At 40.7% G+C, this 144,179-nt stretch overlaps 1 protein-coding gene across 5 annotated transcripts; it reads right to left on the bottom strand.

The window, feature by feature from the left end:
* Window positions 1–4,055: 4,055 nt before the first annotated feature.
* On the bottom strand, window positions 4,056–114,486 carry KCTD1 (potassium channel tetramerization domain containing 1). 5 transcript variants are annotated; one of them, XM_072998877.2, is made up of 5 exons: window positions 68,604–70,912; window positions 37,350–37,528; window positions 23,120–23,264; window positions 15,196–15,501; window positions 4,056–13,575 (listed from the first exon to the last, which is right to left on the bottom strand). In XM_072998877.2, exons 1-5 carry the CDS (start codon window positions 70,572–70,574, stop codon window positions 13,417–13,419), a joined length of 2,760 nt encoding a protein of 919 aa, XP_072854978.2. In that variant the 5' UTR covers window positions 70,575–70,912; the 3' UTR covers window positions 4,056–13,416. The 5 variants fall into 5 exon arrangements, with proteins under 5 accessions (XP_072854978.2, XP_020641366.1, XP_020641367.1 ...); XM_020785707.3 differs by lacking the exon at window positions 68,604–70,912 and adding an exon at window positions 112,604–114,486 and having other exon boundaries at window positions 12,445–13,575; XM_020785708.3 differs by lacking the exon at window positions 68,604–70,912 and adding an exon at window positions 71,562–72,262 and having other exon boundaries at window positions 12,445–13,575.
* Window positions 114,487–144,179: the final 29,693 nt, after the last annotated feature.

The following is a 144,179-nucleotide window of genomic DNA, read 5'->3' on the forward strand; positions in this document are numbered from 1 at the left end:
ACTGAGGTTTCTCTCCGACCATTATGCTGAGTATGTAGTCAATCTTTTAGGGTTTTTTTTAAAAATTCCAATAAGTCATTAATTTTGGATTTTTTTCAACCTGCAGGGAAGGTGATAGGAGGCAATATATCACACCACAAGTCTTTCCACTCAGTTTCTGGAAGGCATAGGACAGAACTACATAGCATAAAGATGACGGGGTGTCACCAAAACCTGCAGCAATGTGTAAAGTTTTCTTTCCTCTGCAGTGCCTAGTTCAACATATCTCTTGGCTTGACATCATTTCACCGCCGACATTTGCCAGCAGTTGGAAACATCATCATACTCTTAAGACATGAAAGAAAGCTTAGTAAGAATTTAGAGATGAGAGAAAGGAAAATTTGACATCCACCTGTTTTCAGAAGCAGTTTATATATTTTTAAATGTATAGTTTCATGCTAAGTTATAAGGTGTTGTTACACTCACATGTTGGAGTGGTCTAATCTGACTTCAGTCTCTTTTCACTTCTGTTGCCCCCTTACATCTGGAGGAGACAGAGTCAAAAGGTGATGAGTCTCTGCTATTCATGGAAGCCTTCCTTTTGGGTGGCAAGAAAATAATGATGTTGCACAGTTGGGCATTCATAAAGGAATGGGCCCCAAAATTATGACCTGTGTATCCGAGCTTAAGTTTACACACAGCTGACACTTATATACAACTATCCACATCTTTTCTCAGCATTTATATTGGTCAATAAAAGGCATCTTTGCAGAAGTCCAATAATTTCTCAGCACAGAATTATACAACCTGAATATACAATTTGGCAGAGAAGAATAAAAATTGGAGAGTGCACAATTGAGTGTCCATGGACAGAAGAGAGACACTTCAGGATACTGGGAAATAATGATTTTTAAATGCATTTTACACTATTAGCATTCAAAGCCCTTCTTAAAAGGGCTATACAAGAGACAACTCATAAATGAATATAAGCACAAGGGTATATGCATATCCAGTTAATTAGGCACTGAATTAAAGACCTTTTACATACAAAAGATCTTAAAAGAATCTGCATAAGTTTCTACGGGGAGCCTTCAAAGCAAATCACTGGTGAGTAAAAAGAAAAAAGGAATGGAAGGTTATGGATTTCATTTCTTCTACAAGAGATGTGCACAGCCAGACAGTTGGGTTCAAGGACACATTTGTCTGGACATGGCTTGGACATGAAATGGGGAGAATTTAAAAAACAACAACCTAGAACCTATAGAACTTACTTTTAAATGAGTGGAAGAAAAAAAATTATTCCTCATTGTAGATTTAAGGAATCCAGTGTTTTCAATTTTAAAAGTAATTCATTTCCTTCTTCAGTAAGAGCTACTATCTTTAGTTTCTCTCCTTTCTAATGTCCCAAATCTAAGATCAATTGCAGAATGCTGGTGTTCACCTATTTACAGTTTTCCCTGAAATAGATTTCTTTTATACTTCCATTGTATAGTATAAATAATAATTATGTGCCATCAAGTTGATTCCGACTTATGGCTGGATATGTCCATACTGTAGTTTGGAGACCCCTGCTTTAGAACAATGGTTCCCACTGCAGTTCTTGGACTGTAACTTCCAGAAGCCCTGCCCACTACAGCTACTGGTGAAGGCTTCTGGTAAATCCAATCCAAGAACATGTGGGTTACCCAAGGCTGGGAATCACTACTTTAGAAGATCAGATTATGTTCTTTTTGGATGCCTTGGCCAATTAGATTTCTTATAGACATCTAAGAAATCCACAGAACAAACTGAGATCCTTCTCATTCCCCCTCCAAATACTGGACACACGATCAATGATTATGGGCCAAACAACAATGGATTTTCTGCAACAGACCTTAGATTTTGAACACTAGAAAAGATAAACGAAAGATGATAAGCTTCTACTGAAAGACGCCAGGAATATTTTAAAACTGAAGACTTTGGTCCCCTTTGGTCTAAGTGGGGAACTGGATTTTCCCTCCCTCTCCTGTGAGAGTCACATCTAATTTTTTTTTTTTAATTCTCTCCCTTTCATATCCCAACCATGTCCAGATAAGCGTGTCTTTAACCCAATTCTCCTGCTCCGGCTGCACACATCTCTCTGCAGAAGGAACAGAATTCGTAATTTTACATTCCTTTGTGTTAGTCACCAGTGAACTGCTTTAAAGCCTCCCAGTGGGAACTTTTGCAGATTGTTTCTTTTAGCATGAGTACATACAGCCTGTTTAATGCAATGTATAATTAAATGAATATGCATACAGTACACTCTGTCATATTTATATAAATGCATTCATGTACTGCCTCATATACTTTTATAGCTCTTTGAAGAAAGGACCTTGAATATTCATAGGCCAAGCATGCATCTGGTTTTTCAAAGACAATGGACACAAGTTCCCCGGAACCCTGAAACATGTCTCTTCTGCTTGTGGGCAGCATACAGAGTAATGAAAGTCAATGGTGAAGTCTGTGGAAGAATTAGAATTCTCTACTTGAAGCTACAGCTTTTCTTTTTAAAAGATCAACAGAAAAGAAACATGTCTTGCATGACATTTTGTACTACAAATGCAAAACTGAAGCACTCCTGGAAGAAGCAGCAGCTTCAGCCTCAAATACAGAACATCTGATCCAACATGACCAGTTTGTTTTGTTGAGGCCTCAGTAACCAGATCAGCGAGGAAATAGCCAAAGATAACAGAAAGTCTTAATGTAAAGTATTGATCTCAGTACTGGTGATCCCTCCAGTCCCTCAAGAAATAATAAACCACTCACATTGAAGTCTGAGAAATTCAACTGGCCTGAGGGGCTTGAAGGTTTCTTGGTTTCATTTCCACTGTAAATAAACCCCAGGCAGCAAGAATGTCTGCATTCAAATACCAGTTGTCCAACAGAAATAATTCATAATACAGAATTCTCCAGGACAGGAATGACAGAATCAAGTAATTGCTTTTAGTTTCTATACAAATAGAAGTAACAAGCGAGAATGCTGGTCAATATTATTGCACTTGTATGTGTTCTCGCTCCCCAACCTCATGCTGTTTTATTCCATTTTTATGTATTTCTTTCTTTCTTTGGCAAGCTGGTTATGAAGGTAGGCAAACATGCTGGAATAAAGAAGTATAAACAGTTTGAGGAAGGTATTTAAGAGTCTTCCTGCACAAGCATGTTTCAGAGACCAACAGTAACTAAATTGTCATGAAGATTCAAGATGGCTGCTGCTGTCCCTTTGGCAGAGCTTCAGCCATGCTGGTTCCTTTTCTCAGTCTCATGTACGGCACAACAGGAAATTCTAGTGCTGGAGAAAACAAAAACATATTTCTTTCCAATTTCTACTTATCATGCTAGTCAACAACTTAATGTGGACCTGCATATTTCATCATAATTAAAATAAATTATCCTAGAATTAGGGGCTTCTCACTTCATCCACTCTTGTCTCAATTTATTTCCAGTACAAAGTCTTTTTGTCTTTCCTTTTGCATAAAACACTCTTCTCAATGACTGGTGCTGCTGAGCCCACTGGCATTGGTAATGTCAATTATGGGTTCACTCTGACAAACCAGAATTTATGAAGAATGCTTTTATTTACAGCATTATTTCCCAAGCATTATTTCCCAACTGCTTGTTTATTTACCTTCACTCCACAGTTAACAACAGTTTGATACGACTTTATCATCCGATGCCATTCTTAGGACTTGTATTTTGGTGAGGTGCTTTTCCTCTGCTGTAACTCAGAGCAGCACATTGAAGCTCTCTAGCAAAGAATTCTAAACACCTCAACAAATTACAAATTCCGGGGTTCTACTGGAGAGTTACTGTGGTATAAAACCGTGTCATGTAAATACACTCAATGCAGTAGCTCTTTGCCTGCCTTCCCTGCCATTGTGTTTTCCCAACATCTCCACTATCAATTTTGGGGCACGTTTTTGACATTGGAATGTGGTTGGAGCATAGGAAGTAATTGTTATCAAGAAGAAACAAACCTGTACAAGATCTGGGATTCCAAAGTTTCTAACAAATAGTGATCTGGTGTTTTTAGGAAATAATCAAGAATACACTATGAATAACTAGAAAGAGGTCTTTGTATTGGTAAAAATGCATTGATAACCAACATAACCAACAATGCCTCCATTTGGCTTTAAATGCTGTTTTCATTTCCATCTCAAGCCACATTTTTATTTTGAGAAAGGTCATGTTGCATGGCATTTCCAGTATATGTTCCCAGCAGTCCCTTTGCAACCACTTAATCATGTTGACAGAAAACACAGTGTTTGGCAGATGATGTTCCTTTCCATTTTTCCAAGTTTTACAAGCAAAATACAGCACCTAGTGATGGTATTAAAATGCACGTGTATATTTAAAAGTAGCTAAATTACAACTACAATGCATCACAATATTAATTAACCTGCAAAAAAGAGCTGCTGGCCATATTGTTTCTTATTCAGTATTATTTATTGCTGATATCTATCCATCTGATTTGATAAATAACATATGACAGATTGTGAAGCATTTTGCTTCTTTGTACTGACCTAATTAGTCTCACCTAAAGTATATGCTTTGTTTTCCCCTACATTGGTTTCTTTAATTCTTCACCTCGAATTCCATGACTGTGGTGTACAGAACAGTGCCCGTTAGTCTTCCAGACCACTACTATTTTTGATTCAATTCATAGGATAACATAAAATGAAGTGTTTATCTGCCTATTCAAAATTTTTTAAAAAAGAGGACAATATTAGCATCTGGGTCAGACCACTGAGTATCTGATGATTTATGACCTTGCAGGGGCTCCAGATACCAAATGCAACACAGAACCACAATAATATTCATCTGCAGTATTTATAAAAGGGAAAATAGTTTTTAACATCACCAGTTGTGTTGTGACTCTACTTAAAAACCCCCTATACAGTTCCAAATCCATGTATTAATCTCCTGATTTCCATTAGATATGCTACACTTAGAACAAGAGACTGTTTTCATATTCAGCTTTCAAATTCAGTCTATACTATTTTTTAAATTACAGTGAATGTAACACTCAGTGTTAAGTACAGAAAAAGCACTTAAATTTTTCTTTTTTTACATGTTTGCATTTTTCCTTGTTGAAGAATTGTTTTTTAAATGTGGATTTTCCAGAATTCTTATTCCTTCCATTTTACCTTATTGCAAAATAAAATAAAATTAAAATGCACATACATTTATTCCATTAAGACTAATTGCCATTATTCAAAAAACCCAAGCATTTAACAATGATCCAAATATAGCAACACAATAGAATTCTATTGTCCAAATTTACAGATCTGAAGCTACAAATTTACTCAGTCTAACTTCTCAGTGCAACTTCATGTTAACAGTATCACCATTTGATCTGGCATTTTCATCTTAGCCATTTGGAATACGTATCATATTCAATAAGCAAGGCTATATTTTATTTTATACGCATATTACTTGTGGGACAGTGTCAAAATTAAACTTTTGTCCTCGATATACTGAACATTTACAGGTGGGATTTATTCTGCCACCTGCCCTAGTCAGCCTTAAGTTCTCTTGCCACATACTCTTTGGGAAAAATAACTAACCACCCGTATTTATAAAACCCAGAATGCATTCAGCCTCAGTTAGTTAGCATTATTTCAGATAGATTATTTTTTTTCTCAGAGCTCTGACTTCAAACTCATCCCCAACAATGTCTCTAAAAGAAATGGAATGCTTGTACCATTTTTATCTGAATGATCAATAGTGAAGCATATGGTCAGAGGTTGCATCAGATTGCATATAAAAAGTTACTTTGGAAGAAGGATGATAGGGTGGCGGGTGACTCTTGTGCATCATTTCATGAACAGTTCATAACTCTGTAATATATTCTGTGAGATACAATATGGTGTAATGGATACAGCGACAGACTAGGGCTCATGGGACTTGAGTTACTTGCTTGCCCATGGAAACTCACTGGGTCATGGTGCTGGTAGATCATACCTTGAACTCTATACTTTGAAAACTCAGGGCTGTCTTAAGTTAGAAATGACTTGAGTGCACATAGCAAACGAACAGACTGTACTCTATAATCTCTTGTTGTGATAAACCAAACCGAATTAGAACAGCACAGTAAAAAAAGAACTAGAGGCAATTGTGTTGGTCCAAAAAAATCCAAATAGGAATAATGTAAGAGCTTTATTAGGGCCAACCTACTACTAATAAAGTAACCATAAAGCAACGTGCTACCTTTTGAGTTCTACAGCTTTATTTATATTCTGCTTTTCTGTTATTAAAAAGACACACACATTCAAAGTAGAACTCTACTCCAGAAATGATATATATGAAAAAAGAGGGGGCAGGGGGAAAAGTAGATTAAAAAAGGTGGTTGCAAAAGCCCCGTCTGCCATACATTCTAGCCTTCAGATGCCGATTTGATAAACTTGTTGCCAATTAATTGGATTAGATTTGCCCATCACAAAAACTCACAGGTTGCATCAAGCAACACTGGGACAAAAACAAGGTCATTCTCCCCTTTGAAAATATGGATAGTAGTCTTTCTTTCTTTATCAGTCTATAAAAGTGAAAAAAAAAAAAACCAACAACATCCAGGCCCCTTGCAAGGCAGAGAGCAGAAGTAAAGAAAATATAATGAGCCTTGTTTCAACAAAGCTGGAAATTAAATTTAGAGGACTCCCTAAATACAGACTCATTATAACCCAAAACAATCGCTTATTGTCTGGAATCTCTTATTTCCTTTAAGACAATAACTTGGGGAAACTTTGCCTCCCCAAGTGTTTTAGACAAAACTCCCACAGAATACTGGCCATGCTGGCTAGGTGTTCAAGACCAAAACATCTGGAGAGTCAAAAGTTTCTTGTCCATGACTTAGGCAAAACAGTACATGATTTATGATCTATATCCAATATTTGTAAAGTCATTATATTAGTGCAATACCTAGTGTGCTAGGTAGGTAGTGTTTGTGCATCACTGGAGTTAGCATAAAGACAACATCCAGTAGTTTTTCCTGCAAGGATTCTGCAAGTGGTTATGCAAGGATTAGCATCACTTTTTGCATAACCTCTTGCATAGTCACTTGTGCAGTGGTGTAATCTACTGGTACTGCACCAGCAGGAATTTTCACCCTGTAGCACTATTATGGATTTAGCATCAGAAGAGGTTATAGGCAGTTCTATAGATCTGCATTTAATTACTGTACCAAAATAAAACAAACAAAAAAACAAACAAACAGAGAGGTTACTTACCTTTAACTCTTGTTCTTTGAGTGGTCATCTGTAAATTCACACTAATGAGTTTAATCTGTGCCTGCGTAGAGGGCTCCAGAATATTCTAGAGCTCAAACATGCATTCGCCAGGACCCACCCCCTTAACACATGAGGTCCGCCCGTCCTGGCAGTTACTTCAGTTCCCAACAGCCCACTGCTGCACATTAAGACAGACGTGAAGGACAGAGGGGAGGACGGGCGAGAAGTGTGAATTCACAGATGACCACTCAAAGAACCAGAGTTACAGGTAAGTAACCTCTCTTTCTTCTTCGTGGTCTCTGTGAATATATACTAATGAGTGGTTAACAAGCTTACCTCACAGGTGGAGGGACATCCCAGCAAGATTGAGGACAAGATCACACAACCAAAAGCTTCATCTACCATGGCACTTACATCCAAACGATAATGGGATGCAAATATCAACAGAGTGGACCAAGTAGCAACCTTGCAAATATCTGGAATAGGTACACCTCGCAGAAAAGCCGTGAAAGTGACTATTGCTCTGGTGGAATGAGCCTTAATCTGTGTAGGCAGAGGCTTTTGAGCAAGCTGATATGTGAGGCATATGGTTTGAATAATCCATCATGAGATGGTTTGAGGAGATACATGTGTTCCTCTGTGTGGCAAATGTATAGAAACAAACAGTCTCTTAGACTTCCGAAAGGGGGCAGTTCTTTTGACATTAAATGCCAGAGCTCTGCACACATCTAGAAGGTGGAGAGATCACTCAAGATCTGTTGCTGGTGACGGGAAGAAGGTAGGGAGGACAATAGGCTGACAGACATAAAATTTGAAAACGACCTTAGGGAGGAAGGAGATGTCTGAACTCATCGTGACCTTATCTAGATGAAATTGCAGGAACGGAGGGTCTACTCGAAGGGCTGCAAGTTCAGATGCCCTACGGGCCAATGTGACAGCAACTAGAAATAATATTTTATAGGAGAGTAGATGCTCAGAAGAGGTGGCAAGAGGCTCAAAAGGTGGTAATGAGAGGCGACGGAGAACAGTGTGCAGGGGCTACTGTGGTGGAGGGGAAGATTGGGATGGATGTAGGTTGGTGACACCTCAAAGAAACTGCTTCAGGGTAGGATGTCTGAAGAATAAAGCAGAATCTGAGTCCTTTGGTTGATGGGCTATAATCACAGACATATAAATTTTGATCATAAACAATGAGAGATAACAATGGAAGAGATAGGAACGAAAAGCTGAAACCGTGGGAAGGGTAGTTGGAGCCGTAGGGAGATCATTTTGATGAGCGGATTTCTGGAAAGCAGAGCATTTATAAGCATAAAGCTGATCTGTGGCAGGTTTTCTCATGAGAGTGAGGATGGTGCTCAAAGAGGGTGGCTCCTCTATGGCGTGAGATGGAGAGATTGTAGGTCAGGATGGTAAGTTTGCTCCTGATGCTGGGTGAGAATGTGTGGGAGGAGGGGTAGATGGATGGAGTGAGAGGCTATTGCTCTGAGCATCATGAACCATGTTTGTCTTGGTCACCAAGGGGCTATCAGAATGGCACTGGAATGGTCCTGTCGCAATTTGACAATGGTGCGCAGGAGAAGTGTAATCGGTGGAGAGAGGTAGAGGAAATGTGTATTCTATGTTGTCATAAGAGCATCGTTGAGGGAGCCTTGACCCAGGCCTGCTCTGGAGAAGTACTGGATACAGTGGGGTCTCTACTTAAGAACTTAATCCGTATTGGAAGGTGGTTCTCAAGTGGAAAAGTTCTTATGTAGAATCTGCATTTCCCATAGGAATGCATTGAAAACCATTTAATCCGTATCTGCTCTTTTCCGTCCATAGAAACTAATGGGAAGCTGCTATTCTGCCTTCTACCACTAGAGGGGGATTTTTTTCCTTTTTTTTCCCCTTAGGTCAGGGAACAGTGTTAAAAGAACTTCTGACGAAGCTAATTTTGAAGCAATGGACTGAAAACCAATTAATCTGTTCTGGCTTTTTTTTTTTTATGTAGAGGTGCGTTCGTACATTGAAGCATTAGTTCCCATAGGAACTAATGCAAAGCTGGTTAATACGTACTCTACCACTAGGGGGAGAACTTTTTTTTAACCTAAGATGACCTAAGGTTAAAAAAAGAGCAGGAAAGTTTTTTTTTCCTGTTCTTATCTGGATTTTTGTTCTCAAGTAGAAGCAAAATTTAGCAAATGGAGCTGTTCTTAAGTGGAATTGTTCTTAAGTAGGGACGTTCTTAAGTAGAGACCCCACTGTACATTTGGTGTTGCTTGCTGTGGCGAAAACGTCTATGTCTGTACGACCCTATTTGGTGCACAGATGGAAAAATACAGTGCCATTGAGGGACCACTCGTGCATCTGAGAGTTCAGTCTGCTGAGAGAGTCTGCTAGTTGGTGTTGTTGTGTAGCAATGTGCACCACTATGGGGAAGATATGGAGCATTAGGCACCACTCCCAAAATTGGACAGCAAGATACAGAAGAGGTACCTCCCTGTTTGTTGATGTAATAGAGTGTTGTCGTGTTGTCCGTGGTCACTTGCACTGCAGTGCCAGCAATGAGTGGTTTAAAGGCGCGGAATGCTTTGAAAATCACAAACAATTTGAGGTTGTTGATATGCAAACCTTTCTCATAAGGGGACCAGGTTGCATGAACTTGCAGATCATTCAATGTGCGCCCCAACTGACAGGGCTGGCATCCATTGTAATTTGAGTTGTCAATTGGAGAGGTGTAAACAGTCTGCCAAGAAAGAGGTTGGCTGGGGTGATCCACCAAATTAACTGAGAGGCAAGTTCGGGAGTGACATGCAGAAGCATTGTGGGTGGGTTGAGAAGAGGGTCGGATAGGGAGAGGTACTATGATTGTAGCGAGCGTATTTTTAGTCAATCGTGCTGGATAACGGATGTGGTAGAGGTGATGAGGCTGAGGAGGCATTGTACTTAATGAGCCATGATGAGCGTGTGAGGCTGGAAGTGGTTGACAAGGGTACGTATCTTGATTGTACGTTCTCGAGGGATATAGGCTCTTGTGTGACATGAGTCTAGCACAGCGCCTACATAAGCAACCCTTTGAGAGGGAATTAGTACTGACTTGGGGCCTAGATCTGCTAGTAAAGAGAGGGTGAGAGCAATGTCCTTCAGCGCTTGTGCATGTGACTGAGCTAAGAGTAACCAGTCGTCAATGTACAGTAACACTGAGATTCCTAGAGTGCGAAAGTATGCTGCTACAGGAGCCATGCATTTCGTAAATACTTGCGGTGCTGTGGAAAGGCCAAATGGAAGAACACTGAATTCATAGGTAGTGTGACCTAGGGAGAAGCGAAGAAATTTGCAGTGATCTTGTCTGATGGTAATATAGAAGTATGCGTCGCTCAGGTCGATGACTGAGAACCAGTCTCCCTTTTAGAAGAGGAAGAATACGTTCTAGTGTCACCATGTGAAAACACTTTTGAATGATAAAATAATTGAGGTCGCAAATGGGCCATAGACCGCCGTCTCATTTCGGGACGAGGAAATAGCGAGAGAAGAATCCTGGGTCGGAGGCACTTGGCCTGATGATTTAAATGGCTTCTTCCGAAATGAGAGATTGAATCTCTAGCATGAGGGTGCTGGATGGCAGGGTTAGGATGGTCCGCAGTGGGGGAAAGGGAATGAACTCTAGTGCGTATCCAGTGAATATGGTTGACAGAACCCATGAATCGGTGGTTATGCATGCCCAAGATTGAAAATGGACTGCCAGGCGGGTGGTGGGAGGAGTGGATACGGTACGACTATCACGGTAGGCGAGTCAAAGATTCTGTTTATTCTTTTTATCAGGACGCCTGAAGGATTGGCGAGGATGCTGATGCTGACGCGGTTGGAATGTGGAGCATTGAGGTAAGTAACGTTTTTCTGGGAAAGATTTGTATTGGTGGAAAGGTTATAGACGATGCCACTGATATCTCTGAGGGCGATAATACAACTGAGTATTATATGTGTGCTGTCTTTCTCATCTTTTGTAGGTTGTCAAGAATTTCATCCATTTTCCTGTCAAATAGGCTCACATCATCAAAAGGTAAGTCCTCAATACACATTCTAGAGTCCTCTGATATTTGAGCGGAGCGGAGCCAGGCATATCTGCGTAGAGCTATGGCTGTGGCCATATGTCAGGAGGCTGCTTCTATTATATGGTATGCAGTGATGCATTCTTGTCTCGCCAATGCCATAGCCTCCTGAGGCTATGTACTCCTCAGATGCTGACTGTAGTGATGGTAGGGCCTTGTTCCAGAGGAACTTATGGTAGGCTCCCATTGCTGCTAAATAGTTGGCAGCACGTAAGGTGAAAGATGCAAGAATGCAAACTCTACAGCCGATAATGTCCAACTTCCTTCCCTCTTTATTGTTTGGAGTGGTGTTAGAGCAATTATGTGCTCGGTGTGGTGGACAGCCCACACATCACTCCTGTCAGTCATTTTAGAGCTCCAGTGCAGGGGCCTATGACAGGACAGGAGGGGCAGAGTCAAGAAAACTGGGAGTTGTATTCGCGAAGGCTTTCATGGCCGGGATCTAATGGTTGTTGTGGGTTTTTCGGGCTCTTTGGCCATGTCCTGAAGGTTGTTCTTCCTAACGTTTTGCCAGTCTCTGTGGCCGGCATCTTCAGAGGTTGTGAGACCCTGTGTCTCATCCATCTTGGATGGGGGACAAAGAGATTGCTCCCATAAAAACGATTTGAGGCATTGTTGGTGGAGTTTGATGGCTTGCTTAGTGAAATTTTTACAATGGGAGCAGGAGGCCAGTTGATGCAATTCTCCCAGACAAAATAGGCAAGAACCGTGGATGTCAGACACAGGTAACTTATTCGTGTCCTATGTCCACCTCTTAAATGGCCTTGTGAGGGGCCATATATGGTGGGAAGGGAAAGGGAGGGGGCAGGGGAATGGTAGAAGGAAAAAAAATTTGAAATCTCACAAAGAAGAATGAAGAGAATCTATTCTAAATAACAATGATACAATTTTAAATGTTTCATCAGGAAAAGAACAGATTGCAGAAACGGAGAGCTCAACCAAAGATGAGGCCTCAGTGGTGGCAAAAAGAAACTGAGGTAATCTCCAGGGCGGGCTTACCACATGTGTTAAGGGGGCGGGTCCTGGCAAAAATATGTTTGAGCTCTAGAATATTCCGGAGACCTCTGCACAGGTTAAACCCATCAGTGTGCATTCACAGAGACCAAGAAGAAGAACCAGGGCTGGCAGTGGGATCATTCAAAAAATAACTATTTATTCATACAAAACCAGTGACAAAGAGAAAGTATCACCATAAGGTGCACCAGAACAAATTTTCCACTATGGACTAATAATAAAGTTCATCATCTTTCTTTAACTTCCTCATCATACCTTCATACTTTTCTTTGCACATAGAATTCAACATCACTTACTCCCAATAAGCGTATTAAATACGTAACATAACAAGGTAAAAGCAAGTTTTAACCTTGTTTTTTTTTTTAATTTTTATTTTACATTTTTTGGCTAGTGTTGGCATAAAACAGAACACATTAACAGAATTTATCGTACTTCATATATTACCAAGTTTTGAAGAATAAAAAGAAATTAAGAAAACACGGGACTTAAACCAGAGTATATCTACTAACTGGTAATAAATTCTCGTTCCTTTTGAAAATGAGAAAAAGAATTAGAATGTTCACATCTGTCAGGGGGACAAAAGTGTATGACTTCTGTGTACGCGATGTAAAAAATTTCCACCTACAACCTTTCTTACATTATGGATGGAGGTTTTCTGGAGTTGCAACTGGTCACCCCTAAGACACACGTCTGCAAATATGAGTCAAGGTATACTGACTGAATAGCAGATTGCCAATTTTTTGGCAATGGAAAATGGAGTTATGCCCTTCCCCTAATGGCATTGGCTTCTTTATTGTTAATCAGGCCTACTTAAAGCCTAGGACACTTAATGGCCATCACAGCACCAACATCTCCTACCTTTTTAGGGTGTTTTTTTTTTCTTTTTGCAACTGTAACATTTCACATATACATATTTTACATCTTGAGGTTATTATTACTATTCCAAATGTTCCCATATGAATGCAGGTATGGTCTCTATATTTGATATAAATGTGTCTTTATTCAACTTTTCATTCCAGAGTTCTTTTGGTGTCCCAACTGCACATGAAAAAAGTCCCCCTTTTTGTTGTTGCATAAGAAGAAAAGTGTCCTTAGTCCAGAGGCTCCTGCTTTATTCGAATGACAGAGGATGAACGAGATGTCCGTCTGAGTTCCCTCCTAAGTACATATTCACTGAACTGAGAAGAGTCCACCCCTCCACCACAGGAGCCAACAATTTCAAACCCTCTTTGCTGCAACCTTTCAAGTACCTACAAAACAGGGCAAGGGAAAGATTGTATCAGAACAAAACCAGAAATAGCAATCTACCAAACATCAAAAGAATTAAAAGTATATCTTGGAAATGTTTCTCTCTTAATACAGTAAGCAAAGCAATGTACAGTCATTATTCTTACGCTAAAATAACCCATGGATTCCAAAATGACATAAATGTCATGGGGTGATTATTCTATCACCTTATTTTTAACAGAATATTTTCACACTTTGCTGATAGTAATTTACCAGCGGCTAAATGCTTCCTTTCATGCTAAATGCCCATTTATTGTTAAATAATCATAGCTTTCATGTGCTTTATTTCTGTTTTCATAGTCAAATCCCGGCCTCAAAATAATCTAGACTTCAATGCTTTCAACAGCAGATATCTTGGTTCAATGGATAAAGAAATGGAAATCATCTTTACTCGACTACACAGTGAACAGACCTTTTTAAAAAAATAGTCTACAAAATACTGTAAATATACTTTTTTAGTTACCCATGTACAGATTCTTACTTATGCTTCACGAAAATATCTTTGGTTCATTGTAGCATATAATTATAAACTGGTGATAGTCCTCTTATTTCAATCAAGTACAATATGTAGATGGTTTAAATTGTGAAATGGCTCAGCACAGGACTATTATTCAAACTGGGTCTTATACAAGACATCCAGGAGCGGGGAAAATTTAAAGCAGAGATAGGCAGTTGTTCTGGACTACAAGCCCCATAATCCATATTTATTGCCCATGATGGTTTGGATGCGTGGAGTAGTTAAAACATCTGGACAGTTCCTAACTTCTGATTTACAGAAAACTTCACAGGAAGTGGTACAAATGTTTAGCTTTCTATCTCTCTGTCCCTACCAGCTATTTAACTGTATCTTTCAGGTTTTTATAAAAAAAATTTCCATTAAGTCAATTCATTTAGATAATGGCACATGAGCCCTTACTGGTGGAATCTTGTTTGTCTTTGTCTAATGGAAAGTTATGCCTATGCAAATTTGCAAGGCATTAAACCCAAGCAGTAAGGACTGCACAATTCTCCTGTGGAAGTGCTTTGTGAACAGCATTTCTGCACTGGTGTGATTAGCTCTACTGCTTGTGTAACATCAAATTATGCTAGTGTAGCTGTGCAATAGGATTTCAGTCTATATGTCATAACATGGAAATATCAGCAGCAGCATGAGGCAGATGATCTCAGTACATTCAAGAACTCAGGAAGATGCTACAGTCTCAGAAGCATCTGTGTGCCCAGATATCAACTGAATAGGTGTAATGCATGCAACTAGATCTAGTGTTACAAATAACAATTGGTCCTCCAATGAAACATTTAAAAATTCTCAATATTCATTAAAAACAACAATGAATAACAATAATTCTGTAAGCAAGTAATCAAGGACCTTATTTCTCAAGATGCGTAATCACATAAACATGCTCTTTGTGTCTTTAAAATTGAGACCCTGGAAAAACCTCTTGGGACACAGCTTTACCATGCTGGATGGGGTCTTCTAGAAGCTACGTCCCCCGTAAAAGTTAACTTTTTCAAGTTCTGTTCAAACTTAGATATGACACATTCATGAGCCTGACCCAAAACTGACATACTTGATAACTACATACCTGAACTGAATTGAGATGACAATATCCATTTAAAGGAAATCTGATTACGTGTGTTGAATCATGATTCCAACCTGCATTCACTGAATTGCACATCACGTCACCAATTTCTGGGAAAACCTCTTCTATCAAGGACTTGTCACCGCTCAAGGTAATCCTCTCTCCAAGATCCGGGGCAACGCGCACAACCAAACACTCACAAGATTTTGAAAATCGGCCTGTTTCCCGATCTTGTTTCCACCTTTCCATTTCTCCTAGCATGGGCTGAAGCTGAAAATACTTTGCTTCTTCATATAACAAACTGTAATCCTGAAAGACACATAATTCTCAGTGCAAACAGGGAATAGACTCTACCTGCCATTATGTTTACACTAATTTAAAGTAAAATCTATGTATTTTGAACTATAATTCCTGTTTGCATGGCCAGTAGTAAGGAGTCAGGAGTATTATAGTTCAAAACATCTGAAAAGAATTAGGTTCCCTGTTTGTTTTCAGCAGGAGGGCAAGGAACAATTAATCTTCTCCAAGTAATGAAAGCTTAAGGGGGAATGACACTGCATGAAATCCTGCTATGCAGTTACACAAATGGTATAAATTCTAGAAGTGAATTGCCACAAATGAAGAAATCTTGGGCAACTCAGCATGCAATAGCTCAGTGGTTTCCAATTTGGGGGCCCAATATGTTCTTGGACTAAAACTCCTAGGAACCTTCACCACTAGCTATGCTGGCCAGGATTTCTGGGAATTGTAGTAGAAGAACTGGGGGTCGAAGGTTAGGAATCACTGCAACATATAACATTTCTGGAGATTTCTAAACAGGGCAATTTGCTTCCAAAAGCTTTGCACAACTGCGCAACAAGATTTTGGCTACTGAACGATAGGCGCTCCTGTGCTGTACTGTGTTTTTCTGAGAACTTGGAACTAAGCTTGGAACTGTGTTACAAGTCATGTGACTATTCAGAAGTAATGTGTTACAAACCATATGGTTGTCTACGATCAATTACTTTTGGGTTCCAAGGATGTAAAGAAGTTACATTTCAAAAATAATTCAATTATCAGGAATAGTTATCCTGTGGCTATAGTAGCTAACATATTCCACTTACTTTCAAAGTTATAATTTAAAGACATTTTAGAGACTTTTTCACAGGAAGTTTTGTGTTTTCTGTGTACGGGTTTTTGTTTCTAAGTAAAGCAATAAAAACGTTACAAGAAATGAGACAGGTAATGGAACAAATTAGCTTTTCCCCAGTTCTTCTACTACAATTTTGTAAGCAGTAATAATGAATTACTTTTCAACTCCAGTGAATAATATAATTTTCAAAAGCAACTTCTTCACCTTTTTTCTTCTTTCCCATCTGCAGCAAATATGTTACAGTATTTGCATATTTATCATTCCATACATTTTCCTGCCCCTCCCAGAGGCAGTCAGTGATACTGAGTAGGGACATTACTCTTTAAAAAACTAAAAAACAAAACACACAAACAAAAACACAATCTCCCCCCAAATCCCCCAAACAAATCAAATCAAAACATGAAACTGAAATATGCAGAAAAAACTGTGGGATATGGCAGCATCTGAAAGAGAGAGCAGGACAACTTAAAAGGTGTGCTATTCTTATGAATAGTTTCCTATTTGTCATAATATTTTGGCCACTACTTTTTTCCAGTCTCCATGCATGCAACAGCAATCATGGAAGCTTTGCCTGCTTAGCTGAATTTGGCTTCACCTATTGCTGTTCCGCATAATATAATACAGTACAGACCTTTATTTTGTACTAAAAATATATACACAAAAGACAATAAACAACAAACAGGAGGCAAATTCATGTTCAGTACCTATTTAATTTTAGATCAGATCTCTGAAAATATGGGATAAAACATTTCTAGTCGAATATTTTTGGTTCCTTATATAAGTTTAAAAAGAAGGTGGAGTGCCCGCTTGAAATGTAATAGCAAAACCCATAGAAAAATAAAAAAAAACCTAAGAGGAAAAAGCTTTTGTACGGAATTCACTGGCCTCAAAGGGACACAATATTGCTCTCCAGACATTTTCCAAGAGGAAGCTCTATTAGGCAGAAACTTCCTACCAAGAATCCGGCCTGTGATAGACGATTTGGCTGGGTTTCCTTCAAGGTCTCTTCCAAGAGTGAAATTTGTTATATATCAAAAATGAATTGACATTGACACCACCATGTATCAGAGTGTTTGTTTCATTACTATCTAAAAAAAAACTGTGAACTGTGACCAACAAGACCTTTTTAAAAAATGACTGACCTCCAGGAAAAAAAAAACATTAGGGGCATTAGAGAAACAGATGCCAATTCTCAAGTGGACATATGTACTAATAGGCTATTTTTAGACACTAAGTGCCATTTAGAATAGTGTGCCCTAAGAAAGCTTCTGAAGGGTAACTTGGTCCTACAGGATTTTGTGAATACTGTGGTTTAGCTCTCTGGCTGGAGTTAGGGTGCATTTCATCAGTCAAACATGTTTGGATTTTCCTACTGAGTAGATAAGTAGGGCCAGATGTTTCAAATAACCTGGGGCTAGGTTTTTAAGAGTGCTCTCTCTCACACACAGCCTTTAAAAAATTATGGCCCTTAAGCAACATGAATAAAACAATTACACAGTTTCTTGAAATTCTTCACCTCTTTTCATGGTTTCTCCCTCATTCCATCTGAATGCAAACAACTACCATGTTTAAGGCACATCATGCTAAAGTGTCGGTTGAAAGAACATAAAAAACATTAATTCTGATGGTACTCCTAGCTGATGCTAGGAATACAAGTTAAAAGCACTACTTTTTAAAAGTTGGTTGCTGAAGAGAGGAATCTCTTAGAAATGGAATTGTAGCCTTGTACAGTGGTGCCTCGCTAGACGGTGATAATCCATTCCACTGAAATTGCTGTTTAGCAAAATCATTGTCTAGCGAAAAGCATTTCCCCATTGGAATGCATTGAAACCTGTTTAATGCGTTTCAATGGGGAAGAATCATTGTTGTCTAGCGAAGATTGGCCATAGGAAAGCCGCTTTGCAAACCGCCAATCAGCTGTTTAAATAGCTGTCTTGCAGAGCTTAGGTCCTGAAAACACCCGTTTTGCGAGCACGGAGGGAGCTGTCAAAATCGTTGCCAAGCAAAAATTGGTTTGCGAAGCAGGGACCAAACATTGTCCAGTGAAATTCCCCCATAGGAATCACTGTTTTGTGAATTGCTACAGCGATCGCAAAAAGTCAATGTCTAGCGAAAAAAACCTGTCATGCGGGGTAACTGTCTAGCGAGGCACCACTGTATTTAATTTTGAACACTAATTTAAAAAGAGTTTTGCATAGTTCTTAAATCTGATTCTAAAATGAACTAGGGTTTAACTTTAAAATTATATTTATCTACATGTTTGCTGGAATCCTACTGGTGTTTGGTAAGATGTGTGTAATTTGCTGAAGTTAATTGTAGCCAATTGACTAGCTGCCAACCTTAAGTGAACAGCAATAGGATTCTGGCTGTTGGCATATTTATTTATTTATTTTATTAAACTTATACACCGCCCATCTAGAACATATCTACTCTTGGTGGTTTACATAAAATATAAAAAATAAACTATGAAAGTATAAATGAACTAAGAATGAAACCTAAATTAACAGCAGAATCTAAGATGGAAAAAGAAAAGGAAAAGGAAAAATAGGCTAGGTGATGGCTGTAGGCCAGGGAAGGCCTGTCTGCCATGTCTTCAGATTGGTCTTAAAGGCCCTCAGCGAGGGGGCCAGGTGGATCTCTACAGGTAAGTTGTTCCAGAGACGAGGGACTACTGCCGAGAAGGCCTAATTTTTTGGTTTTTTTCCCTCCAGACCTCTCTCGGCGTTAGGCCTCTCAGCCGCCCGGCCTGACTGGAATGGGTGATACAGCTGAACTAGGGGGAAGAAAGCACTCTGCCAAGTATCAATGGTCAAATTCCTATTGAGTTTTTATACTGATGTGATACAACTGGAGTGGACCTTGCTGGTGAACTGACCAAGTGAAGAACAGGTTGCTTACATGTAACTGCAGTTCTTTGAGTGGTCATCTGTGAATTCACACATATGGGTTTGCTTTACACCTGTGCAAATTTCCTATGAGCCTAGAAAAGTGTTTAGGACATGTCCTAAGAAAGCTTGCTCCGTGCAAGCTCACTGCCATGAGGACAGTCCTCAGTTCCCCCAGTCTGTCACTATTTTAGAAACTATAGCAGTTGTGCAGCAGGTTGAGGGGAGGATGTGTAGCTTGTGTGAATTCACAGATAACCACTTTAAAGAACTACTGTTGCAGGTAAGCAACCTGTTCTTTTCCATGATTCCGTGAAATCACACATGACTGGCAAGCTCACTTATCAGCTGGTGAGATGTCACATCGACACAGAGCAGGTCTCCACTCCGCTGAATAAAACATCATGCCTAGCCCATCTATAATGTCTGATGAACGTCAAAGGCTGTGACCAGGTTGCTGCCTTGTAAATGTTCCTCAGTTGAATTCTTCTGAGAAATGCCATTGATGCAACACCCACTCTAGCAGAATGCCTTCTCAGGGAACTGGGTAGTTGATTCTTTGCTAGCTGGCAACATAAAGTGACTGTGCTAATTATCCACTTAGAAAGTCTTTAAGATGTGATATGGTGATCCTTCTTTGGCCCTTGATGACCAACAAAGATTCTAATGGACTTCTGAAAACACTTCATTCTAGAAATGTAAAAGGGCCTTGTGGCTATCTAGAGTGTGAAGTGTTCCAACTCAGAAGCAGAGAAGGAGAAAAGGGAATACCAAAGTTAGATTTAGGTAAAACTTGGAAACCATATTAGGTAAGAAGGAGAGATTTGGAAATAACATTACTTTATCCTTGCAAAACTGGAGGAAAGGTGGTTAGCACTGGAGGAAAGGTGGTTAGCACAAAGTTTTGTAAGAAAACCAATGGCAATCTCCTGAGATTGGAGGTTGTCATTGGTTCAAAAAGAAGTGTAAGAAACAGACTTTTGTGGCATTTATTTAAGATGTAATAAAAATGAAAGACTGCATGCAGTTTAGAAGGAAGCAAGTAAGGCCTATGTAATGACATAACAAAATGAAACATTTTTTTCCCATTTAGAGCTATAACTGCATCTGATAAATGGTTTTCTTGCTTCAGTCAGAATTCCCTTCAACTCAGGTGAATCCTCCAGGCAATTGGTCTGAGGCAGATCTGAGTGACAAACTGTGCCTCTGTCCTGTCTAATCAGGTATGGGGTTGGAAGATTAAATATATGTATCGCCATTTAACTGTAGGTGGCAAACCAGGGCTGGCACAGCAACCAAGGAGCTATCAATATTATGCTGACCTTGCCTTGTATGACCATGCCTTTACTGTGACTCTATGCAACAGAGGTACGGGAGGAAAGAGACAGAATTTCTTCCAAATCCAGGAACTGTAAAGGCATCTCCTCAGCCAACTGTAAAGGTGTCTCTCCAAAGATATGCCCATAAAAAGAATCTCTTGCATTTCCTCGACTTGTCCATAAGCTGCTGCAACTTATAGGTAAGTCCACTTCTGGGTGATCCCAGTAAATGTAATTGTTGTTGAACGCCTCTGTGGATAGATCAGGGTCTTCTCTCTGCTGAGTAGATTGGCTTCATGGTTTTCCTCCCCCATGACATGAATGAATACTGGAGTCATCAGAGAGTTCAGCATCAGAGTTGTTGGAATCGACAGAGCTGTTAGTAATGGAGTCTTCTTCCTGTACGTGTTAGTGACGCCTGGATCTGGATGGAGACTGCAATGCAATTGTATGTTAGAAATACTTTTCTGAAGCTTTCCCTGTTTTTGTTTGTTTGTTTGTTTTGTTTTCAGAGTGTGTTGTTGATGCTTAGCATTTGGCACTTTAGGCAATTCAGCAAGAAGACAGAATCCCTGCTTGAAACCGAGGACTGGTTTAGAGATCTTCAGTTCAGAGTGTGTAGATGGTGGAGGAGCAGGTGTACGTTCTCTCCATGCCTTGTTCTCTCCATGCCTTGTGGATGGCTGTGATATTGGAGACTTTGATTCTGATGAAGAAGCTGAGATGTCTCGTTCACCAGGAACCACTGAAGCCAATAAGGCTGAAGCCAGTGCATGTCTAGCTTTACAGTGCTTGGAAGTTGTAACCTGGAGTCTGACCGGGATGGAAGATTATCAGTGTGGGAAAGTGCTTTTCTGAGATCTTCCATTGACACTGAATTGGAACAGTCAACATGGGAGAAAGATGTTCCCTCTTGGGAGGTGATCTCAATGTCAACCCTTTAGAGTTTACCCCTGCTAGATTTTTCTCAAACCAAAAAAATGGAGCATGTGGAGAGGGTGTGATGACTACAAAGCAGTAAATGCAAATATTAGTGTTGTGCACTAATCTGATATGCAATAGCAAATGCCTACACTAACTTCTTTGTATGGTATAGTTCACCAACAACATTTATACCAACTGTTATAAATGCTGATGGGCATAATAGGATTTTTGTGAAAAGTCAAAACCTGAGCAAGACTGAACACTAGACCTTTAGTGGTAGATGGCAATGGGAGGAGGGATGAACCTCCTTCCCACTGCTGCTCTGTGTGTACCCCAGAAATTGTGTCTGGAACACTGGTTGTTGGAGCTGGTCATTGGGTGGTAGGCAGAGCTGCAGGAGGAACAGAGGGGAGGTACATGCAATTGGCAGCTCAAAATCAGATTTAGCCCCATATCACAAATGATAAACACATAAGAGAAGAAAAATATTGGAACCATTTGATAGTGCAAAATTTTGAATTTTATCTGCTGGTTAATTTATTGTAGCTGGTTTTTGTTTCTTTTGTTTTGCTGTTCAATATACAGTATTTTATGATGTTACTGTAAGAATTCAGAATATTAGTATCTTATGATTGACTGTGAAAGCCTTCGAGAATATATCATGTATTGTGTTTTTGTTCTCTTCCCTACACTGCCCAGTGTGGTCTCTGGCCAGATGGGTGGTATGTATGTATGTATGTATGTATGTATGTATGTATGTATGTATGTATGTATGTATGTATGTATGTATGTATGTATGTATGTGTGTGTGTGTGTGTGTGTGTGTGTGTGTGTGTGTGCGCGTGCGTGTGTGCGCGTGCGTGCGTGCGTGCGTGCATGCATGCATGCATGTATGTAGAAATAAATGGATACTTAAGAATTTATACAAGTATTGACGGTGATGGTGCATGTGTAGGGAAATGCATGGTAGAACCAGGGATAAATGGTGTGGTTCTCCTCTCTGACTCAACTCAGCTGCTGACTGGGAATGCTCCACATTGCTTACTACACTGCCTTCCCAGTCTTCTTCTAGCTTACAATCAAAGTATAAGGGAATGTACTGTATGGATAATGACATAACAATGTTAGCCTCTATTTAAACTGAAATCAATTTAGTTCCCCAAATTTCTCCCTCAAAACTCTTCTATACAAAATTAATATTTAATAGTGCTTGACCATTCCCTATGTGCTCAAGTATCTTTCTTTTGTTCCACTCCTACAAACATTTGATTTCAAATAGCATAAGACAGCAGCACTGTTGCGCTTTACAAACTGTAGCACTGATAAGCTTCTAAACAACCAAGAATTTTAAAAAGTTGTATGTTATACTCCTGTGGTTGAAAGCATGCAAACTTCGGATGAAAATTTCATAAATTGCTTAGGCGTTTATTCACTACAGATTTTTACAAAGTCATTATATATTAGAAAGTTGCTCATTTATGATTTTTCATATTTGAAACCTGCCAAAGTAAAATAATCCAAAGATGTCATGATAGCTAAAGCAACTGAAGTTTTAAGCAAAAGATGCCAAGAAATGTAAAGCTTTTGGATTTTTCACTCACATTAATATATCTTCATGAAATACTTCAAAAATTACAAAATGTTGACAACAAAGAAGAATATTTCACCTTGAAATCATCTGGTATGAGGAGCTTAGACGTTCGTAGAAAATTCAAGATATATCTGAACATTTGACCATCCCTGTCAATGAAGTAGTGTTGCTTGAGGCTGTCCAAAACAATTGGTTCCGTGCCATCAAAAAGCCTCCCAATTCTGAAAATGAAACAGAAATTATTACCAGCATCCACTGTATTCTGCATCAGGAGTCACTGGCCATAGTAACTGGTTGATTCTATCACTTTCTTCATTTAGCTAAATTCAGCACTGATGGGCTTTAATTGGGGAGGAATAATACTATAAGTAAGTGTGGCACAGTGTTGAGTTTTAAGTGTGAATTTGTAAAATATTAAAAATTGAATGGAAAAATAACAGGATACATTGATTCAGGATACATTGATTGAAATGTGAACTTTGTTGCTATTACAACACACTATTACATCACTCTCTGGTGCAGGAAAAAGAAAGCCTGTTCATTATGAGCACTCTTGCACATGTACATTTTTTTCTTCTGTTTAAAGCATCTTGCAGCACAAACCTTGGGGGCTGAGAGTTCTGTGGTCTTTGGTTCTGATCCAAAAAAAATATCTAAGTATATGAAATCTGTGAATTGTTTGGCTTTTATTTTTAAATTCAGAACATTCTGCATTTTCATTCTTGATGCTGTGCTCATCCACCTTCTTTGTTTGTCCGTGTGAAAGAGTGATTCAAGAGACAAATGGTGCAGCTCTAAATCAAAAGAGCCATCCTAAAATTTCATTTTACTTATGATGCCAAGTTAACCTTTTCTTTTCCATCAATCACTCCCCAGATGAATAAAAAAGAGAGAGACATCTTTTATAGGGATGTTACTTGTTTGTAATAATCTTAGCCTGTCGTTCTTCTAAGGGTCAAACAAAATACTATTTTCAAGGCATGGCTCACAGTTACATCCAGTCTCCCTTCTTCCACAGTCAAATAAGGTAGGGGATCTGATCTGGGCCCTAAAATTTGATGTAGGGAAACTTTAATTTTTTGCCTCTTAATGTCTGCAAATCTGTACCCCTTGCAACACTAGGATTCTCATTGGGTCCCCTCTGCTAACTTTTCATAAAAGAATAGCTGTAGATATTACCTATATCTTTGAAGAAACTAGGTAAGGAGCAGTGTCTACAATGAGGTCCTCTTATTTCATTCCTATAACAACTCTGCACTCATAGATCAGGATGAAAGGGGAAAAATTGGTTAAGTCATCCAGCTTGCTGGATGGGAAGGAATTTGAAGACAGAGTCCATAGTCCATGCTGGCTGCTCTTCATAACTGAATTAATTTTTAAAAATCCACACTAATTACCTTAAGAAATGGAGGGAAATGTCAGCCTAGCTACCTAGGCCACCTTCAGAATGGTAGTTCTACAGGAGGACAAATGTCTTTGTTTCTGAGTTATGGCAACCCCTTTTCAAGGTTTTCCAGGTAAAGAATACTCAGAAGTGATTTACTATTTCTTTCTCCTGGGGCACCCTAGTCAGCTCTTTTAAGAAAAACCTAAAAACCTTTCAAGCCATTGTGTTTGAGGTACTAAAACCAGTCCCAGCCTTGACTAACTACCTGAATTTTTGGATTTTTTTAAATGGGAGTGGTCTACAGGGTTGAAGGCTTAACCTTACATGCCTAACCTGGGAACCTTTTTCTTGTTGAGACTCTGGAGCACATCCAGTCATGTTAACCAGGGTGTGTATATTGGGGGGGGGGGAACCAATCTGACTCAAACCACCCTGTACTTGCTCCTACCTGAGTCCTCCCATCTCAGGATAAGCAGGGGAGGCGTGGCAGGATGGTTACAGAGAGAGAGAGCCTTGCCTGGGGATCGTGACAGTTCTCCAGAGCTGGGAAAAGTAATTTTGGGGGGAATGACAGTTCCATACCTTCTCCAGGTTCTGTGTGTCCTGAGAGGATGGATCCATTCCTACAATACACTAGATCAAGTAGCTGGGAGTGTTTTATACACATTTATAATGAAGGAAAATGCTGAAACCCCATGAGGTCTTCCAGCAATACTCAGTAGAGTTTGGGGGAAAAGGAGGATGCATATATGTTTTCTCTTATGCATACACTCAAAGTATGATAAGATATTCTGTGCTTAATTTCAGCAGCCATGGAAGCAGTACTAAGAACTGTCCGAGAACCATTGCTATATTTCAGTTTCTACTAGACAAGATCAAGCCATGTGTAATCTCTAGCTACCTACTTTTTTTTTTTTTGGAAAGATTCCATAAATCTAGCTAATTTATCCTGCCCTCTATATTCATTATAACAACAATCAACTTTCAATATTAATCAATTCATACAATCTTAGCTGAATAAAAATCAAAGCACAGAGGGAGGCAACTGAGAGTGAAGTCCTATTAAAGTAACAGACAATTAAGGAGTTTCTATTTTTAAATCATTCATCTCCACTTTGTGCGTTCACAGACTTTCATCAACATCTCTTTGGAATTTCAGGCTAAGGTGGCACAAGAGCACAGAAGTCACATAACTTTGCTTGTCTTTCAGTTTACAAATGGAAGTTATCAAAATGACAAACAGAATTACTAGAAAATTCAGCTATGAATGTCAAACAAAAATTACTACAAAAACAGGTCTTAAACAAGATTGTATGGAGGACCAATTAAGGTAATACAGTGGTGCCTCGCTAGATGATGATAATCCGTTCCACTGAAATTGCTGTTTAGCGAAATCATTGTCTAGCGAAAAGCATTTCCCTATCGGAATGCATTGAAACCTGTTTAATGCGTTCCAATGGGGAAGAATCGTCGTTGTCTAGCGAAGATCGGCCATAGGAGAGCTGCTTTGCGAACTGCCAATCAGCTGTTTAAATCGCTGTCTTGCGAAGCTTAGGTCCCGAAAACAACTGTTTTGCGAGCGCGGAGGGAGCTGTCAAAATCGTCGTCTAGCGAAAATCGGTTTGCAAAGCAGGGACCAAACATTGTCCAGCGAAATTCCCCCATAGGAATCATTATTTTGCGAATCGCTATAGCAATCACAAAAAGCCAATGTCTAGGGAAAAAACTGTCATGCGGGGTAACTGTCTAGCGAGGCACCAATGTACCTCCAAGCTCCCCCATGCTGCTGTTACCACTGCCACTAACAATGTACTGTACATGGAAAATCATCTTTATGTACCATTTCCTAGCAGAACTGATGGGTATAAAAAGATAAACCTCCCTGATTCCCACCTGAACCAAGAGTGCAAGAAAATGGGACACGTTGGGAGAATCATGCCTATGTATCTTCTTTGCCAATATATTAATTTTTTAATATTATTTATACGCTGCCCTTCTTTCCATAGTGAACAGAAGACAGCCCATAACAATTAAACTATGTAATGATCAACAGTTTTAAAACACCATACAACCTATATTTTAAAAACATTAAAACACTAATCAATATTAAAAAGAAGATTAAAAACAAATTATTTTTTAAAAAAACATTTAAAAATCTCTAGATTACATAAATAAATAAATATAATATTCCTGAGATTCCCCCCTTCCCCGATTGCTTAAAAGCCTGTTTGAAAAGGAAGGTCTCTTTGCCTAACAGAAGGACAAGAGTGAAGGAAGCAGTCCAGCTTTTGGGGGCTGTGCATTCCAAAGTGTGGGAGCAACCACTGAGAAGACTCTTTCTCATGTCCGCAACCAAATGAGCTTGGGAAGGTTTTGGAGTTTAGAGAAGGTCCTCCCCGGAGGATCTTAAAAGCCAAGAAGGCTCATGGGGGGTCTAAGATCCTTCAAACAGCATTGATGTAAGTCATATGACTTTATAGATAATAAGAAACATTCTTTTAACATTTAATGCAATGTAAAATTGTTAATAAAATGTAATATGTTAATAAAAATTAACGTACTGTATGAAAGCAGGAAGCTGATGATATCAACTAAAGAAAAATTAATTAACACAGCATTCAACACTAGGTCACATGAAAAAGTAACATTGTTTAAAACAAAAAAGTACTATTTTTTCATGGTAACATGCTTCTGTAACTATCTCAAACAATAAATAGAAATGGGTCAATTTTTACAATTTTATTCCTGAGACATGGAGGCATTCCCCATGGGACCAATGAATTCTGAGGTAGAAACCTCACCTAATGTCACCATCTCCTACCCATTCCATCATTTACCTACAAGAACCTTAAAAAAACTGTCTCATTTAGCCCACTTCTATGGAAAGAACTGCAACAGGAAGATTATAATTCATAACAATTTGTTTAAAAGCTTTATAAAGCTTTTAAATTTTGCACCAAATGCCTGTAATGGGAAACAATGCTTGAAATAGAGAGCTTACTTACCTGTAACTCTGGTTCTTCGAGTGGTCATCTGTGAATGCACACTATAGGGTTTAATCTGCACTTGCGCAGAGGTTCCCGGAATATTCTAGAGCAGTGGTTCTTAACCTTTTTGAAAGAAACGCCCCCTTGAGCCATTGAAGAAGTTATCATCGCCCCCCTCCCCGCGGTGATGATATCTTATTTATTTATTTATTTATTTATTTATTTATTTATTTATTTATTTATTTATTTATTTATTTATTTATTTGCTTGCTTGCTTGCTTGCTTGCTTGCTTGCTTGCTTGCTTACTTACTTACTTAAATCCAATGACCGCTGAAAACAAAATTCAATTCCAAGAAAATGAAATGCTCCCAAAAAGTAACATTTAATTATTTAGTTGCAAGCGAATTTTAAGACGCAAAAAGAAATATAAAAAGGGCATAAAAACAAACCGCAATGCAGGAACTAAAAATTTCAAGACAAAAACTCTGAAACTAAATTAAGATTGGAGGAAAATATATATTCATGCACACTGTAAAAAGGCTGCAGCCATGTTCACAGGTTTAGCTTGCTCCAACGCCCCCCTACTGCCCCCTTCTGCTCCAGCGCCCCCACACCACCCCTTTTCGTTCTACTGCCCCCCTGAAAAATGAAATCGCCCCCTGGGGGGGCATTATTGCCCACGTTAAGAACCACTGCTCTAGAGCTTTAGCACGCGTTTGCCAGGACCGTCCATTAGTATGTGTGGTCCGCCTGTCCTGGTGATTGCCTCAGTTCCTAGAACAGCCTGCCGCTGCATCAAAGTGAGAGAGACATGACGGACAGAGGGGAGGATGGACGGGAGGTGTGAATTCACAGATGACCACTCGAAGAACCAGAGTTAGAGGTGAGCAACCTCTTTTTCTTCTTTATAGTCTCTATGAATGCACTCTATAGGGTGATTAACAAGCTGACTTACCAGAGGAGGGATATCACAGGACAGAAGACAGAACAGCTCTGCCAAATGCTGCATCTGTCTTAGCCCAAAGGTCTAGGTGGTAGTGGGCGACAAATGTAGAAGGGGTTGCCCATGTCGCTGCCTTACAGATGTTGAAGAAAGGTACTCCACAAAGGAAAGCTGTAGAGGCAGCAACGGCTCTGGTGGAATAAGCCTTAATCCTCACAGACAGAGGCTTTTTGGCAAGCTGGTAGGCCAAAGTTATAGGACCCTGTTGTGACGTTCGCCCCTCGTGGCCCCTGCCTGATTCCCCAAACACAGAGCACACAAAGGCAAACCAATACTCCTTTTCACCCGCTGCCACCAGTTGATCACTAAATCAACATTACTTATAGAAGGATAAAGATGCAGGTCCAAACTTCAGTGTCTTTTAAATAAAACTTGTTTATTGATTACAGATGTTTGATTATTAATCATTGGTAACTTCTACAGGTTTATTCATCATCAATCTCAACCTTCTATTTGTTATAACAGTTCTTATTCACTCTTCACTCTAATCACACCTCAGATCTCCCAAATACCACACTCTATCTCTCCACACTCATCTCCCTCCCACTCACTCTGACTGACTGACCCCTCACTCTCTGACTCCACCTCTTTATTACATATCTCTCGGCTCTGCCTCTCAGCAACATTAGCCTGCAACATGAATATGCATGACTACTTAACCTAAGGGTGAACGCTACACCTGTCTTATAAAATTTTTGCAAATTGAACATGGTAGATGTGATTCCCCCAGGCAAAAAAGACATATGTCGTGTCCATCTGAGAGGGGAATTTTGTTTGAGTATGAAGCACAGCATTTAAACAGGGCTACAGGTGCCATCAAAGGTGTAAGGGAAGGGGAAGAGGAGAGGAGAGGCAGTAAGAAGAGGGAGAAACAGTTTGAAAAGTCTTACTGTAATCCCTCTTATTAACTCTTTTTAGGAAGAATGAAGAAAAGGCAAACGGGAGAGCTCGATGTGAGATGAAACCTCAGTAGCAGCAAAAAAGTACTGAGGCAGTCACCAGGATGAGTGGACCACATGTACTAGGGGGCGGTCCTGGCAAACGCATGCTAAAGCTCTAGAATATCTCGGAAACCTTTGCGCAAGCACAGATTAAACCCTATACAGTGGTGCCTCGCTTAACGGGCGCCCCATTTAACGACGAAATTGCATAGCGATTAACTTTTGAGATCGCTTTGGGATGTTTTAAATGGGAAAAAATCGCTTTGCGATTATCAGTACCCTGTTTCGCTTACCGATCATCGTAAAGCGATGATTTTTTTAACAGCTGATCAGCGGTTCCAAAATGGCCGCCGGGTAAAAAAATGGCTGGCCGCTGTTTTCTGGGATGGATTCCTCGCTTACCAGGCAGCGAAAATGGCCACCATATGGAGGATTTTCGCTTAAAGGTGACTCTGAAGCCCATAGGAACGCACTGAAGGGGTTTCAATGCATTCCTATGGGCTTTTTAATATCACATAGCGACGAAATCGCTTTGCGGCGATTTTTGCTGCACCGATTATTGTCGCTATGCGAGGGACCACTGTAGTGTGTATTCACAGAGACCACAAAGAAGAACCTATAGCTTGGTACAATATGTCATGATAAAGTAGGTCCACTGAATCAGTGGGGATTTGGTGAGTCAATTCCTCTATAATTTCTATTGATTCAAATGGGTCTACTCTAGTTCTGATTTATTGTGCTAGGCAACAGGATTTCAGCCAAGATGTTTGCTTTTGAGATACATCAAATGCAGTGGAATTGACTCCAATAAATTAGAGCAATATCAATGTTTCACCCTCATACATGTGGTGGTTGATAACATTTTACACTATTGACTCTAATACTTGACTTATGAATTCCAGAAGATAGTGGCTACCTGGTTTTCGCCTTGTTTCTTTCTTTGGCAATGTATCATCAAGATGATGATGTTTTTGATGAAGTGTCTCTCACACAGGGGCCTGAAGATAATGGATTCAATGGATATACTTAAAGGACCATTTGTCAATTTAGTATTGACTATTTGTGGTGCTCCAAGATAGGAAGAGATTTCATTTTTTAAAAATATAAGCTATGAAGCCCTGAGGAATCTTCTTAAACCATTTAAAAAGAAATCAATTTTCAGACCGGTAAAAAAGAGCCTAGAAGAGTCTTAATGAACTTAAGTGTTCTGGACTTCATTCAGCTGAATGTGAAACAAGGCCAGACAAGTTTAGAACCAATTTCTCAGAAACTCTGTGGCCTGGAAGTATTTATTTGCTGCTACATTTAGAACCTGTAGTTATCACTCCTTCTGTCAAGCTATAAATTACTGTCTTAGCACTTGAAACATAAAATCTAGATGCACAAGAATGTAAATTAATTGCTACCACTGAGGATAAAGAAAAAGTAGTTACTATGCAAAATAGATTTCACTGTTTACATATAAGGGAGGAAACTATTACACCTTGTGACTCCGTTAAACAATCTCCAGATACTATTACAGTTATATACAAGCAACTCTATGTTCATACACTCATACACAACAGTCAAAAGCATTGAACAGGGTAACACCCCCTTTTTCAGTTAAATGTTACAATATCTGTTTCAAAAGCACAGGTTGTATCTAACATCTTTTCCCAAGATACAGCCCTGACAAGACATTTTGCTCAACACAAATGATTGAAGGCATGTTTTAAAAGAAGGAACAGAATGAGCACAAATGCGCTGAAAGCATAACCAAAATGGTGGATGTGAAATGAAGCTGACCGCATTCTACAGAACTAACGGCCAGGGATAAGTCAATATGCAAACAAACAGAAAAGGCAAGAACCACCACACTAAAGTACTAATAAAATATATTCACCTGCTAAACACATAGCATGAGGAAACCACAGGCAAAGAATTATTATAACTATAGGGACTATATACCTCCATATGTGTGCAAGTATTTCTGCATACTCAGCCCTCTGTCTTACTTTCTCATTTACCCGACTGATATAACTGAGGAGCACAAACATATTTGTCTCTCCCATCTATTTTCTTTGCAGATATAAAAAGACAGAATATATATAATTGAGACCTTCCTTGCTAAATCGAAATAACTTTGGATTAATATAATTTTATTCAGTTAAAGTTGATAGTATGATTAGTTCATAATGCCTGTCCATGGCCACTCAACATTCTTGAGTGAAGTAAAACTATCCATTTTTCAACTTATGTCCAACTTTTTGTATTCTAGCAAACCTTTGAAGGGGACCAATTTTTCCTGACTCAGTCTTCAGTTATAGATTTCTGCATTCTACTGTTCAATTAAAAAGAAAATACTTGTAAATGAGAAACAACAATACTATCTCTTCGTTGTGAAATCTTTCTATGCAAGTCTGGTAAGTCATAATAAATGCTGGAATAAGACTGAGAGATAGGAGGGAAAGAACTGGCAGAAGTCATAGCCACAGAAAAGGTAGTAGAACCTGCCCTGCATGGAAGCATGTGATTGGCAAGGAAAATAAAAGCAGTTAGTAGGGATCAAATCAAATGAGAGAACAAGAGAAGTAGGGGTTGTTTCTTAGGCATCCTTCAGTCTTGAGAGACTATGGTAAAGTGCTCTGTATGAGTGTCCTTTCCAGAGGACGAAGCCTGGGTAAAATAATATGGAGGATAGGCTGTTACCCAAGTAGCAAATCCCCCCTCTCCACGTTGCTGAAATAGTCCAATGGAAAGGCAAGAGCCGATACAACTGGTTCCAGCGATGTTGTAGGAGTTGCCAGAACGACACAAACTGCCTCTGGGACTCTGGCTCCGGATTTTGCCTCAAGGTTTACTCCTGAAGCCTCTTCCATCAGTGGATATAGTCATAAGGCAGTGGAGGTTTGAAATTGGAGTTTTCCTTCTCCTAGATGGGCTGCCTTCCAAGGCTGACGAGCCCCACCTATCTGTAATGGATTCTTTAACTCTCAAGCACATTTTAAGGAGCCAGGGTCATTCTTTGTTGCAGACCACAGAACCAGATCTACAAGGTAGGCATGCTCCACTATTTTCTCCTTAAGACTTGTAAATAATGTCCCCAAGTTTCAGCCATTTGCTTTGTATAGTATTTTCCCCAACCAGAAAAACCCACCAAAAACAAACAAACAAAAACACAACTCCCCCACATTCCAACAGATTCTACTGCTAACATGTTTGCCCCAACCATTACACTTTCCAGTGCAACACTGTGCAGCAAAGCAGTAGTAAATACTATATATAGTTTGTTTTGCTTTTATTCTACCTTGGCCAGAATCCTATTGCCAATTTAGATGTGGATAAGGGCAATCATGTAAGTCTTGGCAGCACATTGCATAAAGACTGGCTTAAAAGAAAACCCATCAGATGTTGAAGTTCACTACACAGAGCAGATTTTGGGAAAAGTTAGAATGGAAGGGTATAGAACAAAGACAGCTGTGCTAGTTCTCTGAGATGTCTGATTTGGCTACGGTGAGAGTTTCTTTTAGTTTTATCTTGTCTGGATTACTGTAATACACTTTATGTGAGGCTGCCTTTGAAGACAGTTTGGAAACTACAGTTGGTTGCTGCCTGGGACCAATTACAAGGAGCATAAAATTCCCTTGTTACAACAATCGCACTGTCTTAAGGGCAGGGCTGCAGGCTTCCCTGCCCCATCTCCTTGTCTGAGTGGGTGGCTGACAGAGGAGGAAAGCACACACTGCAATCCATGAGCTGGTAGTGGGAACAGGGAGGGAAGCACGTATTGCCCAGGAAACAGGTGAATGAGCAGAGGCGGTGGGGGAGACGAGTGCACAGTGCCCACATAAGACCTGTGTGGGTGCAGTGCCAAACTAGGCTGAACATAACTTGGCCCATCTCAAACTTGGACCCATCTCTGAGATGTGATATTAACTTTAGAGTCACCTGCAACATGCAAAGCAGCAGCGTGGCTACAGGAATAAGTGTGGATGGGATATCTGCTATGCCAATAGTAAGAACTGAATGTTGATTTCTTCTGTACATTATACAGAATTAAATTAAAAATAAGCAAGCTTAAACACATTGGAATCAATGGGACTAAAATGAACACTGGATTGTGCTATCAGAAGCACAACCATAGGGATTGGGCAAAAGGTATTGGTCAATGACCAAACCCATCTGTGCATCAGTCCTCAACAAAAACAAAAGGCAGATAGAGGCAGAACTTCACCAAAAAAAGAAAAGAAACAAGAAACAAGAAACAAGAGAGGGGGGGGGAAGAGAGAGAATGAAGAAGTAAGAAACTGTCTGTATATCGTGTCACACTCTAGGTCCTTCTAGTCTAGTGCTGCTGACATCAACTGGCACTGTCTCTCCAGGGTTTCCAGTATGAGTTTTTCTACCCTTACTAGGACATCCCAGGGATCAAATCTAGAATCTACTGCATACAGAGCAGTTTTTCACTGTAGCTACAGGCAGAGGTCTAAAAAAGGTTACAGCTTTCAGAAGCTTTTGGCCACCATGGCATATTGGCTGGGGGAGTTCTGGGGGTTACAGTGCAAAAATATAACTTTTCCAAACTCTTCCTCAGTAAGGTTTTACTGAGAAAAAACAAAGTTTTTGAGTTAATACCATAATACCAAAAAGACTTTCATCACCTTCTGCCTCCCTTTGAACAAAAGCACAGGAAAACAAATTCCACAAGTGGCAACTGTTTCCAGATGCAAAACTAGCAAGAAAGTGGAACAGAGCCAGTAAGAAACATTCTGAAACTTGGCAGCTATATCCTGAAGCTTCAAACATGCCCTGTGGGTGGCCGTGGGTGTTGGCTGCAAAGCTGCAGGAAGCATCTGTTTGGTCCTACAATTATACACATTCAGTATATTAAAATGCTTAGTAACAATGCAGCAGTTTAGGCTAGGGCCAGCATAGAAGAAACTATTGTATTTGGAAATTAATTCACCTACTAAGGCCAACATCTCAAAACCGTAAGCATGTGAACTGTTACTTGTTATCAATACTGAAGAGTCGTGACCAAAATGAATCTATGGAACAAGTAAACAAAATTAAACTCATCCACGCAAATAAGATGATGAGACCAATTAAAAAGTATTGTTTCCCACATCACACAGATGCCATCGGGATTTTCAGTACTGTATATGATCTGAGATATAAGCCTGCAGGGTTAACACACTAATCATGAAAAATCGCTCTCTCCAAAGTTTCTTTCATAGTAAAGATTAGATCTGGGCATATTCTGAACTAAAGCAATCTTTATCAGAGATATTACCAGCACAAGCCAACCCACGCTGACAGAGAAAAGCTAATTTCCTTAACACTTGGAACTTCAAGCAAAGTAGCTTAAGCTTAGGGAGTCAGATATATTGGAAACAAATGCTATTGCCTCCTAAGGAGGTTCCACCATCTCTTCACATTTGGGTGTGATTTTTCTATCTAGATTACACATAAGAGCTTTATGGAGAGTTTGATTTCTAAAAAGTTGTTTACAAAAGAGAAGTATCTCACGCAGCTTCTCTTGACAACCCTTAAGTACAAACTCTTCCTGAACTCCTCTCCATGTCTGCATCACCAAGTTCCTCTGATCTCCTGCTAGTCCAAGGTAGACTCCTCTATACAGACTCAATCCAGACACTACAATTCCCAACATCTTCTGCTCTTTCTACTTCATTAAGGTTACCACTGCTTACCACTATGGCCCAGTAAGTGCCAAAGCTTAAACCCAACTGCTAGTCCTGAATAGAGCAGACCACTGAATCAACCATTACGGGTACGTGGAAAATTAAGTTACTGAAATCCCACCGTCTCAATGGCTCGACAGTAGCTGAGATCAGCAATCAGACAGAAGCTCAAACTTTTCTCTTTTAAATAAGCCCGGGAGGGGGGTGATATAAAACAATCTTGTCTCCTCCTATTCATTTCTTTTTCCATGCTGTCATCCAACACCTCTCCCCGCCCCCACATCTGCTACATCACACACCGAGTAGCTTCTTTAGTTCAAAGGTGGGAAAGGAATGGGCAAGAGGGCTACAGAGGGAGATCCATAAAGGAGTGACAACTGCCCTTTCTCCCATTTCAACTGGACAGAGTTAAAAGGAAAAGTCCAGTGCATGATGTAAAGATACCAACCTTTCAGAAATTTTGTCAGAAGGCTGATTTTGGCCAGTAATCTGATATTGCTAAAGAGAAATAGTCACACAAATCATCTATGGCCAAAGAGAGTATGCATTTGAGAAACACCACATGAAGAACTTACACAGGTCATAATTTCACAAGCATGAACAGTAGAAAAAGCAAGCGTCCACATTAATGGGGTGGATTGTATATAGCCAAGTATATTAGGATTTAGACTACAGACACCAGTTCAGCAGTGCATGCATTAAACCTCTCTTCAAAAGAACAAAGATCAGCTGCACCATAAGTACATGAAATACTGTCATTGCAAAAGCTATCAAATATTAGAAAAAAACATGCTACCTTGCCACATTAATAGCTCCTGCCACTGTTCTCTGATATAAACAGATATTTACCTGAGATAAACAATTTGCCTATCTTTTCACACAGCTAATCTCTGCTAATCAACTTTGAATAACAGCTGCTGGTCATTAATGTCAAATGAGATTCATAAGGCTAAAATGTTTATTTTTCTGAAGAGAAGGATGACCAACTGGTTATCAGCAAACAAAGAAACAGGACATTGAGATGCAACACATTTTTCAAGGTACAGTTTGTCCTGAAGCTGCTTATTAGGTTACAGAAGATATGCTAACATTGTAAAATATTGACTGCAAGGTTGTTGCACTCAGCCTCATGCAGATTATCTTTAGAGCTTTTTGAAAATTAATATATTTCTCCTTCCAAGCTTATTGTCAATGAGAGTTAGCAAAACAAATCTAGACATCTCAAAAGCAAAACAAAATTTACTAAAGACTAAATTAAAGTACTTTTTAAAAAGAAACTTGGGCATTTAATTTTCATCAAATTGGCTTTGTCAGAGACAAAGCTGTAGCCTAATTGCACAAAAGCAAGAGTACATCCACAATACACCAAGTTAGATTCGGAAAATAATTTTATCCTAAAAGAAGAGACTCGTGGTCACCCACGTAACATGGAAGGATGAGGGGAATGAAAGTTGTTTTTCTGCTCTCTTTCTTCCTGGCATCTGCCTGCCTCAAAAGGTTCATCTGCCAGGTGTCTCTTTGGTATCCATGGGCAGAAAAGATCCACTGATTGCTGTCATCATTCCCAGGTTGCTGCTCTTCAAGACCATGTAAGATGCAAATGGCTCACTGAGTATGCCACATATACAAGCAGAAATGTCTGACAGTTGTTCCTACTCATGTGATGTCACTTAACCTACGGAGATCCTGGGATAGAGTGGCCTTCAGGACAACAGCAACAGCATCTCCTTCAACTTGATGTCAGATTTCATAAGGTTGTCTAGAACACAAGGGAATGTTTTAAGATGGTATGATTATCTTTCTCCTAGGCTAGGCCCTTGATTACCACAAGTTCTCCAGTTCTGGCTGTTTGAGAAGCTGCAGTGTAAATGTCAAATCAGGTATACCAAACAGAACAGGAAAAGGCCTCTGCCTTCTGTTTTGCCTATTCTTTTCTTGGACTGTTCAGCTACTAATTTCCTATAAACCAAGAAGCACTGAGAGCCTTTGAGTGGTACTTTCTTTTAAGGCACTTATTCCAAATGATAAGTTGGCACCTACTACTGCGGATACGATGTCAGCAGATGTTTTTGAAAAATACAGAATAAGGGGTTAGTGTACAAATGATGCTGATTAGCCAGGTGGAGTCCCAAGCAAATCAAAAATAACCACTAGTGTTTTTCTGCATTTACTAAAATATTTTCCAAGCATCACTTCAATGCATACAAAGTTATAGTACACATGTCCAAGTGAGAGAAAAAAATGTATCACAAGAGTCAGAAAAGTTAAGTACATTAAAAGACATGAAACACAGTTCTTACAATTACCTTGAATCAGGATATTTAGTGAGTGTGGCCAAGCTGCTGGTATACATATGCCCACCCACATCAATGTGTACTGGTGCATTTGATTTTGTGAGCTGAGCTGGCGTGGGGATGCCTTGATTGTTCAGAGGAGATGCAGGGGACCTAGTGATCAGAGGTCTTGACATATTGGGCCGACTGTCCTGTGAAAAGACACAAATATCATTAGGAATTCTGATCTTCCAATTTAGTGGGGAAAGGCAAGAAAATTTAAACGCTGGAATACGCATTCAGGAGTGAACAAAACAAAAAGTCACAATCACAAAAAATATCTATTTTTATCTTTAGATATGTGTTTAAAAATACAGTTAAACTTTAAAACCTAACATCCAGTTGCCCTAAAAGCTGCAAAGTTGAATAAACATAATGTTATGCAAACCCAAACTGCGGTAAAGCAGTATTCTCCTGGCATTTGTTTAAAAACTATTCAGTGCTCATAATTCAATGCCTGGCTAAGGAATGAATGTTCTAGCAGTTTTAAGCCTGAGTTCAAAAATATAAAGTTTTATGGGTGTGTGGGTGGGGAGGATTATCTTATGTCCCAAACCCTCCTATGTGCCAAGCAGTTAGAAGAGGTAAATACAAACCCTCAGCTCTTCCATTCTGCCAACTCTTCTCTTGAGTATCCAATTCACATATCACGCAAACAGAAGAGGAAACACCTGGACTAGCCAACTGTTCACGTACTGTAAAAAACGGGGCACCGAAAGCCTTTGAGAAAGACATTTTCCATATAAATATTATACAGATTGCGAAAGATGCCCCTCTGCACCCCAAAAGGCTGCTATTTCCAGCAGCCTTCCCAAAGAATATTCCAAAACGGAGCACCGCAAGCAGATGCAGATGAAATGAAACACTTCAGTCGAGTGGAAATGCAATGTCAGTAAACAGCCAAGCACTAGACCTCTGCATAAAGTTAGGGCAGGGTGGAGCAGAGCAAAGCAACTGCTGAGGTCAGCAAGACAAACCAGTTTTAAAATTCAGGAATGTAAACAGAACTTGGCCACAATTCTATGGCAACTTAGCTTCTTCTTAACGTATGTACTCAAGAATGTAGTTGGGATGCGCAGGCGGAGGATTTCCAGAACTTCCTATATTTTCCATTTTAGAAATAAAAAGCAAGGCTGTAGAACAAACATGCTGAGTAATCAAATGTGCTTTGATCACTTTGCACTTTATTTGGTTACAAAAATGTATTTTAAACATTCAGCATATGAAATCAGTGATAGCTTGGTGAGGGGAAATGTGTTGTCCACAGACATGGATTAAAATCTTCACAATTATACAGACCCTAGGTGGCCTTGGGCAATTAATGATCTCTAGTAGTTCAACCCTTTGCATATGTACTCAGAAATAAGGCTATTTGAGTTCAGAGGGGCTCGGTTCCAAGTTGGGACTGCAGGCTTATATACAAAAACCACTACAGCCTTGTCTTGTTACCTTGAGCTGATTCTACAAGGTTGCAAGTTCATTTTTGAACTTGCATGATTTTTGGGACTACAGTGGTGCCTCGCATTATGATGTTAATTTGTTCCAGCGAAATTGCTGTAGAACGAAAACATCGTAAAGCGATTTTTAAAAGCCCATAGAAACACATTAAAACCAGATTAGTGCGTTCCTATGGGCTTGAAACTCACCGTCCAGTGAAGATCCTTCATAGCGCGGCCATTTTCGCTGCTCGTGCAGCGAGGAATCCGTCCCAGAAAACAGCGGCCGGCCATTTTTTTACCCGGCAGCCATTTTGAAACCGCCGATCAGCTGTGCGAAAATCATCATTTTGCGATAATCGGTTAGCGAAGCAGGAAACCGATCATCGCAAAGCAAAAAACCCCATAGGAAACATCATTTTGCGGTTGCTTTTGCGATTGCAAAAACTTCGTTATGCGATTTTGTCGTAAAATGAAGCGCTCGTCTTGCGAGGCACCACTGTATTCCATTGCTTCTGCACCCCCTTACTAGGTCTGTAATGTCCAGCCTTCAAGTCTTGAAAACCAGCACTTGTTTGTGAGATTTTAGCACTCTAATAAAGGTACTCTCCTCCTGTTTTTATTGTATTTTCATTCACTATTGAATTCCAGGGAGCCCACTTCTGAAACAACAGGTATAAGATTATACTCTCAGACTCCATTTTTCATCTATGAAGCCAGATAATTTTTGACATCACTGTGGCATGACCTGTAAGACAATCCACATATTTACAGATGTGGTGAAAAAATTTAAATCACCTTCACTACGCAGACTTTACAGTCCTGAACAGCAGAAAAAGAGCATGACTTTTATTATATTCCACCTATAGCATGCATAAAATTATTGAGTACTGTGCAGTTCTTAACATTTTAGTGCCAGTGTTCTAGCTAACTTAAAATATCCTTTCATTATATGGGCATCATTCAGATTTGTGATGTTTGCAAGAGGAAGAATTTGGAATGGAGCACTACTGGCTACAATAAGCAACTGTTTTCATCACAAACTGTCTTTCTGTATAAAGGCCACATTACAAGATTTCAGAAACTGGAGAGTGTCTTAAGTTACTTTTTAAAAATAATTAGTTACTATTACAGCTCCAAGCACTCTCTCAACAGTTACTGTTACTACTTTCCCATTTCACAAAAGTAATTCATTACTTTAGTTGGTAAACTAAAACACCTGAACACTAGAAACCTGAGGTACAAAATACTGTTTCCATCCACCTTATTGTCATCTCAACACCCATAACATAGCATGATTCCGCATCTGAAATGTGTGATATTCTTCCTTTTTCACTTAGTAAGGCTATGCCCCCATTAAAAATAAAACTAACTAAAATAAACTTAGCAAAGGGGTGAAACTACCCCTTTTTAAATTATAAAGGTGATGTAGCTCACACGGAATTAATTAGGAGCACTGACTTGCAAGCTCTGAGGTAAGTGGAGTGCACTTTTACAAAATGAGGGCTAAAATTTAAAAAGAGCACCACAAAATATATTTCATAAGTTAAATGTTGTTTTCAGGTTAGAAATGCACAATGCTTTCCACTGACAGTTGGTCCACTCTATTAGTTCCAAAGGCAAGCACAGAAACCGTCCATTTATGCAAACAGCTTTTTCAAACACATATTTGAAGAACATTATGATCTGAGGATGTCGAAATGCTGGAAGACCTACTTGGATAACAACAACTATAGGTTTATATAATTGGGAACTGAGTGGGAAATCTACATCATATGTGACTATACATTTAATATAATGCTAGGAAAGAGGGAAGAAAATAGGATCATTAGCAGAAGATATTATGGATTCAGTTATTTATTTAATTTTATACCACCCATCTGGCCAAAGGCTACTCTGGGCAGTTTACAACAACAACAACAACAACAAAACAACCGGAACAACAAACATGGCTAAAATACAGAATACAATAAACGAAGAACAAAAATAAAGTCCAAAGACCTCTTCCTCTGAAACCCCAGAATGCCCTTAAAGCAGGACAAAGCAAGAAGTTCAAGAGTATCACACATGGTTATTAGAACTAAGATGAAACGATAATTGTATAGCCTACATATGAACATCATTTTATATGATTAGCTTTATGAACAGCATAAAACCTCCAACAAACGAAATATTTATATGAACCTTTCAGCAGGTGCAGTGAGGGAGTGGAAGAATCAAGCCTTCTTCTGAGCTCTGCCTATTTTTGTGATGGCCACACAGGAAGACTATCAGTTTTTCGGCCAGCAATAATCTTGAGTGGATTATTAAAGGACGGAGATAACAGTTTATTCTTCCAGCGCCATTCTCTTCATTGAGCCTCATGAAATTTTATGAAACTGAAATTTTATGAAACTGAAATGGCTATCTGCTACTATCTGCTACTATCTGGCTACTACTTGAATGCAAGGTGGGTATGAGATATCATACAGCCATTGTAATATAGTCACTAGTGGACAGAGTGACAGACAGCACACATGTAAAACTCTCTCTGGCATGAGTAAAATCATTCCTAAATATCTCACTTTTTTGAAAGCAGTACCACCATAAGTCAGTTAAGGCCACATGGAACAACACAGTATTTTATAAAAACAAGACAAAAAATTGATCACATGAATGCAGCTGAATAACTTTAGGGAAATGCAACGTTCAAAAAAAATTTCACAAAACTGTTTTGCTATAGTGAAATCCTTAATCTCTTTTTTTCTGACAAAATTTATAAATCTGATGTATGAATTAGATATATTTTATAGCACAGAACAACAAGATATCCAAGAAACCTTAAATATCCTGCCATAGTATATCATATATTCTGTGTACACCATGGGACACCTTATTCCTCAAGGCAGTATGTTTTTAATATGTGAGATACACAAATCAGTTGATTTAACTAGTTTGTCTCCTCTCAGTCTACCGTAGCATCTACTCAGGAATTGTTAGACTGAAATTTTTACCTTCAAATTTATATTACTGACAACCAAATGGTTTGGGCGATAATTGATCTAGACAGGTTTCCAAATTAAATCAGTGCATGCAAATGCAGATAGTATGCCAGTGCAGGATGCCATAGAGAGACAATTTTAAAAGTACAGTGGTGCCTCGCATTACGAGCGCTCCGTTTGACAACGAAATCGCTTTATGTCAATGTTTTTGCGATCGCAAAAGCGATCGCAAAATGATGTTCCCTATGGGGGAATTTCGCTTTGCGATGATTGGTCCCCTGTTTTGGTAACCGATCATCGCAAAGTGATGATTTTCACACAGCTGATCGGCAGTTTAAAAATGGTCGCCAGGTAAAAAAATGACCGCCCGCTGTTTTCTGGCAAGGATTCCTCGCTGCACGGGCAGCGAAAATGGCTGCGCTATGGAGGATCTTCGCCGGACTGTGAGTTTTAAGCCCCTAGGAACGCATTAATCGGGTTTTAATGCGTTTCTATGGGCTTTTTAAAATCTCATGACGACGTTTTTGTTTTACAGCGATTTTCGCAGAACAAATTAACATCGTCATGCAAGGCACCACTGTAGAGGAATTTTATCAGAACTGAATAACTTACACATGCATACACAGACACACACTCTGTTTGCCCTTCCCTCTTTTGGGAAGGGCAAACAGCAAAGCAAACAAACTAATCTGACAGCTATTCCAAACATTTGGTACTTCATCACAGCTATTCCATACAAGCATTTCTGAGACTTTGTGTGTTTTTCCACTGCTCTTGTAACTCTACTTTTGTAGCTTTCTAATACTTACATTAAAATACTCTCCAAGCCTAATCTATTTCTCTAATTTTCAGTGACTCTGATATTCACATGTGCATATGTAGATACTGGCATTAGATGCCAAGAAAATATGTCATGTAGGCATGTAAAAATATGCATAATTTCACAATGCTTTGAGGTGTTAAAATGCTACACATCCCATGCTGCATTGTCCATCAGGCAATTATGCCTATATTTTCAAAATGATACAATGGCTATAGGCAAGTCTTATGTAATATGTACTGTTTGTTATGAATTTCATCACTGTCCTGAATGTTCTGAGACATCAGTTTGTTGCTGGGTAAATGGATTAAGTGATTTTATCAGGATGTTTTGAGCTGGCATTATTTGGATCGACTCTGCACACAAGAACTACCACCCAAGAAGCCCTTTCTTATCCTAATATATATGTTACTTATGTCTTTTAAAAATGCATGTTCCTTTACATGCCAATGATAGTTTCTTAAACTTTTAAAAATCATTTAAATTAAAACAGATGTTATTTCTTCTGCCAGTTATTATTACTGGGTTCATTTTAATGATAGAATCAGTACAAGTATCTAACATCTCTAGCAAGACCCACAGGCAAATTAGAGGCATCAACCTTTAAGTCTGTGTTTAGCAGTAAAGTCCTATAAAGTTCAAAGGAACTTACTGCCAGCCTGATAAATCAATGTAAGTTTGCAGGCTTTAAAAAAAATGGAATAAAACTAAAATAAAGAATAACTATAGTTATTTACATTTCAAGGGCTGAGAAAGAAAAAGCAGGGTTCTTATACACAAACGAAAAAGAACCAAACCTTAATGTAAATGTAAAATCTGTTGGTTCAAAGATTTTTTAAAAAAACTTACTACTGTCACTATAAATTGGAAATGACTTGACGGTACATAATACACACACACACCACACCCCTATTGTAATCATTTGTCTTGTCCACGCCCAGGCTTATCAAAAGTTTCCTGCCATCATTAATATTAAGATACACCTGTATGAAGTAAAGACTCTGAATGATTTGAAAAGTGACAAGAAAATCCACTCTGAATAATTCTATGAAAATGCAGAAAGAAATCACACAAAAGTAGCAAGCAGTCACTGTTTAGATCACATGATCAACATCTACAGTATTTCAAATTCACAGGTACATTTATTTTGAGCCGAAGTCACAACAGTTTCTGTTAAATGTGTCAAGGCTCAACGGACCAGCTAAAGACTCACGAAACTGCTATCTTCTGGATTTCCAGGCAAGGAGATAAATCTCAGGATGAACAAAGCTGGAAGAGCAGTAAGCTCGATTTTTATGCATTAGCAATAGACAGGCACTTCATATTCACATATCGGGGGTACAAGCATGACCTGTGGCGTCACAGGTTTTGGGGGCCCCCAATTCTCTCCCCCCAGAAATGGCCATTTACTGGGCTCTGTGGGTGCTGGAGTCCTTCATCGCTGATGGCATGCCAATCCCAACAAAAGCCTGGACGGGTCTTTCCTGCCTCCCCATGCAGCCAACCACTTCAGTGCGGAGGTGGGACAGGGAGTCAGCTGATGAGTGGCTGGCTCTGTGGGGAGGCCCGGAAGGGCCAGCCAGGGTCCTGCCAGGATTGTGTTCCAATGAAGACAAAGGACCCCAGCACAGCATGGAGCCTGATGAGTGGCCCAGCCATTCTGGAAGAGGGAACAGGGTCCCTGTGGCACCACAACATGGTGAGAAATCCTCAAGATATGAATATGAAATGCCAGCATCTAATTAATAGCTTTCGAGCTCAGAAACCTGCTTCCCATCTGGACCTGGGCTCGGAGACTCAGCACAGAAGTGTGTGTATTGTGTTTGCTTTCCTCCCAACCTTTGTCTGCCCTACCCCTGAAACATGGTAAAGACCCACTTCTGTGACCCCACAATGGGATATCTCCTGATATCAGGTTTTGGCCCTGAAACCTCAGAGAATAGAATGCTGCTGATCTTGCAACTCTAGTTCTTAGGAGGAAGAAAACAGACTTAAAAGTCATTAAGTAACATTTCTTGCTGTCAAAATGATTCTGATTTACAGCAATTCTTTCCAGGGTTTTCTTCAATATAGTTCTCAGATGTGGTTTAACATTCCCTTCTTCTGGGGGTGACCTGAGACTGTGAAGCTTGCCCAAGGCTACACAGGCTGGCTCTTCTCCTGGGAGGCATAGTGTGGAATCAAACTCTTTACCACTGGCTCTGCAGCAAAGTACCCCAACTGAGCTATCCAGTAAGCTTAGAAGTCACCAAAACAATAGGAAAAAAGCTTCACTGCTTCACAATACTATCAAACCAAGATGTACTTTGAATCAGCCTAATATGTAATCATCAAAACAAAAAATTCCCACGCCAATATGTGAATCTTAAGCTTTTTTTTAAAAAAAGCCACACTCCCACTGATAAGCTTTAAAATCTGATGCCTCCTTTAAACATGCCTCCACTAACCAGTTTAGCTGAAATTTGAAATAGACTAAAGACAAGTGAAAGAGGAAAGTTTGAAACTCAACAAAACTTAGCTTCCAGTTATGAAAAATACAGCGTGCAAAAGGTCAACGACCTCTACCCAGCCATAAGGACCAGAGATCACTACACATAAAAGACTAGCTAATGAGACCCATCAATTACAGTGACAGATAATCTCTCCTCCTTATCACAACAATACACCCACAACAAGACACACTAATCACCCATCGCCTTAATAGGACAAAAGCCTATCTCACAGCCATAAATACTCCACTCCCAAGCAAACTACACCAGAGCACAGAGTGCTGTCTTCTGAAAATGCTGGCCACAGAGACTGGTGAAACGTTAGGAAGAACAACCTTCAGAACATGGCCAAAGAGCCCGAAAAACCCACAACAACCACAAATGAATTTATTTATTTATTTATTTATTCTATAAGCAACCTTTCTCCACATAAAAGGACTCAAGATGGCTCACAATATTAAAAGGAATATAATTAAAAACATAATAAATTAAAGATTAAAAACAATTAAAATGTATACTAATTCAATTCAATTCAATAATTAAAAGCAAATAAACATTAAAAATTATCTTAACTTGAAAAAAGTGTTTCTAGGTATAAGTGTGTGTTTGTATTTGTGAAGGAGAAATAGAAAACAGAAAGAGCGATGGGAGCAAGCCGTCCCCCCCAAATAAAAGTGGTGCAGAAATAGGGAGAGAGAAAGGAAAAAGAAGGAATGACTGTGGAGAGAGATGATGGGAAGGAATTGAAGGTGCCACACATTTGGTGAATGTTCTTGATGCCGTGGAGAGTCTGGAAGGGGAGGGAACAGAATTGGTATGATATTTTGTTGAATCTGAATCGAAATAATTTTTGATGAGTTGGATGAATGGAAATATGGAAGTAGGCATCTTGTAGGTCGATAACAATGAACCAATCTTCCCTTTCTCTGTGTTACGAAAGGGTTGTCATTGACCCTGAGATTGTTGTCATCAAAATGACTGAGGTGCCGGTCTCAATGATGATGGGTAAGGTCTTTCCTGAGGTTGTTGATGAAAGGATCTATATGATTGTTGAAATGGCACATATTGTTGTTGATAGCAGGGTTGCTTACGGTACTGTGTTCTTTGGTATTGATAGGGCTGTTGAGGCGTGTATGAACATGCAGTTTTTCTAATTTTGTGTATGTTTTCCATTAAGTCATTTGTTTTCAAATTGAAAAGACCGGTGGCATCGAATGGGAGATCCTCTATTCTTGTTTTAGTGTCGTCTAGGATGTTAGATGAACGTAACCATGCGTGTCTTCTAAGTGCAATGTATGTAGCCATTGCCTTGGATGTTGCATCCGCTGTGTGTCGTGCAGCTATCCTTTGTTGTTTCATAAATGTTGATACTTCTGTGCAAGTATTGATTATTTCTGTTTCAGTGGATTCTGGTGCTGTCTGAAGAATGGGCAGGAATTTGTCCCATAATTGTCATTGATAGGCCCCATGGCCGCTTGATAATTAGCAATCCTCATTAGAAATGAGGTAAGTGTATAACATCTTCAACGTAATATATCAATTTTGTGTCCTTCTCTGTTCGTTGGTGCCACGGATGACTTGTTTCGGGCTCTGTATTGAGTTGACTCAACAAAAATAGAGTTTGTTGTCGGGTATTTCAGGAGAAATGCTGTCGGATCCATGAGTTTTATAACGATTTCCTACCCTGCGTAGAATTTGAAGTGATGATGGAGGTTTGTCCCATAAATCCTTTATCAATTCAAACATGGCTGGAATAAAACTATAAACTCAGTGGAGGAGTTTTATCTTGATTTAGATCATCAAAAACTAAGTCCATTTTCTGGGTAGGTGGTTCTTGAATGTAATGACTTAGCCATCCTAAGGATTAATTGAGAATATGAAGACCTCTGAGGGTGAGGGAGGGTGGTTTTCTCCAACATCAGATGTAGGGTAGGGAGGTTAGTAGGTGATTCTTTGGATACGATGGAGCCGGAATCTTCAGATGATGAGAAAGAAGTGGAAGGTGAACGACATGACCTGGAAGTTGATGATACTGGTATTGGTTCTCGGGATAAATTGGTCGGTGCCAGTTGCAGTTTGGTATCGGAGTGTAAAGGAGGACCTGCATAGGCCATGGATACATGTAAAGAGGAGTGTTTTGATTGTTTTGTTCATGGGGTCAGTATTGGTGCTTCTGGCATCGAGGTAGGTTTTTTAAGAAGAGATCTCGATGGTGGATGAGTCGGTGGTTGATACGCATGAGCTGAACATTGTCACCGCTTTGAAGGAGAGGGTGATCTCGATGCCGAGTGCCATGATGGGGAGGCATACCTTACTCTCCTAGGTTCATCGTAATACATAGTGTCAGTATACATTCCTGAATAATATGAGTCATAATACTGCTGCCTGTAATGATAGTCAGGCCTATTACAGTATTGGTGTTGGTCAGGGTAATAACACCTCTCTCCGTGTTGATGGATATTTTGAGGTGGAGAAATGTGCCGTCTCCTTTCTTTTTGTTTAGGTGGGATTGTCAGGAGCACTCCAATTCCTATTCTTGCACAAGTATTGCCTGCCCTGATAAACGAGAGCTGGAGTGGGCCGAGGCCGGGCTGGAGTGGATCTCAGAATGGCCTGTACTGGGTGAAAGGCTAGCTACTGAAAGTGCAGCCTGTGCCAAAGTCATAGTATGGTCGTCCTTGTCTGATATAAAGACAGGAGCCTCTCTCGATGATTCCTCTAGGATTGGGGATGGGGCATAGCTTGTGGTGGCTCAATACAGTATGTGTTTATTTTGATTGTTTTTTCGATTTTTATTGTTTCATTTTGTCCTTTTTCTTTTTAGTGGATTCATCAGAGTCTGGGTCTTAGATACGGACCTCGACCTCGACGGGGCCTTAGATGATTCTTTCTGACTAGTTGAGATTTGGCAGGGGCTCAATATGGTTCGAGCTAGTTCAGGACACGCTGAGTCCTTGGATGTTGGTGATGTAAGTGTTTCCATAGCCGGGCGAAGAGATGTCTCCCATAAATGTGATCTTAAACGCTGTAGTATTTGTTTTATCGCTGGTTTTGTAAGTTTCTTATATGCAGGGCATGATTCAATTTGGTGTTCTTCCCAAAGACAAAATAGGCATTTGTCGTGCCTGTCCGTAAGCAGAATTTTCCTCACACAGAGAACGCTTAAACGGTCCCTGAGGGGACATAAAACTGGGGAAAAATGGGGGACTGGCATTGTGGGGAAAGGGGGGGTAGAAAAAACGTGGGAAGTGGGGAAAAGTTTGTTGCAGGAAAAAAATCAAAGGCTAATCAGAAGGGGATGCAAATTATACTAATTATACTAAAGATTAAGAGTTGAGGAATCGGATAATTTTGATATCTAATACTTGCTGTTTCTCGCTCTAGGTATTCCTATACGTCCTACCAACGCGGTGGAAAAAAGGAACTGAGGGGATGTTTGGAGGGCGGAACATGTGCTCCACAGGGGATGCCTCATTGTCAAATGTTTTTTAAGCTCTAGAAACTTCTAAAACGTCTTGCGGAGGGGCAGAACAACCCAACAGTGTGCATTCGCAGAGGCCACAAAGAAGAACTGTACATTATGTAAATAGTAAAACTATAGAGGCAATAAAGCACTGGAAACAACAGATAAAGCAGCCTTTAAACTAAAAATGGTTTACTGAATGTCAAAATTTTTGGCTCTAACAGGGGCATTGATGTAATTCTACAGTATGGTACTTTTTATTCTAGAACTGCAGAGTAGGAAGGAAAGAATTAAATTCATAGTTCTCACAGATGCAGAATTAACAACACAGAAATAGGCGACTATGAACTGTTCTAAACTGACTTTTAAGATGTAGTATCAATCAAATACATAGCTCTTTTAAAAATATATTTTAGAGGAAGCCATACTATCTTCAAATAAATACAGATTTGTCTAGTATGGCTAGAATCTGTAATATAAGTGTAGGCAATCTCAGCAGAGGTGAAGGGTACCGTATTTTCTGCTCCATAAGACGCACCTGACTATAAGATGCAGCTAATTATGGAGCGAAAAATACGGTACATTGAAGGCAAAAAGGCACGGGAAAAGGAAGGGAGATTCAAATTTTCCACTCTTTTCCCCTGCCTTTTTGCCTTCGTGGTGGTGGGGGACCGCCAGGCGGTCTCCGATAGCTTCCTCCAAGCCATTGGAGACCTCCTGGGAGTCCCCCCCCCACTGCGATCCGACCCCCAGGAGGTCTCCAGGGAATTTCCCCAGACATCGGAGGGAGCCGTTGCAGAAGTGTATTCGCTTCATAAGACGCACACACTTTTCACCCCACTTTTTTGGAGGGGCATCTTATGGAGCGAAAAATATGAGGTTTTTTTTGTTTGTCAGCAGCCTTGAGGTTGGTCTTCACTCTCAAGGTGTGGGACAAAAGGTGAGATGGGTGACCAATAAGCTAATATGCCTTGAGGTTGGTCTTCACTCTCAAGGGGTGGGACAAAAGGTGAGATGGGTGACCAATAAACTAATATGCATTTTTTTAAAAAAAGAAAATGTTTATTACAGTGGCTACATACTTAAGGCTGGACAGCTCAGTGGTTTAGGTATCTGGCTAAAGAGCCAGAGGTTGGGATTTTGATTCCCCACTGTGTCTCCTGCAAGCACAGCCAGCTTGTATGGCCTTGGGCAAGCTGTACAGTCCCATGGCACCACAAAAGAAGAGAATGGTAAATCATTTTTTAGTATTCTCTACCTGGAAAACCCTGAAAAGGGTTGCCATAAATGAGAATTGACTTGACTGCACATGATTATTGTTGTACTGTGAAAGTTTTTACAACTGGTTTTTGTTAACTGAAAAATGTTTTTAAAATTTCCCCTTATGCCCTTTAGTGACCAACCTTTTTTAAAAGGGGGGGCTTGGGAGCCCTGAAGTCCTAGAGTTCCCTCAAAAGATGGTAGAACTGTTCCCACACCTTACAGAAGGCGCAAGGGCATTTTGGCAATTTATTTTATTTTTTAAATCTGGGAACCTGTGGGATTTTGAGGTGATGGGGAACTATCTGGCCCATGAGCAGCATGACACGTATCTCCACCATAGTGTGATTACACATCCAATTGACAACACAGGTTGAGTGCTTCAAGGCACATTCAAATACTCTTCCAAAGGCATGTCTGAATATTCAGCAATAGGGATTGGATTTTTGGAGTTACCAACTCCCAGCCCCAATACTTGGCAGCAATCAGCCTGAATGTATTATGGGACTGGGAGTTTGTTGACTCTGAATATCACATATCTAGTCAACAAGCATTAGACATTTTGCAGCACAGGACTGGTTTCATTAGGACAAAAAAAAAAAGTCTCAGCCCAGTTGCCAAGGAAGCAGAAACACACACTTCTACCAATGAATACTTCTGTGCCCTTTAAAAAAACATACCATCCCCTAAATTTACAAAATTAGGGGACAACTTTCAAAAACATTAAAATGCCCCTTCAGTTTATACACACAATTTGGCTCAGCTGTCTGGGATGGAGGGGAACAATATTTCTTTGTTGTTTTCTTACAACAGTTTGACAAACTTTGTATTTGAAAAACATAAAAAAATACCTGCTTTTTTTTTTTTTTTGAAACTTCAATGACATATTTCCTTGGGATTGTTCCAGACCAGTTCCCTATTAGCAAGGAGAAGCTAACACCCATCATAAAACTTCCAGAGGCATATTAGATGTTTATTCTCCCCCTGGCAATTTCACCCTCAGAAGTGGAACAAACATTGTCAGTTGCCATCTCTGCTGAGAAAGCACCAAGAGATAATTTCACCATGGGAAAGTTGCTGATTTGAAAGCTTCTGGAGTGACACGAGCCCTGCCTTTGCAATCCAGTGGATTTTTTTTCCTGAATCACAGAGGTTAAAAGAATAGTGATAAAAAGCTGCCTCTTCCTTTGAATCAGCCAGACTCTTCCTTTCTTTGCTCTTTTTAATGTGAAAACTCAAAATAACAGAAATATTCAGAAGTTCAGTACCTGCATCTCTGAAATGTAACACATTACACATTAGCAAATGTGTAGAGCATCCAGTCTGCAAGTATAAACACACTCCTTAGTACCACCATTAAATACTCTCTTCTGGCAAACATGCTCTTAGGGCAACACAGGACCCTGTGCTTCACACAAGCCTCTCTCTATGTGGTGGGCAACACCAAACACGATAAAAATATCAACCCTAATATGCGTTGTAATATTCTAAAACCAGTAATATTCTAAAACTACATACTCTATAAGGCAAAGTGTTTCCCTTCTCCCAGCTTGAAGAATGACAATAGGAAACAACATACTGTCCTATTCACTCCCCACCTGGCAGCACAGATGTGGCACACAAAGAGGACGGCAAGCAGACGTCAGGTCCAAAGTGGAAAGGAAAGCAAACACAAGTACCTGTCACTCATGGGAGAAGGGTTTAGGTGGAGAAGGCATGCTTGTGCTCCTGACATTCACTCAAGACTGTGTTACTGCTCAGCTCAGCAGGAGCCCTGCTGTCACAGTCATAGTTCTGATGTGAGGAGCAATGGGTGCTGGGCTTGATGCAGACTGTGATTCTCTTCAATTTAGTAGAGCTGGTCAGCTTGAACAAGGAGAAGAGAATAGCAGCCATTCCCGAATGCTCCACCAATATAGTAATAACATTCTGGGGATTATCCAAGAAGAGAACATGAAGACAGTGGCCAGGATCCAGTTGAAAAATCATGATGGTGTGAAGTTCATCAGTATAAACTTCAAAGCAAAGCAAAACAAAGTGTGCTGCTTATATACCGCCCCATAGCGCTTAAAGAACTCTCTAGGCAGTTTACAACTTAATTATGCAGGCTACACATTGCCCCTCCCCTGAGAGTTGGACGCTCAGTTTACCAACCTCAGAAGGATGGCAGGCTGAGGTTGGTAAACTGAAGGTTGAAGCCAGCTACCGGGATTGAACCCTGGGTTGTGAGCACAGTTTTGGCTGCAGTACAACCACTACTCCATGAGGCTCCTTCAACTGTGATTGCTGTAAATTAAGAAGTCAAGGCAGGCATTTGTTGACACACAGCAAATCACACAATTACTATGCAACAGCAAATGCTCAAAATGACTTTTTAACCCACATAAATTGGTAGCTGCTGACATTTAGGCCAATCAACATAAAGTGGTGGGTAAAAGTAACAGGATTCTGACCACCAGCCTCACTCTGCTTTGGACTCACCATTCATCAGAAAGTGGACTTCAGAGGCGGATAAGATTATCCTAACATTGTGAGTGCCTTCCTGCATATTTGTGCAGGATAACTGTAGACGTTTTTCTGCACAAGCCTCTTTAAGACAAAACAATTTTCAGTTGCAACATTACTCCCATATAAATGATATACCAGAAAATAAATTAAATATTTAAATAATATTATTTTTATTATTTTAATATTTATTTTTATTTTAATCTGCCACTTAACACAATGCACTCTCCGAACATAAACTAATCAATAAAATCTTGTAGTCACCTGATCTACTCCACTTGTTTATTTTTAAGTGTTCTTTTAAAAACTCAAATCATAACTCTTTGCTCAGAGGTCTGTTGACAGTTTAGCAATTAGCTCCCCCGCCCCTCTCTATTTTGAGCTACATTAAACAGAAACTAAGCTGTGACTGAGGAGTATTAATGAATGGGGTTAGCCTGGCAATGATCTGTGTAAAGGGGCCACAGCTGGGACTGCCAGCAGCAAAATATGATCAGTGAACTCTATGGTACCAAACAACAACTTCCAGTACAGCTGAATTCGCTAGTCTTGTTTACAACCAGGAGTATATTTGCTTATCTTATACAGTCAATGTCTGAAAGAAGGACCAGCGTGGATCATCTGGCAGGGCTCGGAAATAACCCTGCCAGAAACCCAGTCGCCATTTGCAATACCAGACTACAGAGACCAATGGTCTAGGTATAAAGCAGCTACCTATGTTCTTCTGTCATGCCATTTAAAAAAGCCGTAGACATAGTTATAAACATTCAATAGTATCCAGAAGGTTTTTTTTTTAAGAAAGAAAACTACCTTCCTGTTCTAACAGCTTTAAAATCACCAAGGGAAAAGTTTTTTGGGTCAATGAGGGAAACTCACTGGCTACAATCAGCCCTTGATCACTTTCAGTGCAGCTCACAGGTTTTCCTACCAGTTTCCAGTTGCTGCCCCCAGCTGCAGCTTCAACCCATCTATCAGCTTCTTTATGCATATCATACAGTTCCAGCCAACCAAAGCAAGTTAGTCAAGATGTGTTTCAGAGGATTGTTTTGACATCTCTTGTGAAAATCCTTCAAGTCAGACAAGATGGACTAATATCAACACTGCGCTGTAACTCACCAAGTTGAAACTGTCCAATAGACATATGTTGAGGCCTACAAGGTGTGAGATGACTTGCCTATTTTTAAATTCACAAGTGAACTGCAAAACCAGAAGTACAAAGCCTTTTGTGTAGATATCTGTTGGGTTTGGTGGCTTGCAAATTTTGGAAATGTAATTCACAGCTTTCAAAATAACATATACCAATATCTCAATTTCTATTAGTTGATTTAATACACTTTTTAGCATGAAATATCACGTCTGGAACAATGCACAGATGCTTTTGAAGATCTCAGTGGGTTTCTCTTGCTTCAGTGAGCTGTAAATGTGGTTTATCTGCAATATGCAAGAGTCTCTCAGAAACAACTATTTTTGTCTAAGCAACTGAACCAGCTTAATTCATCCTGCCAGACCAATGCAGTGCTATAAATAAACTACGTACAGTGACTACAGGTGAAAGCAGGTGAAACTTCCCTGAAAGCAATGTGTGTGCACACACACACGCATTTACCCTCCAGAAAACTGGTAGTTTTGTACTGCCCTTATACATCAACTGAGTAAGAAATATAGCAAAGAAAAAAAGAAGGTAGTTGAAACAAACAAAATGCAAAATACTTCAGCACACCTGATGGTTCTTACAGAACTGAAAAGGCTATGCCCGTCAGCCATATTAACCCATGACATGTAAAACTAAAAGGGAATCCTGAACCTTGTGGTTCCATAAAAAAAACTCATGCAGGAAACTAAAACACACTTGTTTATTAAGACAGGATTACACTGCACACGCGCAGGTTGGCTTAGTGCCTCTGAATAAAAGATGAACACACAGGACAACATTACGTCAACATTACACAGAGCTTACAGATGAAACCTTTATTGTCATACCACCATGCCTCAAACACAGAATTTTATGGGGTGCCCAAACAATGTACTTTTCCATTCACTATCTCCAAACATTCTTCCTTTCCCCCCTTTTTTTCTTTAACTATACAATATTCATAAAAGAGGGAAAACAGAATAGCTGCACAATGCCTCTAGACTGGTTACATTAGGAATAGAGATGGGCATGAACTGGAAAACTAGTGGTTTTCTCCTTCCCACTGCTCCTGTTTACTCCTTGCCTGATCTTCCCAACACTACCCACCCACCCCCCACACACACCATCAGGTGTGCAACAGACACATGCAGACAGGTAGCAGGCCTGGCTTGGGGAAGGGAAGCCGATCCTGCTGCCTCTGTGGATGGCAGCGGTGGCAGGACCAGGTAGGGAGGTGATGGGGAAAGGGGTGGCTGGGCATCTGCCTTTGCTGAACAAAATGAAGCACCAATTGAAAAACAGTTTGGTGCTTCTAAGATAGAGAACCACATGTTTCAAATGTTACATCTATAAGCATTTCCAACTGAAACATACAATCCCCGTATCACCTACTGAGCTCCATATGATGGTTTTCCTAGCTTTCCTTTCTGGACATCTTGAAACACCATGCAGACTACAAACACTTAAGATCAAGCATTCCCCTCTTCCTTATCCTGATTTTGTAAAATCTTGCCTAATTATGGATCTAGTGACTTAACCACAAACCAGAAAAACTAATTATTTGGGCTGGCTTGTGGTTCAGTTCACGAACCAAGATCCCCAAATCAGTTTGTGAACTGAATCAAAAACCAGCACAATTTGTCAGTTTTCTGGTTTGTGGTTCATGCCCATCTCTAATGCATGGAAATATCCACAAACAGATGAAAATGGTCTTTAGGTGATCACTATATCATGAGTCCATCAGAACAATTTTCCATTAGTAGGTGGGACAAAATATGTAAATATGAAAAAGGAAAGCAAGGCTAACTGTGTAAGCACAAAATAGATTTAATAGGCCAACTAAAAGGGCCTAGAACATATGCAAGCTCCTTAGGTCACTAGATCCTTTGTTAGGCAAGAAGTTACAAAATCAAGATAGAGGAGAGGGGAAAGCTTAATCTTAACTTTGCAGTCTGCGTGGTGTTTCAAGATGTCCAGGAAGGAAACCTAGGAAAATCATCAAATGGAGCTCAATAGGTGATACAACGATAGTATGTTTCAGCTGGAGTTTCTCTTTGCTGTCAATTTTGAAACATGTGGTTCTCTTAGAAAAAGCAAGTTCTTGCAGAGTTCATTCCATAATACTCAGTGTTATCTAAATACACAATGCTCTCCAGGCCGAAGAACAAATAAGCTAATAAAATCCACACCCAATTCCAAGGAAGAGAACCAGAGATAAAATCTCACAAGGCAACACCAGTAAATCAACTTTATCGAACCAATTATTTTACACTATGTCAGATTATATGCTAACAGGCAGTCTGTAATTTGCATACAAACTCAGATTGGAGCTACATTCACTGCAGAATCTATATGACCTGAACTGACATTTTAAGAGGGAGTCTCAGGCAAATAATGACAAGAGATGATGCTCTATAATATTTTGACAAATTGGCAAAAGAATTTAACAGGGCTAGCTGTTATCCACCCAAGAGTTCTCAAACAATTCCAATAAACAATTCCAATTTACAATTGCTTGTATTCTAGCAAAAACACAGGGCATGCGGTTCTCATCAGCTTCTGTATCAATAGGCTACACAAAGTGATCAATGTAACACATTTTGTTTTTTTTTAAGAAAAAGACTCAAGGAGATTCAGAAATTGGTTAAATTGGTGGCAAGCACAATTAAAGATAAAAGCATCATATACACAGAAACGCCAATCTCTGTGAAAAACAGTTTCTGCAAAAGCAGAACTTGTTTAACTAATTCTTTAGGCCAGAATTCATGCTGTATTAAAAAACAAAAACAGAGAGGTTACCACGGCTAATTCCAGCTTGCTGATGAGGTGTCATATAAGCACCTGATATCTCATCAGTAAGTCCCAGCATTTTCCATGTTTTATCTTATGTGCATACAAATAACCAGCAAGATTCTACCCTTGGAGTTCATAACTCATGAGGAAGTAAGGCTGTGATCAGGATCCCTGTAGACTAGGAAACAGATAAAATGGAAAATATAATACAATATAAACAATGGAGGCAACGCGGGACTATAGGGCAAAAACCTCCACATCAGTATATGCTGATAAGGTTGTAAATTCTGCAAAGATCTCTAAAGTATACAGACTTCAACAACAGCAAGAAAGCTATGATGGTATCAACATGATCCCTATTTGAAGGAAGGAAGGAAGGAAGGAAGGAAGGAAGGAAGGAAGGAAGGAAGGAAGGAAGGAAGGAAGGAAGGAAGGAAGGAAGGAAGGAAGGAAGGAAGGAAGAATGAATGCTACCCTGTGCAACTGGAATTGCACCAGGCCTATCTAAAGGCACCACTTTCAGAAAAGTCCATTCTGTGATGCAAAGGCGGAAGTTTGCCAAATGACAATAGAATAACCACTTTATATACTTTAAGATGGCTTTGCACTAAAGTGGACAAGGAATAAAGGCCAGTCTATGTATAATAAGGCACAGACATTCAAAGATTTCCTCTTCTATGAGTACAGCAATTCTGCCTTCAGACTCTGGGGAAACAAATGCTCATTCATCAAGAACTCCACCCTAGCTAAATGCATTTTTGAAAAGGTGTTCAAAATATGTTTAGGGATTCTTGTATTTGCATTCGCACAAAAAATGTGGTGTTTATACATAAAATCATAAGAGGTTTTTCTGCTTTGTTAAACATTTTTGCAAAACCAGTGGAGGCAGAGAATAAGATAATTAAGTCTAGATGCAGCTTCACTGCTCCTATCACAATGCAGGTTTATCTATTTGTCTAAATATATAATGTAGTGTGTTGGCTGAAAACAGAGAGGGAATAGGATCTTTTACAATTGTCAGTTACTCTCCAGAACATAATGCTGTTCTTATACATGCCATTCACACTTAGCCACCAGCTAATATATGTTGTGTGATTTACTGCAAATAATAAATAAAAATGTATCTCAATTACACCTGCACAATGAAACATAATATGATATAATGGATCTGTAGAATATTTATTTGCTTTCAATACACAGCTTAATGCTAGCTAGTGTGATTTGTAATGGAGTTTTTAATCGATTAAGGGCTAAAAGCCAGAGGGTTCTCAGAAGAAACAGATGCAAAGAGATTTGGAGATGAGTAAAATGCTTACCAGTTAATTACCAATTATTACAACAAAGTTAATCAAAACAGTTATAGCAATATGCCTTAATTTTATATTTTTATTCTTGTAAAAAGCAAACTAACCACCATAGAATGAATATCACTGCTTTCTTAGTACACTCAGTTTGTAAGACCTGTCAAGACTACTTAGTAAGATGTTAATAACTAGACCCAAAGAATTCATCAGGAAATCTTGGACAGGCAATAAAACTAGTGAGTTTTACTATAGTAAAACTATAATACCAACATTGTATTTCATCTTCCAGTGTTGTACTAGTAGTCAAATCTGTTAGCAGTGCCACTACTGCTAGCATAAGATCCCAACAACAATTCGGCATTTTTATGAACTCCAGTATCATCACAAATAGCAGGTCTCAAGGAAAGATGGTGATATAGGCAACCACTTGTGAAAACACACCAAGGACGGAATGCCACTTAATGGGAAATGATCCATCTACATACAAAGCAGCCACCTACATCTGTTATGCAAGGAAACTTGACCATTTCCTTACTTCCCCTGCCCTGTAACTGTGTAGCATAATCTCTTTGCTAATTCCCAGAACATGAGTTCACATGTGCATGTATGTCCCAAGACATACAGATGGTTAAAAAAATATATTTTTGTTCATACTCAAAACACGGTTTATCAAAAAGTGCTGTCCCTGTGGAAGACAAAAAATCAGCACAATGTGTTGGCATCATGAATGTTGTTTAACCAGTGGGGGAAACTAATGAGTGAAGTTCCATTCGTAGGACTCCTGTTGAGCAGCCACAATGTTCCTCCATTCCCATTTCCTTGCTGGAAGCTTTCATTTTGCAGAATTATTAAAAAGCTGATAGGAAGGAGGTGGCTAGTTATTTCAAGGATGTTCAGATCTGAAGTTTTGCTTTGCCAGTGTCCCAAACAATGTGAAAAATGTATTTAAAAACATGGCAGGTAGACTACACAAGCCATGAGAAAGAGTGGTATTTGTTTGAACCATTATAGCATTTGTATTCTTACTATTTTTAGCTTCAAATGTGGTCTTTTAATAATGTAAACCGCTATGAGTCATTTTTAAAGGGAATGGTGGGGCAAAAATATTTTAAATAAAAAATATATAATTCTCGTTTACAAAAGGAGCCCAAACAAGGCTTCAACAAAGGATACTGAATCCAAGTCATACTGAAATCACCTCCACAGAATTCTCAACATACGACTCATTAAGTTGTAACTGGCACACTGATATTTCAGAAACAACCTTTGCTGTTTTTTCCCAATTGAAAAGGAAAGAAGACACATGCTTCTGAAGCAACAAAAGGGCAAAAGAAAAGGTAGGGGGAGAAGCAGGTCTTCTACAGTGGTTGAAAAATCTACAACACAACTAATTAGGTTCCAACTTCTAACACAATAGTTGGTGTACTAGGGTCTATTATCAAGTTTATAGCTGAAGGCAGCAGACAATACAACCCTACATTCAATTTAATTACAGCCCATGGCTTTTGCAGCAGTGGCATATTTCAAAGGGTTTAACCACTCATTTATTTCTAGACCATACATAAAATAAGGTAGTTCACTGTCATACAGATTCACCAATTAAAACTGAACATTTTCTGATCTCTGGGTCTCTGCAAGGAGGACAGAGAGCAAAAGGGAGGTATTTTTTTTCCTACAGCAAAGCACAGAAGCTTCATTTAATAGGGAAAATGCTTTCAGGCACCTGCAATTCTAGTTTGTGCATTAGAGCTTTGATGTTTCTATATGAGGGATAGTGAATTATTTAACTATTTCAGAAGGGGGGGTGGACTGTGCCACTTCAGCACCTCTAATTAACATTTCTTTTCTTACCCTAGTGGTGCCCATGAAAATTGCTCAGACCTGGGCACAAAAATATCAAACTTTTTTTGGTCTTTTAAAAAAAGACAGATGAAGACAAATTCTTTAAATTTAAGCTTTTGCTAAAGCATTATCTCAACATCACAGATTATGGAACTGCCCGTCTAGGAAGGCTATGTCAGGTACCTCTCTCATGTCTTTTTGGTGGCACTCAAAAACCTTGTTTAAGCAGGCCTTTGGCAGCTCACTGATTATTAAGGACAGGGTTTTTTTAAAGAAGATTCTGTACTTTTTCTTTTGACAATCTGTAATTACTGAGTGGTTTTAAAAAAGCTTTTAACAGTATTCTGATTTTAATATTGCACCCTGATTGAATTATGTTTTTACATTTATATTGTCTTGGGGTTTGTTTGTTTTCAGTTGTGATTTTTAAAATATATATATAGTAATCTACATTGGATTCTAGTTTCTGGGAGAAAAGCAAGCAATAGGCCAAATCATGAAATGAAGAAATAAGATATTTCACAAGTCCCACAGTGCTGGTTCACATTGCCCAAGTGATGTTGGCACATGGTGCTCTATCTATTAATATGGACAACTCTAAGCTAGATGAAATACCACAAGTCAGTAAGAAAGCACATGTTCTCCACACAGAATATCCCAATTTCAATCCTTGGCATTTCCAGTTTTTAAAAAAGGGATGAGGTGGCAAGTACAGTAATGGAAAAGACTTCCAACTGAGACTCAACAGAGCAGCTTTCAAGCAGACAAGACAATACCAGTCTAGACAAGCAAAGACTCAAGGCTTAGTATAATATAGCTTCCTTGTGTCTGTAGGATGTCTTGAGCACTAGGGTGTGACTCAGTGCCTCTACCAAGGGCTCATCCTGCTGTGATATAATCAGTGTGATAAAAAGGTGTCCAAACCCTTCCTACTCCTTATGAATTCGCCTCTCAGGGCCCTATCAAGATAAAGGTGATGATTAGCAACAGCATCATTACTACTGTTATTAGATGAGCAGAACAAGAGGTAAGAGATTATAGAATGGCAAACAACAGAAGATGGGGACAATGGTCAGTAAAAGGAAATAGCCACCTACTGCTGCATGTCACAACTGCTCTTGTTTTTCAAAATGGCATCAGAGAAATAGTGGCTGAAATATAAATGCCACTTCACAGCAGGCCTTGTCACAGTTGGGAAGTGTTGAGTGCTACTATACTCTCAAAAGCTGGAAATGAGATATCCTGCTATCTGTATTAAATTTATTATTTATATATTGGATTTATATCCCACCTTTCTACCCAAAACAGTACTTAAGGCATTTTAAAGGAACACTGGTGTATACACGTAGAGAGGCCTTAATGATCACACGGGTTCTATGAGCTTCAAAGTACTCTAACAATTCTGTCATTCTATGCAAGCTGCAATAGCCCATAGATAAGGCCTATGATAGGAAGGCAGGAGATATTTAATAAGATGTATGAATGTAGTTTTATATATGTGTATATAAATGTTTTAGTGTTTTTGGATTGATTTTATGTCTCCTAATTTAAATAATGTTCCTTACTTTTGCTGGTCAATGACCAGCATTTATTATTATTATTATTATTATTATTATTATTATTATTATTATTATTATTATTATTATTATTATTATTATTGGAACACTGAATGAAAGTTGCTATTAAAACAAAACAAAAAACAGAAGTTAAACCAGAATTAAAGACACACCTTAAAACCCAATACAGAAGCACATCATCCAACTGGCATCAAGCCCGTTCCTCAGCAACTGGGCAATTGCCCAAAGTCTGTCAGAATAAAAACTGGCACTGCCTGCCAGCAGACGACGATAGCTTAGCTTCCCTTTAAAGGGAGCTACAGAATCTAGCTGTGGGAATGAATGAAAGTTACTACCCTTCAGGTACTGTGAGGAATATGTAACAGCATCTTCTCTAGGGCCTTGTTCCCATTGTTTCCAATAGGCAACCCATCTTCATGGAAATTCTCCTTTTACGAGTGGAGGAAACAGGATGCAGGATCAGAAAAGCTTAAACAGTTGTACAGGTGCAACTGGCATGAGTTACAGAAGTATCTGTGCTTACGTTATATTCAAACTGCATAACTGAAGTGTACTTTATTTTTCTGGTCCTTTGAAAAATACTCTGGAAGCTTCAATTGCTCCAAAATGTGGTAGACAGACTTTTGTCCGAAGCTCTAAAATCACAACATATCGATCTTAATTTTATGTCATCTTCGCCAACTTCCTGCCTGTTTCTGGGCTAAATTCAAAGTATTGTTTTTCTGAAAGCCCTAAATTGTTCAGGCTCCAGTTGCCTTAAAAACATAAAAGCCATAAATAACTTATTTCAACTTTCCTAGGAAGCATTTGCTCTCAACTCAGGAATTGCAATTAGTGCCAAAAACCTCAGTTTCAGCACTATTTCAAATGATTAAACAAATTAGTACCAGCAACAGGGCCTTTTCTATGGTACCACCACAATACTGGAAAGTTCCTCTAATTAAAATTCAACAGTCTCACTCTCAATGCCTCTTCTGTCAGAAATGTATTTATTTATAATAGCCTTTAATATGTAACATTTAGGCTGAAATCCTGTTGCATAAGTTAGACTGCATAAAGCAGCAATTTTTCAGAAATTAAACATTTCCAATTTCTCCCCCACAACCCCTGAGACTCCCGTGGAATCACTTTTATAACTCGGAAGCTGCTGGCAGCCAAGGGATGGGAGGGGGATGTCTTTATTCACTAAGAATGTACCCTGATAATAAAGTTATTCCAGTGGCAGCAATTTTCATTTCTCTCTTGAATTGACCAGGTTTGAGCAGAATGGTTTTGGTTATACACAGGGGATTCAACCCTCCCCCGATAAATAAACAAATATTCAATAAATCCTGTGCTGGCATTTGCCTCCAGGAAGTGGCCTGAGTTGTTGGCAGTGCATTGCAATCCAGTCCAATGGTGGTGGCTCACCTAGCCCGCTCTTCCTGGCATGGTGGCTCCTTGTGGCAGCCAGGGAGTGTGCTGGGGCATGCGGGGAGGCTGAGACAGGTCAGGGGAGATCACAGCAGTGTGATGCTCTGTTTTGGGGAGGAGAGATTGCACACCTTTCCCCCTCCCATCTTTTTATGTGCTTTAGCTGCTTTTAGGCATGTGTGTATATTTAACTGTTTATGCTTTGCATCAACATTTTTGAAGGCTTAAGAATTATACATGGATAAGCCCCTAACCCCAGCGTTGTTGAAGGGAGAACTTTTCATGGTCTCCAATAGTTTCCTGACAAAGGAAGTAATTGAGTAGGAGCATTTGGACCTTTAGGAAAAACAGGAAGTCTTGAATTTCTGAAAAAATCACCACAATTGGTGATGTCATCAGTCCTAACAATGCACAATTTATGACAAGATTTCAGCCTTCGTTTTATTGTCACAAATTTAAATGTGTACAATCTTGTTTTGGCCATATTACTTCTACTTTATTTAATACTGTACTTTCTCTAATTCCCAACCCCTTTCTCATCATGAAGCCTAGCATGGTGGGTATCTCTGGGAGGGTGGGGGACAGAATATAAGTAACAAGTTATGACAAATTTAGAACCAGCTCTCTACACCCTGTGGCCACTATAGAAGAACAAATACTAGGTATACTTTCAGTGAGCAGCAAGATAGGCTTTGGAGTATGACAAATGTGGGAATAAGCAGAAATGATTTTTGCCATGTTACAACCTGAGCATGATGGCAGATGTACTGTATACAACTATCTCACAACAGATTCACTGAGCTGGATGTCAGCACAGTCTGGCTTTCTGCCAGTGGCTACCATAGGATAGCATGTTTATAAGAATATACACATTTGTATTCAACAATCTAAAATCAATAATGATTTAATGGACCATAAAAGCCTTAACATGATCATGAATGTCATTTTCAATCATTAATATTCCTTTATTATTTATTATGTCATTCAAAGAAAATTTAGAAAATAAAATTATTATCTTCAATGGGCCAAATCCACATTTAGCCACAATTGAAGTAGTCCCACTATTTAAAATCAATGGTACTTTGGTTGGTTGTGATTAACTGAAGTATCATTGACTTCACAGTCTACTTCTAACTATACATTATCTGGAGATAACCTATTATTTAATGATGATAACTGCGTGCTGCCAAGTTCCTGCATGGCAGGGGGTTGGACTAGATGGCCCCTGCGGTCTCTTCCAACTCTGTGATTCTATGACTTGAATAGTTATGGCAAACTATTTTCAGGGTTTTCTAGGTAGAATGTACAGTCGTGCCCTGCTTTATGATTGCCCCACATTATGATGAATCCGCTTTACGACTATCTTTTTGCGATCACAATTGCGTTCGCAAAATGATGGTCTAAATGGGAAATTTCGCTTAGTGATGATCGGTTCCCTGCTTTGGGAATCGATTTTCGCTGTACGACAATCTAAAACAGCTGATAGTTGGGTTTTCAAAATGGCCACTGGGTGCTTAAAATGGCTCCCCACTATGCTTAGGGACAGATTCCTCGCTATGCAGGCAGCGAAAATGGCTGCCGTACGGAGGATCTTCACTGGACGGTGAGTTTTTACCCCACTGGAATGCATTGAACGGGTTTCAATGCGTTTCAATGGGGTTTTTAATTTCACTTTACGATGTTTTCGCTTAACAGCAATTTTCCTGGAACGGATTATCGTCGTTAAGTGAGGCACCACTGTAATCAGAAGTGGTTTACCATTCCATTCTTCTGGGTGCACCCTGGGACTGTGTAGCTTTGCCCAAGGCTACACAGGCTGGCTCTTCTGGGATGCACAGTGGGAAACTGCACTCTCAATCTCTGGCTCTGTGGCCAAATTGCAGAATGCACAAGCACTGGTCATGTACTCCGACACTCCTTTAACTGCAGGAAGTAATACAGCAGTTTGTGGAAACTGATTGAAAAGCTATCCCGTTTGAATCCAAATATTGGTACAAATATTCATAAGTAGCTGAAGAACACACCTAAGCTTTAAAAGCAACAGAAATATGTGGTCTCATGCAGTAACTAAAGATCTGCGAGAGTACAACCTTGCTCCACATGCAACTATCGAATACTTAATTAAATTCAAGACGTACTGACTGCATAAATCTTCATAGCCAATACACTATGTTAGATTATGGTAATTTCTATGAGAGAAATATAAAAACACACAAACAATCCAAAAATCATTCTGACAAAACTTCATTCATTAGCTTCTAGTCTACTATTGCACTGCACTGATATTAACACTGTAGCACTTCAGAAACAATGTAGTCATAAAGGCTCAGGCATGTATGATGAGAATACTACAATGCCTTTTCTATCTGCCATGCAGGGCAACAACTGGATCAAAGGAATGTTTAACTTGCATTCCCTTCATTCATTCGCTGTCTCCTACAGTGCTTCTGTATGAAACACACCAGCTGATGTCCAGTAGTAACAGCTAAAGTAGGCCCACTGAATCATTGGAGATTTGCTGAGTAACCAACAATTTAAGTTCCACTGATTCAACGGGTTTACTAATTATGACTATTGGATTTCAGCCCCCAAAAGTATCTCAAGAGGGAAAGAGAAGGCAGATGAAGTAATGATTACAAAAAATGAAGACCAAGGTTCCCTCTAAGGTGCACGCCTGCGCATGCGTGACTCCACCTCCCTCCATGTAGCTTTCCTCCTCCTCCACACAGCGATTGTGTTCAGCCCCTTTGGTTCCAGTCATGATAGAACTCCACGCACAGGGGGCAGAGTAACACGTGTATGTGGGGATGCAGTTGCATGTGCGAGAGATAGAGCCCTGCTGAGCAGGGCTGAAAATTGGAGGGTACGTTGATCAAGACATTAACTACTAGATAGCTCAGTGAGGCTTACGTATTTCACTGAGGAACCAGAGGCTGGGAGTTTGATTTCCCCCTGTGTCTCTTTGACAGGGGGTGGACTCGATCCATAGGGTCCCTTCCAGCTCTACAGCTTTTGCCATGTCAACGAACTGAAACTCTGTATTTACATTTCTGACTCTGCACAACGGCACCCAACTTATACCTGCATTCGAGTGGTATACAAGTATGTCCATGGTTCCATATTTTATATAAAAATATAAGTATATACAGTACTTGTATTAAATGTTGGGTGATTTCTGCATGCAGCTTTCGGCAAAATATAAGTATGCCAAGCACATTTTACATATCAGATTGGGGAACACCAGTAATACCAGCATATACAACAATTGGCTTTGTCACAGAAAGTATGAATTTACCTTTACCTACAAATAACATTGACGGCACAACAACTTCAGTACACAGTGTGCATATATATGCTTTCTTATTCTCAAAGCATGATCTTGACATGTGTTGTGCAATTTAATCACAACTGCAAACAAAGTCTGAGCCTGAACAATACTTGACCAGAAGATTCCTGGAAATATAGGTCTACCTCTTGGAAGAAGGGCAGGATAGAAGAATAGTAAGCACAGAAAGAGTTCTTATGTGAGCAGAGGAATCCACTGTGTGAGTAACTGGTCATCTCATCATGATGTGAATGGAATGATTTTCCATTCATATAAGGGAGAAAATCTGTGTATACATGAAATGCTATAGCCATGACCAATGGAAAATATCAGTATACTACCACCAATTTAAGTGGAGTGTATTTCAATGCTATCAAAATACCACTACTTAACACATTTAGTAACACAGGGGGAAAAATAATCAGTCAACTGTGGGTGAAGACTTCACTTCCTTAAATTCAAGTCATTTCAGTATTTTATCTGTAAATTACTTCTTTCCCTAGAACCAAAGTGCACCATTTACTTTTCAGCTCTTGCAGCTGGCTGCATGTATGCCTTTATAAGGAGAGTCAATAAAACCACCAGAATATGACCTTCAAGACTTTGAAGCTATCATGAAAGCAACAATATTTGTCAACCATGGAATTTAGCTTGATGAAGTCAACTCAGTAATGACCTGGAAAGCCTATGTTTATAATTAAACAATAATTGTAGTGGGCCAAGTCGTTTTCTCTAGATTAAGTATCATCTACCAGATTTGATGGCCCAAAGCAAATACTTCAGGGATATTAACTGAAACTGTTATTTGTTTCTTCTAAATACTACTGTATGCTACATTCTAAAAAATTCTAATATAGAAAGTAAGGGGAGAAAGAATTCCATACCATTTTTCCATTTCCCACTCAAGCTCATGTGACAATCAATTAAGAAACTGGTGGCAACTATTGCAACCATTAGGGAAATTTATTGGAGATAGGATGGTTAATAGATGGAGTGTACAGAAACCAGTTTCACTTCTGAGAAAAGGAAAGCTTAATTCCTACAAAAGGCAAAAGAATATGCTTCCTTCACACCCACTCTTCCAGCCCCCATGTTGAAATGGTTGAACAATCAAATTATCTGATCCAATCTAGAACCAAAACAACAACAATAAACATAAAACAGCATTGGGTTAAACTATGAAACTACTTTTAACATCTACCAGTTGCAGCAAATGCTCATTTCTTGAAGGAAAAAGTCAAGAGAGAAACAACAGATGTCTTTATTCAGTCTATTGCATATACAATTTACTCAGCAGTCTGGCTTTTCCTCTTATCTGAAATGTCTAATGTCAGAGTCATTAGCATTTAAAACCACTACATAAACCAAGTTCATTTTAGGTAAGCATCCTGTGTAGTTCAGGGAACATAATGACACATTACTTGGGCAAAGGCTTTTAAGTTACATAGCAAAAGCTATTCTCAGTTTAAAGAGTGTAACTTCTTAATTACTACAGTAACATAAGGTGAACTACACTTGCAAACAAATATAGTTGGATTGTCTTTTTTATTTCTTGCTTCCAGACATGCAACTATAGAACAGAGTGCTGAAACATATTTTCCACTCTCCATTCCGATATCACAAATGAAGCAGTTTTGCGCTGAAAAAATAGACTGAAGAGATAGTTCCTTTAATCAAATGCCTAGAATAAAAACATCTACACACCAGCACATCTCTAGTCACCCACTGCCATAAGAGATACACAGCAAGAGGCCAAAGTACAATACTCTACTCAAGTGGCCCCAAACTACAAACAGTAAAGAGAGGTCACATGTATTTTACAGAAGACAGATCCCGATGCAGCCATTCACAAAAAGGCCCTTTCATCAATTAGCCTTCAGGCTTGCTGATTAGCTGGCAAACGTCTCTGAAAGGGTCAGTTTGTACTAAACTGGTATTTCCACTCTTGAAACTGCTCAAGCATGTCATATACCTGCATCCACAGAACAGAGCTCTTTCAGTGCTTTGCCTGAGTTAATTGTTAATACTGGAGACTGGATCGTCCAGAGGTTTCAGAGTCAACTGCAATGGCTTGTGATAAAACGTCTGCATCCATAAAATACATTTTATACAATGCAGTAAGTATCCCAGAGTGCTATACCTATATCAATACCTGACAACACATCATCCAAATCAAACTATTTAAAACTGGTGTTTTAAAAAGAAGCGTGAGCCACTTTAACAACACAAGAAGTGTGCACCTGCTAAATCAACTCTTGGGAGGTCTTCTGACAAGTTACACACCTGTGATTAGAGGTGGAATGAGCCCATTTTCTGTATACATTGGTTTAAGTAATCTTAACTACATCAAGACTATGGACACTTACATTTTAAAAAAAGAAACCACCTTTTTTTAAAACTCATTTTCTCAAAGAAAGGCAAAATCACTTTTCTAGAGCTGCCACGGTTCATATGAGATTGGAGAAGGCACAAGTTTGATCCTTCCTACTGAGGACCGGCAACGTCCCTTACCTCCAACATTTGTTGGGTGGGAGATGAATCTGTGATGTTTTACCCTTTCCTGGAATCCCCCTAAAGCCGATGGCTAAAAGTTAGTAACCGGGCAAGCACTGTCCCAAGTGGCAGCAGAGAAACCAGTTAAGTTTCTAAGCTGACCTTAAGGTAGGGAGCGTCAGGCCTAGGCAGCAGCTCTTGGGAGTCTCAACTCAACGCGGGGGTGCCTGGAGGAGCCTTCAACATGCCCCAGCCACTTTGGAAGGGCATTCCAAGCTGCTGACGGGGGTGGGGGTGGGGGTGGGGGGGCAGGTCGAAAAGGAAAAGAGGGAACGTGTGCCTGGAGAAAAGGGGGAGGCAGGAAGGAGAAGGCGTCGGGTTTTCTTTTTGTTACCTGTGCGGGGGAAACCATAGCAGGTGAAAGGACTGTGGGAGACTTGGAGCTTCTGTGCCCGTTTGCTTCGGGGAGGAGGAGAGGCAAGGGGTCGTGTTTCACTGAGACCACCACCACGGCGGCGGCGTCGAGCGGCTCGGCGGGCCTCAGGCAGAGTCTTTTGGGGGACGAGGAGGGGCCGCAGGCGTCGCCCCCCGCCGCCGCACCCCCACCGCCCCCGCCCCCCGCCGCGTACATCGCCTCATAGAGGGAGCGCTTGGCCGGCACCAGGACAGCGGCCGCTTCGGCCTTGACGTTGGGCAGGTTGTCGCCGCCGTCTTTGGGGAGGAGGTACGTGTTGTTGGCGGGAACGGGCGAGGGGCGGGCCCTGCCGTTAAGGGCGTAGCAGCCCCCTCCGGCGGCGGCGACGGCAGCAGCAGAGCCCGGAGGCAGCTTGGAGCCGATGCCGGCGATGCTGTTGAGGGTGGCGATGGAGACGGCGCCGATGCAGTGGTTGGTGTAGGTCTTGGAGAGTTTGGCCGCCTTGGAGAGCATCTGCATGCGAGTGCCCAGCAGGTTCTTGCCGATGGCCTTGTTCTCGTACCAAGTGACGTCGCCCTCGCTGCAGTGGTCCCGCGGGCGCTGGAAGAAGGCCTTGCAGAGCGGGTTGCGCTTGGCCAAGTACTTGACGAAGCTGGCGTAAGGGCAGAACTCCGTGCCGGTCTCGTACATGCGCGGCAGGTTCTCCTCGTCGCTGCTCTCGGCGCGCTTTTTGCTCCACGAGGAGGAGCGCGACTTGTGGTAGGGCCCCAGGGCCTTGAAGTAGACGAACTTGCGCCCGTCCTCGTCCATGGCCAGCCCGAAGGAGTCCTCCTCCAGCTCGCGCTGGTTCTCCCGGCCCCGCGTGCAGAAGTACATGCACGTCTCGAACCAGACTTTGTTGAGCAGCCCGAAGGGGCTCTGCGTGCTGAACACGCTGCAGGTGTACAGCTTGCGCAGGTCGGCCCGCGTGATGGCCTGCTTCTGCACCACCGGGCCGGCGCCTTGCTCCTCCAGCTTGCGGATGACGGCGGCCAGCGTCAGGTTGGCGGCGCGCAGCTCCGGGTCCTTGGTGAGGTCGAGGGTGCGGCAGTAAGGCGGCTCGTTGAGGTAGCGGTTGAGCGAGCTGCGGATGCTGATGAGCGAGGACTTGGAGTAGAGCTGCCCGCTCTTGGAGCGCGCCTCGGCGTAAAAGGAGCGCAGCACCCGGCACAGCGCCCCCTTGTCCATGGTCTCGAAGTCCGGGCTCTGCGCCTTCTCGCTCAGGTACTCGCGGAAGATGCGCACCGCGTAGCGGGTGGCCAGGCGCGTGTTCTCGCTCAGCCGGGCCCGCTCGGGACGCTGCAGAAGCAACTCCGCCTCGGGGTCCGAGTCCTCGGCGGGATTCGCTCCCGCGTTGGTGCCGGCGGAGGAGGCGGCGGCGGCGCCGCGGGCGCTAACGGGCACCGAGGGGGCGCCACCCGCGGAAGCCCCGACGCCGCCGACGCCACCACCATGACTGCTGTTGCTGCTGCCCGTCCGGGCTCCCCCGATTCCACCGAGACGGCCCCGTACGCTGGAGACGGCAGCCGCAGCAGAGTCCAGGAGGGCTCCACTGTCCCGGTCCATACGGATCATATGGCCCGGCTCTTCCTCAGCATCCCAAGCCATCCCGATCATCATTTCTTCTTCCTCCTCCTCCTCCTCGTCCAGCAGCAAGATTCCCCCATCGGCTCCCTCCTCATCCCCCGTTATCTGCACCTCTTGGATCTCATCCTCGTCCTCCCCGTCCTCCTCCTCCCCGGCGCTGCAATAGTGCAAGGGCCGATGGGGGCCACCTCGGCCGGACTGCCGGTCCCCCGCATTGTTCTCTCCGCCGCCACCTGCCCCGCCGCCGCCGCCGCCTGCGCCGCTGCCACCGCCCCCGGTGCTCCAGTCTCCGCCGGCGCCGCCGCTGCCAGGCATTCTCGCCATATTGCCGTCTCCCTGCCAGTCCTCGGGCAGGGCGCATGCGCTATATTGGACCGCAGCGCTGGAGAGCTTTTGTGTTTAATGACCTTCAGCTACCGGGAGGCAAAGCTGGGCTCTTAAAGGGGCCGCGCGCTCCCAGTGGCTGTGGCTGATGTGCGAGGAATGGGGTGGGGAGGCCGGCGCGAGAGAATGAGTAGGATCGAGAAGGGGAAGAAAATCAAAAGTGGGATGAAAAGATTTTTGTAGAAAAGAGAGAGCCCTCGAACAGGCACAGAAGCCCTGGAAGCCTTCTTTTTTCCCTAGTCGAGCGCCACAACACAACAAAGCTAAGGCAATGCGATACAAAGGGTTACTTTGTATTGGTCCATGCATGCTCCCGGTGAGAAGGGGAGGCCGAGACGGACAGATCCACTTACCCAGCCTCGGTCAGCGCGGTGCCAGGCTATCTGCCGTGCGCGCTAAGTGATGCCCGAAGAGCAGCCCGCTCGCCCCCATACTCTCATTGCTAACGGGAGGAAGGGACGGAGGGGGAAATCTGCTCCCCTCACCGGCGGTGGCGACTGAAGGAGAGTGAGGGCGGGGATTAGAACTAGGGGAGCAGCAGTTCTAGTCACCGCGGCAGGTGAGATCTACCGCGAAAAGCGGGGCGGATGGCGGGCGGGGGGGGGGGGAACAGAGCAGAGCAGACGGCTCCTCGCAGAGGCAGCTCCTCCCTTCTGAATCCTGGCAGCCAGGCGCGGGAACGCAGCGGCAGCATCGCAGCCCCCTCTCCCTCCCTCCTCAGCAGTTGGCGGCAGCGGCTCGTAGTTGACACCGGCACAAGGAAAACTTCTCGGATCCTCAGCACTTCGGAGCGACTCTCTCCTCCTCCCTCCTCTCCTCGTCCCCGGCCATCCCACCTAACCCCCCCCCTCCTCACCCATTTGGAAAAAAAAACGGGAGGGGGGGAAGGGAAGAGCGCGCGAAAAAGAGGACACGCCGGCTGCCTACCAGTCGCGTCGATCGCGCTCCTCGTGGGCTTTACGGAGAAGGCATTGAGCCGTCCTCACCGAGCGAGGCACGTTAGGCTGCGGGTGGAAGCGGAGCGGGCGAGTCTCGCAGGAAAAGCAAGTGACTAGTCCGAGGAAGGAGGCCGAGGGAAAGAGGCAGAGCGGGTCCCAAGAGGGCTCCTTTCTCGCCCTCCCCTCCCGCTGCCCAAGCGGCTGCCGTTACTGCAGATCGGGGGCCCGCTCGGAGCTTGCGAGGGTGCCGGGCAGGCTGCGTACAAAAGAAGGAAGCCCGCTCCTTTTTCCTGCCTGGCGCTAATAAGCTGAAGGAAGCCAGCAGCGAGGAGTGTAGGAAGCCGCCAGGGCTAGCAAAACCCACACAGTCCGCAGCCAAGAGGCAGATCTAGAGCTATTCCCAGCCTGCGGGGACAGGCAGCTGCAACACACGCGCGCACACACAGACACACACACACACACAGAGAGCACAGCCTAGCCCTGCAGAGCACAGCTAGCAACATTTCTCTTTCTGTCTCCCTCTCTCTCAAACACACACGTCCACATCTGCCCCCCCTCCATCTCCTCCTCCCAGTTTCCTCCTGGCTTTCCACAATCTTCAGAAAACGTTTCTAGGTTTTCAAACAGGCGTCTGTCTCCCTCGGGGAACACAGGACTCCGCACGCCTTCGCGCTGCCGAGGACCGCCCTCAAGCCAATACCCGCAAGCAGCCCTCTTCCCGCCGCCTCCCCCCCCCCGCCGCACTCCGCAATCTTCCCAGTTCATTTCCGTATATGTATTTCCAGATGCTACAGTTCCTTCCTTTACTTTAAGACGTGATCGGGTCGCTCCGGCCTTATTTCCTTCAACTCATCTTTTTCAAAACACTTAAGGTGGATGGAGCGGCGCGGGAGGGGGGCGACTAGTTACACCAAGAGCAGCTGTTCACAAAGAAACCAGCCCCGTGTTTCTGGCCGTCGTTGTGACAATTCATTACCACGACTATGAGAAGTACGTCTAAATTCCACCCCCTTTAGAAACACAGAGGCGTGCAGAGGTTTCCCACCCGCTTTTCCTCAAGGAACAGCACAAACATAGTAGTCCGCTCACAAACTTGGCAATGCCAGACTGACGCCAGTCTGTCTCTGCTCCTCCGAAGTGAACGAATCTCCCCCCCCAAAAAAAAAATTGCTCACTCGTCTTTTCATACTGTATTTTAACCCGGAATAAAAATTCTGGGGAAATCTTGCTAAACTAGAGACAAGTCACAACGAGCAATCGCAACAGTACAGATGTGATTCACCGATAAGGTCGGAGATGACACTTTGTGGCTGCCCTGATCCCTAAAAAAAAAAAGAGCTGGAAGATGACTTGACGGCACCAAAGTGCGCTGAGTATTTTTAAGTAAAAGAGAAAGGGAGTGAAAACGGTTTTGGGAAAAGCCACAGGGCCGCTGCTCGAAGTAGTCCACAAAATAAAATTACATACTTCAAATATTTACAAATCCTAGCAACATGGTCTACCTGAAAAGAGCAATCATCATCATCATCATCATCATCATCATCATCATCATCATCATCATCATCATCATCAGCTGGGTCTTAATGGTCCATGGTGAAGAAACTGGGGAAGTTAGCATCAAAAGAGGAGTGTTTCAGGGGGATTCTTTGTCACTACTGCTGTTAACATCTCACTAATTCCCATGCCAATAATTTTAAATAAAACTGGATTGGGCTACTATATTTCAGAACAAGCAGGAAAAATCAACCATCTCTTATACATGGATGACCTAAAACTACAGTATATGCAAAAGGTTCCATGGAGATAGAATCACTGCTAAACACAGTGCAAATATTTTGTGAAGATATCTAAATGAAATGTGGAATTGACAAATGTGCAGAGCTCTGTCTTTACACCATGGCAAGATCCAAAAACTAGATGGAATAAAGTTAAAAATTGCAATATTATAAAATCACTATCTAATGAAGAAATTATAAATACCGTGCAATACTAGAAGCAAATAACATTGCACAAAAGTTAAAGAACTGACAGAAAGAGAGTATATCAAAAGGCTGTGGAAAAACTTAAAATCAGAATTAAAAGGTGGAAATACAATCAAAGCCATAAACAAATGGGCCATTCCAGTAATTAGATACCCAGCTGGAATAGCAGATTGGACTCAAAACAAATTAGAAGAATTGGATCGGAAAACATGGACATGCGTCATGCACTACATCCCAAAAAAGATGTGGACAGATTATATTTACCATGAAAAATTGGAGGTCATAGATTACTGCAAATACAGCAGGTAGTAGAGGAGGAAAAAGAAACCTAAATGATTATATCAGTACAAGCAGAGAAAAATTACTTATGGCAGTGAAAATGGAGAATATTTTGAAAACAACAGAAACCAAGGCTCAATATAAGAAACAACAATTTGAAAGTAAATTAAACAGTTGGAAAACTAAAACACTACATGGACAACACCTGAGAAATATCGATGGAAAGCATGATCATAATTCAACATGGGCATGGCTAAAACTGGGGACCCTTAAGAAAGAAACCAAAGGCTTGATTTTTTTTTCTGCACAAGAACAAGCACTCCAAACCAAAGTTATAAAAGCTAAGATCCAAGGAATTGGTGCTAACAACAAATGTCAACTCGGCCAAGAAAAGGATGAAACTGTGTCACAACTCATCTGTGAATGTCCAAAGATTACACAAACATATTACAAAGGTAGACATGATAGAGTGGCAAAATTAGTACACTGGTCATTATGCAAAAAAGATAACTTGCCAGCCTCCCAAAACCTGTGGGAACATCAGGTAGAGAAGGTGTCAGAAAATAGGAAAGTCAAGATCCTGTGGGATTTCTGGATCCAAACAGATAGACACCTTGAACATAACATGCCAGACATAGTAGTAATAGAACAAAGAAATGTCTGAATCATTGACATTGCAGTTCCAGGGGATGCAAGAGTTGAAATTTTAAAGAATTGGAAAAACTAACAGACTCCAGAGACCTGGCAATCGAAACAACTCGCTTCTGGAAGGAACACATTTCAGTAGTCATCGAGGCTTTGGGAACAATATCAAGAAATTTCATACAGTTGCAGATCTCAGAAATCACACCATGAGAGCTACAAAAAATGGCAATATTAGGAACAGTGTACATACTGCACCAATATTTAACAGATACTTAGGTTTTTGGGCAAAACTTTTATCTGTTATATAATACCAGTCAATGTTTTTATAATTTTGATGTGCATGGTGTTTAATCATCATCATCATCATCATCATCATCATCATCATCTGTCAAATTGATTCCAGCACATATTGACCCTTTGCAGTGCTTTCTAGACTGAGCATTCTGGGGATGCTCTGGGACAGCAGCTTGCCCAATGCTACACAAATTGGCTCTTTTCCAGGGAAGCGCAAAGGAGAATTGAACTCCCAACCTGCAGCCAGATACTTAACTCACTCAGCTATCTACTTCCTGTCAAAACAAGCAGAAAACAAAAACAGCTATCTCAAGAATCAGTGTCTGAATGTTACATTAATTGGAAAATTAGGAGGAAAGGAGTGTTTCTCCCTATGATCGTCCACCAGTGCCACTCAGTCCAGTTAGGTTTCACGTTTGGGTGTGCCTACCCCTAAAGAGGCCCATAAAAGTACCACCAGAAACTGGGCCATCTCAGTAGTGGCTGCAACGCTATGGAATGCAATTATTGTGAATATACACCAGGCTCTTTCCCTTCTAGCTTACGCAAAATAGGTTTCTTACCTCACAGAGGTAAGAAACATCTTACTTCTATGACAACCTTGCGGCTCCATGAAATGGTTACTGTTTTGATCGGCTGTCCAGATTTCTTTTTCTTTGGATATTTGGGGTTTAATGCTTTTTTTTGGATCTCAGGATTTATGCCATGTGAGTGGGGGTGAGTAGCTATGGTTTTGTTTATAAATGTTGTCAGCTGCCCAGAGTAGTGCCTTGGCACTAGATGAGTGAGGTGTAGATGTAATGAATAAAATAAAATAAATGTTTATTTAAAACATTTCCACAGTAGCATTTGGAACCTTTCTTCTTGCATTAAGCTGTGTAACGAGATCCTATGTGTGTCTATTTAGAATCCCAGCAAGTTTCTAACTGGACTTCCTGCCTTATATGTCTGCATAAGCTTAATTCCAGCTAATGTATTCACATTCAGGTGAAGACGTTTGCCTTTTTCTACCTTCAAAACACAAAATACCATATAGTAATTGGGGTAAAGCTGAAGTACCATATAATATTTGGGAGGGGAGAGATACTGTATTATAAGAGAATTTTGATCTTTACATTCATTTTTAGTTCAAAAATTGCCCAAATATTCATGTTTTATTATTTTCCTGTTGTTGTTATCATCGTTGTTGTTGTGTGCCATCAAGTTGCATCTGACTTAGGGTGACCCTAGGAATAAGCAATCTCCAAAATGCCCTGTCCTCAACTGCCTGGCTCAGCTCTTGTAAAGCAGCCTGTGGCTTCCTTTGAGTCAGTCCATCTTATATTTGGCCTTTCCTGGTATAATTGTCTTTTCCAGAGAATCCTGCCTTCTCATAATGTGCCCAAAGTATGACAGCCTCAGTTCCAACAATTTTGCTTCCAGAAAAAGACAAAAATCATGACTAGAGAAGAACTACACAACTTTATGTTGATAGTGAAGAAATTAAAATAGAGATTTTGTATATCTTGGTTCAGTCATCGATCCAATTGGAGACTATAGCCTTAAAATAGGAAGGGAAGCAATGAAGGAATTAGATAAGATCATGAAGTGTAAGGATGTTTTATTGGAGATCAAGATTGAGATCATCCACACTCTTGTATCACCATGTTTGAATGTAAAAGCCAAACAGTTAAGGAAGTTAACAGCACAGAACTCAACCATCTGAATTAGGCTCTACAGGCAAATGGCTACTCCAAAAATGAAATCACAAGAGCCATCAAACCAAGAAAACATCACCGAAATGAAGAAGAAAAACAGCCACCCACAAATAAAGTATTTCTGCCATACATCAAAGGGGTCACGGACCGCATGGGGAAACTTTTGAAAAAACACAACCTACAAACAGTATTCAAGCCCACCACAAAAATACAACAAATGTTACAGTCAGCAAAGGACAGAAGGGACCCCCTCACCACTGCAGGAGTATACTGGATATCTTGCAGTTGTGGCCAGGTATATAATGAAGCATCCACACCAGAATCAAAGAACATGAGAGACACTGCAGACTAAAACAACCAGAAAAATCTGCAGTAGCTGAACATGCCCTAAAACAAGCTGGACATGAAATGCTATTTCAAAATATTGAAATACTGGACAACACCAGCAATCATTATGTCAGAGTGCACAGGGAAGCCATTGAAATCCACAAGCACCAGCAGAACTTCAACAAAAAAGAGGAAAGTGTGAAGCTAAACAAAACTTGGCTCCCAACTCTCAAAAATACAGTGTACAAAAGGTCAACGAACTCCACCCAGCCACAAGGACAGGGGATCACTACACGCAAAAGACCAGCTAATGACACCCATCAACCACAGTGACAGATAATCTCTTCTCCTTAGCGCAACAATACACCCACAACAAAACAGACTAATTATCCATCTACACCAAAAAAAAAAAAAAAAAAGGACAAAAGCCTACCTCACAGCCATAAATACTGCACTCCCAAAGCCAACTACACCAGAGCACAGAGTGCTGTCCTCTGAAGATGCCGGCCACAGAGACTGGCGAAACGTTAGGAAGAACAACCTTCAGAACACGGCCAAAGAGCCCGAAAAACAACAACCATTAGATCCCGGCCGTGAAAGCCTTCGCGAATACATTAACAGGAAAAATATTTATTGAAATATGGTGCTGGAGGAGAACTTTGTGGATTGCCAGAAAGATTTTTAAAAAAGTGGGTCCTAGATCAAATCAAGCCTGAGCTTCATAACATTCAGCTGCAGTCTTGCTTTGGCACTTTCTTCTTTTACTTTCCCTAAACTTTGTTTCAAGTCATTGCACGATGATGGAAACAAATTCTGGAGTACACTTATAGATATATGTGCCAAAGGCACCATACACTCTGTTTTCACAGACAGCCAGAAGCTGCTGGGTGATGAGTAGAGAAGCAGTGTGCAAAGGCTACATATATGTGAATTGTATGTATGTGGATATTCTTTCCATTCTTTTTTTACGAAGTCCAGTGTGTTTGCCCCAGAAAGGTGTCAAGCATATCCTTCAGAAAGCAACTACCTGATTAACAGCATCAACATTAATTTTACTTTCTTACTCAGTCCCCCAGCACCATGGAATATTGTACTTTAAAATACTTCAGACGGCTTTTACAGCTTTTCCTTCAAACCTGCAATAATAAAACTACAACCAAATTCCTAACTCTTGCCAAATGTTTGGCTACAAACCCATATTAGAAGAAGACATGGCTGAGTTCAAAGCATAGCAAAACATGCTCCCTGGGGCTATTACTGTATAGTCAACATTTCATATTTATTGTGGGGTAATGGAGATGTATTTGCAAATTGGCAAAGTGAGGGCAGAATTTTCCTCCAGTGTCTGTGGCTTTTTCAACAATCTCTGCATGATCTTCAAAACATAGTAGTAAGCAACATGAGAAGGCTGATGGCAGGCTCTGAGCACTACCAATTAAGAGGTATTTTTTCAGCTCTTTTATGTTGACTTCCTTAACTAATTTTTAAGAGGAAATGAAGTAAGATGGGAGAAATGCTGGGAAACATGGAGGGTCCATCACCTGAAACATCCATAAAATTCTGTGAAGAAGGCCGTGTGATTGCACAATAAGAGCTTCATCTGGAAGTACCCTGCAAAATGTAACCATGTTTTGACACTTATGTCCGGTGGGACATTCTGCCTCAAGGTGCTAAAAACATACGGCTTGAGGAGGGAACCCTATACTATGACTGGGAAACAAGTTACTTCTCTTCCCCCATCTTCCATTTTGCACAAAGCGAATTTTAAAGGTGCCTAGTATGTAAGCCTGAAGATAGCTTCCAAAATCTAGCTTTCCTCTTTAGTGTCTCATGCCTCCAAATTTCATGTGCAAAGTCATTTAGTTTTTCATTGCAGGTAAATTGGAGGCCAGTAATCCAAAATTACAAACTGATTCAGATTCAGAGCACAACTTCATTGGATGAGGCACAAACCGCTCCAGAATGAATAAACTCCAAAATTGTCTCAAGATTGAATGAGAGGGGATACACACATTGTACCCTGAACACTCTGTTTACTGTGAATTAGGTGAATTCTATGACCCTCCCTTCTGAATAAAAAATGCTTAGCAAAAGCTACTGAAAAAATACTGACTCTTTCACAGTTTCTGGTGGAAATGTTAACCATAGCCCTCTAAAATAATGTAGTTGTTTTAAAATTGAGGTTGCAATATCTACAATCCCTAGCATCTTGTTTTCAACCTGCAAAATCTACAACCAAAGAGATCGACCCACAAAAGGGGCCGCTTCTGCAAAGATGAAAAAGAAATCTGACACACAGATTGTGTGGAAACCAAACAAAACAGTGCTCCAGCAAAATCCAGACAGGAAATCAAGGCCTTTATGGGTTGAAAATACCAATAGGGAGGAACCAGAGGCATGGCCAGGAAACAGTTCCGGTCAGGGTGGCAAGAAATCTACCAAACAAGCAGACAAAAAATGCTGGGAGCAAGAATCATGGCTGATCAGGTAAGTAAATTCTAAGTACATCATCCAGATTTACTGAGCTGCAGTATGCATACTTCCTTTCCACAAGTACAGAAACACTCGCTTTATCCCCATTGTAATCTGAGCCACCAGTGTTCTCTGGGACTCAGAGGACATTCGTCCCTGGAGATTCCTTCCTCTTCCACAGGGGATGGGTTTTCTCTAGAACAGTTCTGTGTCTTCTATCTCTGGATTTGACTGCCACTCATGTTCATCCTGTGATCCTTCCATTTGAGGCAGGTTGCCCCCTGAGAGACTGTCATGTGGGCATGAAAAATATTCCACCAAATTAAACCCATGATTTGGGATTTCTGTATGCAGAGATCTCAGCTTCAGAGATCAAGTGGAAAGTAAAATATTAATTTACTACTACAGAGATAAGCAACTTGTGGTTCTCCAAATCATCCCTAACCATCATTGTCGTCGTCATTTAGTCGTGTCTGACTCTTCGTGATCCCATGGACCAGAGCACGCCAGGACCTCCTGTCTTCCACTGCCTCCCGGAGTTGTGTCAAATTCATGCTGGTTGCTTCGCAGACACTGTCCAGCCATCTGTCGTCCCCTTCTCCTTTTGCCGTCACACTTTCCTAACATCAAGGTCTTTTCCAGGGAGTCTTCTCTTCTCATGAGAGGGCCAAAGTACTGGAGCCTCAGCTTCAGGATCTGTCCTTCCAGTGAGCACTCAGGGTTGGTTTCCTTTAGAATGGATAGGTTTGTTCTCCTTGCAGTCCATCATAGCTAGCCATCATAGCTAATAGTAAAGGATGACACAATTGTAGTCCAGAATTATTTGAAGGTTGGCCAGTACTATAAAACTTCCAGCAAAGTACAAATGAAAGAATATAATTGGGTTTAAAATGCTGTGCAGACTATCTGCCGAAGGAGAAGGAAACGAAATTGCAACACTTTCCCAAGGCTGAATGAATAATAATTAGTACTGTTCATTTATTGAACAAAGCATTTCAACTCACTTGAACTAAAGGTATATAGTCGAACAGGTCTAGAGTGATGTGATCCCAGACATTTGCCAATAGATAGTAGCAAGTGCAATTTATTTTCATGTATTTTAATTTCGTACACAGAAGTTTATACCAACTATTATGGGAACAATGGGAACTTCTCCTCTGCAGCCTCACTACCACCCTTCAGGATTCCCAGTTGTTTCTATCAGTTGGGAGCATGTGGCAGCTACAAGGAGAGGGGAAATCCATATTTCAGGAAGTGCCTGTTTGGCATATGGACAGACCGATGGATACAAATCTGGTCCTTAATTTGTTAACGTTGTTGTTTGCTATTTTTTCTTATATAACACACACCCAAAACAAAATTTTAATGTGTCAAAAATTATTAGTTACAATAAATTAAAACTCTTTTTGAAAACACTGTATCCTTCAGAAACACACAAAATGTTTGATGTGTTCTCTAGAATGAAATGAAATGGAATACAATATAGTGTAATAAAATAATTTTAAAAATCAGTTTCAATTCTGGATTCTCTTGATTTATATCCACCCTGTTTCCCCGAAAATAAGACCTAACCTGAAAATAAGCCCTAGTATGATTTTTCAGGATGCTCATAATATAAGCCCTACCCACAAAATAAGCCCTAGTTAAGTGAAACCTCACCCCCCCACCATTGTGCAGCATTGTGCAGCAACCAGAAGATGACATGACTGTATTTGAATAAATGTAATTGTTGCACATGAAAAAATAATCCCCTGAAAATAAGTCCTACAGCATTTTTGGAGCAAAAATTAATATAAGACCCTGTCTTATTTTCAGGGAAACATGGTAGGTAGCAAATTTTAAGGAATCAGGATTTGTTATTCAATATTCCTGGATCTTTTCATACGCAAATAATAGACTCCCTCGAAAAGACCCTGATGTTGGGAAAGTGTGAAGGCAAGAGGAGAAGGGGACGACAGAGGACAAGATGGTTGGACAGTGTCACCGAAACGACCAACATGAATTTGACCAAACTCTGGGAGGCAGTGAAAGACAGGAGGGCCTGGCGTGCTTTGGTCCATCAGGTCATGAAGAGTCAAACAGGACTTAATGACTAAACAACAACAAAAATGTCAATTATTCCAAATATCCATTAATGCTAAAAGGTGCTAACTTTCTGTAGGTGTTTTATTATCTCTGAGACTAACAGTATGAAAGTCTTTCTGCATATAAAAACCCCTGAGCAATTAGATATTATTGGATTTAAAGTCTAATGAAACATGTTGCAAATTTTGAAAGGATCTGAAGATGTTACTTTGTTTTACTAAAATCCTTTTCCTCTGTTAGCAAAGCCTTTCTGATTATGGTTACATGAACTGGGTGAGTTAAATCTCATTGACACTTACGATTAGATCTCTTGGGTTTCCGCAACTTTTAAGTCTACACACAGTGATAAAAAGGGAGAAAAGTATAATCTGATGCATCACCATGTTGATGGAATACTCTCCTCAGAGAGGTCCACCTACTGTGAGCTCTGATTATCATTATGCTCCAAATGAAAATATTGCTTTCATAGCCAGTTGTTTAATTGGACAATAAGAATTGCAGCTTCTCAAATTTGTATGCCACTGGATTTATTGTTGTTATGTTTATGCTGCGTTTGCTGTTTTTCCTCTTTTGTTGTCATGAGTATTGTATTTTTCTGCATTTTATTATGTCAACCCTTGCATTTTAAACCACCATGTAAATTCTGTACTGAAACTGATAGGCGATTGTAAATATCTTAATACAGTAATAACAGCCACATAATAATCATCACAGTTTATTTGGTTCACTACAGTTTTTTTCATTCTGACCTCAAAAACCTTTTAACAAATTTGTTCCACTTCACTGTTATCAGTTGGCAAATGTCTGAATGTTGAACTGTTATCAGAATTGTTTAATTGCTACTTCTTAGGTCATACGAGTTGCTTGGAAGCCCAATGATAAAAAAACCAAACAACAATTATCACTGTCTCAGCCTTGAAAAAAAGTGTTGCAATTACAATTTGCAGGTGCACACTGTATCTATTAACACATCCTATGAGAAGATGTACCAAGTTATTTCAAGTCATTTCCTTCAACGTGTGGAGGCATAAAACCCAATGTGCAGCCATGTATGTACTGTAGCTGAGATGGTTACCAAGGAAGCTACCTTATATCATGCTAGACCATTGGTGTAGAAGCCTTTCTAAGATGAACCCCAAAGAGCCCGGATCTGAACTGGGGCTTCTTCTACACCCAGAAACCCCCGTTTCTAAAAAAAAAAACTCTTCAATTTTTTTTTCTGGTTACACTTTGAGTTTATTGAGTTTATTGTAATATTAAAATAGGGCCCAGTCTGGTGACTTTGCTTTTCTCTTTCTACTGCACACATCTCCATTGCTCAACAGATTTCCTGCCTGCCCATCCTAATCTGAAAAAGTCCTATGGAAAGAGGCATCTTACTCTAAGGCACCTTCCCCTGGGTTTCAACTGCAGAGCAAGAAGCTGTGTTGGGGGCAGGGCTTCATCTGCCACTGAGATAACTGGGCAATAAAAGACAAACATGCACACACCTTTCTCACCCACTCATAAGTAGGTTAAGCATAAGAATTCTGGATCTCACCCTCAATAATCTCTCAAAATGTCTCCTCATTTTGAATCCTTTTCAAACTCTATTTCTTTTCTTTTGAACTGAACAAGAACTTCTTGTGTGATAAATGTTTGCCATAGCACTAGCAGAACTTATGCAGAGTGCTCTTAAGCCTGTTGAAATCAGTTATCCAAGGGATCTCTTGGTCTGCCAGGACTCGCCTGTGTACAAAACAGAAGTAGACAAGGAAGAAGGAGAAAGGAATGGTTTCCTTTTGCACTGCTAAGTGAGGGGAAATTTACCTACAAGGGGCCAAGCGATACGGAGGTCAGTTTTGAGGTGACAGTTTTCTAACTATGCAAAAAAAAAAAAAAAAGACTCAAGTAATTCCTATGATCTTACATGAACTATATCCAAAGTAGATAATTTGAAGTGGTCTTTCACCATATCAAGCAGTGAAAGCAGAGAATATAAAGTTTCATGACATGCTGTTGATTTAGCATGCTATCATCTCACCTCTTTTAACGATAATGACCAGGTCTAATGCTGTGTGCACTGGAATTTTGTGACACCAGAATAAAGAAATCTTTTCCTCCTTCATTACTACAGCTCTCAGTGGCACCAACAAACTGCTATATGGAAGTAGGGTAACCAGCTATGGCAGATTTAGCAATATCCAGCAGAAGCGTATCATTGGGCAAATGGAACTGTGTAAATTATTTTGATCATTCTCTAGACCAGACTTACTTACTTACTTACTTCCATTTTTAACTGGCATCTACTGAATAACACCTACACATGGTTTTATGACCCAAAGAACATTTTAAGTATTGAGTAGCCTAAAGATTGGTCCTCATCACATTATTAGGTGTAGCAAAATTCTTGCAGAGCTTGGGATATTACTTTTAAAAATAACTCATTATATTACTCATTACTTTGCTTAGGCATCAGACTGTTATTATTAGGGTTATTGCCATCCAGGAAAGTAATCTGTTGTGTTGCTTGTTAAAAATTCAGAAAAATGATTTCTGGGTCTCTTTTAAGAAAATCATTCAAGCTTCTCTCTTCTCTCTCTTCATTTTCCTGAGTATTTAATATTCCACAGCTATTAAAAGTTAAAAATGAATAGAAAAACATAAGAATAAAAAGAACAAAATATTCAATAGCTGGTATGGGAGCTAGTGAGGCCATGATTGTGGAGGCCCAGTTTCGGATCCCCATGAAGCTACAAAACTCATTACGTAACATGGAGGCCAACCACTGTATCTTGGTCTGAATTACTACTCAGGATTCTTGTCATTATAAATTTGGGAAGGTGAAGCCATCCACTTGAGGTTCATGGTGGAAAGGCGGGATATGAAATCACAGCAGTGGCAGGCAGCAGATGTTATAGCTCACAAAGGGCCATTTAAAACACAAAATGTATCATTACGCATATATTATTTTATCTTTGTATGATTTCCCTTTTTAACATAACTTATAAGTGGATGTAAGAATAGTGTTTCACTCTCTGGAATTTTACCTTTTTCCATCCTTCCTCCCCCCCCCCTTAGTACCCCGCCCTCCATCTGTATCTCAATCCCTATTCCTATGGAAAATTAATAAAAATTTGTACTGTAGTCAAAATACAAAATGCAGCCAACTCAGTTCAATAGCTGTTCCATGCTTCACTCTACCTGGGCTCAAATGGACGGGCTGTGTGATGTTCTCATGCACGGCCTGCAGTATGTAGGCAAGGAACTGTTGCATTTGACAGAGGTGCATCTGAACCAAGTTGCATAGGACCTGTAAAAAACATCGTCCTTGACCTTGTGAAATTGTGTCTGAGAATAGTATCTGGAGAATGCTCTCTCTCTTCACTTGCTCTGGACAACAGCACATCAAATTCCTCCAACAGCACTAGATACTGTGTACTGTATATGTTTTTCTTTTAATTAAAGTGTTTATTAGGTGTTTCACTTTTTGTAAGTATTTGTTTTGTAATTTTAAAAATAAATTAAAAATACTCCAAACAGCAATTAAAAAAAATCAGTTTAAGCTGTACAGTGCAGAAGGTAAAAGTAACATGGAACCCTGTAAGGCCTATTTAGGAGTAAACATGAAGAAGAAAAGGAGGAGGAGGAGGAGGAGGAGGAGGAGGAAGGCTAGCTTACAGCTGGTGGATTTTTCTCTTCTGCCTCACCACTGTTCAGTCTCAAAGGGAAAAGGTCATTGTAACATTGATATGTGGACAAGGAGTCAAACGATTGCATCTTTTGCTCTTATAGAAAATTAGGTTAGTTTGAACCTCGAAGGCAAGAAAACTGTGGGTTTTAAGTACAGTTCTTAGGCCTGGCATCAGCAATTCTGTTGCCATAGCTAGTCAGACATCAGAAGACAGGCACAGCAGTGTGCTTGATCTAAAGAGGCCACACAGAAAGCCAAAAGAAATCAAGACATTCACTTTGGACTGTAGGGAGTAGAAAGCAAAATTCTCTTCCACAAATACCTTTTGCTTTAAACAGAAACAAAACACCACAAGCAGTTCCAATAACATTTTTCGAAGTATTGCTTGGTTTTGTGTGGTTAGCTTCAAAATGCAGGCAACAGTTTGAAAATTCATGATCGCTGTACAGTACTTATCTTGAACTGCCCAAAGTGATCCTGTGATCTCTCTATTTGTCTCGGACTGCGAATTTATCGAACTCCTATTTTGACAATGCTGAACTTGTTCAGCTACTTGTTTCCATTTTTTTAAGGTTCTGCCATTTCAAACTAGACATCAGAAGACAGGCACAGCAGTGTGCCTGATCTAAACAGGCCACATAGAAAGGCAAAAAAATAAAAAATAAAAAAAAATCAACGCATTGGATTTGGACTACTCTTATAGGAAGTAGAAAACAAAATCCTCCTCCACAAATACCTTATGCTTTAAACACAAACAAAGGTTTTGACATTTCAAAGCAGACCTCAAATCTTTTAATTCAGTCCCACTTTATTGTGACCACTTTAATTATTCTCACTAATTACTTCCACTAAATCCTTTCAACTCTGTATTTAGTTTTTATTTAGTTTTATTTTAGTTTCTTGTTAAAATGCTCAGCTATTAATAATTAACTAAAATGCACTCAGTTATTCTGCTGATACTGAAAATACCAAATATAATCACAAAAAGAAACAAAGGAAAAAATTACAGTACAAGGATTGCTTTCACTGGCATATATTTCAACTCTTTTAAAAGACTAATTTTCACATTTTCCTAGCACAATGGAGTTTGTTTGTTATGTCCTACTCTTTGACTATGTCTTCTCAATGGTTCCTTCTCATTTTTATACCTTATTCAATATACACAAATGACCAAAGAGTAATTTCTACATAAATAATAATAGCACTACATGAAATGGCAAAGGTGTGGAAAGCCATTGTAGCATCAAATAAAGAGAAAGGGATTAAAATTTTTTTAGTGTACTTTATATGATCACATATTCATATTCGGTTAGATTCTGGTGAGGCAGGAAAAATAAATTAAAATGAGGAATTATATTTCAAGCTAAAGCTATTATTAAAGCTCTGAACATTATTTTTGAATGTTGTATTATTTTAACCATCCACGTTCTGTGTCCATGTGGATTTTTCTTCCCACATTAGTCCTAGTCAGTTAAATTGTATAATTAATATCTGGACTATAAATCTATTATACAAGAGAAACATTCATCACAAGTGGAAGAAGTTACCTTTTTTAGACCACAGCTCACAGAATATAAAGTACTAGTGAACACATTCCATAGCCTGGAAAACCCACAACAACCACATTCCATATCGTCGTTTAGTCGTGTCTGATTCTTTGTGACCCCATGGACCAGAGCACGCCATTCCATATACATGGGTGTATATGTTCTCCTTCCCCTTTACTTGTCTCACATAGCCAGGGTGAGGAATTCAGAAGCATCTTCTGTTATCTGAAACTGGAGCTATACTGTACTTAATCCAGTCAGTAAACCCTGGTTTGAATCTGTCTTGTTTGAAACTAACCATGGCTAGGATTTGTCTCAGTTGGCCAGATTTAGATGATATGATAAGCTCTGGTTAATCTAAACAAATAAAGGAATCAAAAGTATTTGAAGCCCTCACACACGTGGTCGAGAAAAGAAGAGTAAGGGAGCTTAAACTTCCTCTGGCATTTGCAGATGTTAAAGGAGTATTAGTGGCAGTCCTCTAGCTTTTCTGCCTGGATGCCTCAGAGGTTCCCCTCTGCTGAAGGGCAGAGTTCTGTATGCCCACAACCAAATGAACCTGCTGTTTCAGGTGTGAGGGAAGGCACCAGTGTTGACATTATCCACTCAGGTTCCATATATAGAATTGGAATGAGGCTCCACTTCATTTTACCTCCATCTGCAAAATCTCCTGGGTCAGTCCTGTTCCACAAAGCTACAGACTGCATCACAAACCAACTATTGCAATTTAGCAGATTCATGAAACACAGGTCTTCTGAGACCAGAAGACAATGACAGCATATACAAATCTATGTAAATTCCTCATCTGTTCAAGATGTGCTTGAAACATCCAGAAAACCGTGAGCCAGGGAGACTGCACACCTTCCTCATAAGAAAAAACACTATGATCAGTGGAAGATCCACATAACCAGTCTACCAAGACTGCTTACATCAGCTAGGCAGGATATAATATATCAGGTGATTTACTGTATCATTATTAAGGAAAGAGACTGGGGATATACCTCCATACCTCTGGGGAATTTTTCTGGATCTGGTACATTTGAAAAACATTGTGACTGAAGCAGACATTAATTGTGCTTCCTGCCGATCTCAATTCTTTCCTCCAGGACTCCTTAATTGTCTCCCTCTGTTAAAGAACAGACATGTTCTTCAGCTTGGCTTCTCTAATTCACCCTATGCCTAATGACCACAAACTATGGCCATTTAAGTTCACAAGGAAAAATATGAGAAATGGCTCCCTAGCTGAGCTTCTCCACCTTTCCTAGCCCTCATTCCTTACATCTTATGTCTTCAATTTAGATTCAAAATCTGAGGGATGGTCATAACCCACTCATCTTTGAAAGTTCATCTATGAGACTTTTCAGCTAAAGAGAAGGGCACACACACTTTAAAATGTGGTGCTCTGAGAAGAGATTCGTACAAAACAGTTCATGGCCATTTCTAATCACTTCCATAGAACTACTGAAAAACAGGATAAAATTGCATGTGCAGAAATATTTGAAGGTGCATTCCTGTGAGCCACTTATGGACATTTCAGAATAAGAATGGCTTCACCATGTAATATTTTCTGCACGGGATGGAAGATTTGGGATTTCATGGTTTGATATGAATTAGATGATATAATCCAGAAGTAAGAGGAAGTAATATGGGAAAAGAGCAATTCTACGATGTGACCAGCAGTTCTTGAAATATATAGCAAAAAACCAGAACAATATTAGAAAACAATGTTGTTTCTACTGCATCTTTTCCCATAGAGATAGTGTAACTCAAAACTGCTGGGTGGACACTCAGATAAATTTACCAGCAAAGATGCTATCCTTTCTGTCACAAGAATAAGCATATAGTACACGTTATAGAAATATATTTTTTAAAATGCATATCATTGTAATGAGCTACTTTCCCCTCAAGCAAGCTTAAGGTACTATTTATGGGTTTATTCAAGGGTATCCTCTGCATGTAGGTAGCTTAGGTAACATTTGAGGTAGCTTAGACTAAACATGTTGATTGGCCCAAGGTCACACAGTGATTTTCATATGGAACAAATATATAAATCCAAGTATTCTTACTTCAGGTCTGACACTGGCACCATTTGCCACACGCAGTGCATAGGTCCTTAGCCATCACTCTCTGAAATACAGAAAAGACTTGTGGTTGACTAGATAGGATAAAGGAAATTCATAATGTTCCTAAGCCCAGGAATAGGCATGGGAATTTCAGATTTTTTTTCTCTCACCACAGCTGCTACAATTCACCAAGAATTCCCCCCAGCCAGAATTCTGGGACCTGTAGCCAAAAATCCAAGTCCTTAAGAGGAGTTTTAGCACAAACACATGAGGCCCAGCATGCCGTTCTCTGCAGCAAAGGGAGAAAGGAGGTTGGGCTTGCTAAGCTTCTTGGGAATGACAAAGGGTTGTGGGTCTGATAATTTTTTGAGAGTTGCCATGTTCAGAGTCTAATGAGCAGACTACCAGTCCAACGACCCCTTGTAGTTCCCATGGAGCAAGTCCCACCTATCCTCTCACTCAGAGGCAGCATCATAGTCTGAAGAAACATTCATTTCCCAAAGAATCCTCAGAACATCCTCACATATTTTCCAGGCACAAGGAAGAAACATTCCTTCAATCAAGCACAGAGTGGGGCTATAAACACTGGCCCTTTAAAGGCAATCATGCAGGAGAGGCAAAGCTTTTGACAATTTTTGATAATTCTAGACAAGGCAACCTTAGGTCTTGGTCACCTGCATTCCCTTCCTGGAGCAGAAGCTTGTTAATATACCCTATGCAGTCCAGAGTACTGAAGGTTACTGTGACCTAGCTGGGTTCCTATTTTACTGGACTTCTTCTATCTGTTCTATTTTCTTTCAATTGTTTGGTTTTTGAAAACTACATAATGCTTTTGCATTTTGTACTACTACTGAGGGGTTTTTGTTCTGTTTTGTAGGGTTTTTTGTATGATTTGTATGATTATATCATTCTGTTGTGTGATTTTACTTAGTTAATTGCTTAGAGGTCTTGGGCTACTGGGTTGCAGGGGAAATGAAATCAATAAATATGATGCAATTGAAGTGGGAAGTATACTGTTCTTTGCCACTCCTAATCCCTACCACAGAATATGCTCAGTAATGGGCTATAGCCTGTGTTTCATTTGCATTTGAAATAGGCTATAGAGTTGGCAGAACCAAGGTGAAGCTACCATAGGCATCCTTCAGTCTCGAGAGACTATGGTAACATGCTCTGAATCGAGGAGTGTCCTCTCCAGAGCATGAGGCCTGGGTAAAGTATATGGAGGATAGGTTGTTACCCAAGCAGCAAATCCCCCCTCTCCATGCTGCTGAAATATTCCAATGGAAAGGCAAGAGCCAATACAACTGGTTCCAGCAATGTCGCAGGAGTTGGCAGAATGACACAAACTGCCTTCGGGACTCCAGCTCCGGATTTTGCCTCTAGTCTAGGTTAACTCCTGAAGCCTTTTCCATCAGTGGATATAGCCACAAGGCAGTGGAGGTTTGAAATCGGAGTTTTCCTTCTCCTAGATGGGCTGCCTTCCATGGCTGACGAGCCCCACCTACCTGGCAGGTGAAGCTAAAACATGGGTTTTTTCATGGACAGAGTCCTTTCCATGAGCAGAGAAGAACACGCAGCTTCACACCTATGGCAGTGCACTCTATGCCCCTCAACATGTACAATGGAAGACTTAACGTTAACTGCTCCGAATGCTCTTGATGTTGCCTGTTATTGAGCAAACATTATCTGGTGCATATATTAATTGTAAAAACAAAAAACAAAACAAAGAAGAACTATTTGGATCTGGCATGGGTTAAGCCACTGATCACTTTCAGCTGCTTCAGGAAACGGCATGGGCTTTGTCAAGATGGGGAAAGCACTTGGGGAGGATCATGTCAACTACCTCAGTCATCTATTCTTCAGAGAGTGATCAGAGCTTCAACAGGCACTTCAGCTAAGGACTCCATCTTTAAAAGGAAGATGTAATCTTATATCATTCCTTGTTCTCTGATTGCCCCAGATAGACTATTTGGAAGGCAAATTGAATAATTCTGTTGGTGCTCATCAGATATTTCATGTCAGAAGATGTTTTCATCCAGGGCAATGGTGATGTGGAGAGAAGTGCTTTTTTGACACATTCTGCCCCCCCCCCCATGCTGCCTGTTAGGACAAAACTAATTCTGCTTGTCATTATGGCAATTTTTATTCAGGCAGCCTGTTTCTCAACCACAATCTACAAAACAACAGTGAAACTCCTTTTTGCCTGCAGCAATCAAGTGTGTATTTGTAGCATAACAGCACAAAAATAAAATATATTAAATAAAAGTAATTTGCTTTGGACTCAACACATTGTCAGCAGACATTCAGAATAATTATTGCTATCTGATTCTTATATCTAGCAGCTCTATATCAGCAGTTTCTGAATTGTGTCCTGAAACCCCCTAATACAGATCTGGGAAACATATGGGCCACTGATGCCACTGGACTGCAACTCCCATCCACCTTAGTCAGCATATCAAATTCTGATTATGACAAGAGCTGCAATCTGATAACATCAGGAGGGCCATATATTGCTGACCCATGAAGAAATAGATGACAGCTTATAGATTGTCCTTCAAACTGGCATTGGACCATGATAGCACAAGAAGCAAAGAAAAGGATGCTGAGTAAAGGAAGAAGATTCTAGTTGCTAAAACAGGGGTAGGGAAATTATAGTCTTCTACAATATATGTTGTTGCACATTAGCTTCCATTATCTATGACAACTAGCTATGCAGACTGGAGTGTATGTGATTTAGAGTAGTGGTTCTCAAACTTGAGTCCCCAGGTGTTCTTGGACTGCAACTCCCAGAAACCCTGGCCAGCAGCAGCAAATGGTGAAGGCTTTTGGGAATTGCAGTCTAAGAACATCTGAGGACCCCGGTTTGAGAATCACTGATTGAGAGGTCAACAACATCTGTAACATCTGGAGGACCACAGGTTCCCTCACCTCAGAACAAAGCAAAACACAGGAAGTACTATACATGAATACTCAGTTAGTGGTCTCTTACGGGCAGGAAACAAAACATGAAAAGAAAGGAAAAGAAATTAGAGACTACTTTTTGTTTCCCATTACTTAACCATTTTCATGAGGTGAGTAAATACAGCAGGGTGTTATACAAAAGCATTCACAATGATTCTTTTCTGGGGTTGGGGGGGTAGGGAGAGGCTTCAATAGCATGCTTCCAACCCATAGCACATGTCACTCCTACATAGTGTGTTTGCCTGTGTACCTTAAAAACTAGCATAGAATTATGGGGCAGGAGGAGAGGTTTGGTCTTCTGCCTATTGACCAAATTTTTGAGAAAAATGTTTTGACTTTTGGAAGTTCATCTCATAGTTTACCTGACCTTTTTGTTCCTTTTAAGCCGGCCTCACAAAGGTTTGGTTTTTGTTTCCCCAAGGGCTTCTGGTTCAGTTCTTTTTGTCTTCTTCTACTCTTTCCTTCCTGCTACATTGTTGTTTTAGGCCCATGCATACCTTCTGTGACTCATTATGCTAGTGCTTAAGCAGTCCCATGCTGAGTCAAAGGAGTTTAATTTCCTTCTCTTCTTTTCCCCTTCCCCCAGTGTTCAAAGCATTTGTTGAAGTATATTTTACTTCCCCTAAACACAAGGTAAGAAGCCATATGTCTCTCCAAGGGTTCTAGTTTTTTTTTTCTTTTCTTTTGTAAGCATGGGAGTTATCTCCTAACTCCTTTAATCCTGGATCTTCCCAAAGGGTTCGCAGGTTTAGACATGCTATAATGCTATTCCATTCACAGAGCAAAATACTACACATGTTTACTCAGAACTAAGTCCCAGTGTGTTCAGTGGGGCACTTTTTTTGGGAGATAAATGTGCATGGAATTGCAGCTGTAAAGGATGAAAGAGCAGACTATCCAATACGGATCTCAAGTCATCTGTTGGAGCAATGAACACATCCCTCAGCAAAGGTACTGGAAAGGTGGACTGAGTACCCTCAGTGATTAATTCAGGAAGAATAACATGGTGTGTTCAAAGGAAACTGTTACAATCATGTGCAGAATACTAGCATCAGGTTTACTAATGGCAGTATGGGAGTATCATTGAAGATTTCAGGAAGTTCCATTTTAAAATTCCCCTTTATTGCTGCCTTCTGATGAGTGAGTGAGTCTTACAGCAGCACCATTTTGATAATTCCTGTGGGAAGGGACTAGTCTTTCTTGTCCTTCTGGAATCTCACGCTATACATGCTGCTGCTCTCCCATCCAGTTACTGTCATTCCCATCTCATGTACAGCACAGCGTGCAACATGTCCCCTGTGCTTTGCCCAACCTACCCCCTGAGCCCACCAATTCCAACTGACTCTGGAAGCTAAGGTTGGGCTTGGTTACTGTTCAGATAGGAGATCACCAGGGATACCAGGGATTTTCAGGCTATGGAAGGAACCTCTCTGAAATCTTGGAGAGCTGCTGTCAGTCAGAGTTGAGAATACTGGGTAGATGGACCAATGATCTGGCTTCCTAGATTCCAGGAGGGTATCTATTGCTGGTCCATTGCAATAAAACAAGAAGCCATGTAAGATGTTTCTAATAACATAAGACTAGAGTCCACTTCACAGAATGCATGAAGCTTTATCCTCTGTTGGCACAGACATTATAAGCTGCATACACAACCCTATCTGTGGATCTGTGGGTTTTATGTGGCTTATAGTCGGAAAATAGTGCAACTGAAGACTGATTTTAAGCTCTTTCAAGGAAGGACCTTAGCCGAATATTGGAATAAGTGATATTGTGTGAACATAATTAAAGTTCTCTCAGCTATGTACTTTGCTGTCTCATCAGTTGTTTGTGAGATTGAGACCTGTCTACGTTTATGGTCTGCTGAAACACAAAGCACTGAGTCTTCTGTCCTATAATGGGCACGGCTTGTTCCCAGAGCCTGTATGAGGCCAGAAGTTCAATTTTAACTTTCAAACAGCTGTGCTTCTTAACATCTACTTTTTCTTCTTGGATTTTTTAAAAACTAGGTAGGAGAGCTGTAGGAAAGCCCAAGCTGTCAATGTGACTTCGTTCCTCCACAAAAGGACTGTGAAACAGAGCTTTGCTTGCTCTGGTGTCTACCAGTCCAAAGGAACCTTTCAAACTGCCAAGAGTCTGCACAGATAACAGGAAAACTAATAAAATGTAAGATAACTATCAATATATGCATAATGCCTTTCTCTCACAGCTCTAGATCTATGGACATACAGCCTTCAGACTGAGTCCCTGAGCTTCACTTTAGAACCTAACTGATGTTAGAATAGCAGCCAGCACTTATATTTCATGAATAGTTGGGAATGAATACTGTCCAGTGGGGCTAAACTATCAGGTGAGCTTCTGGGGAGTGGTTTCATGGCGTGCCTTAAGAAAGATGTTTAAAACTTAAGGAGAGGTGTTTGCAATCATACTGTTGTGAAGGGAATTCTTTAACTACGCAGGTGTCTAAAGCACCTCTCTTGAGACCTGTAGTCTTGCTGCCTATGCTGCTAAGGTTCATAAGTCACAGTGTGGAAACATCTTTGTGTGCCTGTTGCACATTTTGAGAGGCATAGTGCAAATGTACCCAGATACGTCAGCATGGATGTTCCCTCTGCTTCTTTTGAAATTACTTTGATGAAGGAGTAGATAAGATGCTCATCAAATTTGCAATGATATCAGTCTGGGAAGGATAGCTAACATCTCGGAAGACACAGTCAGGATTCCAGACTACCTTGACAAACAAAATGAATTTCAACAGTGATAAATGTACAGTGTTATATATAGGCAAGAAAAATCTGATGCACAAATGTAGGATGGATGACATCTGGATCATCAGCATTGTGTGTGAAAAGGTCCAGGTGCCACAAGGTAAACAAGAGTCAAGAGTGTGATTTGGCCACTACAACAGCAACAATAAAAAAGGTCATGCAATTTTGGGCTATCCAGATCACAGAAAATAATAGGGACACTCTGTTTTGGTCAGACCTCACCTGGAATATTATATTCATTTCTGGACAGTATAGTTTAAAGGGAAAAATGTCCAGAGGAAGCAACCAAGATGGTAAAATGTATTTTATATTTTATTATTTGGATTTTATATTGTTATTATTTGGATTGCTGTTAGCTGTCCAGAGTAGACTTCAGTCTAGATGGGTTGGGTATAAATAAATAAATAAATAAATAAATAAATAAATAAATAAATAAATAAATAAATAAATAAATAAATAAATAAATAAATAAAAATAAGGAGAGATTGAAAGGTATAACCATTTTCAAACAACTGAAGGACTGTCAGATGGATAATGGAGCAAGCTTTTTTCCTGCTGCTGCAAGGGTAGGATATGAACCAATGGATTCAAATTCCAACAAAGCAGAATTTGGTTAAACATTAGGAAGCGGTGAAACAGACTACTGTACCTTGAAAGGCAGCAGTCCCACCTTCAGTGGATATATTTAAATATACAGTACGTTGAATAGCAATCTGTGTGGGGTGTTTAGCTGTGGATTCCTGCATGAGAAGGGATTAGGTGAACCCTGGTGTTCCCTCCAACTTGGCAGTTCTATGATTCTGAGAAGTAGGCAGTGCCAGTAACTCTGTCTGTGAGATGCAGGTAAAGATTGTACCTCCCATTCCAGTTCCCCAAATCACCTGGCCATCATGCCCTCTGGCCCTGCTGCTTGGAAGACTCAAAGAGCTGCAATCTACACATGTAACATTTGCAAGCTTTGGATGTGGGAAAATAATCTCTGCCACATCCTAGGATTGATGAGCACCAGCAGTATAATGAAGAACAAATGAATGTGGCTGGTGTTTTGTGGACTTCTTTTCTTTTCCACCATGCTTTCTTGTCCTATCCTAACTGGAGCATGTATTGGGGAGAGCAGCTATTCCACTGCCCTAGCAGCAGCACACATCCAGCCCTGGCATAATTGCAGCAGAGGAGTGCTTTGTTAAACACATGGGTTTCTTCTTCACAGGATTTAATTTTAGGAAAGGGTGTGACTTGCAGTCTGCAATCAGAAAATCAGCACAGTACTGTAAAGGCACCAAATAATTATTTCTGCCTCCAAGTAAACAACACATCATAAGGCAAGATTGCATTTAAAAGCATACCTTATGAGTGTTCTCTACAAAGGTTTTTATTTCTGAAAAAGTAATTTTTGATTAATACATCGCTCAGAAGAGAGTGTTGTTTAGAAGAGCTTAAAATCATCTGAGAGTAAAACTTTTATATCTGCCAAGATATAAATAACAGATGAATAACAGATGACTTCCAATTTTACTGTATGTCAGAAAATTGTTTTAAAATATTAGGGATATGTGTGTATGATAACTGTTGGGTAAAAGAACAAATCAAGCCTTTTGCTAGATTTATAAAATATTCACACAGTCTCTTAGATACAAGATGTCAGAGAGCCCCATTTCTTAACTGAAAATCTGAGGGAATCCATTGATTTGCAGTGACTGTTTTATCCTGCAGCAGCTTCACCTGTAGTGGAAAACACTCCTGAGTGGCAGGAATTGTCAGAACACTAGGAGGGAGGTGATAAGGGGATATAAACTCCTCTTGGCCTCTGTTGCGGAACAACTCAGTCAGACTGTCTCTTATTAGTGCTGCTTATTCAGAAGAGCATTAGATTCAGAAGAGCATTAGAGAATAGTAGAGCTGAAATAGGTTTGGTTTTTTTTGGTCTAAAATTCCCAAAATCCCAGAAAGAACATGGCCAGAAGCAATATTAGCTGTGGAATTCTGAGATTTGTAGTCCAAGGACAAATGGTAGCCATTTCTGAGGAACACTGAAGCCATGCAGTGATACTGTGAATGAGATTTGAACATCTAATTTCTTTTCTCTTTTCTTATTTATCTCTCATTTTCTTCTTCCCTACAACAAGGTAGACATTAATTTTCTTTAATACAAGAAACAACATGGAGCTTCAACTGTATATTTGGTACCATCTGCATAAACTGTGCTTTACAAAAGGCAGTGCATGACCTAGAAGTGTCTCTGTCAACACAGACATAATGGAGATAACAAGGCATAAGAGTTGAAGGGCTGGACAGACTGGGGAGACTTTTGTTTAAAACCTCTATTTGGCAATGATGGTGGCATGATCTTGGTGAACTTGGGCCATCAATCGTGTTTAAGTCTGACTTATCTCACAAGATTGCTGAACAGTTGTGTATGGGGGATGGGAGAGACCATATATGTTACTCTCAGCACCTTGGAAGAAAGGAAAGGTAATAATTAGGGCTCTGCATCAAATTTGACCAAAGTCTAATTATTAACCATTTTGGTTTGATTTGTAAATGGCCCAGACTGGAGAAGATCTGGTCTGGAATGAAGTGAATTTACAAATTGGTTTGTGCCCAGAGCACAAATCAAATCAGATGCATCATATTATAGTAGTATGAAAAAAGGAAACATAACAAATATTAAAGGTGCTTAGTATATAAAGCCATAAAGCTATCCACCTCAAATTGGCATGTTTACCTCCTTAAAATCTATAATGTCTCTAAATTTCACATGCCATCAATGCACAAGCAAAAAGGTTATAGTCATTTGGTTTTCCAATGCAAGTAAGTCGAATGCTTACAAATAAACTTGGATTTCAGGTATCAATTTCTTTTGGGTGAAAGATAAATCTCTCTTGACCATACTAGAACCCACTCTAAAGATCTGCATCGACTTCTGAATCAAAGAGGGGAACCTCATGCCCGGCCCAATAATAGTCAAATGACAATGATCTCAGTCAGACAATCACAATATGTTTCACTCTTTTCTGAGGTAGGAGTGGAAGTAAGCAGGAGAAATAAAGGAAGTGAGGTCTTGTCAATTAGTTGCTTTGCTGTTCAAAACTACAGAAAGTTTGGAGACTGCCTTAAACACTAGTAACTTGTATTGGGCATAAGCATTTGTGGAGTGCAACCCACTTCATCAGTAGGTAGTGAAGTGGGGTACAAGCAACAAAAGCTTTTGACAAGTAAAACACCGTCATATTTAATGTGCCACAAGGCTCTGATGTTTTTGCTGCAACAAATTAATACGGCTAAACTTTCTTGAATTTTTTGCAATTGGTAATTATAAAGAAAAATTAACCCAAATTGCTAGTTTAAAAAAAAACAAAAATTAACTGTTATTGCAGGTTTCATTAGAAGCAGCTTGCATAATTTGTTAACTGACTTATGGGTTGGCCCTGTTCCCCATTTTATATACGTTTTATTTTTAAATTACTCTATCAACCTGAGAGTCAACAGCCAAAATCCTATTCCTTGTTGCTACATGCTGTCAGGTCACCTCCAACATGTTAACCTTATAAATGAATGATGTCTAGAATTTTCTGTCTCAAACAGCCTTGCTCTGCTCTTATAAACTCAAACCTGTGGCTTCCTTTAGGAAGTCAGTTCTTCCTCTTTCCCCCCCCCCCCGCCCAAATATTCAGGTTCCATTATTTTCCTGTTGTTGTTACTGTTGTTATGTGCCATCAAGTCACCTCTGACTTATTATGATTCTATGAATAAGCAGTCTCCAAAATGTCCTCAACTGCCCTGCTCAGCTCTTGTAGACTCAAATCTGTGGTTCCGTTAAGGAGTCAATCCATTTCACATTTGGTCTTCCTCTTTTCCTGCTGCTTTCCAGTTTTCCTTCCATTATTTTCTTTTCCAGATAATTCTGCCTCAGTTTCATCATTTTTTGCTTCCACAGGTAGTTCAGGTTTGATTTGTTCTAGGAACCACTTGTTTGTCTTTCTGGCAGTTTAGGGTGTCTGCAAATCTCTCCTCCACCATCATATTTCAAATGAATCAGTTGCTTTCCTCTTTACTGTCCAGATTTCATACCCATACATGGTGACTGGGAAATACAAAAGTGCAGATGATCTTGGTCTTAGTTTCAGGTGACACATCCTTACACCTGGTGACCTTTCCTAATTTCTTCACTGCTGCTTTTCTGAGTCACAGTCTTTCTCTGTTTTCTCGGATACAGTCTCCCTTTGGACTGATGACTAGAGATTGGGATATTCATATTTGTATACAAATATCCCTGCACAGGTGGTGTTAATGAGGGTCCACCCCCATGGGGCCAGATGGTCCCCTCACCAATCTGCCATGGATCCGGACAGAGCGATTCTACCAATGGCTCCGCTGCGCATGATCCACTTGCCACTCTTTGACCTTGCAGTGAGGCTTCTCCTCCCACCTCCTGCCAGGAATGTCGAGCAGATTGGGCACTGAGGAGCCATTGGTAGAATCACGCCATCCACATCCGTGGCAGATTGGTGAGTGGACCGTCCGGCCCCATGGGGTTGGACCCTCGTTAACGCCACCTGTGCGGCGATATTCATATACAAATGCCCCCATCTCTACTGATGACTGAGCCAAGATAGACGAAATCTTTCACTATTTCAATTTTCTTCAGTGTCAACATTAACGTTGTGTAGTTCTTCTGTAATCACAATTTTTGTCTTCTTCACATTCAAGTAAAGTCCTGCTTTGGCATTTTCTTCTTTCATGTCAACTAAAAGTCATTTCATGTCATGCTGCTTTCTACCAGCAAGATGGTGTCTTCAGTATGTCTTAAATTATTGATGTTTCTTCCACCTTTGTCTGAATCTAGTCCAGCGTTCTGAAAGGTGGCATAGAAATTCAATAAATAAATAAAAACTTAAATAAGTTGTAGCATTCTCCCAATTTTTGGGAGCATATGAGCACATTCAAGCTAGCAATAAATTGTGGCACAGACAGTCTGTTTACAAGGAAGGACCAAAAGTTACAATTTGGCTTATGCTGAGTATCAGGATTTTTAGCCAGTGTGGTGTAGTTAGTAGGGAGCTGGAAACAATTTGAGAGCAGCAGTGGCAAATTCTTTCCTTGAGCATCTCATGTCCTTCAAAAATTCTACTAAGCTTGCCATAAGTTGGAAACATCTTGATGGCACAACCTTGCGCTACAAGTTGACCCCCTCAATTTTTCCAGCTTAATTCAGTTGCACTGCATACATTGCCATGCTTTCTGAAAACAAGCCTTCCAAAGTGGGGAAGAGACTAGCAACTGTAATTAGTCAGAACAGAACAAAGTATGGTTTGCCAGAGAAAGCGTAGTTTTGCTTGATTCTATCACCTCTAACGTACAGTTTACTCAACACTGTTGAAGTGTGTATGCTTTTTTTAAACTACAACTCTCAAAATTCTGCAGGAGGATTCTGGAAAGTATAATCCAAATCAAGAAAGTGAATTTTCCAACCTCTGCTGTTTTCTCCCGAGTCCATATATTTCCTAGGAAGGTTCCAGTCTTCTGTGTGAAATGCAGTTATCTGTGGGCTGCTTTCAGAAATCTCCTGCTTGGAGAAGGGACACAATTTCCAGTGTCAGGTGATAGCTTCCAGCTGGAAACCATACCCTGTCCAGCTGCCAGAACTGCAGAGGTTGCTACAGATCTGCCAATAAGTGGAAATCTCAATTTCAAGACTGAAGGCATCCCAGCCAGTGGGTATCATATTCCATGTAATGTCTGCGGAAGCAGTGTTGGAAAAGGGGGGTCTTTCCTTGGGAAGAAACCTAATTTATGTCACACAAAATCCAGAGGTGGAATACTAAATCCTGGCTGCATCCAGCATTTGAACAGCTCTAGCTCTTCCTGGGGTGCATATGAGGTAACACACTAATGTGAATGAATCTCCAAAGAAGATTAGCCCTGCCCACAGCTGGCTGGAATGGTTGACTATAGAATCCACTGACTCACAGACTTTCATGAGGAGTCTGGTAAAGACTTCAGAAGCACAAGATGTTCTGCTTGAGGACAAAGGGCTGAACTCTACAATCATCAGGACCTTTTCCTTCCCAAATCTCCATGATCGTTGTTTTTCCGGTTGGCTACAATGCAACAGAAGGTCCCACTTCACAGACAGCCAAACTCTGCTGTAATTTTTACATCAAACACATACAGAGCTCATTGCAGTAGGTGGGATGATGAGAAAAGCAATCCGAAAGTAGGTAGTGTGTATTTATCCCAGATACACTTCATGGAACTCATATATAATATGATTTTTGACCATATTATATATGAGTTCATGGAGTGTGTCTGGGATAAATAAATGCTACCTACTTTTGGATTGCTATTCCGATCATTCTAGCTGGAGGATGATAGAAATTGTAGTACATAACATTGGGAAAGGAGGATCTAAGAAACAAGTCTATTTAGTGATACAACATTTGAGAATTCAGCGTATTAGCACAAAACATCTCTCCTGCCTTTTCCCCCAGCCCTCAGAGATACATGCAATTTGATTTAATTTACTTTTGCAGCAGTAAAGCTTCCTGATATTAGGGATAGGCCTAAAACACAAAAGAAGCAATCCATGTTCTTTTAGCAACTGCTAAAACACAATTGATTTGTGTTTGCAAAAGCAGGGTACATGAAATTTTCATGTTTCTTTCGTGTTTTCTCTTTAATGTAAGCTTTTGGTGCCCCCTCACTTTTATCTGCCAAATTATTTCAGAAATGTTTTATCCAATACCACTGCAAAGCCTGTCAGCATCACCAATCAATCAGAAAATCTGGAGGGGGGGGTGAGCATTCTGAATCTGTAAAATGGGCTGGAACCCAGTGAGGAGTGCTCTTTTGTTCAGCCATCCCAGGTGGGATTATTATGGACCATGTTCCTGGTGCTCTCTGTCTTGGATTGCCTGCACTTTCATTTTGGATTCTTTTTTTGTCTTGATTTTTTTGGGAGGGGGTATTTCCACTCCCCTCAACCTGTTCTTCTCTGGATTATTTTTGCCACTGCCAGGCAGCCTTCTTGTGCCACCATGGAATTATGTTTTTGATTCCTCTCCTCTGATTTCTTTAGATATTCCCTACCCCTTTCTTTCTTGCTCCCTTTCCCCTCTTTCCTAGATTAATTTTACTTTTGCTTGTCTAGTCTGCTGCTGCCTACGGTAGTAGGTGGGAAAGAAGTTTCCCCATAGTGGTCTTGGTTTGCAATAGGCTTTTGATTGCTTTTTTTTGGCTCTGATTTATTTGCTTGCTCACTTTTCTTGTTTTTTTGGCAGATAGAACTGTGTTGTATTTTTTATTTCACTACTTTTCTCCATGCGTGCTTTTCCTGTTTGTTGGTTTAAAATTGTTACTTGGTTAATTTTCTGTGAATTTGTTCTGTTAAAAATGCCTTGCATTCTTGGAATATTTTTAAGGGTTCTTTAGGACTTTTGCAGTGACAGAAAGCTCAAACAGGGAGACACAAAGCAAATGAGAAACTTTAAAGAGGCTTTCCCTTTCATATAAAATAAAAAGAGTGGTACATGAAAAATCTGAAAACAAAAGAGGTATCCCCTGAAATATTTTGAAATGAAAGAAATAAGTACGGTTTTGCTATACACATCCACACTTGAAATATAACCAACACAAGAATAGGTTTACTTGGAAGTAAGTGTCATTTAGTTCAGTGGAATAATCTTCATTTCTGCTGTGCAAACCCACATAGAGCTTTCTTACTGGAACCCAGTATATAAATATTCTTACCAGCTAACTAAATAAACATACAGTACTTAAGAGGACAGCTTACATAGAGTTATTCCCACTGGAAGAATTTTTGTTTGTTTGTTTTCAGAGAGTAATAATAAGGAAAATGTTTCTTAAGAACAAAAACTCTTGGTTTTAGCAAGGACAAGAGAAAAACTCTCATGTCCAGGATTCCATCTTATACATATTTATTTACTAACAGTGACTTTAATAAGCATTGGGAAAAATATATTTGGAACAGTTGTATAAGAAATAGTTCAAGTGGGCAGTTGAATAAAAGATGAAATAAAGTGCCTGCTAATCTAAAGCCCAATTAAAATTCATACTAGTGACTATAAACATGCTAGTTTCATATTAATAAGATATTCAGAACACACAAATAGAATTTCTTAATAATATTTGACATAAAAGATTTCTGAAATGATCACAAGTTTGAATTGCTCTACAGAATCTTTGTTTGGCTGTGTAAGAGTAAAAATGCATACCTTACACTTGTGAAAACCAAAGGGAAGTTGTTAAAATTAGACTAAAATGTGCATTTTAGATTAATTTATTTCAAACAGGCAAAATGAGATTATAGTCTATGAAAAGTAGGACAAGGGAATAATGCATTTTAATAGAGTAGGGCAAATTAATTCTTGGTGTATTAGCAACTGAGTAATACTAAGATCGACTGAGACTTTGCAAAGAGAAAATGTTGCCCACTGTTCAACCCAGAATAAAAGTCAAAGGCAAACACTTAAAAGAGTTGTGTTTCTCTGTACAAAGACAAGGGACTTTCCTCTCACTCTGGAAGAAGATTCAAGTTGGCTCTATAGCAACAGCAGAAAAGACATCCAAAATAAGTAACAGCAGGCATCTTCAAGGCAATTTTCTTCTGACTCTCTCTTTTTCATTCAAAAGCAGGGTTGGAAACTTGAATGCATTTCAGAAGCAGCAACCCTGTTGCTACAGTATGTGGAATGTTTCTCTTGCTCCTAAAGTTTTTTTTAAAATAAACTTATCATATCCTAATTACTTTATCAAGATCATGTATTTGCAAGAATTTTGGAATTGAGGGAAATTAAGGCTGGTAGATCATATGCCACATTTGGAATTGTGCAAGTATCTCCTTTAGACGTTGTGTACCCAGAAGTAACAATATGACTGTATACCTGGGTTCTAAAACAACCGACTGTCATCAACAGAGTATTAAGGGACACAGACAAAATAATCGTTGGGGTTCAGATCCAAAGAATGAAAAACACAACTTCCAGTTTGGTTTGGTTGTTGTAATATAATCATGGAAACATTTTATAGTGCCATTGAAGTTATTTCCACCAACTACAAATGAGAAAGATTCCAAGCATGATGTATTATTACCGCCTATTACCATCTGTGGCGGATTGCTCAGCTGTGTCCCTATCCAGATGGTGGGGCCCTCACCACTCTGGTCCATGCGCTTGTAATCTCAAGGTTAGACCACTGCAATGCACTCTACATGGGGCTACCTTTGAGATTGAGGCGGAAGCTTCAAATGATGCAGAATGCGGCAGCCAGACTAATTAGTGGAGTGAGAAAATACCAGCACATTTCTCCCATTCTGGCTGCATTGCATTGGCTGCCGATTCATTTCTGCATTGATTTCAAAGTGTTAATGATGATATATAAAGCCCTAAACGGTTTAGGACCTCGATACTTAGCAGAACGCCTTCTCCCACCTAGATCTACTCGAGTCACTCGTCATAGCCAGGAAAGGCGGTTGAGGGGCCTAACACTGGGAGAGGTCCGAAAAGAAAGAACAAGAAATCAGGCCTTCTTGGCAGTGGCCCCTCGACTTTGGAACAGTTTGTTTCAAGTCATTGCTGCTTTCTGCTAGAAAGATTGTGTCATCTACATATTTTCAATTATTGATGTTTCTTCCAGAAGTGAAGATGTTAATTGCTTATACAGTTGTGCCTCGCTTTACGATTGCCCCGCATTACGACAAAACCGCATTATGACGATCTTTTTGCGATCGCAATTGCAATCGCAAAACTATGGTCTAAATGTTTGTGTTTTTTTTGCTTTGCGATGAACGGTTCCCTGGTTCGGGAACCGATTCTTCGCAAAACGATGATTTTAAAACAGCTGATCGGCGGTTTCAAAATGGCCACCAGGCAAACAAAATGGCTCCCCGCTGTTTTCTGGGATGGATTCCTAGCAAGACAGGCAGCAAAAACATCTGCCCTATGGAGGATCTTCGCTGGACGGTGAGTTTTGACCCCATTGGAATGCATTGAAGGGGTTTCAATGCGTTTCAATGGGTTTTTTCGCTTTACGATGTTTTCACTTAACGGCGATTTTCCTGGAACGGATTATCGTCGTTAAGCGAGGCATCACTGTATCTTTTTCCTGCAGCTACCTGTGCCTCTTGAAAATCTGCTCCAGTGGATCAGAGATCCTTCTAGACAAGTAATGGAGGTAGCATATGCACAGAGGTTTTTAGCAAAAAATTACCCACCCTTCCTCTTCTCAAAGTGGTAGCCCTCTGTTGGATCATTAGACCTGCTGTGACCAGACACAGATCTTCTATTCACAGAAAGTCGGTGCTGGATCCAAGCCCATAGATTCATTCAGGGCTTCAATTTCCAATGTTTTGGATGTTGTTTTTGCTTTCCCCCAGGTCTTGAAAGGCTCTGTCCCTTCAGCCCCAACCTCATTCAAAACCGTAGCAACAACAAAAGTTAGTTTCCATTCTCCACTCCCAAAGGACTTTTAAGGCCAAAGACTGCCTCTGGAATGAGAACAAGAATATGTTTATATCTCAGCTCGCACCCCCTCCGAAGCCTCTGGGAAACTCTGATTTACACTTTTTCCTCCAGAGTCTAGACAACAGGTGGGTCTATGCAGCCTTGGGGCCCCCACTTTGCCTACCCTGTTTTAGTTTGCGCAGTTTGTTGACTGCTTACAAGAGGCTATGAGAAACATTTGACTCCTGTTGACAAACCAGTAGACAATTGTCCTGTTATCTCTCCAAGAAAAGACTAAAATGTTTGTGTTGGGTAGGACAAAAAACAGAACAAACCAAACCTGAAAAACTGAACAACAGTACAAATATTTATCAAATGTCTCATGTTGAAAAGAAGAAATAACCTCCTGATATACTAGAACTCAGGAGCTAAATGTGAATCTTAGGAGCTGATCAACTTATGAGCTGATCATATAGGATTCCTGATAACAGGCAAGGGGTTGCCCATGATTGCCAGGCTTCTTTGGTGCTGTCATCTCTCAAGACTTTGAGGCTTGAAAGGCATAAAGGAAGCAAACATGTCATGCCAAGGTAGGGGCAAGTGGGCAAGAGCTTCTACCTGCAACTCTCTTTCTCCCCAGTTATAACCATATGAAATATATGTCAATGGCCATCTAGTGAAAGTGATTGGCAGGACACTTAGAACAAATGAAAGGAAATCATTTTCTTTTCAAAACTCATTTATTCGTGTATTTGCTGCGCTGGGAGGTGGTGATAAGTGCTGGGTTAGGTGCATTCACGGAGGCCAAGTCTCTCCATGGGTACTCATATTATTGATTATAGCTATATGTAATCATTAAAAAACAAGGGTATATGCCCTCAAATACAGGTGCTGCAAGCAAAGATGGAAGATAAGATGCTGCCTATGTGTGGTGACTGGAAGCATACCAGAGATACACCTCTCTAGTATGCTGTAGAGGTGGCTGTGGTCAAATGCAAACAAGCCTAGATGTAATCTGCATGAACCTGTGAAAGCCTCCGTGACTAGTGTTGCCAATAGGTTATGGGAAAATTCATAGGCTAGTTCCTTTTGCACCTTTCATAGGTGCTTGGCAGGTAAAATCAGCAGGTAGAATTCCTTATGGCAAGGAGATAAAACACATGATCCCTTCCATAGGTATACTTGCCAAAGCAAGTCTGTGCCCACTGCCCTTATCATGCATGGATTTCCTGCCTTTCATCACACTTAGCAGAATATCCATAAACATGTCCTATAAGCTACACATACATGCCGCTTTCACTATCAGTAGGGGGGGGATGCAAAGTTTCACTGTTCTCCACATGAAGAGGACTCTTGTGAACATCCCTGCCATCATATTTTCATAAAGTGACAAAGGCAGGGTAGTAAGAATTGATTAAAGAATTGATAACTGTACTGACAGCTATGTTGTAGTCCCATGAGACTGGTCTTTATGTGAAGTTGCGTCTCTTCCAAAAATTAATTACAGGTTTTGTCATTAAAAGACCTGCTCGGGTCTTGTCATCTCAAGAATGTGGCTTCACTTATTGAGCCAATCCACATTAGGTTCTGCATTTTTTCTACTGCCTCCCACTTCTCCTAGCATAATTGTCTTTTTCAGTGAATCTTGTTTTCTCATGTCCAAAGTACAGGAGCCTCTGTTTATATATTTTTGGCTGGAAATGAATAAATATCATCTCTTCAGTTCACACTCATTTTTCTTCAATTTTACTAAAAATATAAAAACTTCGTCTACACAGCAGGGATGATAAATAGCTATTAAGATATTGCTGGATCTATATTTACTAATTTATAAGTAGGCATGCTATGAAACTCTCAGTACATGGTTTAATTTGGAAAGGTATGATTGTTCTTATCTATTTGCTTGCCATGGAAATGTATTGTTTGCTTTTTTAAAAACACAGACTTTGAGATTTTTTAAATGAATGTGCATTAATCATTATGTGTAGGTGCTATGATCCAACTACTGCAGTGTAAAAATCACAATAAAAGTAATTTGTTAAGAAGGAAGCTCTAGCTGGCACTGTCCATACTCCAAGATTAGAAAGAACTGTAAACACAGATACATCTTAGCTACGAGAGAGACCTCTAGTGTGTGTTAAAACATTTTGTGTCATGCTTCAGGCATAATTAATACAACAAAATCACTCCAGTCATTTTGAATATGTGATATTACATTTCAGTAAGTGTCTCTCAGAGTGAATTAGCTTTAAATGTCCTCCTAAGTGTGTGTTTCAACTCAATTGGAATCAGTCTGAAGCCGAGTGAAGATTGGGGGGAAAAAACCCTACAACTTCCTTTCATCTCCAAAGCTTCTGCATTATGTCTGATCAGTGTCAGTGATTTGATTTTACAGCTGAATGACCAAAAGGTCACCAGCATTCTAATTCTTGTGTACAAACCTTTACATCCAGGATCTGAAAGATTCTGCCTAATAGAGGCTTGTGTGAAGGCATTCTGCATGTTTTTAAAAAACAGCTTATTATAAAGCTATCTTATTTGTCCCATAGAATGCTATAGAGGTATAGCATGGGGGAAACAAAAGAGGGTGCAAGGTAGCTATATACTCTTTCACAAATCTGCATGCTTCACCAAGGGAAATCTTGCATTGCAGCCAGCCTTGTGCTGCCAGAGATGAAGATGCTAAATTTTATCTCCATCTGAGCCTGCATTGCTAAGTGTGATTTGATATCTGCATACCCTTTCAGTGACTCAGGACTCTCCACTATGGGAGTGTTTAATTGTGGACATGATCAGTACAATATCTGGCCATATTTTTGCATTTCCATACCCCTTCTATATTTGAATGGCCTACCCTATGAAAAAGTTCCAGACAACTTGAGAGGTTGCACATGCTTGTGAAACTTTAGCCTGACCGAACAATGGTATTGTCTGCTTGAGGACTGTGCTTTATTTGTATGGATTTCTCAAATGGTTCTTCCAGATTCTACCTGGCTAATCTCTATTGAGAACCAATGTAATGTATGAGATAGCCAGACTAGAACTCAAGAAAAATAGGTTCGAATTCCCACTTCACCATGGAACCTGCCAATATAGAGTGTGGCAATGCTAAAGCATTTCTTCAACATCTCCTGTACCTTGAAAACCATACTGGGTCACAAGAAGCTGGCAGCATAACTACAACAGCAAATCCTATTATTCTCTAAAGATGGTGTTGTCATGAGAGGCGTATGCATACTCAGAAACATCTGCACACATCTGCATACAGCAGACGTGTGTACAATCTAGCTGCATAACCGTACACTAGCAGAAATCCATTTCATGTTGTGAAACAGAAAAGAAAGTTTATATTACTCAAGAGGAATGTCTTGGATGGGAATTCTACTATGTGATGTTGTTCTTGTTGTTTAGTCATTAAGTCGTGTCAGACTCTTTGTGACCCCATGGACCAGAGCACGCCAGGCCCTCCTGTCTTCCACTGTCTCACGGAGTTTGGTCAAATTCATATTCACTGTGAGATAGCCACTGTAAAAATTGGAACAGTAGCAAGAAGGCTTTTGGGATGATAAACTAAAGAAAGGTGTGTGTGTGAGGGAAATAAATGAATTGTTGCTGGAAGAATTTGGTGTGTAAACACTACTTCTGGTACCTCACATAGGCTGAGATATATCCTTCTGTGCAATTCCGTATCCATCTTTTTACTTGGCTCCAGTTGACAAACTATAGTAAACTCCAAAGTAAATCATGTCAGTCTGAACAATGCTATCTTACTATAAGATTATTTCTCCTAAAACAGTAGCTCACAGAGTGTGGCTTGTCGAATGCCATCTGACGAGATCACTTTTTTTTTTAAAAAAAAGGAAATTCAAACCAGAAACTTTTCAAACCAGGGTTGAGCATGTCAATCACAATGCTCTGCCTATGCACAAATGATCGTTATTGGTCAGTAACCTGTTCAATATTTGTATGCATAGAGGTTCAACTGCAAGAGCTCCCATGGCAATTTGACATGGTGCCAGTCGTGTGCCTGGTCATGTGCATCCAGCATCTCACTTTGGCCGCTTCTACCGTTGCAGCTCTGCACACGCACCAAAAGGACAGTCCATTATTTCACGTGTTCCAAAAATCCAGTCATGTTCAACATCTGAGCCACTAGGATATAATGGTTCAAAGAGGAGTTTGGCCAAAATAAGACCTTACTTGCCTCCTTTTTCAATGTAATGTTGGACATCTCACATCACCACTCTTCATTTGTGAATTAACAGTACCTTTCTCCTGATCATGCAGACATTTGAAGAAAAAGAGAGAGATGGATGGATGGGTGGATGGAAAAGAATGTTCATAACTAAGCATTATGTTAGTAATTCATGTAGTTAAGAAATTACTTCATTAACTAGCAGCCTGGGTCAAACCATACCTACTCAAAATTAAGCTCAACTAAATTCCGTGTAATTTTTCTAAAATAATTTTGCGCGGGACTGCTGCCTAATGTTAACTATGTGGTTGAAAACTACTCTTTCACAGTACATGCATAGGAATTCTGTATAAAATATTGTTTGTTATACATTTATGAAATGAGAAAGCATATTTTAGGCATATTAGGAAATCCCCTTCTCCTTTTCTCCCGCACCACATTTTGTTTGTTTTTCCAGTTTCAAAGTAGAAGCATTCTTAAGGAGTCTAACTGCTGAGAAGGTAAAAGCCATTTCCCTCATTTTTAATTTGCTCAAACAATCCAAGCATGCTTGGTACCCAGAGGGTATGCTCAAATAAACTTGTATGTGTCTGCCAGCTTTGTTGATTGAAACCAGAAGGCAAACGTTTCTTAGAATGGTGATGTTAAAAACTGTTCTCTTTCTTTCAGCAGAGAAGGAAAAGCTGAAGAAATCAAACAAGCAGTCTTACTTGAACCAAGTAGCTTTCCATGCACTGAGAATGCATAGGGCAGTGGTCAGGGAACAGGGGTAAATTACCCCAAATAGGGTAAAAATGAAAATCCTGGGGGTAATGAGGACGGTCATGGCAGCGCTTCTTCTTTGTATCAGTGTTGTTCGCGCAGAATAGGAAAAGAAGTGGTTTCAAACCCGTAATATAGCCAGGCTAAACGGTGGTGGGCAATGCTGGTGTTTTGTCCTGTGCAGTCAGTTTGAAATAATTGTGATCCCTTGAAACTATTATATTAGTGGCCAAAAGCTGGTTCTGGTTCTTTTTGTCTCGTGTGGATGCTGTTAAAGTAGAGCTTGACACAGCTCTGGCATCCTTAAAATATGCAGGGGGACCGATACAGATACCTGCATTCACACGCTAGATCAGTGTCCTATCAAGGGGGTAATGTCAGTGTATATAAATTTTTTAGGGGCTAAAAGGTAAACAAGTTCCCTGACCCCTGGCATAGGGCATTTTAGCAACATCAGTATTTCTATTTATTAACTTTTGTCTACAATGTTGCCCCAATGAAACCAGGAAAGTCAAAGTCACAGGAAACTTGGCTCCTCAATCTGCTTACTGACCTCATTTTCTTATAGCAACATTCCCAACTGAAGCTTCAGGCCTCAATCCTAAAAATGCAGACTTACATCATGTCCGCCTTGCCAGTCTCAGATCAAGCCTCCATATTTTATGGCCTGCAGTGACTGCCCAGCTTGATCTGAAAGGAAGTGCCCACTCCTCCTCTGATTAGAAGGGATCCTGTTCATTGGACAAAAGCCTTAATCACACCATAATACAGCAGTGCTTGCAAAATGAATCCAGATTTAGACCCTAATGTCGATACACTTCAGGAATAAATGTGTTACAGAGTTTAGGTATGCATTGTTGTTGTTATACGTTAATGTCACTCACTGGTTTCTGTGCAGTAATTAATTTGTGATGCTGTGACTCAACTCTTTTGAGAACCACAATTGGATGTGGAAGCTGTGCTGCCAAATCTCACACTCTGGGGAAGGGAAGGGGTTCACGGAAGCAAACGAACTCGAAAGAACTCTGCATGTGCCCAGAGACATCTTACTCTTTTATCTGGTTTTCAACAGGTAGCTCATAGTGAGCTGGTATCTATGTCTTCAGAAACAAGTCCCACTTTCATTCAATCTCAGTTATTTCCCATGCGCTACCATTGAAATAATCCGGAATTTGATTTATGGCACCAGGTCCGAGCCTCCATGAAGAGGGTCGAGGTTTTCACCCAGGATTCCAGCGTCCAGCTTTTACAACAGTCCTCCCCACCCACCCGATCCATCCCGCCTATTCTGTAGCAGCGGGACTTTGGCCAGCGAGCGAGCGAGCGAGCAAGCTGCCCGATCCGCTCCTAGCGGCGACGAGGCACCGGAGCCCTTGCCCGTTTCTTCGAAGGCGCTCGACGTGCGGGTTAAGGATTGAAAAATCGCTTCCCAACCAAGGCCCTGCTGGCCCTTTAAGAAGCCCGGCCTCCAGCCTGGCAGCCAACGGGAGTCTAATCCCGGACCCGACCCGGCGAGAGAAGCAAGCAGCAAGAAGCCCGCGGGCGCCTTCAGGAGCCTGGCCAGTGGAGGGCAGCCGCGAGCGGCGCAAGAAAGGGAGACCGGGGGCGGGGGGGGGGGAAGAGGGAGAGATGCCGCCTTTCCGGAGTCCAAGCCGCCCCTAGTCCTGGAAGAGGTCCTGCAGCAGCGGCTTGCCGCTCGGGCGCAGGCGGGCCAGCTTCGGCCATTGACCTGCTTGCTTTTTAGTAGCCGACGCCTTGGTCAGAGCAGGAGGCGCCCAGACCCGAGCTGAGGGGTCGGGTCGGGTCGGGTCGCGCGGACTTATCCGTGCACCCGGGGATGAAGGGGGCGGGGTCTTGGGCCAAGCCGGGGGAGAGCCCTCGGCGCGCGCCTCCCCCACCAGACGCGAGCGCGCGCGCCCCCGCCGATTTGCCCAGTGGGGAAGGTGCCTCGTTGCCTCTGCGTGCAAGAGACGGAAGCGCCCTGGGGGCAAAAGCTGAACACAGGCGCCTTCTCCAGCCCATAATGGCGTCTCTCTCTCTCTCTAGCAGCTAGCTGGGGCGTTTCGGGGCGGGGAGAGGCGACGAACAATACTAGCCGGGGCTCCACACGAGTGACCCCCTCCTTTCTTTTCCTTGCCGTTGCCCGTCGGTCCTCAAAAAGAAAGGCGAGAGGGAGGGAGGGAAGGAAGGAGACGAAAAGGCACAGCGAAAGGCGGAAAAAAAAAAAACACCCCATCACACACAGCCACAACCGAACCACCTCAAGCCCGCTGGGGAGAACAACTGCGACGGGTTCCGGGGGTGGGGGGCGCGCGGCGGCTCGGCTAATTGCAAAACCAGAAAGCTCATGGCGGCGCGAGCGAGGGGTGGTGGTGGGGGTGGTGGTTGCCCCTCTTCGAAAGGGGCGGCGAGGAGGGTTGAGATTCTGGAAGTGGCGCGTGGTGGATGTGGGTGGGGTGTCGCGCGAGAGAGGGAGAGAGAGAGAGAGGCTGAAGAGCAGAGAACGGTCGTCGCTTCCAAGCCAGGAGCCGCTCGGATGCTGCGCGCTTGACTGGGTGCAGAGGGTGCGAGGCAGGCTGGTTCGGCAGCGCCTCGCCAGAGGAGCGTTTCGGCTCCAGCTCAACCCGCCCTTCCAAACTCCCATCGCCCCAGTTCCAGCAGCGAGCCGGGATTTGGGAGATTTGCCAGCCCCGTGCCTCTCGTCTGCGTTTCCCGGAGCGTGGATCGCTCACCCATTGCCTGGCACATGCGTGGAAGCGAGTTGTGCCCAGAGTCCCAGCCGTACCCTCCTTAGCAAATAATAACAAACCGAGCCAGATCTTACCTGAAACATTGAAGCCACAAAGTGTGCGTCTCTTTTTTCCCCCCAAGTCTCTTTCCTCTCTTTCTCTCTTTTTTCTTTTTTGCCTCCCCACTTCCGATATTTCTCTCTCCCAGCAGCGATCTGCTCTCTTCGCTATACCAGGGAGAAATGCAATAGCTTGGCTAAGGTAGACAGAACAAAATACAGAGAATAGTTGCTCCAGGGGTTTTGAAACCCCTCAAGGCAAGGATCAGGATACAATTAGCTCATGTCTCTACCTCCAGTCTAAATCAATCTCCGAAATAAAAGTTAAATTAAATTAACTGATCACACAGGCATAGAATTGATCTCCTTCAAAATATGCATAACAAATATATATAGATATATATAGCATGCAGTTTTAACCCCCAGATTTTTTTTGTAGAAAAAACAATCTCATTCCAGCCTCCAACTTGCTTTTTACTCTCCTCTTGCACAGAAAAGCTGATTTTAATCGTTGTGATTAGTTTTGATGTAACGTTTCCTCAGGCGATTTCTGCAAATGGATGGCGTGTTTCTTTGCCAGAAGAAGGAAAAGCAGCAGATGATGATAATTATAAGGATTGTTGGTTGTTTCCTTTCCTTTTTTTAAAAAAAATGGTATTTAGATCTCTTTCTACACTTTCTCAAGTTGACCTGACATTGTCGTTGTGCTGAGGTCGCCCAACTTGTTGATTAGGATACCCTCCTGATTTGAGTATGGGATACGTGATAATTTGGCAAGGGAGCAAACACATTTTCTGTTCCTTTGGCTATATAACTTCCCAGATGACGTGTATAAAAATAAGCACATGGAGTCTGCTTTGCCCCAATCAAGTCTGAATCAGTGCCTGGGGGTGATACACAAACTCATTTCAAATGTTCAACCATGCAGAATTGCAAAAAAGATTGAAGGAGTTCCACTGCATTTTTATTTTAAAACAGTGAAATTAAAATAAAACAACATCCTTATAAAACCTGCCCAGGAATTTACCATGAAGGATCATGTGACCTTCCCCAGGATTGTGGCTAACTTTCACCAATTATCTAATTAAAGCAAAAGAGCTCTCCCTGTGCATTAAATCTACCAAGCTGGTGTGTTTGCAACTGCTGTCTTCCTAAAAACCCTGCATTTATTAGATGAGTAGCTCTATTGATCTCAATAGGATTACTCCAGCTTGGATGGGTTTAAGGTTTTGGCGAAGGAGGTTTAAATCAGTGTGTAAGTGAAGATAAACCATACAATGATCAAAATGTACATCTGATTAAAAACGGTTGTGCTGCATTCTGCCTTACCGTTATTTGCATGTGCCAGAAATAGGATACGTGTGAAATTGCTTTGGTGGTGCTTCACAGCTAAGAGGGAAAGATGTATCTTTGGGTTTTTACTAGCTGGTTGACCACTATTTTTTGTAATGTTTTAAGGAGTCATGTTTGTTATTCACACTCAGGTAATGTGCACTTGGGTTGGAGACTTCTAGATACAGTATTCATTCCAATGTCTTCGTATACACTTAAGCATTTCTGCTTTGACAAAAGAGATGTACATGGATCTATTCCCTATCTCTGCCCCAAAATGTGTGAATCGGCATAGACTATGTCTAGATGACACCAAGTGTAGTCCAGGAAATCTAAAGCATATGGGCCTTTACTTATTTCCCATATTTTATGATAGTGGGCTTGTGCAAATATGATTTGGAGGGTGGTAGAACTGGAGTCACAAACATCTTGAAATTGCAAGATTTTGGGGTAAATATTTTAAAAGAGCAGGGATCCGTGCAGAATAGAATTCCAGTACAATGTGTGGTAGACTGGGTCTGTAGAGGGCCAGTTCAACATTATTGGACTATTTGTTGTTCTATGGTGTCAAGTTGGAACTGACTTACAACTACAGTGGGGTCTCTACTTAAGAACGTCTCTACTTAAGAACAATCCAACTTAAGAACAGCTCCATTTGCTAAATTTTGCTTCTACTTGAGAACAGAAATCCAAGATAAGAACAGGAAAAAAAAAACCTTTCCTGCTCTTTTTTTAACCTTAGGTCATCTTAGGTTAAAAAAAATTTCTCCCCCTAGTGGTAGAGTACGTATTAACCAGCTTTGCATTAGTTCCTATGGGAACTAATGCTTCAATGTACGAAAACACCTCTACATAACAAAAAAACAGCCAGAACGGATTAATTGGTTTTCAGTCCATTCCTATGGGAAATTTTGCTTCAACTTAAGAACACCATTCCAAAATGGATTAAGTTCTTAAGTAGAGGTTCCACTGTAGTTTCTATGGACGGAAAAGAGCAGATACGGATTAAATGGTTTTCAATGCATTCCTATGGGAAATGCAGATTCAACGTAAGAACTTTTCAACTTGAGAACCACCTTCCAATACGGATTAAGTTCTTAAGTAGAGACCCCACTGTACCGTAATGGGGCTTTCAAGATGAGTTATTTAAGGAGTGGCTTTGCCAGTTCCACAACCCCAGTGAGCTTCTGTGGTTGAGTAGGGGTTTGAAGCCAGGGCTCCTGAGTCCTAGTCTGTCACTCTGTCCACTACACTAGTGGTCTCCAACCTTGGGCCTCCAGATTTTTTTGGACTTCATTTCCCAGAAATCCTGACCAGCAGAGGTGGTGGTGAAGGATTCTGGGAGTTGTAGTCCAAGAACATCTGGAGGCCCAAGGTTGGGGACCAGTGCACTACACAACACAACACTGGGTATCCCGGTAATGGACTATACTCAACCCTTAAAACTCCAACCCATACAAGCCCACTCCATTTCATATTCTGTTGTTAATAGTTCTAATCTTCTAAAATATATTGTTAGCATTAAGGATGGTCATTAAAAAATACAATACTTTAAAAAAAAAAAAAAAACAGGACTCTTCCCCCCACCTGAAATTCCAAGATAGTTTTTGCCCTACAGTCTTTCTGTAACTGATTCACTAAAAAAATGTTGAGGTAATTTCTCCTAACACGAGCCAGGCTTTGAGGCCAAATATGTCCATTAAAAAGTCCCAAAGAGTATTCAACAGAATGGAATCCTATATTACATTATTCCATGGTAAATTCAATTGCAATCAGGTGCATTTGGAAGCAAAAACATTTGGACCCTTTATGAGCTGGAATGTTTATTATAGCCTGGTTTTGAGCATGATTCATTTGCCCACTTTCCAAACAGTTAAATAAAATTAATGAAGATTCAGAAGAATTCCTACTGCTCTAAACAATTTCTGTATTAAAAACAAGAACAACCACCTAATTCAACATCTTCCAAGCACAATTGACAAAGTGAATTTTTCATTAGGTACGCTTTTACAAAAAGAAGCAGACTATTTCCCAAGTACTGTACTGTATGTATGTAAGAAGGAGGGAGCCCTCTCTCGGGAGTGCCATCCCTCCCGGAAACCGCTGAGAAAGAGAGCCAGACCCCACCAGTTCCCCCACCCCAGAAGACTAGACCTCCTGGACATGACCTGGGGAATTTGGAGGGAGATTTGAAAGAACTCATGATGTCAGAACCTAGGACTACTTTGGCGGGCATGGGAGAAAAAAAGGTGGGAAATAGTGGAGGCAGGATTGGGGGATATAAAGGAGGGGGAAGGAGAGTTGCCAGTAGGCTGGGAATGGATCTGGGTGGAAGATCCATGGACAGGGAGGACAGAGAAACTGTGAGTCCCCAAGGAAGAAGCTGATGCTCGGAGGAGGCATGAGTTAAACCCCAAGCCATCATACTGGGGTGAACGAGAGACTAAGGAGTGGAAGAGGAAGTTGAGAGAGGAAAGAGAGAGAGAGAGAGAGGAAAGAGAACAGAGGAAGAGGTTAGAATGGAGAATTTGGGAGAACCAACAGACAGAGAGTGTTTGGAGTCCCTTGGGAGATGGGGGAAACCCCCAGGGAGTGGGACTGGGTGGACGTTTGAGAAGAAGACACTATCCCCCTACTGGAAGGAGAGGAGGGATTATTACTGAACGCTGAAACGCCACCGGAGTGCCCCGGACCCTGGAATAGCCAGGGTAAGAACCCTTTGAAAGTTGACAACTGGAAACCCCCCCGCCCTTCAGACCTGTTGTCGAAAAGGGAGAATGTTTGAAATGCTTTTGTTGACACTGGACTGTTATTAAATACCCCAATAAATGTTGCCCCCATTTCTAAACCAAGGAGAGTGGGTGCATTATTCGGAAAAGGATTGGAGCCAACCACCAAACCCTCACAATGTAGTTCTTCAAATATTTAAACACATGGATTTGTACTTATTAACTAATTCATAGTTGTTTATATTGCAATAAAATTTAATGCATATATCATAGAATCATAAAGTTGGAAGGGGCCTATAAGGCCATTGAGTCCAACCCCTTTAATGCACATGTGTGGAGCTCCGTATAATATGTGTATCTGTTTATGGAAGTGAAAATGTTGTCTTCATTCTTGGAACAGTCAAATTAATAAAGCTTTTATGATCTTTACTATTAGGGCAAGTGTGGATTTATGGTTCCACTGAATCGGGGAGGGGGAGGAATCCGCTTATATCCCTAAATAAACTAGTTTCTGGAAGGAAAAAAAAAGTCCATGAGAACATTTTAAAAAGCCCTACTGGATCAGGCCAAAGGACGATTCTAGAATTCTGTTTGCCACGGTTGGTGAGTTACCTCCAAGAGGCATTGTCTTCTAAACCGAGAGTGGGAAATTATAGCCTTCTAGGCATTATTAAACTGCATCTCCCATGGTTCGTTAATTACCTTTGGCAGTGTTGCTTAAGTATGATGGGAGTTGTGCGTAAACAGCATTTGGAGGACTACAGTCGCCCACTCCTGTTTTGAATTTTAATACTCATAATGGTTTAGGTATTAGATAGCAGATGCCCCTGGACTTCATTTCTTGCAAATCTTAATTGTTGGCTAGGCAGGTTAGTGTTGATGGGAGCTGTAGTTGTGGACATCTGGAGGGTCAGAGTTACCCTTCTCAGTGTTTCCTTGTAAGGAAAAAGTTTTGAAACCATTCCAGGTGGCCATCTTGTCTAATTCTCAGCTACTAGTGGATGACAACTACTCCTATTGGCTGTAGGGTGGGGTTGGTTGTTGTCCAATACATTTGGAATGTGCTGAATTGGAGGACAGGCAAATTAGGCTGGGGTAGAATGACTTGTTAGGTGTAGCTTTGAAGTGAAATCTGCTGAAGTTCAACACACTGTTGGCTATGGCACACAAGCTATCTGAGAACGAAGTCATAGTGGAGGAGTGCCTGATGGCAGGGGTCTTGGTGGTGGTGGTGATACATGAGGATGCCGTGCATGGGGTTATCAGAGCAGCATTGTCATGTTTGCTGGTGGAGTCTGGAAGTTGTAGTGCTTTTGTCTTCTTAGGATGGGTCCTGGGAAGCCATTGGCTTAGCTTTAACAGTGCCCCAAGACTTCTTTTTCTGCATTTTTCATATTTAGCTTTTTCTGCCATCATTGAGATGCCTGCAGTGCTTCTTTAGTAGGCTGTTGTAGGTGATGGTGAAGATCTTAGTCCAGCTTCTGTTGCCAGTACCACTGGTGTTATCCCAAAATTCCTTAGTTTCCTGATGACAGCTCCTTATGTCAGCTGTCCTACTCTTTCCTTCTAACTTTTTGAAGTGGTAATTGACAATTGGGGTGAATTACAGAAACACTGAAAGTGGAAAACAACACTCTCCTCTATATTGTTTGACAATAAGAGGAAGGCAATTTTAATGGTCTGGTTCATCTTTGTAAATAATCAATATGTGATAGAAAGTGAGTAGGAATTTCAGTGATTTCAAACTGACTGGGGTATTCATCTTTTGTGCTTTTGTTCTCTGATCTTATTATAGTTAGCTCATGGAAAATAAAGGCATTGGCACTAATGTCAATTGTAAGCATTAAAAATGTATATTTTGAAAAAGAAGACTCTTTGAATTAATTCTGACATGGTTCAGCTTTTTGTGAAGGAACCACCAAGATATTACTTATTGCAGGATTTCACGTCAGTCTGACTGTTTTTCTACAAAGTTTTGATTCCACCTTTTTCACCTTGGTCATAATCTCCAGTTAAAAACACACAACAACTAAATAGAGTCATTAATAAAACTCAAATAATTCTCTGGCTTAGGCAACTCAGGCCACTCAAAGAGGCCATATTTTTGGAACCTAGATTTGACTGAACGTCTTTTGTGCAACACTTTATTGCTTGACATATGTCTATTTACTTTTGTTCACTTCTGATTTTCAGAAATATATGTTCTACCTGTCTAGCAAAAAGGACTTCCGTTTTATTCATTGATCACTTCTGGATTCCTACCCATCTGTGTTTACAGGAGATGGCTGTAAGGCAGTGACTCCCAACCTTGGGTCCCCAGGCATTCTTGGACTTCATCTCCCAGAAGACCATGCCAGCACAGCAAGTGGTGAAGGCTTCTGGAAGTTGCAGTCCAAGAATGTATAGGGATCCAAGGTTGGGAATTATTGCTGTAAGGAGAAACACCATGCTGCACTCCTCCACTGTCCACTTATCTGTATGGGGGCAGAGTTTGAGGGAGATTTGAATCTAGGTGCTCTTTCAAGACTGTCAGCGTTGATCTCACCACCGACACTTTGGCAGAGATAAGGTATTAGCTAATATTTTTAAAAAAACAGACACAGGATCACAACCTGCTAATGTGGGAGAAGCTGTCTGGATTTATGTTACTCAATGTTTGTTTTGTTATTTCAACTGATGTTGGAAAAACACCTTTGCAATGTCTGACCCAGACCTTGATTCTGCAACTGATGACATGAATTGCTTATTGCCTCCTTCCTTTGCCTCAAAAGTTAAAGTCAGTAGCACACCTTGGTAGGCCTTCTCTCTTCTTGATTTCTGCAGGAAAGGGGTAAATATATTTTGTTTAGCGTTCACAGTATTCTTCTATTGCATTAGTGAAAATAACTCATTGCCTTGTCCTATGTACATTAATTTAGACTCATGCAGTCATTGATGTTTTTGGTATGTTGAAATTGATTGGTCAGAAGGAGATACTTCGGTCCAGTTCGTAAATCCAAACAATCCACCCAAATCAATCCTGGCAAGGGCAGCTAAAAGTTGGCCAGGTGACAACATTATGGAGACATGCTGCCAGACAACAATTCTTTCAATCTGGTCCTTATTGAAATCCTAACCTTCCAATTTTGTGTGAGTTTAGTGTGTCTCAACTTTGGTTCAAAGGCTTGTACGTAGTTTGGATTTATGTGACAGATGGTTCTAATTAGAGGCTGCAATCAGGGCCGGCCCTCGCTAAGTTGGCACCACAGACAACATAAATTTTGCTGCTGCCCCCGGGCTTCTTACAGGGAGTCCAACATACAGTGACTCCATAGCTTCTTTTGGCAAGGGTGACCCCTAGTACTGAGTATCTTCAGTTAACAAGTCACTTCCCCTGAAACAACCATCAACATAAGTTTTTCATGTTTTTAACGGCATGGCCAAATGGAAGAATAAGGAACTTGACAGAGGTGCTGCGTTACCAGACTACGCCAGGGGGCGTAATGGTGAAGTGAACTGCCCAGAGATTAAACCAAACAGACACTGTTGTAGTGTTAATAGTATTATTTACAACAAAGTCCATATATACAGGGGTAAATACAGCTTCTCTTGGTCCTTTATACAGTCCTGGTCATTCACAGTAGTTCTTCAGTATGCAATGGTAAATTACAGTTTTTCAGTAACCAAATATTGTTACCAATGTAAATAGTCCAGCATCCACGAAGTCTTCTCCTCTCACCACAGAGATAGTCTTCTCCCAGGATCTTCTCCTTGCAATGCAGCAAGTCTTCATCCAGCGATGCAGTAAATACAGTTCTCAGCAACACAATCACCAGCAACACAACAGTACAACCACCCAAACTATCCAACAGCCCAACTACCCAAACTACCCAACAGTTTGTCTCTGTAAGCTTGGCTAGCTTTATTCTTGGTTTCTCCAATCAAATTGGTTGTCCCACAGCTGCTTCAATTAACTCAGCTGTGCTCCTTTGTTACATGTTGCTTACTAAATCTGATCCTGTAACAACTTATTCACTGAATTGCAATGAACAATTCCCTAGGTTGACTTTGAGACCTGTCAATCTCCTCCAATTGTTTATAGCAATTCTGTTACATACATTGTACATTGCCTTGAACATATACAGAGTTCTTTTTTTTTACATTCACATACATACTTTATATCATTCCCAACATTTCACATGCTTTGTTATGTTTAGTTGGCCCCAATACTTTTGTTAAACAATCAGCTTTGTTATTTTCTGTTCCACAGTATACCAGTTCAATTAAACCATTTTCTATACTTTGCTTTACATTTTGGTACCTGATATCTGTGTGTTTAGATCTGCTTTTTACATTTGGTGAGTTTGCCATTTGTATGGCAGCTTGATTATCTTCAAAAACCTTTATTTGTGATTTTATATTCACACCCAGATCTTGTGCCAATTGTTTATAGAATACTAGATCTGTACACAATTCAGATAATGCTGCATACTCAGATTCGGCAGAAGACAACGATATAAATTTCTGTCTAGCTGTCTTCCAGCTTATCAAACTTTCTCCCAAATGTACAGTCATGCCTGATGTTGATCGTCTGGTTGTTAAATCACTACCATAATTTGCATCGGCATAAGCAGTGATAGACAGTTCTCCCACTGGTTCTAAATTTAGCCTTTTATTTTGTGCTTCTTTTAAATACCTAAGTACTCTTTTTGCTGATTGCATGTGCCTTTCATTCGGCTTGCTCACGTTCCTAGATAGCAGGTTTACAGCTATAGAGATGTCTGGCCTTGACCATCTGCTTAAATATAGTAAGCTGCCTACCAGTGATCTATATACATCAATATCACATTCCGGGCCATTCATATCTTCTTTCTCAAACTCTATGTTCATTGGAGTTGCTGCACCTTTACAATCCTCCATCTTATACTGTTTTAGGAGTTTTAATATTTTGCTCTTTTGGGCTATTTTAAATCCTTTCTCACTTCTTTCTATTTCTACTCCCAAGTAGTTACTTATTTCTCCCAAATCTCTCAATTTGTAATGTCTTTTTAACATTTGGATTGTTACTTCAGCCTCTTTCTTATCTTTGGTGAATATGGCTAAATCATCCACAAATACTAATATTATAGCTTGTGTTCTCTCATTTATAAATAAACAAGGGTCAGCCTTTCCTTGTACAAAACCATTGTCCTTTAAAGTTTTAGTTAAGTGTTGGTTCCATTCATGGCCACTTTGTCTGAGACCATATAGACTTTTTTTCAATATCCAGCATTTACCTTCATTTTCAATACCTGGTGGAATTTCCATATAAATGGTGTGTTTCAGGTCAGCATATAAATAGGCTGTTTCTATATCAACATGCCTGGTCATGAGATTATGCTTGGCTGCATAGGTTAAAGCAAATCTCAATGTCTCTGGTCTTAGAGCCGGTGCAAAAACTTGATCATAGTCGTTTGAAGTTTGTGCATACCCTTTTGCTACTAACCTTGCTCTATACCTAACATCACCATTTGCATCCACCTTCCTTTTAAATACCCATCTGGAACCAATTACTTTTGATTTTTCAGGCAGTTTCACCTCCTCATAAACCTTCAGTTGTTTTAATGAATTTAACTCCTTATCCATTGCCTCTTTCCATTTTATTTGTTCTTTCTCAGGCATACTGCATATGTCATCATATGTCTCTGGTTCAGCCACATTGAGACAGTAATAGGTCTCAGGCTTGTACCTGTCAGGAGTTTTTCTCTCTCTGCTAGACCTCCTAGGTAATTCTCTGTCCTCCTCGAGAGTTTCCCTCTTTTCTGAGTTGGATGGAATTTCTTTGTCAGATTGCATTTCCTCAGGTTCTACCTCTCTCTTAATTTCTTGCTCTGGTTGAGAGTCACTTTCATCTGCACTATCATCACTACTTTCATTCCTTTCATGCAATTTAATTGTTGTTTCTGGGGGTTTACATATTTTGTCCCAGTTACTGTGCTCATTGAATGAAGCACTGCTACTTATTACAAGTTTGTTGGTATTTGGCAACCCAAACCTAAATGCTCTCCTATTTTGCTGGTATCCAAGGAAATACATCAACCTGGCTTTCTTCTCTCCCTTTCTCCTTATTTCTTTTGGGATATGAACCCATGCAGGAGATCCAAATACGTGTAAAAATTTTAAATTTGGTTTTCTCCCAGTCCAAACTGTGTAGGGTATATTGTTTATTCCACTGTGCCAAAGAATATTAATATAAAAATTCGCACAAAGTGTAGCTTCACCCCAATATTTCTCTGATAGATTACTCCCCCTAATCATTGCCTCAGCCATGTTCTGCAGAGTTTGGCCCCTTCTTTCAATAAAGGCATTCTGAGTAGGTGTATAGGGAGCGGCTCTCCTGTGAGTAATACCATTTTTCTTTAATATTGCTTGAAATTTGGCATTTGTAAACTCTGTTCCATTGTCAGTTTGTACCACCTTAACCTTTTTCCCTGTTTTGCGCTCTACAAATTTGAGCCATTTTTCAAACTCTACATGTACAGCACTTTTATCCTTCATAAGATAGCAGTATCCAAACCTGGATTTTTGGTCTTGGATAGAGAGAATGTATCTAGCTCCTCCTAATGATGCACTTTTGGGTCCAATTACATCAACTGACACCAAATCTAATATATTTTTCACTTGTACATCACTATGTTTCATTATAGGAGCTTTCTTACTCTTGGCTAATTGGCAAGCTTGACAATTCACATATTCATTGCATTGCTTTAAATTAACTCCTACTGAGTTTTCAATTGTTTTCCTCAATGTTTTGTAATTTGCATGTCCTAGTCTTTGATGCCATAAATGAATACAATCTTTGTGTATACATTTGTTTTCATAGACATTGTTAGCCTTAGTACAGTTTAGTCTATATAAATTGTTTCTAGCATAGCAATTCAATTTTTCATTGTTCTTGCTAGTTATTACACATTTCTCCTCATAGAAAGTGCTAACAAACCCATTCTTTGCTAATGAACTCACAGAAAGTAAATTATGCTTCAAATTTGGAACATGTAAAACATCTATTGGTCTAGCAATATAAGGTAATTTCACTTTACCTTTTCCCAGTACCTTAGCACTAACACCATTTGCTAAGCATACTTGTTGGTTGGATACAGGTTGGTAGTTAAATATTAGCTGTTTACTCTTACACATGCTGGCAGTTGCTCCAGAGTCGACAATCCACTCTTCTCCCTGTTCAGAGTTATAAATTTCCTCAGTCAGGCTTAGTGTTTCTCTCTTGCGTCTGGTTTGTTTTTCTTTTCCTTTCTTAAATTTACAGTCTTTCATCAGATGTTTTCTTGAGCCACAGGAAAAACAGCGTTTTCCAGAATGAATGCTTGCAGCTGTGTCCCCCTCCTCCTCACTTTCTTTCAGCTTATCACGTTGATTAGTGAGTTTGGAGTCTCGGAGCTGTTTGTTATCTTTTCTCTTTTGTTCCTCTTCCAACAGTTTGCTCGTTATATTAATTACTGTTAGCTCTGCTTGAGGAAGAATTTCTAAATTGGTCACCAGCTGATCATATGACTCATCTAATGAAGACAGAATAATAAATGCTTCTTGTATTTCTGTAAATGTGATGTTCTTTTCCCGTAAGTCCATCAACATTGACTTCATTGCCTCTAAATGTTGAAGCATACACCCTCCAGCTTTCAGTCTAGTTCGAAAAAGTTTCCTGGCAATTTGAATCTGGCTTCCAACGTTATCTCTTACGAAGAGTCTCCTTAAATCCTCCCATGCCTTCTTTGCTGAGTTTTGGCCTCTCAGGTGGATAAGAAGACGGTCTTCTAGAGTTAACCCAATAATAGCCAGAGCTTTTGCATTTAGTGCTCTTTTTTCTTCATCTAGGACTGCTGGGGGATTTTCTACAATGTCCCATAATGCTTCTTTTTGTAGTAGCAACTGAACCTTCTGCTGCCAAGTTGCATAATTCTCCCCATTCAACTTTTTTATGCACAGTCCAGCCATAGACATTTCGTTGGCCATTTTTACCACAGACTGTAGCCACACTACTTTGGCTCTCTCTGTTCAGCAGTTTCTTCAATAACTTCTTAAATTTTATACCTGGATGCAGTCTGGTGCGCTGTCTGGGCCCATAACCAATTGACAGAGGTGCTGCGTTACCAGACTACGCCAGGGGGCGTAATGGTGAAGTGAACTGCCCAGAGATTAAACCAAACAGACACTGTTGTAGTGTTAATAGTATTATTTACAACAAAGTCCATATATACAGGGGTAAATACAGCTTCTCTTGGTCCTTTATACAGTCCTGGTCATTCACAGTAGTTCTTCAGTATGCAATGGTAAATTACAGTTTTTCAGTAACCAAATATTGTTACCAATGTAAATAGTCCAGCATCCACGAAGTCTTCTCCTCTCACCACAGAGATAGTCTTCTCCCAGGATCTTCTCCTTGCAATGCAGCAAGTCTTCATCCAGCGATGCAGTAAATACAGTTCTCAGCAACACAATCACCAGCAACACAACAGTACAACCACCCAAACTATCCAACAGCCCAACTACCCAAACTACCCAACAGTTTGTCTCTGTAAGCTTGGCTAGCTTTATTCTTGGTTTCTCCAATCAAATTGGTTGTCCCACAGCTGCTTCAATTAACTCAGCTGTGCTCCTTTGTTACATGTTGCTTACTAAATCTGATCCTGTAACAACTTATTCACTGAATTGCAATGAACAATTCCCTAGGTTGACTTTGAGACCTGTCAGAACTGCTGATGAGAAGCCATGAGCTATTTAATGAAGAAAAGGGAGAGAAAGGGAGAGATGAAGAACTGGGGCTTTACTTATGTTTGGCTGTGGGAGTGGTGATATTGGTAGTTATGATGATGACAGAGGTGATCTAAAAATTACAGTACTCACTTTCCATGGGCAGAAACAATGATCTGAAAAGAAGTGTGCGTAATTGTTGGTGCATGTGCATGTAAATTACATATTTCATTAGCAGCTCACCCCCTCCCACACTGCATATTCCTGTGCATTAAAAGAAACTGTATTGTATCTGAAGGCAGTTCTATTTGTAGCACAATCTGTCTTGTTCGCAGTTCATCTGGTATAGAACCACTTAGCTTTGCTTCACTGTCCTATTGCCTGTACCAGAACTGTTCATGAGATACCCAATAATGCAACAGAGGTGCCTTCAGGGCACTATATAAATTTATGTAAGTGTATCTCTTTGTGCATCCTTTGGGTGTTAGAGAACCTCTCGGCTTAGCTAACCATAAAAATGACTGCCATATAATACCTATATAGGTGTAGAATAAAAGATGATATTTTTCTTTAAAAAAAACTGGCTTTTAAGAAGGGTATGTGTGATCTTGTTAAGCACAACATGGTAACAGAAAGAATGGGAGTTAATTTTGTTTCTTTTCCCCCCCAGCTGACATAAGGCAATCAGAACAATTAACAGAATACGCACAGATCAGGCATATGAATCTCCATAAAGAACATTCTGTTATACTGGAGGTAGCGGTTCAGAAGAATGGGGAAAAAAAGGAACTAAAATGAACCAAGAAGATCAGTTTGAGATATATTTTACACACACACCTGTGATATGGCTGACTCCAATTTATCTGAATGCATACTATACTAAAGCAGTAGTGTGTTATGTTTTTAGTTCAGATAGCTGTATCTGGACATGACTGGATGGCTCATGGGCAGGCACAGGTTACATGTATACATGCACATATTTGCACAGTATAAATAAATGTGCACTGGGTAGGTAGAAAGGCTGAGGAGGCTGGATGGGGGATTTTTCACTTGGTTCCCATCCCTAGCGATCTTGTCCCAGTTTGCTGAGGCAGTGGGAGGCTGCTTTGGGAATGATGATCAAGGTCACTCTTCCACACCAACACAAGCAGTTGTGCAATCCTGGCTGATTGTCTGGGGGAGGAAATCAGTAGCAGTAGAGATGTCACAGGTGTCTGGATTATTTGACACTTTATACTGGCAGAGTGTAATGCTGAGCTTGTGATTGTTGAAGATCCACTTGGGGAGATGGTGTTAATGCCTGAATAGAACTAATGTGAAACTGCTGCCTTTCTCTGTGTGGGAAAAGGAGGAAACAGCAAGTGGTCTGAGAGAAAAAAAGGAAGAGAGCCTAAAAGTAAAAGTCTCCAGCAAATATAGGAAGGGGAAGAAAGGGCAAACTCATTTGGGCCCATTTGGCAAACTTTCCCACACATCCAGGTTCCTTGATACATTGCCTGGTGCTCCATTCCAGCATGTGGAAGCACACATCAGGCCTTGGAACACTAAAAGTGGCCCCCAGCCTAAGTGTTGAGTGGATGGAGAGTTGCTTCAGGGAAGAAACATAGGGCACAGTTACACAACCAATAAGAGCCAGTTTTGAATTGGATTTTGCTTAACTGAAAGTGGTTTTAAAAATCTGGACTACATGATGCATGGTGAACTCTGCCTTCTTTTGCCACAAAGTGAGGTTTTTTTGAAGGGGCTTTTTATTTAAACTTGATTATGAACCTGGTTCTTTATGAATCACTTCAACCAATGCAAACGCCCAGTCATATTAAGTATGCCCCTTGTCCTACTTGTCAGCTACTGTCCCAGTAAATCAGGAAAACCTATGTTCCTTCCTGTCCTTCCCCATTCTTGCTCCCCACCCCACTGTTTCCAGTCTCCTTCTAGTTGTATCATCTTGTCCTCTTCCCAGCAAGGGTCTACTTGCACACCTTCTATGTGGGGCTTGATGCGGTTTTGCAGCTCTATTGGCAGGCACTCATCGAGCAGGAGGTGAGGCAGATGGGAGTTGGGAGGAAGGATGGAAGAGATATTTTACGGTGGGTGGCAGTCCTGGAATGGCAACTGCGATGGGCCTAATGTTCATTGGTGGGAAGCTCCACTTTTCTCAGACCTGTAAAGGGCGGCCAAGCTCTCTTCTTGTTAAACTTAAGCAAGAAATGGGAAGGGGGTGGCAGGAGGTGTCTGTGAAGATCTCTAGCCAAGAAGGCTTGAGACCTGCTTAATGCTGCCCACAGAAATAGTGACAGTGGCAAGGAGGACAGGGAAAAGGAATTGCAGAAGGGAGAAAGAGGTGGCAGAGGAAGCAAGCAACTGTCAGATGCTAACCTGCAGGTTATTAAACCAAGTTAAAATGTGTAGTTTCCAGAATCAGTTTTAAGACCCTTCTATAAGTCAGAGTAAGAATGTTCAGAGTTAATGCACACAGCATTAGAAACACCATGTGACCTTATACTGATTTTAAATACATCAGAACTGAAATCAGTTCAAAACAGAAGTGTAACTGTGCTCATATACAATGCAGTTTGAGCTCATGGGGGGGGGGAGGCCTTACAGTTAGACAGAAAGTGTTGTTTTATTTATATGCAGATGATTTGGATGTTGAAGGATGTCTTTCAGAATTAAATGAAAAAAACACACAAGTTAGCCTGGAAGTTCTATCCCCGATCATTACCACAGATGAGAACTACTGTTTGGGTTTTTGTACCTTGGCTATCTAAATATCTAGAGCAAACTTAGGGTAAGGAAGGAAGCAGGCAAGCAAGCAAGCTTTGGATAGTAAATAGATCACATCATCCAAACAGATTTATGTAATATTCCAGAATTAGCTTGGTTCTGAATGTTTCAATGTTTTAGATACCAGATGTACAGATTTTCTGACTGAACAAGTCAAATTAGGGGATAGCATGCTAAACATGTTTATGGCACTTCCTGGCTTTGTGATGCAACCAGCTGTAAAGTGTTTGATCTGCAGTATCACCCATCACAAAACTTCCCCCACTTTTTGTACAAATACCCCCCCCAATATATTACAATAGATTGCCATCCAGAGCCATAACTAGGATGCAGAACAATCTGCACCATTTCCTACCTAATCTGCCCTGGCACATGGGCATAAGCCCACCCCTAGAAAAGGAGGAGTGTGGTACCCCCCCTAAAAAAAGAGTATTTATGCTTTCAGAAAAAAAAGGAAAGTAAATAAGTCTAGGAGAACTTGCTGGTTTTTTCCTTAACATTCACCATTACCTTAACCCATGGATTTTGGTGCCATCCAAATTTTGGTGCCCTGGGGCATCTCTGGTAATTTGCTTTGCTTTGTGGCACCTCTTTATGCAGGTGTCTATCATTCACTGAACTCCTTGTGGGTAGAAAACTGCCAGGAGTGATAGGTACAGTGTTGGATTAAATTGCTGAAATCCAGTAGGAAGTCAGAATGAGAGTAGGCCTACTGACTCACTGTTTCAATGGGCCAGCTCTAGTTGTGGAGTTACTACTGGATTTCAGCCAATGTGTTATTAGGTAATTAAAGACACCCAGCCTATAGTACACAGATTCTAATGCAATGCTAAGCATATTTACACAGCAGTTACCTTATATGCAACCTTTTCTTTCACTGAGCTTGAGATGGCACACATGGCTCTAAATCTTCCTACTCTATTCCCACAAATTTAGTCATATTTAATTCTCTGGTTTGTGGCCTTTCAGCATCTCAATGAACAATATTATGGTAAACTTTTTAAAATGACAGCCATTGCAAAAATAAAAACAGGGAAAGGCGTGGAATGGCTTGACTGCATAGACAGTTATGTTTTCATGTTTACTCCATAAAATGAAGCTGAAGTATTTGCCCAGGCCAGTGGTTCCCAACCTTGGGTAACCCAGGTGTTCTTGGATTGCAGTTCTCAGAAACTCCATCCAGCACAGCTGGTGATGAGGGCTTCTGGGAGTTGTTATCCAAGAACATCTGACAACCACTCCACTAGTTATTTCTTTACAGCCAGCTGCTAGGAAATCCTCCTTCCCTTCTGAAGGAAACCAATTGTATTATGGGTATCAGGTGCTGTTACTTTTGGCATCTGACCATTAGTCCAGCTAACCCATTTGCAGTCTTCTGAATATAGGCCATCCTTTTCTTTTCCAGTCCTGCTACTGAAGTCCTTTTAGTTGGATATATCAAGCACTGATCCTGGAAACCTACCTGTGTAATGCATTAAAGCATCTGTTACTTGTTCAAAATGCTATTCTAGGTTGTTGTGTTTTTTAAAAAAAACCCTCTATTTTTAGTAATCTCTCTTAAACAGGTTTTTGCTTCTTTCTTAACATTTTGGGATTTATTCTCTAAGTTGCATTTTATTTTATTTTTGTGCCGAGGCAAACCCACCATCTTCTCCTTTAGTATCATGCTCTCAAGTAGTTGGAGGCTGAATGCATGGATTTAACTCTCCCTCTTAAAAAAACTTTGCCCTTGAGATTGCTATCTAATTTGCTTCTTTCTACAGCTTGATCTTTAAGGGCACTTACTGTGTGCCTTTGTACTCACTTACCATGAAGTCTATGGCACAATTCCTATTGATGCTAATGAATGAGGCAGCTCTATACATATCTGCTCAGAAGCCGGTCCCACTGAGATTGATAAGACTTTATCCAAGGCAAACGTGCATAGGGACTGCTGCTTTAATAAAGTTTATTCTTGCATCTCAAACTTAGGTCAGTGACCTTGCTTTTTAAGTGGTTCTTCTTTTTCACACTGAAGCTGTATTTCTCTTCCTTGCTTCTTTTGAAATCCAAAAGCAGCCTTAGGCTGACACAGTATTGAGTGGAGCAGGACCGATGGGCGGAATCTGCTTAACCTTTTCCCCTCTGGCTCTCGTTCATTTCAAAATTACCCCTCCAAGCTGGCATAACCATTTTCTCCCTCCTTTTGGAAACAGGAAAAAAAAATATCAGAAATTGTTAAAATGTGAAAAGTTACTTGTCGGATCCCAGGTCCTAGGATCCCCCAGCCAGAATCAGCCATGCCATACTGGCTGGGGAGTTCTGAGAGCTGGAGTCCAAACAAGTGACTTTTCTCCTCTGTGCAGAAATGTCCTCCTAATGCCCTCTCCTAGCTACTGCAGGTGTCTTGAACCAAGCATTGAAATGTTCAGGTCCGCCATTTCGTAAACAGATGTACCCAATATGATGTGGATATAGCAGTTGACTAGGACACAGGAGCCCTGGATTCAAATTCCCCCATGGCTATGGAAACCCACTGGGTGGGTAGTGGCATTTAAACCACTGTTTAAACAGATCACTTACCTTGAATACCCTATTAAGGTCATTCTAAGTCAGATGTGATTTGACGAAATATAATACACATGCTGTCAACATAGAGAATGTTGGAGTTTTTAGAAGCTCACATGCTGCCTGCAGTAAGTGCAACTGGAAGTGACCTTTCCAGACTGAGGTGATTATCAGCCACTAACAGTACTAACCAATAGCTCCCTCCTACCTCTGAATTCAAAGAGAGCCCCACCACTCTGTTCAGAGTCTTTTTATTCCTCAGTAGTCTGTTAGCAGTCAGTTTGCAGAAAGCACTGAGTCTGTTGAGGCCTTTGCTGAAAACCATAATGTTCTGTCAGTTTGCTGTTTGATCTCCAGTTGCAAGTAATGAAACCTTTTATTTTTTTTCTACTATTAATGTCTTAGAGTGAATTATCGAGACTATAAGTGCCAGTTAAGTTATTCTGCTCTATGAATCTCTGCACATCTGCTGTGCAGCTACAGGAATTTAGACAAAATTCAAAACTCTGTAACAAATGTTTGGCCCAATTTGTTGAACTACAGTTCCCAGAATCATTCACCACTAGCTAGGCTTGCTAGGAATAATGGGAGTTGCAGTTCACTGAAATCTGGTCACATGTTTTGCACCCGAACTATAAACTTTGATGATGCTGTGTTTTCAAGGCTATGTGCAAAATAGCTCTGATGCTGCCTCCTCCTATTTTAAGGGCTCTTCCAGATGGAGTAAAATTTCCATCTCCCTTTCTCCCAATCAGTCCTTATTGGTTCCATATGGAATTTATGTTCAAACTGTACTTTTAAAAATCACTTTTTCTGAGAAGAAACTGCTAGCTCTTAAGAAAATCCTAAAATCATTTTAATGTATATAAAAACTAATTTGTGCTGCTGTAGCTTCTTTTCTGAAGCTATAGTATTTGTGTGTGTGTGTGTGTTTCTGCATCTAATTATATGTAATTGAAACCTGACCAGGAACGTGACCTTGTACCCTAACCATAATCAAATAGTTGTGGGGTGGGGGCTTCTTCTTGGAATTCTGAGGTGAGTCTTTCCCAGTGGTCCAAACTCACTGGTAGTTTTTAAAAAATGGTTTGTTTTTACCTGAAGAAGCCTAATTGCCTTGAAAACTGCTGACTATGAAGCTCTGACCTTGTGTATCTCAGCTACCATTTGTTGTCCATATAGCAAAAACTGTATTCTATAAATTTTATTCTATATAATATAAATGCTATATATATACATATTAACATATAAGATGTTTCATCCAGATGAGCCCTAAGATGTATTGAAGGTGGGAAAGTTCTTTGCCTGCAAAGCATAAGAGAATGCCAGTTGTGCACAGAAACTCTTTTTTCTTATAGGACTTTGTGCTCTGAAAGGTAAGTGATAGAGGAGTAAGAAGCTTTTCTCACCCGACCATCTATTCAGTAGACATTAGTTATTATAGTCACCTCTGTTATAATTCTGTCTGTCAAGCAGTCTTCAACAGTATAGGCATCCTGGTGAAGATGGTAACAACCCGATGTATAAGAACATTTTAACTTCTCAATTGTTGCTGCTGAAATAAATCTTGCATGCGATTTGCATGGTACTCATCCAGACGACATCCTCTTTCTGCGAATTTTGGCTGTCTGTGGTCAGACAAGAGAGACATGGGTACCATAATATGTCCTGAGTTGCAGAGACCACAGATGATTTGTGATAGACTGCTTACAATGGGCAGCTTGGCAAAAATAGTCTCATTCAGCATCATCATCATCATCATCATCGTTGTTGTTGTTGTTGTTGTTATTGTTATTCTGCATATCCTATCCTCATAGGTGACTTGTGATGAATGTTGGCAGGGTGCCTCCTGAAATGTTTGGGTGAGCCCTTCCATGTAGTCCAAAGTCACAGATACTTAGCCAAAATCCTGGTTTCCCATTGAGTATGCATTCATGTTGTTCTAGCATTCATCTCTTGTTTTAGTAGAGATTCACTGGTTGGCAGATTTAGGATTCTTCATATTAGCACACATTAAAGCTGAACAGCTGATTGAAACATTGTTCTAGTGTGTCTCTAAATTCTAATTTATGTCTCTTTACTAGGCTGGAACATGAACTAATTAAAATGAATTAACAAACTTTATTCAATATGAGTGGGACTAGATCAGATCAACAGTCTTACAAAGTTTGCATAATAAACAAAGTCCCACAATTCTGGGACTTGCCTAATGATCTGAATTGATGGGATTTCAGTATTTCTGTTATTTAACATTTTCACTGTTAGAATGAAAAGGAGAGAGACAGAAGATGAAGGGTGAAAAGAATAGGAATGGCTGTAGCACAGTGGCAGAGCCATACCTACCTATCTTTGTGCTTAAGGGAGGAATATAAAATTGTACTCCCTATATTTTCAGCAGTTACTTTAGTTAAACAAACAAACAAACAAACAAACAAGAACACTGTTTATGTCACTTATGAGATCTGCATAAAAAATAAACTAATGCATCAGGAAGCATTTACCATCTTACTGTTCTTACAGCTATTTCATTACTTTACATGCACACCACTCTCCCTCAACTACACAAATAATACCACGTAAAATATGAAATTGGCAAATTTGGGATCAGTTTGAATTATTAAGCCAGTTTCAGTTGTTCCTTCCCTAAATCAGCTCACCTGACTTGGAGAGGACTAATGAGTTCTTTCTCTCTCAGTCGTCACTTTCTACACATGGCTTATCCAGGTAGGGAATGATTGAACAGGGTTACGGAATTCCACTATTTTGCTAATGACATGATGTGCCCGGGATACCAGAGGTATATTTTGCCTATTTGTTTTTCCTATGCCCCTCAGATTTGGATGTCACTTTTGTTATGACTCTGCTCAATGGTAATGCATGCTTCTGTACCTGTACGCGCATGTAACTAGGCCAGGGGTGTCCAACCTTTCACCTTCCCTGGGCCACATTAGAAGATGAAAATTTGGTTTGGGCCACACATACATTTGGTTTGGGCTGCATGGGGGGGTAGCCCTAGCCGTCCTCCGCAGCCCCGCTCCAAGTGCGCTTACCGGCAGCTGCAATCTCAGACAGCAGAGGCTGCCAGTGTGGTGATCCCCTCTGAAGCCCCTATTCCCTCAGGTCTACACGAGGTTCTTCCTTGGTTCGCTGCCACCAGGTATCGCTGCTTCAATACCATTTAATCAAGGAGACAAGTGTGCTTTTAAAACTTAACTCATTTATTAGGTCAGGGTAGTTAACATCTGATTAATATTCGATAAGTAAATCACAGGTTGCTAATCACTTGTATTTAAGTCAATTCTACTTTAACTTTAAAACTCTATCACCTCTCTCTTCTATTCAGTGTTCTTACAGGCCTCTAACTCACTCTAACTTCACTTTTAAGTTTCACACTGTCTCTCACTCACAGAATCTCTCTCTCAGACTCCATACACCAGCCTTTATATCCAGCCCCCTCCCCCCTTGGCTCCACCTTCCGTCCTCTCATTGGCTCCTACTCCACTGTTCAGCTGTGATGGACATGTGAGGGCAGGGCTGTTCGCTACAGCCAGCTTCAACTTCGGCAGCATTATGGGGCCGGGAGGGGCTCCACCTATTGATGGGGATGGCGCAATGCAGTCACACAGACCCTCCTCCCCTCCCGCTCCTTCCTTCCTTCCTTCCCTCCCCCCCCCCCCCACTGTTGTGATGTGCCCCAGCTGCATTCCGGCCACAAGTGCCGGCAGTGTAACTTGAAACTTTGGAATTTCTTTAAAAATAAAAAATTGCACTGGGCCACATTATGAGCCAACCTGGGCCGCATGCGGCCCTTTGGCCACAGGTTGGACAAGCCTGAACTAGGCCAATTCCTGGCATCTAAACGGGCATCTCAGGCAACAACATGAGAAAAATCTGTTCCTGAGAACATGGAGAGGCAACACCGGAGTACATGGACTAGACTGTAAATGAGAATTGTGCGCACACAATATTAGTATTTCAAAGCAAGCAGAGAGGATGAGTCAGCTGAATACCTGATGCCAAAATAGAAAGAATTCATAGATTTGGTCTAGCAGCTGAAGAACTTCCTTCTTGGTGACAGTACATGTGGACATTGGCGGAAATCCTGTTGACATAGGTATGCCTGCAGAAAGGTGATAATACCACCTGCAAGGGGAGGTTTTCAATGATTAAAGGCTTCTCTCTCTCTCTGCTTTAGCTTATCTGACTTCTGAATAATCTTTTTCATGAGTAGAAGCCATGGAGGCCATGGGACAGGAGGAAGTATTTTGTTACCAAAAATGACCGGGGGAGAGATTTTCAGTAATGAAAGACTTATTCTTCCCGTTTCACAGCTCCCACACCTTCTACTTGATGAAGCAAATTATTGGCAAGTCATAAAAGTCATTGGAAAGAAGGGAAAATCTTTCATTATCAAAACTCTTCCCCTGCTGATGTGATCATCACTCTTGTGTAAGTGTAGTTTTTGCAGGCAATGGCTAAAATTCCATTGCTGTAGCAACATTACATTATCTCCAGGTTAAGTTGGGAATGACTCCCCTCTGAAATCCTGAAGTGTTGCCACCAATTAGCATATATAGTCAATAGATGGGCCAATGGTCTGCCTTAATATAACACAGGTTCTTGCTCTTTACTCATTCATCTTGTCTAGCTCTTTCAGCCAGAAGGGTGAAGATGTATACTGCTACCCTCACTGCTCCTAGGACCCACTGTTTATAGACTTTTCTTTTTTACTATAGAATGGTTACAGCATCCTTCCTTTCTTGCTCTAAGCTTCAGAAACACCAAGGTTAGATCTAGGGTGCATATTAACTTTAGCAGAAGTGCTGGTGCCAGAATATGCCTACAATATATTGTATTTTATATACCACCCCATTAGTGGAAGAGTACTATTCTGGGTGGTTTACAGATTAAAACATTTATCAAACAAACAATAAATACTAAGATTAAAACCCATAACCACATAAAAACCAATGGTGCCGTAAACAATTTCCTTGTGATGGCAGGACAGGAGGTAAGCAACCCATCAACCAGGGTTGGAATGAAAGGCCTCTCTGAAAAGAAATTTTTTGTGTTGCCTTCTAAATGACAACAGGGAAGGAGACAGGCAGAGCTCCTCTGGGAGCTGGTTCCATAAGGCTGGGGCCACCACAGAGAAGGCCCTGCCCCTTAGAAGACTTCTGGGCCTCCTTCAGGGTGGCTACACAGAGAAGCCTAGTCGAGGAAAATCTGGTGGGCCAGGCAGATGACATAGGGGAGAGAGGATCTGACAAGTGACATAGTCCCAAACAGTGGAGGGCTTTAAACAAGTACAGTAAATTGGTTGTGTGAAATACCATGGCAAACTGGAAAACGTTAGAATATTAATTTCTCCCAAATGACAGTTGTTTTAGTGAACAAACACTCAGAAGAATCTAACCTGCAGGCTAAATGCCAGAAGTTCAAACATTCTTGAAAAGTGTCAAGAAAAAATGTTGTGCACTACATATTGTGATGATCTGCCAGATAATACAGTGGTCTCAGAGTCCTAATATGACCTGATATTATCAGTGATGCAATAAATTAGTGAGCGCTGTGTTCCTCTTTTAACAGTTTTCCTATGATTTTGATTTCTGTTATGGTTGTCATACATTAACTCATTTCATTTTTACATTATGTTATTGTGTTATAGATTTATTCATGCAGATCTTTTATAGAAGCACTGACATTATTTGAAGAGTGAACTACAAACATTTATAATCTTGTAAGAATAGACTTATCACACATCTCCCCTGAATTGCAGGATCAGACACAAGTGACACCATGGCTATTCTCTCCCAGAGATGTTGGGGAGACAGGACTCATAGGGCTAAAATGCAAGGATTAGAAGGGATAATGCTATCATGTGCCACCTCTGAAATCCACTTCTGGTTTTGCAGAGTGGATGTTTTGAGGGTTCAATATTGCATACAGGCCTTGTGGTCCATTTAAAAGATCAACCACTGTTCCTGAAGGCTTCTGAGAGCAGCAATCCACCACGTTTTGTTGTTGTTGGAGAAGACCATATTTTATTTGGCAGAAGAAGGGTGGTTCTGTTTCCTATCACTCTTCTGGGGACATTTCATTAACTATGGTCCCAGAAAAATAGGGCCCAGAGCTATTCATAACCTGTATCCATCGTGGTATAATGCACTCTTCTGCCTCAGATCTCAGGTATATTTGACCAAAGTGGAGTGAGAGCTCAGAAGTACCATTTATTTGTACTGGTTTCCCATTAAACAGAGTGAAGTGGCTACCTCAGGCAACAAATGGTGAGGGCATGGGGAGGCACTGCAAGACAGAGTTGTGTGTGCTACTTGACTTAACCCCCACCTCCACCCTTCGATTAACCTATTGCTCTTTAAGTTAGGTGTCTACATTTGATGGAGAATCTTATGTGGAAATCTAGAAGATAAAAAGAGGAAAACGCCACTAGCATTAGCATTTCTGCAAGTTATACTCAACATAGCAAATGACTATCACTTCTGGTTGATTCATTCCATTGCTTGCTCCGCAGGCTGAGTGGTTTCTTCTGAAGAACACCTTTTCCACCAATAATTATCATGAAGTTGATGGGTATTATTAGTTCAGACAGGCTAGTCTATGCCAGCTGTGTATGTGACTCATGGGCATTTACTTCTCTCTTCCTAAAACTTGCTTTTACAGATAATTTACACTCAAGACAGATTCAATGAAAATAATAATAATTTTTTTAAAATAAAACATTTAAAGACCAAAATACCCTGCAGATTTCAGCACTGGATGGGGGAAGTGAGTTCCTGTCAAACAGTGCTTTTTATATTTTCTTTATTCCTTCCCTTCAGTATGTCTTTATTTTAAGTCAGCTGCCAGGAGAAATATGGAAAAAGCCCCAATGATCTGCAGAAGCTGAGAAAAAGATGAGAAGAATTTCATTAGACTCAATGGGGCTGCCCCGTAGTAAATGAATTCTCTCTTCAGGAACCAGAGAGGGCTAAAAAAAGCCATTACTACTTAGAACAAGAACAACTCTAAAAGAAATAAAGAGCCTTTTCCAGTGTACAGTGGGCCAAAAATTGTATAGGTGTATCCCTTCACTTCAGTCCCTGGTTGATTCTACTATACTGCCACTGTATGGCTTTATAGTAAAAATATGTTCAGAATTCAGCCTTGTTATACCCTGAATTTATGGCACAAAGGTTGCTCACAGTAATAACTTCTTTTCTCCGGCACTTCAGGGCCCAGATTGCCATGACGGTAGCTCATGTTTTTGTTCAACCCTATACATATGTATGTATTTCTGCTTTTCTCTGTTTCCATTTCTCTTTGAGCACTGAGGCTTGTGTGTTTGTGGGTTTGAAATTTTGGCAGCAAGGGACCTGAGGCGTTTCTTTTCTTTTCTTTTCATTTCTTCCTCCTTTCACCTCCCTCTTCCTCCTCCTCTTTCTTTTCTATTTGTTATTTTTTTTCCAGTTTAAAAAGTCAAATAGAAAACACGTGGCAGAAAGGGAAAAGGAGGGGGGAATACCAATGCAATAGGCGGTGTTATTCCATCATTGATTGGATATACTGAAACATTGAGAGAGAGAGAGAGAGAGAGAGAGACTGTATGTGCTTGGGACTGAGGGGGGAAATGCAGTTGCCTGAAGCCTTGAGCTTTCAAATTAGGCTAAGAGGTTCCCCTGATATCCAGCAGTGTTGAAGCTTTCGATATTATTTAGCTGCCCTGATATCAGTAACACTTTACTAAACCGCAAAGGCCTGGAGACCTATATAACACCAGAGAGGTAATCCACCTGCCCTCTTGATGCTTCTTGATCCAAACAGAAATACCTTCAGTTTACCAAATGGCAATTGAGAGCAAATGCTTTCCTCCCGTCTTGAACACTATCTCACTCTGTGCAGCCTATTTTGCATCAAAAGATACATTTGAAAGTAGAGATCCCTTAGAGCTAAATATTCTAAACTGACAGAAGAATTTCTAGTGGCACACCAGCCTAGAGCCATATTTTTATGAGGACATCACTTTCTATTTCGAAGCTTCAACTTGCACTCATGCCTCCTCATCGCTGGGAGCCATGCCACATCAACTTGTCTCCCTCCTAGCTTTTTATGTTTTTTTAATGGAGTCCAGTTTTCTCCCTAAGTTGAGGCCAGCTCAAATCTGACAAATCCTCAGACACCTATGGAGCAATAGTGGAAATGCCCAATGTGAGTCTGACACATGGACAGGAATGAAAAGGAAGGAAGGAGGGAAGGAAGGAAGGAAGGAAGGAAGGAAGGAAGGAAGGAAGGAAGGAAGAAAGGAAGAAAGGAAGAAAGGAAGAAAGGAAGAAAGAAAGAAAGAAAGAAAGAAAGAAAAGAAAATGAACACCATCAACAATATGTTCTTAAAGCAAAGAAGCCCCTTCTGATTAATGGTGTTCTCTCATTACAACTGTGAACATTTATTGACTATTAGCAACTCTATCAAAATCCATCTAAAAAAATAGCAACAAGATTATTGTTTATTCCTAAGGATGGAGATATTCCAAAACAAAGCAAGCATAATACAATGTATTTTAAAGCAAGTGTGAAGTGTGCATGTTTCCTCCTGGATTTTTCCACGATGTGCTAAGAACCATATTTTGTAATTCTCCCAATACACAAACACTTATGGCCAAAAACAGGGACAGGAGAGGATAGATCTGCATCAAGTTTCCCTCTGCTAATTTATAGCAGTTTTAAAAATGGCTGCTATATAATTTGAAGAAACTATGCATATCATAGTGGGATAGACAGTGACTAGGAGATCTAGAACACATTAAAGCTCATTCTTAATGTCAAACAGCTCATTGTTGACAGGCAACTTCAAGGGCCCTTGCTCTCTCTTCTTATATTTTATGTGTGAGCCCTTCAAGTAAAAGAAACCATGTAATAAAAGGCTGTCCTTTCTAAGGGGAGAGAGATAGTCACCCTGTCCCCTGTAGTCCAGGACAGGGTGGAGCTGAGCTGAGGATGAGAGACATGTGTCTTATCTAAAGACAGTGCTATTACAGGAAGACCATATTATAAGTAGCCTATAATTTGAAGAGGAATCTTCCTGAAGAGACTCTTTTAGTTTGTCAGCTAGCTTGTTTTGTTTTATGACGGGTTGTCAAGAGGTAAACACAATTCCTTTGCAATTGTGATTGCTCAGTCATGAAGGTCTGCCTGAATTGTATCTCTGGAAGAGTAACACATTTCACATTTTCAGCAACTGACTTTCTGTAAAATGTAGTTTGCCCTTAAAGCCATCTAGTCATCTTACAGCTAGAGTGAAATGTGAACTGAGGACATCCTAGTTCTCAGCTTCCAGTTTTAGGTCCTGCCCTATGAAATCATTTGTAGAGCAAACAACTAAATGCAAGACAGTCAACAAGCATGTCCTAACAGAGCTCACTTGGCACATAAGAACAAGATGGTGGCTCGTCTGTTACATCCCTGATTGAATATAGTATAATACAGATAGGAATGAAGGTGTGCAGGTATCTTATGGCACTGGGGACATCTCTCTGGTTTCAGAAAGAAGCCATTTCTGTTGACTCGCAACATATGATGTTCCTACAATCAAATTCCTATATTTGAAGCTTTTCTTTGCTCTCCATTTTTTTAAAGTACAACTTAGGAGTTATCTCAATATAATAATACTAACAGCAACAGCAACAACAACATCAATAACGAAAATAACCTCTGCCAGTTTGGTTTATCTAAGTATCAACAAGTATGCTGCCCTGTGTTTTTGTATTGTGGGTATGGGAGTCAATGCAAAAATATAAATATAAATTTATTTAAACTGTGTAGGAAATAAAGCCCTATACTGATGGTGAGATTGTGTTTTGTTGTGTAGTAACATTCATATCATATCATATCATATCATATCATATCATATCATATCATATCACAGAGAGAGAGAGAGAGAGAGAGAGAGAGAGAGAATTAATTTCATTGGGCTTGTGTGGAAGCATTATTGTGGAGCATGAGCTAAACATGAGTAACTCCATAGTGGCGACGGTGCCCACTATACTTTGTCACCGTGCAAGATTTTCAGTAGTGCATCTACGTATTTAATCTTGTGCAGGTAGGCTGAATAAAAACAATAGTGGGGCAGGGGGTTCCTTTTAAAAATGTGCAAAAATATTTGCTTTAGATTCCAAATGTGTCTTGAGATATCTGTTTCACAGAGCCAATATATCATGAATCACAGAAATATGGCTTTCAGAATCTTAAGAATATAGTTTCACTTTTTTGTAGTTTAAAAGAAGATAATACATTTGCAGTTCTCCTGGTTGCAGAAAACCCTCCACTCTCCTAACTAAAAGTTTGTAAGTTGGCACTAATGTGAATGAAATGCAGAGAGGCTGAGATTGGGAGGCCACTTGCTCTTTACCTGACCATAAGACAAAAGAGAATACTGCTCTGCATATGCTAATTTACCTGTGCAGATACCAGGGTTGTTGGCAAATCTTTGGGTCTGAGTCCAAGACTGAGTCTTTGGTACCACATCCCAAGCCCCAAGTCTAAGTCCCTATTTAAAAAAAGGTTATTTTCCAAAGAAAAAAGGGCAGAGATGGGTGTGTTCTGAGTTGTGTGTTGAGTCCAAGTCACTGAAAAAAACACAAAACAAACCCGAGTTAAGTCCAAGTTGACTCATCGGTGCCACCCAAGTTCGATTTGACCTGAGTTCCCATCCCTGGTAGATATAAAACAGGGGTCTTAAACTCAATTTACCTGGGGGCCGCTGGAGGCAGGGTCTGGCTGCGGCTGAGCCACATCAGATTTGCCACCAAGTGGCAAGAGCCTGAGGAAGCCACCCAGGAGTTTCCATAGCCTGGCTGGGGCTCCGAGGAGGGGGGGCACAAGCCCTCATCGCCAGCCACGACCCCCACCGGCTCCTTTGTCACTACCACCACCACCAGCAGCAGTAGGATGAAGCAGCGGAGAAGGGAGGGAGTGCCGGTGACCACCTAACTGGGGGGGGGGTACGACATATTTCACATATCACACAGAATCGCCTTGCCAAAGGAGAAGAGCACCCATCAGTACCTGAGAAATTAAACAAAATGGGGCGACCCTCCACAGGTGCTTGCGGGTGCGCACGCATGCACAAAAACACACACATGGAGGTCCAGCAACCTTCCTCTGAAGGCCCCCCTCAAAAAAGGCGCACTCAGCAGCAGCAGCTACTCCCACCACGACAGAGGAGCAAACTTTGCAAGGCGAGCCCAGGCAGCCTCCAGAGCCGAGGTGGCTGAAGCAGGACGAAGAGGAGGAGGAGGAGGAGGAGGCGGAAGCACTGCTAGGCGCTAAGGTGGCCGCTGGCCAGGCTGGTGTTGTGGGGGTGCCGAGAGAGAAAGAAGGCCAGAGGGCCGCTTCCCTGGAAGAGCTGGTGGCGGTTGCAGCTGCTGTTGGTGGCTTGGAGGCGCTCTTCAAGGACTGGCCAGGAGTGAGCTCCACTCTCAAGCATCACTCGGCGGTGGCTCGGGTGTTCGGGGAAAAGGGCTGGCAGCGCGCCTTGCTCGCCAGCTCTCTCCCAAGACAGCCTTTTGCACCCTCCATCCAGAACTGCAGCCTGCCAGCTGGCAGATAGGCAGGCTAGCTGGCAGGCTGCAGTTCCGGATGGAGGGTGCAAGAGGTGTTTTCTTGGGAGAGAGCCGGCAAGCGAGGCTAGGCTTTTTTTTTTTACTCTTGACAGCAGAGGATGCGTGGACGCTTCAGGCGGCAGGCAAGGCGGGGGCCACAAACTATCATCCGGCGGGCCGCAAATGGCCCCCAGGCTGCATGTTTGAGACCCCTGATATAAAACAAGAGATATTTTTTATAATTTAAAAAGCATTGCAACACATATCATAGTTAAGAAGACAGCGGCCAGACAACCTGTGCACCTCCTGTACCTCCTGTCCAGGAACTAACTGCTGTGGATGGGTAATTTCAAGGTCCCTCATATCACATCTTGTCCGATAACTGCAATTTGGATTGGATGGACTTTCAAATACAGGACACCTTTGAAAGGAGAAATGTTTTCTCACACCCTTGCAGATGAAAACCTGTCTTCCCTAAAAGGAGACATGATAGGCTGAGGCAGCAAATTTTGTTCTATATCCCTGATATGGATGTCATTTCCTGATTTCATTCTCTATAAAGCTATAGTCATGACTCACTGGTATCAAAGGACTCATATCTCTCCCCCCCCCCCTTCATTAACCAACTGCTTCCTACTCTGGATTTTATATCTCCCACTGGCCAGTACCTTGCCAAGAGCAAATGTCTGCAGGAGCAAATGTTTACAGGAGTACTAAGTACTTGAATATTCTTAATATCAGAAGGCATAGAATGAGAATCCCAGATAGAAGAACCTGCACACTAAACTTTTATAATCCATATATTTGATCTTGTGCAGCCACAATTAATAGTGGAGCAAGGTGTTCATTTTAAAAATGGTGCAGAAATATTTGCTTAAATGCACAAAAACAAAGCTTTTCTTTGAAATGAAATGTCATTGTGATTTTCACAGATCCCACACCATTAGAACTCTTTCAGAATATCAGGAACCAACAACAACCAAAAAAATCACACATCCTTAAAGAGTGCCAAACGTTGATGTTACCAAAACAAAGATGTATTGTCGTCAGCCAGAGAGTTCACTGCCTTTATCTGTACAGCCTGCAAGACATCTGCAGAATATTCAGCAATTAAATATGCCCCCAGCTGAACAATAATAGTGCTGTTTGGCCTGCATATGAATGAGATTAAGTTTAAGGTGGGTTTCAAAGCTAGGCTGTTATTATCTGCCCCTGCCTGTGTCTTTACATTCTACAACAATTCTTCAGCTGGAAAAAGAACTGCTGTTTACTAGCTAAATAGTTCACAACAAAGCTCCTTCCCTGTTTCAGGAGCAGCTTCTGGTCACTGATAATCTTAAAAAACACTAATTATGTCAGGTTAGACATTTATTTAAATTCCAGGGGAAAGTATCTAGTCCAAGAAGGAAGGAAGGCTCCAGCTTGTGGAACATGAGCAGTGATGTAGGTAACCTTGGTGTCCTGGGAACTATTACTGGGACGTTGCCCTATTGAACTCAGTGGGTTTAGTTATAAGTAATTATGATTAACATAGAACTACTAGGAGACAGGAAGTCCCAAATAACAATTACATTTCAGCTGTAAGTTAATTAGAGGCTTTAAGGCAAATCTATTCTTCACTTAGTTTCCCTCTTTTCATGCCACAAGACATACCGCCATAATGTCCATGAAAGCTTAATGCAACGGTGAATTTGTTAAACTTTAAAGTACATCAGGACTTGTAACTTTAATGGGCATACCACCATTGAACACAACGTTGGCACAAAAAAACTAATAAAAGCAACACACAATGATATTCCAGTCATCATGATATTCCAGTTGTCCATTCATTATGTCACACATACAATCATGTCTCACTGGAAATTGATCAACATTTAACAACAACAACATGAGCAACAATAA

This window comes from Pogona vitticeps, chromosome 4 (assembly GCF_051106095.1).
Source record: "Pogona vitticeps strain Pit_001003342236 chromosome 4, PviZW2.1, whole genome shotgun sequence".
Lineage (NCBI taxonomy): Eukaryota > Metazoa > Chordata > Lepidosauria > Squamata > Agamidae > Pogona > Pogona vitticeps.

Coding starts and splice junctions, on each gene's coding strand:
- KCTD1 (XM_072998877.2), bottom strand. CDS start 70,574: ATGGCGAGAATGCCTGGCAGCGGCGGCGCCGGCGGAGACTGGAGCACC. Junction 23,265..37,349: donor ACTAAATATCCTGATTCAAG/GTAATTGTAAGA, acceptor TTTCATTTTCAG/AATTGGGAGGCTTTTTGATG. Junction 13,576..15,195: donor GTCATCTCAATTCAGTTCAG/GTATGTAGTTAT, acceptor CCTGTTTTGTAG/GTACTTGAAAGGTTGCAGCA.